This window comes from Mercenaria mercenaria, chromosome 10 (assembly GCF_021730395.1).
Source record: "Mercenaria mercenaria strain notata chromosome 10, MADL_Memer_1, whole genome shotgun sequence".
Lineage (NCBI taxonomy): Eukaryota > Metazoa > Mollusca > Bivalvia > Venerida > Veneridae > Mercenaria > Mercenaria mercenaria.
In genome coordinates, this window is record NC_069370.1 from 82,630,904 (window position 1) to 82,774,831 (window position 143,928).

Here is a 143,928-nt window from a genome sequence, read left to right on the forward strand (position 1 = left end):
TGTGAAGTAATAAAACTTAAAACATACTTAATACAAACCAAAAACAAACAACAGGTACAAAACACTAGAATTGAATTATGATTTGCAAATGTTTTAAACGATAAATAACTTTTAGAAGAATATAGTGACATGGTTTCCTTTTTTGTACAAGATTATAAATCAAGAGAAACTAAATTATAAATTAAAAAGTAAGATAGGAATCTTTTTAAAGCTAATTTAAAACAATGTCCACACTGAAGCGAATCTTCGAACCTATATAGGTTTGGGGCGAGCGATCTCAACCATTTAACTACGATGGCTCCTCTGTTAATCATTCTTTAAGTAGGTGTGTACAGCTTTCAAGCACAGAAGGTGTAATTAGTTGTTGCGTGGTGATTGTTTACTTTCAAATATGCTATTAGGCATTAGATTCCGTTAGAGTTCAGTGCTAGAATGTCGCGGATGCTGCTATACGAAAGCCATTAAATACCGTATAATCGCATGTAACGACTCGAGTTTAATATGCAGTTTAGACTCACTCCATGTGAAGATAATAAAAAGATATGCCTGTAACAATATTTTTAGACCCGGTGTAGGACAACTACTTTATACCGTGAAGTTAGACTATTTCGCGATGTTTTAGATTTTGTCTTTAATGTATTTACAAGGTAATTGAGCTAACGTGATTCTGTGTGACTGATCTTTCCACTTAGTATCCTTTTATAAAGACATGAAAAGTATTGTACAGTAGGTAGTAAGCCGTTGCAACGCTTTTGAAATAATGCAGAATAGTTACATTTAATTTTCTTGTTTTTTCCCAAATCAGTTTTTTATTTTCACATACATTAACATTTTTCAGTGTCATATATACATTATTTATGTTAAACTTGATGAAAATGAACATGTTGAAAAACATGTACCCAAACTGCGGGTTGGTATCTTGTATATAAATATAAAATGCAAGTTATCCGGTCAAAGAGAATTTAAAAATATTAGCGTCATTGGGCACTTGTAACATAACACCTGAATTGGTATAATAACCAAAACCTCACTGTCAGTCACTGTGCATGCGTGCGTGTATGTGTGTGTGCGTGTGTGTGTGTGCGTGTGACTAACTCTTAAACGTTGTTACAAATTAATCAAGTAGAGTTGAAAAATAAATTGATCGTAACCAATAAAATTATGCGGTTCAATGGTATACTGATTTGTAATATATCAAATGTAATAATAAAATAAAGTAAAATGTGCCTGCAAAGTTTAAATCTTTCTATTTGATATTTCAAAAATGCTTCTAATGTCGGTAATATATCAACAGGTAAAAGAAAGCAATATATTTGTTTTATATCCAAGAGCGCGATGCTGTATATCACCATTTATATCTTTAGGGAAATTGTACACTCGGCAATTTTTCATGTAAGCGTTAGTCTTTTCACACAACCGTGTTTCTTTTTTTATTTTAAATCAATCTTGTTTGTTAGTAAGCTCATTGATAGTCGTCTCAGAAACCCGTATGTGTGACTCCGCCATAAGATTGTTAGTAATATTAGTCAGAGGATAGAGTACATGATACTGAAATTTCAGACCGTTCTTTGGTTCTTTATCGTGCCAAATGTAAAGAATCCGTAGACGTGAATCTTTGCTTCTTTGTTCCGATGAGGTCTATAAACACCTTAAGAGGTCTATAACAATTTAATTTCCAGACCTATCCTACTTCTACTGTTTACACGAAAAAGACGAAAAATCTCAAGTGCCTGTAGCAGGAATCGAACCCCAGTCGCTCGGATGATAGTCCAATGCTCTAACCACTAAGCCAAATTGTCGACATAATTACGCACTTGTCAGAGGTTAAAGAGGCACCACAAAATAACTGTATTCTTTTGTGTTTAGATGATGGTAATTATACATGCTTTGCATGAAGAAAATGAGAAATAACAAAAGTATTTAGTTACAAATTAACAATGACATATATTAGGCCAAGACAATATGTGTAATGTCTTAACATTTTATTAAAAACTGTACCAATGTGTACAGAAATCAGTGTAATTAGTGAAATTTCAATCACATTTTATTTCTACAGTGTAAGATAGTTATTCATCTAGTTTTTGAATCTATGCTGAAAAGAGATTGACTGAATAAGTTTGCAGATGAAGTTGTCAAAACACATTTATTCAGGAATGGCCTAAATTGTCCACCTAAAAGCTTGTAGCATAACTGTTTATTACCTTTATTACCTGTATTTCAAGAATGATTTTCATGAAGATTTTGTGAGTGAAAAAGTAGGTCACTAGGGGCTATATTCATAGTCGTCACTCAAACTCACACTTGACTCAGACTTGGGTAAGTATTACTCAAGTGGACCTCGAGTAGACCTTGCGGGAGTGTGGTGGAGTTCGAAAGTCATATTCATAAATTCCACGCAATCTTAACTTTCGGAAGGACAGCTCGAGTAATGGTTTCATTGTGCACAATGGATTTAGAGGATTATAACGGTTTATATTACAATAACATCAAAGATATGCAAAAGTGCTGATCATTACTTTTGTAGTTGGAACTTGTCATCTTACTGCTCGTCTGTATGTTTATCCGTCCGTTCGTTCGTCTATTTGTTTTATAATACGTCCTTCCGTCCGTTCGTCCGTCCATCAGCTAATCTACTAATCTGCATTAGTAGAATTTAATTAATACTTAGAAATATAGCGTTTAACTTCCTCTGAAATTGAAATTTATTTAAACAACTGAATTATTAACTCTGACATTAATTGTTGGTGTTTCCCGAATGCCAGTCCGCGTATTTTTTAAAGTGCAATTACTAAAAACATAAATGAGCCGCGCCATGAGAAAACCAAAATAGTGCGTTTGCGACCAGCATGAATCCAGATCAACCTGCGCATCGGCGCACTCTGCTCATGATCCATACTGTTCGCTAATAGTTTCTCTAATTGCAATTGGCGTTGAAAGCGAACAACATGGATCCTGACCAGACTACAGACGCACTATGTTGGTTTTCTCATGTCGCGGCTCATTGATCGCGGCCGATGAGGCCGCGATCATATTGAATAGGACAAGTATTTGCACGATGGGGAAAATATTTCATGATGGACCTGTCAGTTCTTTACTTATGGGTGAAACAGGTCTCATAAGCGTAAATACGACTAGCTTCTACTGATTATAAAACATACCGTACGATTTGTTGTGAATCAACTGTTGTTGTACTTTTAGTAGTTCAACCGCCACCCTTGTTTAAGGGCAACATTTAAAAAACACGTTTTTTTTTTCATCCTCAAGTAATAAGTAAGTAGACTCGCCCAGTTTAATCAATCTAGACGCATAATCTACATAGAGCGCTTACTTCACCCGATTTACATTCGGAACATTTTCATGCGTTTCGGGCTTTATCGTATGTTTAACATGGGATTTTTGAACCGTCCAAAGATGTTGGAAATGTTTGTCTCATTGTGTTTTTTTTTAATAAAAATGTTACTGCTTTCATTGTCTACCACTTTTTTTCCACCCTTGCCTGAAAAAACAGTAATGAGTTTGTACACTGTTCAGACAATTGTGCTCTGTTGAAATTTAACCAAACACAAGTTTACCTGCATAAACAGAAAGCATGATATGTCACAATGCGCGGATCCAGATAGGGGTGGGGACCGGGGGTCCGGACCCCCTCTGGAAAATCTTTAAAAAAGGAAAGAAGACAAGAAGGAAAGAAAATGTTTTTCGAAAAAAGCAACATTAGGACTGCATGTAAAGTATATGCGGATGCTGCTACATACGACCCCGACATAATTCATATTATTTATCTAAAAGAAACTAAGAATTTTACCTTCAAGAAGGCTTGATTTTATCATTTTCGCAAATTTAACAGGTTAGTCCATAAAACTGTCCCAGAATGCAAAAAATGAAGTGCCAAATTGCAAAATTTCCAGGGCGGGTGGGGGGTGGGGGCAGGGGATCGGACCCCCTCTGAGAAAATTGGCTGTGTCCGTGCATGGTCACTATACCTGTCCAGTACTGGACATTATGGTAAACGCTTCATTCCTGCACAAATGACAATTTCGCAACTTCTGTCCGGTTTGTACAAATTTCTGGCCGCGATAAACCATTTGACTTGTATCTTTTTGTATAAGTAAATGTTTCCGTTGTCATATAAACAATGAGATTTAATAATGATAGGTTCTTCATGACATTTAATTTGTATTTCAGTATAAATTAACGGATATCTAGGCTTGTGAAATGTAAATATTTATTACTACGTCGTGTGTTTCTGGGAGTTACTGAAGAGCCCCGTCAGGCTAGGTTTCGTAGGTGTATATTTGAATTAAACAGTCTTTCGATTTGTTGGGCTTTTTTGCGTTTTCATCGTTCTCAACAACATGTATTAAAAAAAGAACATAATATATTTTTCCAAAATACCTTGCACAAATATGAACTTCCGCTTTAACATGACACTGTTATCTTACGTTCAAATTAATTAGATATTGTAAATTTATCATCTAAACTAACATTATGAGACCTTGAGAAACACTCAAGGGTCCCCAGGACCTCCCTCAACAGTCACTCACTCTTGGGAGTTGACTCGACTCTCACTCACCTTTATGAATACAAATGGAATCTTTCCTGAGTAAAGACGTCACCGTTAGGCAATTTATTTGAGTGTACTCAATGAGTGGCTTTGGAGTATTGTCTATGAATATAGCCCTAGGTCTTTAAATTTAAAGTTATGCGTAAGCGACCAAAACAATGCAGTAGAATCATGAGAAATCCTTGCCTATCGTTTAAGGGGAACGCGTGACTGACTCCGTAAATATAGTATCACTTGTTTTAAAAGAAAGTACGTTTTAAAGACCCATCGCTTGTGTCGTGAACACATTACAGACGCTACTACATCTGCCGTGAAACACATGAAACAGACGTTATTACACCTGTCGTAAAGCACACTAAAGGCGCTATCATACCTGTCGTGAAGCACACTACAGGCGCTATCATACCTGTCGTGAAGCGCACTACAGGCACTATCATACCTGTCGTGAAGCACACTACAGGCGCTATCATACCTGTCGTGAAGCACACTACATGCGCTATCATACCTGTCGTAAAGCACACTACAGGCGCTATCATACCTGTCGTGAAGCACACTACAGGCGCTATCATACCTGTCGTAAAGCACACTACAGGCGCTATCATACCTGTCGTAAAGCACACAAGATACAAGAAACTTTATTTAGATACAAGAAACTTTATTTAACGTCGGATACTATATATAACAAAAACATTAGCTTAAAGCTATTTCCCGACAAACATATGTAAAAAATAATATAACTATTAAAAAAAGGCTGTAAAAGAAAAGTACATGGTTAAAGCATAGCATAAAAAAAAGATAAGCATATTATATTGGTACATGCAAGTAAAAATACAAGTCTATGGGCATAAATAAGGAATTAGTAGTTGACAGTCGGGTATGTGACAAGTGTGAGACAGAAAACCTAATTACCCAAGTAAAGTACTTATCCCAACCTACCGAAAGAAAGATGTAGAGAGGGAAAATGGGCTTGAGAGGGTCATACACAGTGCCACACCCGCCTCTGTCATCTACAATGTTATCACAATAAAAACAGATTGGCATCATGCATGAAAGAGAGAGAAAAAAGATATATATAAAAATATATATATTAAGAATATACTAAATTATGACTTATATTACTATTTAAATGTAAGTACTTAGTTAAAATGAAAAACTATTGTTAAGATAATGAATAAATGGATAGATGAAGTAGTGATAAAAAGTTTAAGATATGCTTCGCCTGGTTTTGCCAGCTGTATGGCCAGTCCACACGCGCTGAGACTCCACCAGGCGACAGGGAAAAAGTTTGTCTATGAAAAAGAGTTCTAAGATAACAAGCAGTATGATAATAAGTGGGTAGAGTTGGGTATAAAGAAAAAAGAAAAAAAGAAACTAAGCACAATGCAGGATAAATAAATAAAATAATAATAAAAAAAAAAAAAAAAAATCAGCACAAAAAAAAACCTAAAAAGCATAAAAAAACAAAAAACATGGAAGCAGACAAACAAATTAAACTGATAAATGCAAAAAAAAGTCTTTAGCTGAGGACGAAACTAAGAAGCACACAAATAAATAAAGCAACATAACAAGCCAAACAGCAAAGAAAAGTATAAAAGCAACTATAAGCACATGGCACATTTACATTTGGGACCAGTCCAGGTGCGGATCAGCCTGACAAATTCCTTGTATTCCTGTGCAGTCCTTATATCATTTGGCAGACTGTTCCACACCCGAACAGCCTCAAACACTACAGGCGCTATCATACCTGTCGTAAAGCACACTAAAGGCGCTATCATACATGTCGTGAAGCACACCACAGAAGTTATTTCTACTTTTTAAAGTACATCACAGACGTTATTACGCTTGTCGTGAATCGTAAAGCACATAACAGACTTTGTAACACCTTTCGTGAAGCAAGACAGAAACAATGATATTAGTAGTGAAGCACATTATATGCGTTTTGACGTCTGTCGTGAACTATATTAAAGACATAGTCCACCTGCCGAGTAGCACATTATAGGTGTTATTACAGCAGGTGGCTTGTTGTATAGAGGATAAGTGGATGAAAATGTGATTATTTTATAGTGATACTATTGACGGATGTCATCTTTTAATTTCATTTTCCTTAACATAATATAAGTTCATTCTTCTCCGATTTCTAATTCATTTTTTTTTCGTGTATCTTTAATTTAATATATACTGAAGTTATTTCCTGATAATGTTATTTGCTATTAGTGAAATTTAAGATTGTAGGGGTACTACTACCCCAAGGTATATGAGTACGGACACATTTAGAGTACGAATGAGTGTATACAAACGAATATGAATTCTACGCGGCATTACGTAAAAACATACCGACATACCGGAATCATTAATTTGATTCCTAAAAACAAACACGTGATACCTAACTCACTCACTCATTATTGTTCAACGAATAGAATTTGTGAACCGAGTGAGCGTAGCAAGTGAAGTTTTCAAATCACCTCTGGTTATTGCCAACAACTGAACCGACGCTTCGTAAACCGGGAGAAGCGAGTGCGTACATTTTTTGGGGCAGTACTTTTTGCACACGATTTTCCTCCTGTTATTACATGGACAGTTCCAGTAAAAAGTTATGGTAATAAAATATAATTTAAATAAAAAAAAACCAGAAAGGCAAAACAAATAATGCGTTTACTGAAATATTTACAGTAGTTATTTAGCAAAACTAATATACATGTAGTCACTTCTTAACAAAAGAAGTAAAAATGTGTTTCTAAAACAAGATGGATTTTACAAGCTAGTTCTGATAGCAAGTTAGCTTAAAATGCAACAAGATAATCTTGTCACATTGTTCCAACTGAATCACTGTCATTTGTTTTTCAGCCTCATCAGAATAACTCTAACATATCACAGGGTAAGACAAATAGGCGGTCAGAAAAGGACTCGAACCCTGGTTCTCGGATTCTGTTGGAATTTGTCCTCGAATTTTAGTGGGTATTTCTTAAATAACACAATTCAAAGGGTGAAAAATGTGTAACTAGACCGGGGCCTCGGAATTCCGTTCCGATGCTCAACCGACCGAGCTACCAAATCACCTACACGTTTTTCAGTACGTAAGTCCCATACCGTGATAATAACACCGTAGGTGTAGGTGTAGGTGTAACTATAATGCCCGTTAGATAAACATATTGAATGACCGGCCTATATTGTTGTGCAAAAAAAAATACCAATTGGTACTGATTAAAAGTGTAAATAATACATTAATCGTGAATACTAAAACCTTATTAATGGTATTATATCGTATAAATAGTCAATGTTGTCTAAATAGTTCAAAGTTTGGACACGTTGCTCGGAATCACAGAACACGTTAAATATTCAAACAGTCATGTATTGTAAAGTATGCATACAACAGTAAAAAACTGTAGTAGAAAATATAGGAAACGGGTTGATTGAAAATCCAACAACAAGTACCTTTTATTTAAATGCAATGTGCGAAAAGGGTAAGAGGATTCTACAGTGTTTTCTACTATATGAACCAAATCTTGAAACTTTGAATATAAAGGAGAACACAATTATTGATACCAGGATTTACCAAGAAAATGGATATATTTCTGTTTCATTGACAAATATGTTGTAGCCATTGTGTACAAAGTCATTTCCATTCTTTTAAACGGAAAAACTTTAGTTTTAGATTTGCAACAAAATGCACATTAGTAAAATGTAAAACTGTAACCATGACAAAATTTACAAGTACAAAGAGGTACACAAAATATAACTTCCTTAATATTTTGCATCTAAACTGAAATGGTTTCAACGACAGAGACTAACTAGTGGTCTATCCATAACTAGTGGTAAATCTACCCTTACCTCTTATCTTTTGTTACGTTGTTTAAAGTTTTTATCATCTCAGCTTATACTAATGTTCCAATTCAAAATAAATATTTAAACATATTAAATCAATCAAACTTTAAAAGTCTGAATATGTTTTATCCTGGAAAGAAACACTCACCGCGAGGGAATTTGTATCCAAAATTAACCTGCTAAATGAACAGAAAAGTTTCCTTACGTGTATTGTCATTCGTATACACGTTATTGTTCGAAATGGTACATTTATTAGCCGACACTGTACAGTAAAGCGATAGTTTAGTATTTGCATGTCATGGTAAAAATAACTAGCTTGACATCGGAAGCTCGGCGTTTATATAGTCGTGTATAAAAAATAGCACGACGTTCCTGTTTAACAGAGCATTCCTAAGTCCCAGACATAAGTGTTAAATTAGGTCTGGAATAAGGTTGCACTTAATTCGTTTCAAGGAAAACGCCTACCTTTCCTACAAATATACTAGTCTCAACTTTTGACTGAATATATAAACTCTTTTAAATGGAGGACTCGGGGCGACGAGGGCGTGTGTGATATCCCGCAATCTATTAATCGATAGAATACCAGAAGATGTATAACTATAGATGTTTCACAAATTTGTCCATTCACTAGACTGCCTGAATAATTTTCACACAATGTGACCTCTGTTCTTTGAAGCCATTTTAGTGCTAACACCGTGCCAGTTATCCCTTTATCTTTACCGTCATGTGTCCATAATAAAACGAATGCTGTTTGCGGGCCAGCAAAATTTGCCTTCATCTCTTGGATTTGGTTTTGACAACAATTTACACAGTAGGCCCATGTTTCGTTAACATTAACCTCAGTTTGTCCATGACTCTTGATGACGTCATCGAAAAATATCAACGGGACAGTGTCATATTTAACAGCAAATATCCAATATTCTTTCAAACGTATTTTCTGTGGAGGAAATGTTGGCATTTCAATTAATAACAAATAACATATTAAGATCACTATATTATTTTGTCAAGCATACATGTCCAAGGTGCACATGACATGCAGTGTTGCCGTCATTCTTCTTTAGAAAAAAAGCCAAGATTTTTAAACTGATACAGAAAAGGAATGAATTCGCATAAAATGACTGATTGTTACATTCATTGCCATTCATTACACACTCTTGATACCAGAAAAGATATCTGACTCCTGAGCTGAAACCTTGAAATAGATCTGAAGACACGGTAATTATTATTATTATGGGTTTTGCCGGCATGGGTAAAATCACCGGAAACGCCAGCCCGGTATACAAGAAACAGACATCTCTTCCGAGAGTAATTACAGTGTTTTATTTGCCGTTTGGCATATATACGTTAAAATAGCCATGAGAAGCGGAAGTAGTAAAACAATATCTTTGTATAGAAGAATATACCAAGATAATGTAGAGTTTGTGTTTAAAAGCTAAATCATCGTAAAAAATGTTATTTAACATATTCATTAATCAGCATTAAGTAGGACCTTTTATTTAACAAACGTCATCGTGTAATCCTATCATTATGAAAAGGATGGAACATAAAGTTTTCAGTGCTCCTAAATATAACCATTTCATAGTCTGTATGAATGAGTTTTTGTGTTTTGTGATTCAGTCAAAATGCAAGTAATTGTGCATTTTATGGTTGATGTTAAATGACTGTCTATAAAATTGTCCTGTTTTCAACTGGTAACAGAATTCAAGGTGGGCCGGTGGTCTAGTGGTATCACGCTTGACTGTCAATCCAGAGGTCCGGGGTTCGAATCCCGGTCCAGGCACTGGAAATTTCTGAGAGGCTCTTGAGTGTCTCCCACCTAACTAGAGGCCTGTACTGGTTCTTCCCAGAAAAGACGGCTTCACATGTATCGGTGCTATACACTGTCAGACTGTCTATTCGCAAAGAGCTAGGGTAAGTTAGCCGGACACCTCTGTATCTAAAATGCTCTCTCTAACTGTTCTTAGGGCTGTATCTCACTCTGTCCCTCTGGTCAGATCACTCTGTGTCTACTAGTAGAGGATGAATTTCGCGCCCTGAGAGGCTGCGTTTGAGATATGTAAATGTATAACTCTGGTATAATAATAATAAATAATAATGATAATTCAGGCATTCCTGTTTTTAGGAGTTTCACTGTCATTTGGTTGCTTATTTTTAGTTGCCACAACTAACCTATATAGGCGATTCATGCAGAAGACTTTTGTCAATGGTAAAGGTTTGCGGATAGTATATAAATATATAGTATAGTTAAATAATAGTATATTTCCCCTCGAAATATGAATATAGACCTCGGCTGGCGCCTCGGTCAGTATTCATATATCTCGCGGTGAACATTTTTCATATTACCCTCTCAGGAATGCATAATTTATTTTATTATACCGAAAGCTTATAAGGGCCAAAGCATTTACTGGAAAATCAACATAATAATTTATTTCACATTAAAAAGTAATTACTAACCAAATAATGAAGACAGAATTAAAGAGTCTTTACTTGTTAGCACTCATAATTTGTGGCGACTTTCCTGTGTAATAAGACTTTTTTGATAGATTTAGTCGAGACGTTTACATATCGCTGACTCCTATATTTATTCTAATATTTCAACATTGCGTCAATCAGTAGCATTCGAGAAACGGCGATAACTTACTTTTATCTAAATGAAACATATAAGTGTGAGCACTCATTTTCTTAGTTAGATGATTTCAAAACTTATTGTGGTAGTTTCGATTCAATATTTGATGAAAAAAATGTTTTCGAAATATTTTGCACGTAGCATAAAAAAGAAAATTCGGCCGTTTTTGCACATGCAAGAGAAAAGGGTAATTTAATCCTAACGTATAATTATATAAGCGCCTCGTCTGAAAATTTATCGGCTCAGATGCGCAGAAAAACAAATTAACGCTGTTGCGCATGTGATATGAAATTAATCATATCACCTGCGCAGAAATTGAAAATAACGATTTTGCGCATGTGATATAAAATCACTGGGGAATATTGTATATCATTAAAGTTAAACTAATGGGAAATTTGCATTGGACATTAATGTGAGGTATAATAATGCAAGATATAGAAGTCCATTAGTTTCCCTGGTTCTTTAGTATGAAAGATGTAAAGTACTCATATTCAGGACAAAATATTATGGCTGGCTAATACAAGAATTGCGCTTTATTGTTATCTTTTCCATGTGTTAGCAAGGTTTTATATGACCGTGGCTAGTTATGCGGGTCTCTGTGACTAGCCTAATAGTGTAGCCGTATGTGAGTCACATACGAATATACAGTCCTTCAAGTACATTGGACATACCTATACTAGTACATGTCAGGTTGCTTTTGATAAGCAAAAATTCAGCTTAAAGTGATATCTACACAATGAACTTTCATTTTCTAAGTTTGCTCTGTTACGTGACACTATACTTTATAGTAGTATAGGGGCCGGTTTGGCATCAAGAGTGCGCATGCGTGAATGACGTCATGCGCAGCGGCCATTTTGAATTTTATTTTTAGAATGACATCATCTTCCTATTTTAAGAATGACCTCACTCTGCTATTTATATCTCCCAGAAGTATATAGAGCTGACTTATATACCTATCTAGGGCGTGTTCGCGCACATTGAGGGTCAGGTGCTCAGCCCTAGACGGGGAGATAACATGAAAACAAAAACTATATATCAATAATGTTTAATTAATAATCATATAGATTTATCTATAACGTAATATACATTGTATGGTAATCAAAGAACTTATTAATGATAAGCAAAATATTTATTCCATTTAAACTAAAACATAAAACATTCTTTAAAATAAGTACATTATAACTTAAAATAAAGTATTACATTTTTGCCAACGATGTTTGCTCCTTGGCGTCCACTGACAAAATGACTCCAATCATAAGCGTATTATTCCTAAATGCGCATGCTCGGACCTATTTTTCATAATGACTTCATAAGCTATATTTAGTTAAGATCATGAGTGAATCAAACGTGATCAGGGTCAGAACGTCTAGCGTGTGTTGATTTAAGGCCGGATAGGCGGACAATAAAAAGTAAACATGTCAAAGTTAATCCCTTTAAAGTCGCCACAATGTCTGGCGTTTATTTATTTAAGAGCGGATACGTTAACAATAGCCTATTCAACTATCAAATTTAATCCCTTTAAAGTCGCCACAATGTCTGGCGTTTATTTATTTAAGAGCGGATACGTTAACAATAGCCTATTCAACTATCAAATTTAATCTCTTTAAAGTCGCCGTAGTGTCTGACTTATGTTGACTTATGGACGGATGCAGTATAATGGATATTGATTTTATCAATAGAAGTATTGACATAAAGATTTAATCCTCTAACAAAGGTACTCTTTTCAACTTGTCCATTCTTTGACGGTTCAAGTTTGACTAGTTTAAACCAGTATTACTATTTTTAATTGACCAATCAGAATTGAGATAAATGACGTTCTTACTAAAAATACAAGCCTCGTTTTGAAATGCTTTGTGGTAAGTATATAAGAACGCGCTCGAGTCAGTTAAATCATTCTAACTTTAGAATTCATATCGGCAACATGGAAAATATAGCAGCAACGTTTGAGATGATGGTGAATACTTTCACCGACGCAGATGAGCTCATGAATTTTGCGGCGACGTGGGGGATACAGGATTCCCCGTGGGTGCGGTTCCGTTTGTTTCAATTGAGGAACCCACAATATGGTAATAACTTTGTCGAGGAAGAGTTGAATAACATACTTCAACATTTTGGAGAGCCAACTGACCAGAACACAAACGATATGGAGTTGGCCCTGGAATATGTAAGAGAGCAGGAGAAGTTGAAGAGTGTATTAAAGCGTTACTATTTGATGACGAGATGGAAGAAAAAAAACGCAGCTGCTTGTATTCAAGATGGGGAGTGGCACCCTACATCACCAGGGTTACAGATAGGTGGTGGAGAAGAGCCCCAACCAGGTCCGTCTAGTAGATCCGACCCCCATGGACTTCAATATACAATCAGAAAAAAATCAGAAAAAGCGTATGCAAAAAATGCGGCAGTGGACAGGACATATCAAGTCAAAATCAATTAACAGTATAGAGGAGAAAGACTAGAAGATGTGAGGCAAGGTCTCCATCAAATGTTTGACGACGTGTTGGAGGAAGCCCGGGGCGATTTGGCGGGAAACGATTTAGGTCGTGTTGTCATACATCACCAAGGACTTCATGACCCTATTGTTGTTCCTCTCCAGCCCTGGGACCAGTTAAACGCAGACAGAGTAATGGAAACTATTGAGAAAGTACTCAACAGTAATAAAGACCTCTGTATAGATGAGAGTTTTGATATTTCAGTAGGATCCATTGATTTACCAAAAGGAAGTGGTGGACCGAGACGAAGAATAACTAAACTAAAAGGAAAAAACAATTCGTTACAGTTGAAAACATCTATAGTCACCATAGAAAATGACGACCAGATGTGTATTGCCAGAGCGATTGGAGTCAGCTGGGCAAAACTCAACCGTTGTACTTCAGAAGAATGGAAAGAAATAACCAAAAACAGACAAAAGAAGAGTAATCTACAACTCATACTAGAAAATCAGAAAGTACCAGAAAGTTATTATAAAAAATTAAGGGAAAAGAAAAGAGATGAACAACGACAGTTGGCGGCTGCAATAAGTCAATTAGCTCAAATACCCATGGATAGACCAGCGAGTTTAGAAGATATCACGGCGTTTGAAGAAGTCCTGGGAGTACGCGTAATAGTGATCAGTGCCATGTTGGGTAACAAATTCATAACTAGCCCCAGTTCCGACGAGCGTCCATGCATCTACATATACTTAGTTGACGACAATCACTTCCATGCCATTACCAGTATAACAGGCTTCTTCAGCGCCAGATATTTTTGCGAAAAGTGTCTTAAACATTACGACCACAAAGAAAGACACCAATGCGAAACACATTGTATCATATGCAAACGTGACACATGCCCTAAAACGGAAAATGAAGTAACTTGCGACGATTGTAATATGGACTGTAGATCAGAAGAGTGCTATCAAAAACATAAACAAATACCAGTACATAAGAAAGGAAAAAATAAAGGAAAACCCAGCGGAACCTCACAGTGCAACAAATGGTGGAAGTGCCCCTTATGCTATAAAGTGTTAAGATTAGATCAACGCAAGAAAGAAGAACACCAGTGCGGAGAGTATATGTGCAGTTCATGTAACGAATATGTATTGGAGGGACATCTGTGTTATTTAAGAGCCACCCCGGCGAAAGAAGATCACATTCCAAAGTTTATATTTTTTTATTTCGAGTGTAGTCAGGATGAAACATCAGTGTGTGAAAATGGATATGTACCTAATAGGAAAATTGATTGTAAAGACTGCCAATCGCAACAGGTATGTAAATCTTGCTCCAAATGTCAAAATTGTAGAACGTCATGGTGCGGTAAAACCACGCATCGTCCCAATTTTGTAGTGGCCCATACGGTGTGTCCAGAATGCATTAATAAAGACTTAACGCCCGAGTCTATATGTAAAAAATGCGGTACCCGTTGCGAAGAATGTGACAACTCTGAGTTGCCTGCTAACGAAGATGAAGGGCCATGCCCCGGAACATGTGGGTTTAGAGAAGTCACGTTTGAAGGAATGGATACCGCGGAAAAATTGGCGAATGGTTGTTTTTCTGATCAACATAAATACTTTAAAGTTGTTGCCCACAATATGAAAGGCTACGCCGGTTATTTCCTTTTAGAATACCTTATAGACCAATCCCTTAGGCCCGACAAAATCATTTATAGCGGATCCAAAATTATGTATATGACGTTGGAGCAAGATTTACATATTAAAGTGATTGACAGTCTCAATTTTTTACCCATGAAATTATCTGCGTTACCGAAAGCCTTTGGATTAGATGAATTGAAAAAGGGGTGGTTCCCTCATTATTTTAATACAAAAGAAAACCAAAATTATATAGGACCCTACCCAGAGGCTAAATTTTACGGACATGATTTTATGAGTGAGAAAGAGAGATCTGATTTGTTAGCATGGTTGAGTGAGAAAAAGAATGATGTGTTTGATTTTAGAAAAGAAATGTTAGAATATTGTAGAAGTGATGTTGATATTTTGAGACAAGCGTGTTTAAAATTTAGAGAATTATTGATGAATGCTACGGGTGAAAGAGTTTTAAAATAAATGAGAAAGGGCAGGAAGAAGAAAAAGTTAGTACGATCCGTAGATCCATTCGATTCCGTGACTATAGCTTCCGTCTGCATGAACGTATTTAAGAACCAAATTTTTAGAAGAAGAATGGAAAGTAAAATTAGAGGACGAAACTGATTGAGTACCCGCAAAATTAGTAGATGGAAAGCTGTATGTATTACACAAAAATGAATGGATCCATGAAACCGAACTGACCGGAAAGGAAGTGAGAGAGAAAAAAATTGTACGTACAATGATAGCAAAAATTCTCCCGGTGTTACAATGATCAATATAGTAAGGTCTCTATAGAATGGTTAGAATGGTTGGCACATACTAAAAATATCAAAATTCAACACGCATTAAATATTGGCGAAAAATCTTTACCAGGTACACGATATAAATTAGATGGGTATTGTGAAGAAACAAACACAGCGTATGAGTTCAACGGGTGCATCTTCCATGGATGCCGAGATTGTTTCAACTGATAATCGCGAAAATACGTGTCATCCACTAACCAATCAATCTTAGACGAACTATTAGCATTGACATTAAAAAAGAAAGCTACATAGAACAATTAGGAATGAAATATGTTTGTATTTGGGACCATGAATTCAGAAAACAAAAGAATCAAAATTCTGAGATGAAGCGTTTCATTGATAATTTAGATTTAACAGAACAGATTAGATCCTAGGAAAGTTTCTTCGGGGGGCGCACCAATGCCAGTAAACTCTACTACCAAGTTGATGAAAGCGAGCAAGTCAAATATGTGGATTTCACTAGTTTGTATCCTTGGGTCAACAAGTATTGCCAGTATCCTGTAGGTCACCCCGTCATAATAACGAAAGATTTTAATGACTTAAAGGAGTACTTTGGTATTGCCAAAGTAAAAAAAGTACCACCAAGAGGTCTATACCATCCCGTCCTTCCTTATAGGTCAAATGGCAAACTGAAATTCCCTTTATGTAGGACCTGCGCAGATAATGAAAACCAAAACCCCTGTGATTGCCCGGATGATGATAGAGCGTTAACTGGCACGTGGTGTACTCCAGAGATCCAGACCGCTTTAAGATTAGGTTATACCATTATGAAAATATATGAAGTATACCACTGGGCGGAAACAACTCAATATGACCCTAAAACCAGTGAAGGGGGACTGTTTGCCAATTACATAAACACATTTTTAAAGTTTAAGCAAGAGGCAAGCGGCTCCCCTGACTGGATACAAAATGAACAAGACATGAAGAATTACATAACTCAATATATGGAGAAAGAGGGTGTTTCATTGGATCGGTCAAACATTAGGAAGAATCCGGGTTTGAGGCGCTGGCTAAACTATGTCTCAATAGCTTTTGGGGTAAGTTTGGTCAACGTCTCAATGTGCGTCAGACAGAGTTTTTCACGAAACGCAGGCAAACCTTTTCTTCCAATGTTTTCTGATCCTACGACACAACCACTCAATTTTCATATCCTTTCCAATGACATGTTACAAGTAGAATGGCAATTCAAACAAGACTGTCAACCCGAAGATAATAAAACAACATCTATTTAGCGACTTTTACAACTTGTTGGGCCAGACTTAAACTTTACAGTGTGTCGAAAAGCTTAATAAAAGGGTACTGTATTATGATACAGACAGTGTGATATATGTAAGTCGCCCGGGACAGTATGATCCTCCATTAGGTGATTACTTGGGGGAACTTACAGATGAGCTTGACGGTGGGGAGTACATTGTAGAGTTTGTGTCTGGTGGCCCTAAAAATTACGCTTATAAAACCAGTAAAAACAAAGAGACGTGTAAGGTTAGGGGTATTACTTTGAATTATAAAAATAGTCAGTTGATCAATTTTGAAAGTGTAAAACACATTGTTACCGATCCGAAAGGTTGTCCGAGCATTACAGTAACAAATCCGCATAAAATGTGTAGAGATAAGAGAAAAAGGAAAATAGTCAATCGTGAAGAAAACAAAAAATATCAAGAGGTGTACACAAAACGTAGAAAAATAGCAGATTTTGACACTGAACCATATGGATATTAAGTTAGATACAATGTACTGATGTTAATATGTGTTGAAATTAAATTTCTGTCATTTGCATTTCAAATTATGTCATCTGTGTTACTGTTTCTGTTATCTAATTTTTAAGTTTTGTCTACACACTGTTTTTTATTTTTTGTCTATGATGATTCAGAGAATGTAAACTTTGGTATTGTTTTATACACGAATAAATATGTAAGAAAAAAACTGTCTCTCATTGTATTATTCCAATTTGTACATAAGAATATGAATTGCTACCGACTCTCACGAGCCTGAAAGGAAAACCTTTTGTCTGTTAACAAGGTTATTAAATAGCACCTGATACTGCAAATTCAAAGCGATATCTCTGCAGGCTTTACCTTGAGGAAACAAACTTTGGGTGAGATATACGACAGATATGTTCCTGTGGTGACTGCCCTTCGTAAAGAGATCAGCAATTCTTGATCGCATTAGCTTCAGTCATCAGTCGTCAAAGACCAGCAGGTTCCTTTTGACTAACATTATATATGGGAATCATTCAAGTAGTCTGGAATACCGTGTACAAATTTAACACCGGGGATTTCACGCTGAAGTTCATCATACAATGGTTGCCATTGTCCAAACCACCATATGATACGCTGAGGCTGAGGTCTTACAAGATTTGATGATAGCAGTTTTCTTTCCATTCAGTTTTTCCACTACCACTTGGTCCTGAAACGACCGTAGAAAATGGATGTTGAAACGCCGTTTCTCTTGAGATGTCCCATGTTTGTAATGGCGGTAAAAAAAGTCAGTGTGGTCGTCCACTCCAATGCTTATTACGTTGATGTCTCACATGGCGTCGTGCCTAGAGAATGACTGGGACATAGAGGGCACTTATTCATTTGTGAAACCGATTTAAGTATCTTTTATCAAAAAGACACTGCTTTATTCTGTTTGCCATTCTTACGCTTTCTTGGGGCAGAGGAGAAGGAAGAGGAGGAGGAGGAGGAGGAGGAGAGGAGGAGAGGAGGAGGAGGAGGAGGAGGGGAGGAGGAGGAGTGGAGGAGTTGGTGGAGGAGGAGGTGGAGGTGGAGGAGTGGAGGAGGAGGAGGAGTGAAGGAGGTGGAGGAGGAGGTGGAGGAGGAGGAGGAGGAGTGGAGGAGGAGGAGGAGGAGGAGGAGGGGAGGAGGAGGAGTGGAGGAGGTGGTGGAGGAGGAGGAGGAGGTGGAGGAGGAGGAGGAGGAGGAGGAGGAGGAGGTGGAGGTGGAGGAGGAGGAGGAGGAGGAGGAGGAGTGGAGAAGGAGGAGAGGAGGAGGAGGAGGAGGAGGAGGAGTGGAGGAGGAGGAGGAGGAGGAGGAGGTGGAGGAGGAGGAGGAGGAGGAGATGTGGAGGAGGAGTTGTTGGTATATACAGTAACTCGTAACACCTTCAATCATGGTTAAATTTACTTTACGACTTATACATGACGTGTGATCCCTGAGTGATCAATCAGAATGCGTCATATCATTAGCCAATCAGAGCATTGCTATAAGTTATACTGACTAATCAGAACGTTGCTTTGGCTCTATTTATTTTACTTTACCCTGTGAATTCGTTCATTGTCACTTTTGATCTCAAAGTGAAAGGATCAGGTATGCTTACTTTGACGCATTTTACGCGTGAGTGACCCCATATTCTTTTAGTGCAAACAATGGAATAGTACTAGTCAAAACCTTTCGTAGGATACCAAACACGGGTATAGTCGGTTGAGTAATAAAGGAGAAAATCGATATTTTACGCATGAGTGATTTCATTTCCGGTTGTTTACTACCAACACTTAGGTCTCGCCAAGCGTTTTGGTTTGACACCAAGATCATTAAAATCGGTCCACAAATAGAGGAGAAATTACATTTTGAAAATTTTGGTTGGGAAATTTGAATTTACCGCTCAAAAACGTTTGCAATGACGTCACTTCAATCTTTAAACGCCAATATCTTGAGAACGGATCTAGATAGAGGTAAATATCTATACATTTTCTGAACCTATGCGACGAGATCTTTCCAATGCTATCTGTTTCAAGAGTTTATTGCAAAGTGTAAGAAAGAAGGTTTAAAAATCGCTGTTACGTCATAACTCGATAACGGTTGAAAATCGAATCGAGAATGGGGGATGTAAATGAAAGATTTTTGTGAATTCTATCACATGAAATTAACATCTCAGAATTGATGAATAGAAAGTGTGTCACGAAATGGGGAAAACTGATTGTTCATGTTAACAGTATTTATGTTTATTGAAATCTTGACGATTCCTAGAATGGTCGAAATAGGCTTTCTAGACTATCTGTACTTAAGACAGTACCTAAAGGACTATAAAAGTTTTATAACACAAAATACTCTTTTCTATAAGTTTCTCCTAAAAGTCATAAAATTGACCGAAATTTAATCCGCTTTTACAGTTTTCAAAGTATTAGTGTCAACATTGGCCAGTTCATTTCATACATTATCTTAAGCCGATCTCAAGTCAAAAAATATTAATACTTAATATCCGCTGAAGGTGAATTTCATGCATAGACTTGTACGATTAATTGAAGTGTATACTCTGTTAATTCAAAATTCTGGATGTTCTAAATTATATTATATGAAATATTGTGTGATGTGTTGGAGTATCTACACCGTAGTGGAACTGGCATGTTCAATTTCGGAGACTATGATGTTGTTGTAATAACTAAAGATGACAAATGTAAAACTACAAAGGAATATATTATTGTAATACCTGTTAATGAAGTTGCAGACACAATCTGTGTACTAGGGTAATAGGCCCGAATGATTTTGATAATTTTGAATATTTTGATGATGTTACATATATTGTTTGCATGCATGTATGCGCGTGTGGGTGTGCTTGTGTGTGTGTGATTGTGCGTGTGCGTGTGTGTGTGTGTGTGTGTGTGTGTGTGTGTGTGTGTGTGCGTGTGTGTGTGTGTGTGTGTGCGTGTGTGTGTGCGTGTGTGTGTGTGTGTGTGTGGGTGTGTGTGTGTATGTGCGTGTGCGTGTATGTGTGTGTGTGTGTGTACGCGTGTGCTTGTGCTTGTGTAGGTTCGAGTCTAGGGACGTGCAGAAAATGTGAATTTTACGCGTGATTGATTTCACTTCCGGTTTGAGTGTACCAGCTTATAGTACTAGTCGAGACCTTCGGTTAGATACCCAACATGCCTAGGTTATCTTTAATAATAAAGGCATGAAGCCGGGTGTTTCCGGATGAATGATTCTGGTTTAAACCTCAATATCTGGAAAACGGATAGAGATAGACCCGTAATTGTACATATTTTCTGAACCTACTCGAAAAGATCTTTCTAACGGTACCGGTCCCGAGTCTGTACGATGACTTTGAAATTTTAATGACTTCATTTCCTGTTGGCACCTAGATTATGGTAAAGTACACCCTTTGGGCTTTTTAAAAATGTCAGATACCCAAAATGTAAAAATGGACCCTAAAACGTCTTATTTGATGATTTTAGCACCTTCTTAAAAAGCCCTTTACTGGTTCTAAAACTCTGGATGGTCATAAAAATGTTGGCAATTGTTTAAGAAAAATATTCTTTAACATCATATCATTGATGGTATGAAAGAGGCACTCGGTCCATTGCGACCCAGACTGATGTCACCTCCCTTCCCGTACTCAATACACGGATTAACTTGGACAGATCAATAGGCCTTTGTTAATGCATCCGTCCATATGTCAACAGACGCTAGACATTGTGGCGACTTTAAAGGGATTAACTTTGACAGTTGAATAGGCTATTGTTTAACGCATCCGCTCTTAAATAAACACGCCAGACATTGTGGCGACTTTAAAGGGATTAACTTTGACATGTTTACTTTTTATTGTCCGTCTATCCGGCCTTAAATCAACACACGCTAGACATTTGACCATGATCACGTTTGATGCACTCATGACCTTATCTAAATATAGCTTATGAAGTCTTATGAAAAATAGGTCCGAGCATGCGCATTTAGGAATAATACGCTTATGATTGCAGTCATTTGGTCAGTGGACGCCAAGGAGGAAACATCGTCGACAAAAATGTAATACTTTATTTTCAGTTACACGTTACTCTAAAGTAGCTATCTTAAATAAAGCTTAATGGTTTAAATTAAAAATGTGATAATTATTATGCTTATTTTTAATAAGTCTTTGTTTACCATACAATGTATTTATTCATTTAGGTTATAGATAAATCTATATGTTCAAATATAATTAATATTTATTTGATTTTCTTGAAATATTTTGTTTTCATGGTATCTCCCCGTCTAGGGCTGAGCACCTGACCCTCAATGTGCGCGAACACGCCCTAGATAGGTATATAAGTCAGCTCTATATACTTCTGGGAGATATAAATAGCAGAGTGAGGTCATTCTTAAAATAGGAAGATGATGTCATTCTAAAAATAAAATTCAAAATGGCCGCTGCGCATGACGTCATTCACGCATGCGCACTCTTGATGCCAAACCGGCCCCTATACTACTCTTTATGTTACTGAACATGGCAGTGAAAAGGTTGGAAGCGACAAGGGCCTCTTCAGCCTTTTGGACAAGAGGACTGGGGAAGCTCGAATATGATAGAGCATGAAAATGTTTTTAAATATCAAATCTCATTTGCATTTAAATATAATATTTCAATACAGATCTTGTGTTTAAACTGGTTGTTTTCAGTATTACGGGAATTTTGATAACATTTAATCAATCTTGGAAAAAATACTCATTATCTAATACATGTTTATAAAATTAGCCATTCTTTGCATTACTGAATCGTTTTCACTTCAGTTTGAATATTTAGTACTTAAGTAATCAGCATCGTTTATCCGAAACCCTGTTACAGCCAACCAATTTGTTACCTCAAGAATGTATGGCAGGGACGAGTTCGCTAACATGAACGCGTGGTGAGTACTTCCTGGCCACCTTACAAAAATTTTATGAACCTGAAACAAGCCATAAAATATTTGTGAAAACCTTATACTTGCATAAATTATATGATTGTACTAATTCAAGACTATTGCCTGCATACCGAGTTAACACTAATGCATGATGCAATAAGGTTGACATTTAAATAATGTATGGCTAAAATCTCCTTTTTTTTGTCGAGCGTGTTACAATTATCGGCATATTTTTTTTTTTATTAGGCGGAAGAACACAAGACTATGACGACAGAAATGGTACATTCAATTACTAGGTGTAGCATATGTTTTAAGACAACTTAAGGCCAGTTTGTTGTTGCCCAATAAGTTACAGAGAACAAGTAAGTATTAGCGCACACTAGAAGTCCAGGACACTGTTGATTTAAGTTACGTTACTTCGCGCAACTGTTATAATCTTAAAATTGACTTTCCACACAACCAAACAAACAAATGTCATAGTAATCATTTATGTGCACGAGAAATGTGTATTTACCTAATATTATGGTCACACACGGCCTGTACATTTATAGCATAATATATTTTCCTGCAAATTAAGCATATAGGAAAATTAGACCCATCGCGAAAATCGCCACAAAAGCCGATAATAAGTTTGGCCAGGTAAATCTGCTGTCGAGACTGTTCGCTAGTTTTCGGCCTACTCCGTATTTTAAGCCGATGTCTAACAAGTATTCCCTTCTTTGCCAATGTACCCCAATACGTAGACATACGAAGACGCACTCTACAGTCAGGAAATCGGACGCATCATACAGTTAATCATACAGTTATAGGCGGTCCGTAGTAAGTAGGTGGAGCGATGATATTATGATAAAGTTGTCAGCGGTGGCATGCAACAGCTAGAAACGAACAAAGACGTTTAAATCATTAAGTAGCCTATATTGAAAGCACTCATCAGTGATATTTAAATCGAACTTGTAAACTATTACACATGTTCATTGTAGTACTTAAATTAATACGAACCCGGGCGATAAATTAATTAATTACCGTAATAGATCTACCAAAAGTTTTTATAGATAATAGAAATATAGATCTATCTAAACTGAAATAGATCTAGATGATATATAAAGCTTTAATATAATTTTATTTTAGTGGGGGTGTAATATGGAGCCAGAAAACGATACCTTGGCGGTCCATATAATTATAGTAAAATGTATAATAAAGCTATTGAACATAGGCATTTATGAGAGCAGGGAGCAGAGTGCGAGAAGGTTTGCCTTCTCATTTTATGATAGTGCGGGGGACAGCCCGTGTTACACCCAAACTTTAATTTAGCGCAAAAAAGAAAAAAAAAAAGAAAAAAAAAAAAAACACTCCTGATTTTCTCAGTAGACAAAGGGGGAAAAACCTATTTATAGATCATTTAAATATACTGTAGTACTGCTAAGGATTTAATGAAAATTAGCGGAAGAAGATTGTTTTTGTGTTTCTGTTGTTTCTTTTTATTTTATTTTACTTTTTTTTTCTTTCATTATTACTCTTTATTTGAGATGGGTGTCAACAAAAGTAATGGACGTATTTAACTGATTATGCCTGCTCTAAAGACGAGTCTTGTAACATGATTCTGGAAAGCGTCTTTATTTCCATTTAAATAGTGGTGTTGTTTATAATCTGACCCTGAGGTGCGTCCTCAACTTTCATAAGATATGCTTAATGTGTCACCTTTCTCCGAGGTGTGTACTCAATTTCTATAATATATGTATATAATGATAGTTGAGGACGCTCCTCAGGGTCAGGTTAAATATTAAGTCAAGAAAACATAGTATAGAAATTGAGGAAACAACCCAGAGTCTGCCTGTATTCGACCCTACTACTGGAAAAGCTGTGAACGCTCTTCAGAGTCAGGTAATACATTAAGCTTCTATTGAAAGGCTTGGGAAGGAATTTATAAGTTAATAATTAGCTACTAGCTTGTTTTCTAATCCAAGTATTTAAACGGTAAAATTTGTTGTACATGTTATCTGTATGTTTTAAAATAAATATCGTTGATTTTTAACGGATTATATATTATAAACGTTGAGGAAGCATCTCAGAGTAAGGCTAATCTTTTTTTTTCTTACGAGGAACATAAAATACAAAAGTTGTGGACTCACGTCAGAGTAAGGTTACAGTTGTGTCATGTACTACAGAAATTGAGAACTACGGAAACGTATATTGACCCCCCTTATATTTATAATATATAAAACGAATGGGAAGGTTTAATCAAGTTATATTTATTGGTGAATGTGAAGGTAGTCCTTCAAATGATTATGTATATATTTAATATATAAAGTAAGCTGTATTTCTAAATATTTAGCAAATTATCAATAGCTGTTGTTTTAGTTTATATGTAAAGCACTACATAAGCGAATTTTTCCGTTAAGTTATTTATTTATTCCACATAAATAAGTAATCTGATCGAATGACATGTTTTGATAATTATCCATTACGCGCATTTATCAAAGTGTTATTTAAGTACGAAGGGGCCTCCGTGGCCGAGTGGTTAAGGTCGCTGACTTCAAATCACTTGCCCCTCATCGATGTGGGTTCGAGCCTCACTCGGGGCGTTGAATTCTTCATGTGAGGAAGCCATCCAGCTGGCTTACGGAAGGTCGATGGTTCTACCCAGGTGCCCGTTCGTGATGAAATAATGCACGGAGGGGCAACTGGGGTCTTCCTCCACCATTAAAAAGCTGGAAAATGTTAAATATCACATGTTTTATGTATAAAAACTATTTGACAACATTTTAAAAGAAGGAACATGAAATGGCAGAAACTAGACACCATTTAGGTTTCAGAGTAACTCTACGATGTCTAAAAAGTATTTGTAGCGTTTTTCATGTTGTCATGTCGGCGGGGCGAAAACACGTAAACTCAAAAGTAATGTATTTGTCGTGTTTTCGTGTAGGCGGGGAGAAAACACAAACACTGGACAGGTAAGGTATTTGTCATGTTATCGTGTTGGCGGTGCAAAAACACGAAAACACGACAAATAAAGGGCGCCAACACGACATATTTATACCCGCCAACACGAAAATTCGACAGATAAATTTGTCGTGTCGGCGTCCTCTAAACGTCGAATTTTCGCGTAAAATGTGTCGGTTTTTGCGTTTTCGCCCTGCCGACACGACAACACGAAAACACGACAAATTAGGCTTTTGTCGAGTTTTCGTGTTTTCGCCCCGCCCATGGCAGAAATCATCCACCATAGAAACCAATGGCAAAGGGTTTTAGAAGCATTTTCTTTCTTTTCGAACGAAGAATTCAAAATTTATTTATATTTACTAAAGCTGCATTAGGAGATCTGAGATTTAAAAAAATACAATAGTATGTCTGATGTCAGCTATCGTTTTAAGAATACAAAGTGTATGTATAGCAGACCCGGTTCAAGAAATATTTCATTGGGGTGCGGTGAGCCATCTTCCCTCTTGACTGCAGGAAAACGCGCGCGCTGGTGACGTCATTTTGTAATTATAAACGAATACTTAACAGATGTTTATTTACGGAGATAAAAATCATCTTTAAAGAAGGGGTTATTTGTCTTCATAAAACGTAACTTCTTTCATTTGAGATTACAAACATACGTCAATATATACATCTGTTACATACATACTTCTGTTTATAAACATAAATATGTTCGATCAAAACATTTTATATGATTTGACAAGAATAATTTGTGGTAAAAGTTATAGCATATATTTAGTTTCATATCTTAGAAACAAGATATTTCATTAATATTCAAGTTATATGATGCATATATAAGGGGGGTCAATATACGTATCCGTAGAGAACGTACCTTGGAGTAAGGTTATACATTATGTCTCTACTAAAGATTACCTTTAGGACGCTCTTCAGAGTCAGGTTATATATACCAAGCATCTATTAATGAGAACTTATACTGTAACAGCTGTGTACGCACCTCAGGGTAAAGTTATACATTACGCCTGTATTAAAAAGGAATATAATATACACTACATACACCTCAAAATATGATTATACATTATGTCAAAATTAACGACGGTATATTAGAACAGTTGAGGATTTTCCTGAGAGTAATGTTGAAAATTAACCATGTATTAGAAATTAAGGATGCGCTTCAGAGTAAGGTTATACATTTTATGTCTTTATAAATGAGGGCTAACACGTTGAGAGTTGAAGACATCGTAGTGTGATTATACATAACGCCCCGATATAATACAAAGTTAAACGTATACTATGCACATTGAGGATGCATGTCCGAGTAAATTATACATCAATTCATTTTTCAAGAGGACTTTATACGTTAAAGCTTTAGGGGACCGTCAGATTGTTTTTAGTATTACTTTTGATATGAGATTCTGGTAGAATTTTGCAGACAGTTTCTACATTTCCTTAGCTGAGTGATTTTTGATGAGCATGTATGTACTCTTCAATATTCAAGGGTGTTTGCTTAGCATCATGTTTGTAAATCGTTAATATTAGTCATTATAACTATTAAATGAACTGAAAACACCACACTGGTGGTGTTATATTTCTTATAAGATACAGAAAACAATAAATTAAATTACACCTATACCACACAGTCATACTTTTTGACAGACTTTGATAAAGGAAATTTTTTCAGCTCAACTTTTATCCAAGGTATTCCTCTTTAATAATGACTTAAAATGTATCACCTTACTCTGAGGTGTATCCTCGATTTATATAATGTACATTTCTCATTAATACCGCTTTTTAAACTATTTAACCTGACTCTGAAAGGCACCCACAACTGTTATATAAATAATGCCTCAGTTTAGCTTTTATGATATGTAGTCTTTCTAAATACAGGCTATAAATATGTAAACTGACTCTGAGGTGCGTCCGCAACTTTAACAGTATGGACCTCTCTCAAATAAATCTAGTGACTCTGAGATGCGTCCACGATTTTTATTCTGTATAAGCTGACTATAAGATGCGTATATGCAACTTATATAATATGTATAGTATTCTTAAATAGAGGCGAAATGCATAAACCGACTCTGAGACATGTCTTCTGTTTCTTTCTATACTTAATATTCCTTCCTCTTAATACAAGCTTAATGTATAATCTGACTCTAAGGTGTGTCCGCAGCTTTTTTAGTACAAAGTCTTTTTTTAACAAGAAGCAAAATGTATGTAAAGTCTTCTTTAATAAAGGCAAAATATATATACTGACACTGATCTGCACTCATAGATTTTATAGAATGTAGTCAGTTTATACATAAGACATCCTTTAAGGAGACTGCTTACTGTAACAGCAGTCAGTTTATACATAAGGCATCCTTTAAGGAGACTGAATACTACATCAGTTGCGGACGCACCTCAAAGTCAGTTAATACATAAGGCATCCTTTAAAGAAACTGTTTACTATAACAGCTGAGGACGCACCCACTGTCAGTTTATATATAAGGCATCCTTTAAGGAGACTGCTTACTGTAACAGCTGCGGACGCACCCCACAGTCAGTTTATACATAAGACATCCTTTAAGGAGACTGCTTACTGTAACAGCTGCGGACGCACCCCACAGTCAGTTTATACATAAGACATCCTTTAAGGAGACTGCTTACTGTAACAGCTGCGGACGCACCCCACAGTCAGTTTATACATTAATTAATCCTATTTTTAACAGGAATATACAGTATAAAAATCGAGCACGAAATTCAGTCAGGTGATATATTAGGCCTCCATTGAAGAGCACTGTATACCTAGTCACAATAACAGCTGTGGGCGTACCCTAGAGTAAGCTTATATATTAAGCATGTATAACAGATGAAAGTTGCAATACTGCATACTATAACAGCTGGAGACGCAACTCCTAGTCAGTTGATACATTAAGCCTATATTGGAGAATGATATACAGTTTAGAAATTGAGGACGCGTCTCAGAGTCACTTGATATATTAGGCCTCCTTTTTTAAAAAAAAAAAACTGCATAACATAACAACTGCGGACGAAGTCCCTAGATTCAGCTTATATATTAAGCATATATCAAAGAGGAATATTCATGACGGATCCCAGAATCAGTAAAGAAGACTGCATACTATAACAGCTGCGGATGCACCTCAGTGTCTGCTTATACATTAAACATATATTAAAGAGAAATATACATTGTAGAAATGGAGGACGGATCCCTGAGTAAATATATACCTAAGGCATCCATGTAAGTAGACTGCACACTATAAGAGCTGTGGACGTACCTTACAGTCAGTTTATAAATAAGGAGATATTAAGAGATATATTCATTCTAGAAGAGGATGGATCCCTAAGTCAGTTTATACATAAGTCATCCTTAAAGAAGACTGCATAATATAACAGCTGCGGACGCACCTCACAGTCATTTTATACATAAGACATACTTTAAGAAGTCTAAATACTATTATAGCAGCTGCGGACGCACCTTGCAGTCAGTTTATACATAAGACATCCTTTAAGAAGACTAAATACTATTATAGCAGCTGCGGACGCACCCCACAGTCAGTTTATACATAAGACATCCTTTAAGAAGACTAAATATAATTATAGCAGCTGCGGACGCACCTCACAGTCAGTTTATACATAAGGCATCCTTTAAGAAGACTAAATACTATTATAGCAGCTGCGGACGCACCTTGCAGTCAGTTTATACATAAGACATCCTTTAAGGAGACAGCTTACTATAACAGTTGAGGACGCACCTCACAGTCAGTTTATACATAAGACATACTTTAAGAAGACTAAATACTATTATAGCAGCTGCGGACGCACCCTGCAGTAAGTTTATACATAAGGCATCCTTTAAGAAGACTTAGCACTATTATAGCAGCTGCGGACGCACCCCACCGTCAGTTTATACATAAGACATCCTTTAAGAAGACTAAATACTATTATAGCAGCAGCGGACGCACCCCAGAGTCAGTTTATACATAAGGCATCCTTTAAGAAGACTAAATATAATTATAGCAGCTGCGGACGCACCTTGCAGTCAGTTTATACATAAGACATCCTTTCAGAAGACTAAATACTATTATAGCAGCTGCGGACGCACCTTGCAGTCAGTTTATACATAAGGCATCCTTTAAGAAGACTAAATACTATTATAGCAGCTGCGGACGCACCTTGCAGTCAGTTGATACATAAGGCATCCTTTAAGGAGATTGAATACTACATCAGCTGCGGACGCACCCCACAGTCAGTTAATACATAAGGCATCCTTTAAGGAAACTGCTTACTGTAACAGCTGAAGACGCACCTTGCAGTCAGTTTATACATAAGGCTTCCTTTAAGGAGACTGCTTACTGTAACAGCTGAGGACGCACCTTGCAGTTAGTTTATACATAAGGCATCCTTTAAGGAAACTGCTTACTGTAACAGCTGAGGACGCACCCCACTGTCAGTTTATATATAAGGCATCATTTAAGGAGACTGCTTACTGTAACAGCTGCGGACGCACCCCACAGTCAGTTTATACATAAGACATCCTTTAAGAAGACTAAATATAATTATAGCAGCTGCGGACGGACCTTGCAGTCAGTTTATACATAAGACATCCTTTAAGAAGACTAAATACTATTATAGCAGCTGCGGACGCACCTTGCAGTCAGTTTATACATAAGGCATCCTTTAAGAAGACTAAGTACTATTATAGCAGCTGCGGACGCACCTTGCAGTCAGTTTATACATAAGGCATCCTTTAAGGAGACTGAATACTACATCAGCTGCGGAGGCACCTCAAAGTCAGTTAATACATAAGGCATCCTTTAAGGAAACTGCTTACTATAACAGCTGAGGACGCACCCCACTGTCAGTTTATATATAAGACATCCTTTAAGGAGACTGCTTACTGTAACAGCTGAGGACGCACCCCACAGTCAGTTTATACATAAGACATCCTTTAAGGAGACTGCTTACTGTAACAGCTAAGGATGCACCCCACAGTCAGTTTATACATAAGGCATCCTTTAAGGAGAGGCTTAATGTATCAACTGATTAGGAGGTGTATAGGAGGTGCGTCTGCAGCTGTTATAGTATGCAGTATTGCAATATGTTGGGATCATGTATTAACTGACTCAAGAATGTATTCTCGGTTACTACGACGAACATGCTTAATATATAAGCTTACTCTAGGGTACGCACACAGCTGTTATTGTGACTAGGTATACAGTGCTCTTCAATGGAGGCCTAATATATCAACTGACTGAAAATCGTCCTCGAGTTTTATACTGTATATTCCTGTTCAAAATAGGATTAATTAATGTATAATCTGACTGTGGGGTGCGTCCGCAGCTGTTACAATAAGCAGTTTCCTTAAAGGATGTCTTATGTATAAACTGACTGTGGGGTGCGTCCGCAGCTGTTACAGTAAGCAGTCTCCTTAAATGTTGCCTTATGTATAAACTGACTGCAAGGTGCGTCCTCAGCTGCTATAATAGTACTTAGTCTTCTTAAAGGATGCCTTATGTATAAACTGACTGGAAGGTGCGTCCGCAGCTGCTATAATAGTACTTAGTCTTCGTAAAGGATGCCTTATGTATAAACTGACTGCAAGGTGCGTCCACAGCTGCTATAATAGTATTTAGTCTTCTTAAAGTATGACTTCTGTATAACCTGAATTTATGAGTTATGCACATTCCAAATAGAATACCAGAAAATGTATAGTATCCTATGTTATATTGCAGTCAGTTAATAGTTTTTTCCTGTTGTGTAGATAAAACCGTTCCATACATCACATAATATTACCATGAAATGATCTGTGATTTTGAATTGAACTTTACTCAGGTAAACTATTCCTTTATTCTATTTTGACAATATCTTTAACACATTTATAACATCTGCCAGATTGGTTCTAAGCGCTCTTTTTTATATAAATGTCCTTTTGAAACCGATTTTAAATCAACAGTGAATTGTGTTAGGGTTTTTTGTTTGTCCACCATTATATATACTAGGTGCGTTGGGTACTTCATTATAGTTTCGTTACTGAAAATTTATTTTAAAACATGATATACAGGTCTGCAAATGTATAAAGCAGGCTATCTCATAAAAACGGACTTTCTTTGTTGATGAATTATCTAATATCATATAAAGCAATTGTTGTGTTCTTTCTGTATACAGGTTGAAATTTTTAGTCTTTCGTTTCGCCTAAAAAGTTCAGACAAAAATAATACAGGGGTTAAATGAAATGTCCTGGTTTCACGGTACGGCACGGCACGAGTTATATTATCGTCTTAAATAAAATTACATTTTCAAGCTTTTGAATAGCAACGTACTACACTTTAACCTCTGGATATATAACTGTATATAGACAATGCAAATATACTAAGACTGTAGACATGGATATTTTAATTATGGTCAAGTGTAAACATGCTTGGTATGGAAATGCCTGTTACTTAAAGTTTCTTCAGTTTAATCGTTTTCGATGTTTTTTCGTTCATAATTGAAGAACGTTGATTTCGGGCAGATTTTATTGTATTCCGTCTATAATTTGATATATTTGTCGTCTTAAATGTTTTTACAAGTTAATGAAAATTTTCTTCAACCGATAAGTGAGGTGCCAAGCTATTAATATTACGCAATTGTTGTTTTTTTGTTGTTGTTTTTTTCACAAATATCTAGGTAACTGTAAGTTCAGATACAACAAATGGAAAAGAATATGTAACTTGCTCTTAATCATTTTACTGTAGAAATAGCATTTATAGATATTCGTTTAATGCGTACAGATGAAGTCAATTTTTAACAAAGAGTAAGAATAATTTATAATCAGATTTAAAAGGTTATCTGTTTAAACGGTAAGTTTCCTTCTATTATGGAAGAATACATTTATACAAACATTTTGTGTAAAACAGGACTGTGAACATATAAACGATCTGACTTGATATTGTTTAAACGAAATATTGACTCGACAGAATGGTTTTGATGTGATATGTATGCACATTGCTGTAATCAAAATTAAATATGTTTATCGTATAATGGTCAAAGGAAAAATGGATATTAATAGATTGTGTTTTTTTCCATACGTTATATCCAAATGCTCTTTCTTTTTCTTCATATTAATGAAAGTAACGTTTTTTTTCCTGTATGTACGAATGGAGGTTTCATGATAAATGTACTTTATTTGTCTACAAACCGAATTCAGCTCTCAATACATCCCGTAATACTTTGTTGCATTGTGTCTGTTTATTGCTGATCTTCTATATAATAAGTCATGTTAACAAAAATATGTACTTTTAATGTAAAAGGATTAGGAGATACTAAGAAACGAAAACAAATATTTAACTGGCTTAGAGAAAATAAGTATGATATCTGCTTTTTACAGGAAGTTCATTGTCAGAAAAAATATTTTTGCAACTGGGAAATGAATGGGGCGGGAAAATATTTTTAAGCGGAAAATAGCTCAAACAGTACAGGTGTAGGTATACTTGTGTCAGATAACATTGAAACAAACAGCTACATAGAAATAATAGAAGGTCGTCTTCAATGTATAGTGTTTAAAATAAATGAGTCGGAAATTCTGTTGGTTAATGTATATGCTCCAAAACATGATGACATTATTTTTTTCAATACATTAGAACGTTTTACTGCAAGCAATGACGATAAAACTTTTATTATTGCCGGTGACTTTAATATAGTTCTCAATTTTAATGAAGATAAAAAGAATGGACGAAATGATACGAAAAAACAGTCAAGAGCTAAGCTAATGAATATTATGGACAGCTATGATTTAAATGATATATGGAGAATAAAAAACGAAAATGTAAAACAATATACTTGGCACTCTAATCACAGAATACCAATATTTTGCCAGTTAGATTTTTTTCTTATATCAGCCAATATTATTAACAAAGTTAAATCATGTAAAATAACAACTGGAATAAGATCCGACCATTCTTTAGTGTATCTAAAAATAGATCTGTGTGAACAAGAAAGAGGACCAGGGTATTTCAAACTAAATAACTCGATTATTCTAGACGATAGTTACCAACAGCAAATAAGAAATAACATCAACGAAATAAAAGAATATAACAAAAATGCAAACCCGAATGTAATATGGGAATTAATTAAAGGATCTATCAGAAACACTACGATAAAATATTGTTCACATAAAAAGAAACGAGATACTGAAAATGAAAATGAACTGATTAAAACCATTGATAGATTAGAAAAGGGAAACTGACAAAACGATCCAACAAATAATGATTTAAAAGAGTTAATCAAAAGCAAAAAAAAGCGACCTTGAAAAATTTACTTTTTTAAAAGCTCAAGGATACTATGTTAGATTAAAATCTCAACATATTGAAGGAATGGATAAAAATAGTAAATATTTCTCTAATCTTGAAAAAAAGAAAAGCGAAAGTAAGGTCATTTCAAACCTTTTGATTAACGGTGCAGAGGTAACTGGATCAAATGAAATAATATCAGAAATTAAGGGCTATTATCAAAATCTTTACAAACAGAAACAAATTGATATTACAGACTATGACTTTTTTCCTGAGAATAATATTAAACTAAACGAAGTACAAAAAATTATCATGCGAAGGTAAACTTACAGAGCAAAAATGTGCAAAGGCCCTTTTAGAAATGAAAATGAAAAAAGCCCCGGATCTGACGGTTTGACTACAGAGTTTTATAAAATTTTCTGGCCGGACATAAAAACATCATTTATAAACTCAATCAATTATTCTTATGATAACGGAAATTTAACAGAATTACAAAAACAAAGCATTATAAACCTGATTCCAAAAAAGAATAGTGAGCTAAACCTTTTAACTAACTGGAGACCAATATCACTTTGAAATATAGATTACAAGATAGCCACCAAAGCAATAGCAAATAGAATAAAATCAGTAATTCCATCTGTAATAAGTAACTGCCAAACAGGATTTATCCAAGGTAGGTACATTGGAGAAAATATCAGATGATATATGATGTAATAGATCATTTAAACGACAACAACAAAGACGGGTTATTATTTTTGCAGATTTTGAAAAAGCTTTCGATAGTCTTGACCATAGATTCCTTTTGAAAACACTAGAATACTTTAACTTTGGCGATTCAATTAAATGCTGGGTAAAGACATTTTATCACGATATAAAAGGATGTGTCTCAAATAACGGACATCTGTCAGAACTATTTAATATTGAAAGAGGTGTCCGCCAAGGCTGTCCACTTTCTCCTTACTTGTTCATAATTGCAATAGAAATTTTGTCTCTAGCCATTTTAAATGAAAAAAATATTAAAGTATAACAATGGCAGATAAAGAAATAAAAAACTCATTATTTGCAGACGATGCAACATTTATAACAGATGGCTCAAACCAGTCATTCTCTGCACTTATCAGCGTCATCGAAAATTTTAGTCTCATATCAGGGCTAAAACTAAATTTAAAAAAATCAACAGTGTTAAGAGCAGGTTCTTTGCGTTACACTGAAAAAATATTCTGTAAAATGAAACCATTTAAATGGACATCAGACCAAGCTACCACTCTAGGAATTGTTTTTACAAATAAAAAAACTGAACGAATAAAATTAAATTATGACAAAAAATTTGAAGAATTATATGCATGTTTAAATAAATGGAAAAAACATAAACTGAGCTTGTTAGGAAAAATAACAGTAATAAAGACTTTTGCTCTCCCAAAAATTGTTTTCCCCTTAACAGTGTTAGAAAATCCACCAGATAATTATTTTTCTGAATTGACTAGACGCCTCTATTCGTTTCTTTGGGATGGAAAGCCAGACAAAATATCTCGAAAAACAATTATAAAAGATTATAAGGATGGTGGTCTAAAAATGATTGATGTGCAATCATTTGTAAATGCAATAAAAGCTAGCTGGGTGAAACGAATTTTAAACACAGACAATAAAGGTGCTGGAAATCGTCTTATTTAATGGAAATTAATAAATCGGTGGAAAAAATGCTTTTTGAATGCAACTTCATGAACTCCGATATTACTTCTAAAATTAAGAATACCTTCCTTAAAAATGTTATTTCAAGCTGGTCAAAAATTAATTTTGAAAAAAATATTAAAAAACGTATCCACACAAATTATTTGGAATAATTCGTTGATCAAAATATCAGGGAAAACTATTTTCTACAAAACATGGTGGGAGAAAGGGATAAAATGATTAAAGATTTGTATAGCTATGAAAACAAACGATTCTATAAATTTGAGGAATTTCAAACTATTTATGGAATTGGAAATAAATATTATCTTTACTACAATTCCCTTATATTAAATATACCCTCTGTCTGGAAAGAAAAAATAAAATCAGAAAAGGTAAATGAAAACGTGGGAGAAGCACACTATCTTATTAATAAAATAATGCAGTTGAAAAAACCTAACAAAATCTTGTACAATAAATATTTAGAAAATAATAATAACAATAAAATCGTAACAGCAGAACAAAAATGGAACGAATGTTTTGTAAATTTAATTTGGAAGAGTATCTATATGATACCCTTTAAGACTACTATTGAGGCTAAGTTGAGAGTATTTCAATATAAATATGTTATGCGGATTATTCCTACCAACAATTTTTTCATAAATGTAATATTTCTCAGTCCAGTCTCTGTGACTTTTGTAACATGCATGTAGAAACAGTTCAACATTTATTTTGGGATTGTACATGTATACAAAATTTTTGGTCAAACTTGCTAAATTTTCTTTCACAAACATAACTTGAAAATCGATTTAAACTTCCGTAGTATTAGTTTTGGCCTATTTAACATCCCTCAAGCTCAAACACGTTGTTTGGTAAATTATATGATAATTTTATCAAAATACTTTATTTTCAAAAATAAATTAACGTATACTGTCCCCAGATTTGAGAACTTTTTAATATTCCTTCAAGAAAGAAAAGAGCTAGAAAGACACATTGCGACATTAAAAGGCAAACTTGCTTCACAAAGCATGAAATGGGATCGTATAGAGCTATGAGAGAAGATGTTGGTATTTAAGAAACATTTTTAAATATAACCTCCATTCACTTCATTCACTATGTACTTTTTTGTTTAAAATATTAAGATCTTAAAAAAATCAACCATCCATAAGCAGTACAGGCTAAGATTAAGATTGTATTTCTTTACTAATAAATTGTTAATATTTCTTTTATTTCTGCCCTTAAGTTCTTCACTACGCAGCCTTGTTTACATATTGTATTGTATAAATTGATGTACTGTTTCATATGGAATGGAAAATAAACGGGTTATCATTAGATAACTCAAAAAAAAAAAAAAAAAAAAAAAAAAAAAAAAAAAATCTGACTGCAAGGTGCGTCCTCAGCTGTTATAGTAAGCAATCTCCTTTAGTATTTAGTCTTCTTAAAGGATGCCTTATGTATAAACTGACTGCAAGGTGCGTCCGCAGCTGCTATAATAGTACTTAGTCTTCTTAAAGGATGCCTTATGTATAAACTGACTGCAAGGTGCGTCCTCAGCTGTTATAGTAAGCAATCTCCTTAAAGGATGTCTTATGTATAAACTGACTGTGGGGTGCGTCCGCAGCTGCTATAATAGTATTTAGTCTTCTTAAAGGATGCCTTATGTATATACTGACTGCAAGGTGCGTCCGCAGCTGCTATAATAGTATTTAGTCTTCTTAATCAAAGTTTGTCTTATGTATAAACTGTCTGTGGGGTGCATCCGCAGTTGCTATAATAGTACTTTGTCTTCTTAAAGGATGCCTTATGTATAAACTGACTGCAAGGTGCGTCCACAGCTGCTATAATAGTATTTAGTCTTCTTAAAGGATGTCTTATGTATAAACTGACTGTGGGGTGCGTCCGCAGCTGTTTTAATAGTATTTAGTCTCTTAAAGGATGTCTTATGTATAAACTGACTGCAAGGTGCGTCCGCAGCTGCTATAATAGTATTTAGTCTTCTTAAAGGATGTCTTATGTATAAAATGACTGTGAGGTGCGTCCGCAGCTGTTATATTATGCAGTCTTCTTTAAGGATGCCTTATGTATAAACTGACTTAGGGATCCGTTCTCTTCTATAATGAATATATCTCTTAATATCTCCTTATTTATAAACTGACTGTAAGGTACGTCCACAGCTCTTATAGTGTGCAGTCTACTTACATGGATGCCTTAGGTATATATTTACTCAGGGATCCGTCCTCCATTTCTACAATGTATATTTCTCTTTAATATATGTTTAATGTATAAGCAGACTCTGAGGTGCGTCTGCAGCTGTTATAGTATGCAGTCTTCTTCACTGACTCTGGGATCCGTCATGAATATTCCTCTTTGATATATGCTTTATATATAAGCTGAATCTAGGGTGCGTCTGCAGTTGTTATGTTATGCAGTTTTTTTAAAAAGGAGGCCTAATATATCAAGTGACTCTGAGACGCGTCCTCAATTTCTAAACTGTATATTATTCTCCAATATAGGCTTAAAGTATCAACTGACTAGGAGGTGCGTCTGCAGCTGTTATAGTATGCAGTATTGCAATAGGCCTATGTTGGGATCATGTATTAACTGACTCAAGAATGCGTCCTCGGCTTCTACGACGAACTTTCATCTGTTATACATACTAGGTATACAGTGCTCTTCAGTGGAAGCCTAATATATCAACTGACTGAAATTCGTCCTCGATTTTTATACTGTATATTCCTGTTTAAAATAGGATTAATTAATGTATTAACTGACTGTGAGGTGCGACCGCAACTGTTATGGTATGCAGTTTCTTAAATGGATGTCTTATGTATAAACTGACTTAGGGATGCGTCCTCCATTTCTAGAATGAATATTCCTCTTTAAAATTTTAAGGAATTATCTGACTCTGGGGTGCGTCCGCAGCTTTTATATTGAGTGAGTTTGGTTTTACGGCGAATCGACACAAAATGGTCATATATCGCCGAGAGCTTTTATAGTACTATGCAGTCTTCTTCAATTGAGGCTTAATGTGTAACCTTACTCCAAGATGTGTCCACATGTAGCTTTTAAAGTACAACGTAATCTGAAGTATAATGACTTAATTAATATGCTGAATCTGAATTGCGTCCGCAGCTGAAATTGTATGGTATATATTCCTCTTTATTATTGACCAATATATTAGGCCCTACTGGATTACGAGGTCCGTAACTCTTCATAACCCTCTTTATAGTGTGTAGTCCGCTTCTATAGTGTAACGTATAGTGTACATTCCTTTCTCTACAAGCTAAAATGTATTTCCTGACTCTAAAGTGCGCCCATAATTTCTCTTTTTAGAACTTAATCGAGTACCTGTCAATCATTCATCCAACTCCGCCCTATAAATTCACCGCCCCTTACTGTAAGGTGCGTCCGCAGAATCCTAACTGCAAGGTGCGTCCTCGTATGCCTACCTTACACAATATTGCCAAGTCTAATTTACCGTGATTGCAAATAAATTGGAACTAATCGGAACCTAAATGGTATTTGGTGGATTAATCAGAATACCTGTATAACGGTATTCTCAACTAACACATTATTATAAAACCGAACAATCACTTTGCAAAAATAATTTCTACTATGTTACAATCAGATGGAAGCTCGCTTTTATAATACTTTGTTGGTTGATCATGATTATGGAATAAAGGTTTTACTTGTTTTTTTTTCTTTTTTGTGTAATCAAATAACTGCACATTTATTGTTATGTCGTGATTTTTTTAAAGTCAGATACCGAGCAAGCAACAAGGTTTCCCTAGGAAAACAGTTATTGAACATCTTGACACGTTTTTTTATTGGAACTAGTCAGCTCGATCAGGGTCAATGTCTGCCAGTGACATGACACTGGTTCGAAATCCAGGATTCAGCAGAACATAATGTAATGGCCTTAACATTAGGCATTTATATAGAACACATATTAGCAAAAAAGCATAATTCATAGTTTAAAGGGGTATGCCTAAATGGATACACACCTAAACTAACCATGACTAACTTAAATTATTTCTATTTACTTCTGATTTTACTGTTACTTACGCAGAAAACAACTTGTCTTTACATTTTATTTACTTAACAAGTAATTTACTATCTTCAATACTGCCTGAAACTGAAGTTGAAGGTTAAACTTTATATTAAATCTATGAAAATGCCACTTTAGAAGGCATTCGGGTTTTAAAAAAATAGAAATGTAACTCTCATCATTTTTCTTCTATTTTATCCACACTTTGATCTTTGAGAATATCTATATATAAAAATCTGTTTTAGACGTAATACACGATGTAAAGTTTTTGTCAAACTAACTGGACTTTGTAATAAAACCAAACAATTGTTTCAAAGACTATATGTTTATACTTTCATGAGAAACTATGATATTTTGCAATCAGCTTAGAATATATACGGCGTGCATGCAAATGTAATACCAATTACACGCTGTTTTTTAATAAATCGAGCCAATTAACGTTCCAGTGAGAAAGGTTTTGTGTACCAATAGTTTCCTTTCATTGTAGGTGCCAAAGTAATTTTGTCTTTTAGTTGGTAACGACGCATACGTTACTGTCGCCGCTAAAATTTTCCAACAAGGAGAACTAGCAACATTGAAAACACCAACGATGACATACAATTCAACGATGACAATTGCATGTTTTTAGTTTGAATGAACCATATTTACTGAACATTCATATATGGCCTTTTCAATTTTCGTTGCAATACTGAATTATCGGATGTCGTACAATACGAGCTTAGTCTGAATATTTTCGACATTCAGCAAAAAGAAAGAGACTGAGGGCATCTAAGAATCAAACATACGTTATTTTGATTTTAAATGTAATATTTTCCTTTACATATCTCATATATTAGTCTGCCTGGCTAATTATGCATATTAATCCTTGCATAAAAACTACTTTTTTCACTGGATCCGCCCATGTATAAACGGGAGAAAAATCGTGTGCAAACAAGGCAATTCACGTGCTGTTAATACATGATTTTTATTTTTGAAATGCTTTGCCAGGGACGTATGTATGTATTTCTGCGCAGACTGATATTTGGCATCTGCATCTTGTTTCTTCCATAATAACCTCTTCTTGTAGCATTATAGATACAATGTAATCCATAGTATGTTTAGCTGTATCAGTTTCCAACCCCAAACGTACTGCCCCCATCAATATACGCACTAGCTTCTCTTAGAGTTTACTCCCTTTACAAAGCGTCTGTTCAGTTATTGTAAATAACTGTGAATAAAGAAGTATCGCGTGTAACTTGTGCTATTGCCCGTTTTAAGGTATTATATTAATGATTTTTGTTAGTATCAGTCGGTTTGTTTTTACCTGATTGTTCGCAGAATTCATATAATAAACCTCGAAAGCTAGTCACTAGCTTCGTACTCATCCGTACTCTGTTTGTTCGTACTCAAAATAATTCGAATGTAAAGTTGTTATTCTTAAAATAATTGTGTTCCTGTTTATCAAATTTTTTAGTTATATGCAAAATTATGTGTAATGTAACGTTTGTAATAACTAAAAATAAAAATAAGATGCTCAAAAACCTTCAAATCACGCTTTTAGTAGTGTTTTTGTTATGTGTGCCCCGGTTATGGATATTTAAAACATGTTTACCGTTTCTAAGAACAACAAGAATGGTAAATAAAAAATGTACCGGAATCGTCAAGTCATCACATATGAAAATAATGCATTTAGTCGTCGTGTAATGTTTTTTTATGCAAGAATAGCGACAATACACGTTTGTTTTGTGTATTAACGCCTGCAGAAGCCCTTAGGATATGTTTGTGACCTCGACCTTCGGTCTCGGTCACAAACAATCCCGCGGGCTTCTGCAGACGTTAATACACAAAAAAACGTGTATTATCCCTACATTGGCATTGCAAAGCACCTAATCGATCATTACAGCATTACAAAGTTGAAATGAAACAAACATTATGAAACATACATTATCATGATTACACAGAACGTTAAGTAACACTAAAGCAAGGATAGTGTATGGGTTTCGTTGTACTGTAGCGAATTCATGGCAGTGGCCTTTGTATTTTCTATGCCTTTTTGTTTTAAAAGGTGATGGCAGATCAAATTGTCGGTTTAATGTATTATATGTTCAAAGTTGTTGTTATAATTTCTGATGTTTACAAACACTGCACCTTCGTTCTTGGATAATGAAACGTATGTACTGTTTAATCAAATAGTTCTGCTTCTGTTACTGTAATGATTTTTTAATATCATTAATTCTGTGGGATGGAATTACTGATATGTGAAATAATATATTTCATTAACATAAACATAGGACAGACTCATTGTTCATACATGTAGTTTTGGTTGTGGTATCATTGTTATCAATTTTGCGTTAATATTCGTTTTTTTATGAGGTGAATCAGTAAGAAAAGCTAATTCTTCGAAAGAAAAGATAGATTAGAACTGTACATATAATTTAGCTCAGTATGCAATTGTGTTTAAAACATTAACTCTAGCAGACACCTTTAATGTATTTTCGGTAGCTTATGTTTCTGAAATATTACAGGAAACAGACACACACATAATGTCTATGTACAACATATGGCAGAAATGCAAACTGACATTCGATTTACGGGAGGATGGAAGAAGTCATTGCTTTTTTTATGGAAAAAGGATTCGTTCACCATACATGCATACTAACATATGCATATGCTTGTAAAACACGTGCATCGATATATTTATATCAGTACAGTATTTATAGGTTATTAGCTTTGTATCGGGAAGTATGCACGAGTTCTTCAGCGGAAATATTGCGCGACTTTATGATATGAAATTCAGGCGCCAGTGTATGGAAAAATATTCTTGCATAAAAACTACTTTTTTCACTGGATCCGCCCATGTATTAACGGGAGAAAAATCGTGTGCAAACAAGGCAATTCACGTGCTGTTAATACCCGATTTTTATTTTTGAAATGCTTTGCCAGGGATATATGTATGTATTTTTACGCACACTGATATTTGGCATCTGCGTCTTGTTTCTTCCTTAACAACCTCATCTTGTAGCATTATAGATACAATGTTATTCATAGTATGTTTAGCTGTATCTGTTTCCAACCCCAAACGTACTGCCCCCATCAATGTACGCACTAGCTTCTCTTAGAGTTCACTCCCTTTACAAAGCGTCTGTTCAGTTCTTGTAAATAACTGTGAATAAATAAGTATCGCGTGTAACTTGTGCTATTGTTCGTTTTTAGGTATTATATTTATGATTTTGGTAAGTATCAGTCGGTATGTTTTTATCTAATTTCTCGAAGAATTTATATAAACAGCTTGGAAACTTGACACTACGTTCGTACTTATCCGTACTCCAACTGCGTGTCCGTACTCAATATAACTCGAATGCAAAGTTATTGTTCTTGAAATTGTGATCGAAGCCACTAAATTGTGAAATGATATGAACAATTATTGGTAATTTTATGTTTGTAATAATGAGAGATAAAAAAATCGCTTAAAAGCCTTCAGAAGGTGCTTTTGATAGCGTTGTTTATTTCCGGGCCCTGGATACGGATATTTAAAACATGTTTACCGTTTCCAAGAACAACTGGAATGGTAAATAAAAAATGTACCGGAATCGTCAAGTCATCACGTTTGAAAACAATACATAAATCGTCGTGAAATATATTTTTATGCAAGAATAGCGACAATACACGTTTGTTTCGTGTATTAACATCTGCAGAAGCCCTTGGGATATGTTTGTGACCTGGACCTTCGGTCTCGGTCACAAACAATCCCGCGGGCTTCTGCATTGACGTTTCCGGTACCAGTATAACTTAACGGGGAATAGAAAAGTGTATGTAATAATACATAATATCAAACAACATACAGATACGATAAATGACATACTTCTTGAATTCAGGACAGGCTCAATACATAGCTGTGACAATGTATTCATAATCCTGTGGTGCTATTTCAGAGGCCTACGCAAAAACTTTCTTATCGAAGGCCATTGAAGGGATTTGGCATTGTGATACATCTGAATAGTCAACTGAAACAAAACAGCTAAAACGTTCCAGTACCGCCAAATACAAAACAAATATTTATTTGGCATGGACTGCTTTGAGAAGTTTGGGACTGTTTGTGCTCATTTCCGTGAAAAAGATTACATAAATGTATGTACAATGAAGTTTTTCAGTTCACTATGAAATAAAAGTGACAGTTTCATTTTACCTTTGATTCTCAAGTGCTCATAATTTTGCTCTGAGTATGCAGATGATATTATATGGAAACATGTTAAGGTCTCTGAAGTGTTGTATTTTTGTGCGCGCGATGATACCACGCCACTCTGCAGCGCGTCGCATGCCGGTACGATATGACGCACAGTATTTGATTACGCGCGAAGGTGCAATATGATACGTGGTCTTTTAATGTACCTCAGTAGAAATGTCACACGTCGTACTGTACCTTCTTAAAGTCTTAACACCATACAACATTATACTATACTAAATTACCTCTTCCTGGTCACCTTACCATAGTATACATGATTGCTGCAATGTGACAATTAAAAACCTTTAAGGGTAGATGTCGTCTCAGCAATGTGTCAGTTATGTTGGTTTAAAAAACGTTAGTGTCTAATGGATGCAATTTAGCCATACACTGGCATAACGCTGATTTGGATGGTGAACACGAAATCTATCTGACATTTCTTATAACAAATCTAGTCTTTAATTGCCTGAAATTCTAACTATTCTGCTCTTGTTGTTACAAAATACGTCTACATGTATTACATACAGACTTAAATGTAAAACGTTGAAGTCGATGAACCACATTATATATTCTTTCTTCGTATAAATATACGACACTACAGAGACCCTAATATGTTTCCATATCATCTGTATTCTTTGATAGCAAATATCTAATTTAATTATAACCTGTAACCTGTAACATATGCTTGATACGCTGTGCATATGGTCGCCTGATTGAAAATGAGTGAACTTCTTGCGGCACAGTAGTGCGGAATAGTGTCTCTGGATTATCGGGTATTTTGACTGTGTGCGAATCCGGGCCAGAACAATATGAAACATGCAGCCAGCGTAATAGTACGTCGCAGCACTAAAAATGAAAAAGAACAGGTGTACGATACAGCCGTCTGGCTGCTTATTCATAAATACGGTCACACCAAAATGTTCACTGTTTGAATAGATACACTAACAATAGTAAAAGGTTGGATTTAAAAATGCAACCAAGCTGGTATGAATACTGGTGAGATGGATTATATTGGTAATTAATATACTGTAAAACGGATATAAATAAATAGCATAACTTGACATCATCGTTGTGTTCTCAATATGATATTTAAATAAAAAGTGAATCAAAAGTATTACGGTAATATAATCATACACTAGATCTGTCCCTGTTCAGGGCCCAATCCCCACAATTGTGAGGAGCGGGGGCCAGCGTATGGTTTGTATCCCCCAACTTTTTACCCCAAAACTGACTTTTGTTAGGAAAAACAGTAGATAGTGGACAAAACAATTTGGGAAGTCATTTAGATATACTGATATGGATTTGATGTGATGTCTGTTATCACTAAGGGTGGGGGGGGGGGGGGGGGGGGGGTTGTTGTCTGAAAAAAATAAGAGAAAATCTAAGTATTGTAAGTCTGAAGTCCGCGGTTGTTTGAATCGAAATAAGCTGAACTATGGTGGCATATTTCTGCCACGAGATAGCTAGGTAGCTATCGCGATAATTAAAAGAATTATCGTGATAAAGCGAAGTTTTCTGAAAAGATTTTCTCAAATATTAAATATTATTGCGATACTTTTTGCGTAAGTGCCCACAACTGCCATTTATTATGTAGAAAAAAAATCTTGATATTTCGAACTTTTCTGAAAAGTTTCCTGGAAATATCTTTAACCGTATTATCTCGATATTTTTTGCATTTAGTGCCCATGGCTGCAATTTTGATATCTATAAATAGCACACTGTCAGATGGAACACTGAACTGCAGTACATCCTGTTCTATTTATAGCTATCTAGTAACTGTGACGTTGCAGTAATGGAATTTTGCTCTTAAAAGTATTCTGAAAAAAAAAAACATCTGGAAAAAAATAATTATTGCAATAATATTTTCAGAAAATTGCACAATTTTTCTGGAAAGTGAAGAATATCATCGTGATAGTTACCAAGCCAAGCATCTCGTGGCAGTTTCGAGCGCTAACGCGAAATTTTGCGCTAAAATATTTTCACAAAATATTATTTATTGCGGAATTTTTTTTTTTTCAGAAAAAAAAACACATTTCCTGCAAAGTTTAGATTATTATCGCGATAGCTTCTAACTATCTTGTGGCAGAATTATGCCACCATACTGAATATCTTGGACTTTATGTGCGATTTGGAAACGCTATACAAGAGTTTGTAAACAAGACAATTATAGTTAGACACACACGTTTATGATATAATATACATTTGCTTCTTTCGGGTTTAAGTCCCATGTATGCCCGCCGCTCCCCCGGTCGGGCAAAATATTGACAGGTGCATTTAAACTCGTACTGATGATATAATGTTTACAGTGGTAGTGAATATCTGTCATCGGCTAGAAAATAATCATTACATGTTCAAGTGATTAAATGATGAAAGTATATGTGCCATGGATTTACATTTTACTTCTGTCTCAGATGAACGTGACGTCATCCCGTACGTATATATTTTTCATTTATTATACCTCACATAAATGTCCAATGCAAATTTCCCATTAGTTTAACTTTTATAATATATTATATTCCCCAGAGATTTTATATCGCATGCGCAAAATCGTTATTTTCAATTTCTGCGCAGGTGATATGATTCATAATTTCATATCACATGCGCAACAGTGTTATTTTGTTTTTCTGCGCATGTGATATTATTTTTTCATATCACCCGTTGAGAGATTGATACTTTCGCATTGATTAAAAGACTGAGTCGATATCAGGAAGCAGAAATCGTGAATTCATGAAATGGAAATCTTGAAATCATGAAGAAGAAAGCGTGAAATAATGAAGTTGAAATGTCACCACGGTCTTTTTGTAATTTCATACAAAAATTTACTGGTCTTTACTACAGTAACAGTTCAAGTACTGAAGAGCGTTAGTGCCACGTGTGTATTATTTATCAACACGTAATTTTGATATACTATGCCGAAATTTCGACCTACTATATCGGACGTCCAACTTACTCTCTCGAAATTTCGACTTACGTTAATTCACTTTCATATATGCAAGCATATGCATAGGTGCTAGCTTTGATCAGGCACATTGTGTAGCCCCAGAGGGTCATATTTAGTGACCGGTCAGTGTTCATATTTTAAACATAGCACTAATTCGACCATCATTATAGGATGTTCAATACGGCCCGAAACGCTATGATTAGGAGATAAGCCATGAACGTATAGTCATGGGACATTACTACCGTTTAAGACCAGGATCGGCTACCTGGGGTAGCTCTGGTGTGAGAGCAGTTCATTGACGATGATAGGGCACTTAGAATATTTCATTATTTTATCCATATCTGGAAGGTTTTCGAACTCGTTCCAGCCCATACGGCCAAAAGATAAATTCATACTATACATAGACATATAGAAGTTTAATGGTGCATTAAGCTTTGCCTTAATATTGCGATTCATAGGATCGTTTAGTATGTATGAACTAGAGCGTTTAGATAATACCTTTGTAATAATAATGCTACTGTCACTAAAAAGTCAAATTCATTGAAATTCTTCACCTATTATTTTTGCCACAAAGTGTATATGTTCTTTCACATCGTTCAATGTATTCCAATGGGTAAGAAATGACTCATAGTTCTAACTTTGCAAGTTATAAGGCAAAATAACCAAATACTCTTCAAAACAATGTACTTGCTATTACGTTCAATAAACAGACATGTTTGAGAATTTTCAACGCATTTATTTCTATATTGTACAAAATGATCTGCGAATCTTATCTTAATCAGTGCAATTTATAGTTTGTTATTTGACCTTTAAGATCATTGAAAACAGATTAGTTATCTCGATTTATTTAGCTATTGTTTCATATTAACTTCAAATTTCTAATTTAAGAAGAAAATGGTATTTTTAAGCGTTTAGTAGATGAATATAGGTATTTTTTCGTTATCGGAAAAATTCGAACATTCTCTTATATTTCCGTCAATTCTTACGGAATTTTAGTTCCCTAACGTTTAAGACTGATTTCTTCTCACCAGCAAAACTGCACACATGTACGGATTTAGAAATTATTGGAAGCTCAAAAATCTGATTTTGTTTACAGTCAATAATCAAGTTCAAACAGCTTGAGGATCAGAACTCAAAATTTCAAAAAGAAGAATTTCGACTTCGCATCGAATTTGGATCTAGCTCGAAGCTCGAAACTGAAATGTTTAGTGTTAAATTCGAGCCAGCTAGCTTTCGAGTCTATCGAAAATGGAAATATAAGGAACAGATTTCGAGCATGAATTAAATTTCGAGCGTGTAAGAAGAAAATAACTTAAAAGTTTCAAAACGTTGAAATTTGAGGCGCCATATTTGGGAAGTTCAAATTTTCAAAAGGATGACGTTGAATTTTGCTGACATTGAATTTCGAACAAACCCGGAGATCGAAATCAAAATCAAAAGAAAACATAGAATTTCGAGGAAGAATTGAATTAGAGCTAGCTGGAAGATCGAAATTCAAATATTCCGAGTTAGCATGAATTTCTAGTCAATCGGCATTTTGAAAATTTGAAATGCGATCTTCAAGCTGGCTCTTAATTTAATGACTGCTCGCATTTCAAATTGAAAATTTGACTTTTGATTTTCGAGCTGGTTCGACATGCAGTGCTAGATTTTCAAAACGTCCCCGCTCGAAAATAAATTGAATGCGATATCAAAAGTTAGTTTCACACTTGATCCTAGCTTTAAATTCGATTGTTTTGAATTTTTTGGGAAGCTTGAAATAATTATAATACCGGGAGTAATCTACCTAGCTGTTTTAAATCTTGAATTTCGATTATCAGATCAGGCATGATTTTTAAACTTTGAATTATGATCTTGAGCAGAGCCCAGTTTCAGTATTACATTGAAATTCAGCTTTTCAAAATTTTAGACACTCAGACACTCAATGCTAGCTCGAAATTCCACTTTAAAAAAATCAGTATCAATCTGTGAACAGGCTTTTAGTTCAATACAAGGTCGAAAGTCGGCTTTTGGACTATCATAAATACCAATCATTAAGTTAGGAACACAGGTACCTTGCGGCTGGACATATAGACACCATTCTGACTATAGCCGCCGTGATTTGACCGTTATTTCTCACATTTTAAATTCAGACTTCTCATAGGTAGTATGTGACTTTTATTGATTCTGAGGTCAGTTGGTCTGGAGACTTTATCAATGACTGTTCATATAAAAGCAATTTTAGTGCAATATCCTGAGAACCGCTTGACCCGGTGTCCTCACAAGTTGCCCGCACATTGTCAGCTGAAAGTGTATGATCCCTTTTGTTGTTGAAGTCAGTGGATCAGAGGTCAATGTGGCAGATATTTCAAAAACTGTTTTAGCGCAATACATTTAGATTGCCTTGACCTAAGATGATTAAATTAGGCAGGCACATTATTCACTATTATTGGATAATCCCTTCTGATTGAGGTCACTTTTTTATGGTCAAAGGTCAAGGCCACAGTGACAGTACAAAAACAGTTTCCACTCAGTTTATTGAGAACCCTTGGCAGTAGTATAAGAAATGATGGTTTTGAAACAGTCTGACCTCATTTGACCCTTTGCCACTGGTTAAAAGTGACCAATGCCTGCCAATTTAAAAAATAAGAGAAAAAAAAACAGGTTTTCATAGTACTTTAAGTAAATTATGATTAAACACTTCTACCAAATTTTTGCCAAAATCCTGCCACGAAGGCAGCAAAGTGGCAGTTGCTGCCACCTTGGCAAACTTTTAGTAAAACTTTGGCAGGTTGCTTTAACTTGACAAAACCTTACCAATTAACAAAAATGAGAACAAAAATCTAAAAATATTAAAAATAATTAACTATAAATACTTTCGAATTTCTTATTTATGTACTAACTATTATACCGCAGTTAAACAGACGATTTATTATCACATTCCTTTTATCAGCTGTTATTGTTGATATTGACAAACTTGAAAATGACACCGGTGTCGATAAATAGATTTTTGTTTAGACTGGTAATTGAGAATTACGCTGTAATTCATGAACCATTAAACGTATAGATTATATCTTTGTAATTTGATGACGCAAAGCGTTTACAAATGGTATTATAAGTTAAACAGACGATTTATTGCATTCCTTTTAGATAAACATTTTATGTCGGTTTTTTTTAAACATCTGATTGAGAATTACGCTGTAATCTGTTTGCACGTATTGACTTCGAACGTTGCCAGATCGTTTTACCACCGAGTTCTGTGCATATTTCCTTCACTGCTTTCATATTTTGCATGATAAGTCTAAGTTCAACACCACACTTCTGAAGATTAGGATGTTCTTGAACAAGTTTATATAGCCGAACAAGCGAGTTACAGTAAGATGAAGAATAAGGAATTCCTTGTTGGGCCAAAAAAACGCCAGTGTCTCCTCTTCTCAACTGTTTTAATGTATCTATTGCTTGACCTTGTAAAGCAGAAAAGTACACTATCTTCTTTTTATTGTCATTAATCCAGTTTTTTAATGTTTGTATGCTCTTAACACACTGATCCACTGTGTTAATTTTTATTTCTTCTTTATCCGATGCAAATTCGTCTGAATAAAGACTGCAACAGTTTTTCTTTTATTTCTTCTTTAACTAAACTACGCGTTCGTTTTAATTTTACGTGTAGGTCTGTCTGACTTAATAAAGTTTTTTGAATATTCCTCGCACCAGTTTTTGATAAAATGATCATCCGGATATTTTTCATTAAGATACAATACAAGTTCATTAACGCATTTATCCTTTTTATCCATTACTTTAACAATAGATTTAATAAAACTGATGAGCATACGGTTTCAACTTCTGACAAAGCGAACAAATAATCAAACAGGCTGGCATTTCAACCAACGGTTGTTAAGCAACGTGTTAACAAATATAACGTATTTCGCAACACAAACCTAACTGATCAATTATTCAAGCGTTTCACCGAGATATTGATGTTCTAACTATATATTTGAGAGACAATTATTCCAACGACCCCTAAATACAGAAATGGAATATATTATATTGCGAAAAGTATTACGAACTTATTAAACAATATGTCTGGTAACCAGGCGAATTACAACATGAATATACAAAACTTCAGGAAGACAATGAACGTTTAAAACAAAATATATTAAAATTACAGCATCAATTGACAACACTTCAAAAAAATCATAAATGTTTATACCATTTTGTAACATTTTTATGAAAAATAAACAATAATAACCACAAAATGTGTTTGTTTTGTCTTGATATTATATGTTATTATACTTAACCCCAGGTATATATATCAATCACTGTCCTTTGGTTCATCCGATATATAGAATTTGATGTAACTATCCGCCAAAAGCGAAAATGTTACTTCTGTAGATGCTGAATCGTCATAAGGATGAATGTCAATCACTGTCTCTCGTTTTAGATAAATTTTAATTTTTTTCTTATACACAGATATTAACTGATCAGTGTCAAAGTCCTCAGCTGTTATATTTACATTATCAAATACATCATATATACCAAGAATTGTATGATATTCAGCTTTCCCACTTTCTAATATAAAATGTGATATTGGGCTTTTAATCGGTTTTATTTTGGTTCACCTAGGGCCTGGTCCCCGTTAATAAAATCTTAATATCTTTATGTACATTCCGGATTTTTAACTTTAAACACACCACTCAAAACCACATCTTGTGCAAATAATTTATATTCTTGGTTTGTGTTTATAAAATCTTCATAATCTACAATAATTCCAGGTTTAAATTTAAATGCATTTAAATAGTTCAGACCGGTCATATTTTCATATGTTGAATATATCCAGGCACCACGACGGTTAAAATACTTTTTCATTTTTACATAATCATAAAGAGTGTTATTATAGTATTCAAAGAGAAACACTTCATGTCCCACTTCCTCTAGCCTTTCTTCTATTTTCCTGTCTTTTTTTTTTAAGTTGAAGAATTATTTCAGCTAAATCATCAAGTCGTTTTGTTGTGGCAACTTCAGAAGCAGATAAATTGTCAACAACGCCTTTTGTTCTAGCTAATTGTGTTTCTTGTTTTAAGAAAACATTTTTTACTTTTGTAATTTCTTCATCATTAGTAGCAATTTCTTCGACATTAGCGGTTATTGCTTTAGTATTAGCAGTAATTACTTGGGTATTAGCAGTGATTGATTCTCCTTGTTTAGCTGATATTTTAACTACAGAGTCCAAATCATTTGTTATTTTTTTAATTTTATCATTAATTATCTTAGTTGCTTCAGTATTAGCAGTAATTAACTCTCCTTGTTTAACTGATTTTTCAACTACAAAGTCCAGTTCATTTTTATGTTCTTCAACTTTAGCATTAAATTCATTAATATCTTCTTGTAATTTTTTTGTAATATTACTTAATTCTGCATATTTTAAATTGTGACGGTTGTCAACAATACTAATCCAATTTCGAATTTGTTTTTTAAAGTCATCTATTTTAGAATTAATTTCTTTTTTAAAGTCATCTAATGCTGTATCATGATCATCACCTCTTTGTGAAGCTGCCTTTTCCAATTCAGATTTATATTCTGCAAATTTATTTGAAAATGTATCGAGTAAATCTTGATTCCCTTTTGTCATTTCAGTATTTAGTTTATTTATTTCTGTTCTGATTTCTAACTGATACATATTTTGTAACTTTTTCTCAGCTTCAATAATCTTGTCTTTTAGTTCTTCATGTTTAATCATACTATCTTTTAATTCTTGAATTTGGGTGAATAAAATGTTTAAATTAACTCGAAATACTTCTTTTATGTTGTCATCTGTCAAATCAGATTTCTCTTCAAGTTCTTTAATAGAATCAACCATAGCTTTCATTTCTTCTTCAATTTTACCTTGTAATTGATTAATTAATAATGAATTCTTTTTAAATCTTTTGTTAATTCTTCAATATTCTTTACTTCTGCTTCTAGTGTTTGTTTTATACTTTTGACATCTTCAAGTTTATAGTCATCTATTACACTTTGAACTTTTTTAAAACATAAATCGTCTTGAAACTACATCGGTGGATTTATCTGGTTTTCCCTAGGTTGATTATTTTATTACCTCCCATATCTAATGCTCTGTTCATTGTGTTATCAAGTTCCTTATTTCTGTGAAGATATGATTCCATGTCCTTTCTAAGCTTTTTGTATTGTTTTTTAGTAGCATAATCACTTAAATCAATATCAAATTTAACTTTACTTATACTTTCGGGTTTTCACTTATTTGTTTTACATCATTAAAAACTCCCATTTATATATTACCAGTAAAGTTTTTTCTTAAAAACTTCCTTGGTTTGTCAATATATAAGAAATCATATTTTTTGATTTGTTGCATTAGCAAAAGAGTTAGGGTTAATATTTTGTTCATTACAAAATCCTATCATTTTCCATTTTACCTGGACTTTCAAATAAAATATAGTGTGAACAGTTAATTCGAATATCTTTTGGTGTTTTAGTAAGACTGACTTAAATAAATAACACAACAGTTTTTGTGTCGTCCTTGAATAAAGTATTTTGTTATTTCATTTTGAACTTTTTTATCTTCACATACAAAATCATCAAATATTACTACTTTTTGTTTTTCTGATTCAAGATCCTCACAAGGTTCAATTTGGTTGGGTTCAGCTGAATATTCAAGTATTTCATTTGGATCTACTTTAATTTTTTTTGCAATTTGACTTAAGTTGTTAATTAAATCTTGATATTTAGATTGTTCTAAGTTTTAGCATACAAGAAATAATTTATCATAATATATAAGAGGTTTCGAAGTATATGCATTAATGTATTTGTTTTTCCAGATCCAGAAGATCCATATATTAACATTCTAAAACATGAATCTGGCATAAAAGGATAAAATTGTTTAAAGTTATTGGATTTATCACTTTTTGTATCATAATTTGGAATTTCCATTTATATAATATTACATTATTTTACAATATCTTACATTATTTTACATTATTTTACATTATCTTACATTATTATATAAATGCAATCAAAACTTAATGAAATAAGAATAAGAAAAAACTTAGTCGGGCAAAAGATGAGAGATCTTAGAGAAGAAATAATGAGAGAAAAAATAAGAAAAGCTACAAATCGGGATATGTACACTGAAATTTATAAGCCAATTACTGAAAAAATAGAAAGTCAAAAAGAACAATTATCAAGTCAGTTAAAAGCATTACCTGGAATAAAACAACAATTAGCGTTACTAGGTGATGAAATGAAAGACATACAAACATACCAGGGTTTACCACAGCTATTCCAAGAACCACCACCATTATTACCATCAAAACCGGCTCCTTATACATCAATAGATTGGGGAGATGAACCAGCTGGATGGGTTCCTCAAGATGAACTTAAAAGATTAGAAGATTACGGAAGAGAAAAGATGGGAATAACTGAAGAATCAGAAGAATTTCCTGAAATTGTTGGGACAAGACCGAAAGCAAAGGAAATACCTAAAGTAGATTTAGATGCTTTTATGGATAATAATGTTTTAAAAAAATATGATTATTCCAAACCGTCTGAAATATTTGACTTTTTAAATTTAGATGTATTTCATCCTAATAAAATAAATAAAGACGATCTTGAAGATACAATAGATGATGTTACTGAAGATATTAAAAGATTAAATGGTTTAATAACTAACAAATCAAGATCAAAAGATCCAAATAAGCAAAAAGAAGCAAAAGAATTAAAACATAATCAAGGTGAACTCATAAAGTACAAAGACCGGTTAAATAATATTCTTGGTATGGCTTCTACATATGGACAATGAATAAAACATCATAACCCATATAAAGTTTCACCAAATGGACAATATGGTAATTTAATTATTAACTTAAATAAACTTTATGGTCAAAACAAATTAATTGCTAAGGATAGAATAACTGGAAAGGAAGTAATTAACACTAAAGTAGATGATGATTTAATTGATCTAATTAATAAAAGATATAACAATAATAAAAAACATTCAATTCATTCAAGAAAAATATTCAAAGAATTAACAGAAAAATCAGGATTACCTATCAATAAAAGATCTATGAAATTTAAAAAAGTAATTAGGGGACAAGGTTATGACGTTTGTCCATGTAATCCAAAAGAATTGGTTAATGACTTGGAGTTAATTTGTGGTTCAATTGATGCTGGAAATAATAATGAAGGACTAAAAAATGAAGGTATTAGAATAATTGATGAACTATTAAAAATGAATTCACTCTGACCAGAACAACATGAAAAGTTATATAAAAATTATTTTTCTTGAATTTAGATTTTTAATTAAAGTTTTAAAACTTTAGTTTTTAATTATATATAAATGGAACAAAAAATAGTATTAATTTTCTGAAAACGTTAAAGATAATAAAAATACTCCGAGTGATTTTACAATCGATTTAGTCGTTCTTTAATTTTAGATAAAAATAAAACTTATGTTGTTGGTTTGGATAGTATTAACACTATGACTATTCTTGGCATAATATTAGTGATGAATATGACAATAAAAAGAATTCGTTATCATAATGGTAAGGATTGGAAAGATATTATATTTACAAATGGTTCTTACAGTTACACAGATATTAATATTATATTAGGGAAACATTAATAAGTAATGGTGGTTATGAATTTGATAAATCAGAAATTGCTCCAATAAGTTTGGAATTTGATTTAAGTAGTTTTAAGATTTTGATTTCAATTACAGGTAATTTTAAGTTGGATTTGGAAACATCAAATTTTCATACATTGCTTGGATTTGAGAAAAAAAAATTAGACAATACTGAATTGGGAACTAAAACACCAAATATAACTAACTCTGTGGATACAATTTACATTCATTGTGATCTTATTGATAATTCACTTGTTGATGGTAATTTCAGTGATATTATCTATGCTTTAAGTACTGCAGATTTAACAAGAGCTTATCCATTTACAAAAGAACCACAAAGAGTTGGATATTCTGAAATTAATAAATATATTATAAATTCAATTAGAATATATATTACAGATGTATTCGGTAGAATAATTAATTTTAATGAGGTTGAAACAAGTTTTACACTAATTTTAAAAGAAATTAATTAAAAATAAAGTTTTAAAAACTTTAATTAAAACTTTTATTAAATTTTAGTTTTATATAATGTACAAAAAAGTTTATGACAAAAATAAAGGAATATTTATTTATGTTGATGCTCACACGGGAAAAGAAATCATACATGGAATACCTGTGGTCTCCGAGGACGCGGTCCTTGGAACAGGTATCTTTGACACTTTAACGAAATTGTTTTCAAGCGGAGTTGCATCTTCAATTAGCACAGCTGGAAAAAAAGCTTTGGAAACAGCAGGAAAAGCAGCACTTGAAAGTGGAACAAAAAAGGTTGGAACAGAAGTTGGAAATTTAGCTGCAGCAAAGCTTATTGGAAGCTTCACTGGAGATACTAATAAAATTGTTGAAAAACTTAAAAAGAAACCTGCTCCAGCAGTTGGTAATTTAATTGCCAAGGAATTACAAGAAAAGAATAACAGTAAAAATAATAAGGAGGAGGAGGATATTCATATGAGAATAAATAGAATATTGTCAGGATCTGGAGCTTTAGCTCCCTATGGGCATAATGCTCGTGCTGGAACTTCAGCTCAACAAAAACGTATTAACAGATTAATTTATAAAAACTAAAGTTTTAACTTTAATAAAAAAATAAAATAATATATAATATATACATGTTTAGAACAAAACAATATTGCGAAAGATATGAATTAACTCCTATTCAATTAGATACAGCTTTAATATCTGTCCTGGGAAATAATGTTAAACAACAAAAAAACGGATATCACTTTACAATTAATGATAGAAGTTCATATTTTGATTGGTTTAATGGTTATTTTGAAGTAAGTTTTAAAGTAAATAAACTTGCTGATGGTGCTGAGTATGATGGAGCTCAAATTGCTCTAATTAATAATGCAGCTTCATTAATTGATCAGTTAGTGGTTAAACAAAATGGAAAAATTGTTTATGATTGTAATAATTTATACAAAGTAATAAATGTAAAAAATTTTGTTGAACTATCTGAAGATTATGCAAAAATCAACTGGGAAAAAATGAATTTATCTATTTAGATACTACTGCTACTGCTGCTGATGATGATAATTCGGGGTTTGCTATTAGAAAGGATTTAATCAAGAAAAATAATGAGGTTATGCTAAAATTCCATTAAATAATTATTCATTTTTCAGGGTTTAGAAACTAATATTATACCTCCAAGTCAAATTCAAATAACACTGCAGCTGACAGATGATGATGAATTAATTTTTAGAGCTAATGCTGCTGATCCAGGTAGAGTAATTGTAACAAATTAATTCTATGGGTTCCACGTTTGGTTTTCAATGAATTTGGACTTAATCTAATTCTGAAAGATTTACAAAAGCAAGATGGTCATACCTTAGGGAAATGATGACGCAATCAACTGATACACAACAGATTAATACAACTTTTAGAATAACGGCTGGTGTAACAAAACCACAACATGTATTTGTTTATTTACAACGACCTGATAAAAGTAATAATCAAGAAATGAATCCACATTTATTAGATACATTTAAAGTTAATGCAGCAGGTGATGCTTGTACTTTGAGTTCTTGTCGTCTTGAAGTTGGTAATGGTGTTTTTTATCCAGAAACAGAATACACAAGTATATCAAGAATATATGATGATGTAATTAATTATTATTATAAACAAAATAATAAGACTACTGGAAGTCTGCTAAATAGATCAAACTTTAATAGTTTGTATGGATTTGTTCATTTTAACTTGGAATATAAAAAGGAAGTAACTACAGAAGATCCTAAGCAGATTACATTAACAATTAAGTTAACTGCACTTCCCACTGCAAGATATCGTATTTACGCAATTGTATTATATGAGGAAACAGTTGAAATAAATACAATTGGAAATGAACTTGTTACTGTTTAAATAAAATAAATATAAATTATATATAATGAGTATTAAAAACACTGGGTTGTAAACAACCGCACATCAAATTATATTGAATATAAAATTAACCTTAAAAGATGGAAAAAGAAAAATTTAGCACAAGCTTATAATAATAAAATTCCACATACTTTTAGATTAAAACATGAACAATTACATGGAAACTTTCCTTTACTTTTAACAAAAACACAAATTAATCAAATTAAAAAAGCTGTTGCAAATAAGAAGGGATTAGAAATTACAATTTCAAAGAAAAAAAATGTCCAGTCAAGGGTCAAAATGGTGGATTTTTAGGAGCTTTGGCTGGTTTGTTAGGAAAAACAATTCTTCCAATGGCAGCAAAAATAGCTCCAAAAATATTAGCCCCTCTAGGCATTGGTGCTTTGTCTGGGCTAGCCAGTACTGATGTCAGTAAGTTACTTGGGAATGGTATTATTTCAGTAGCTAATGATAAGAGAAATATGATATCACCATATCTTACACCTAATCAAAGAAAGCAACTAGTAGGATCTGGAGTGATTAAATTAACACAAAAACAAAAACAAGACGGTGGGTTTTTAGGTATGTTGGCTGCTAGTCTAGGGATACCTTTGATTACATCTTTGTTGAGTGGAAAAGGACTACAGATTGATTCACAACGGAGACCTTACAGACGAATTCCTATAGTAAAAAAAAAAAAAAATTTATAAACAAACCTATTTCTAACTTTGAAATTGAACAATGGGTAAACCAATTAAAAATTAAAAACTTTAGGGGTGTATTTAGTAGAAATAATTTATTAAAAATAAAAGAAAAGGACGAGTGTGGAATAATCAATTTAGATGACTCTATTGGTCCTGGAACACATTGGGTTTGTTACTTAAATAATATGTACTTTGATCCATTTGGACTTCCTCCACCAAAAGAAGTAATTAAGTATATACCAAATGTAAAATACAACAATGTTCAATATCAAGACAAAACAAGTATGCTTTGCGGATATTATTGTTTATTTTTCATTAAAATGTTACAAGATAAAGTACCGTTGTATGATTTTTTTGTATAAATACTAAAAAATAATAATCAAAGAGTAAATGAACAAACTATTATAAATATTTTAATAAAAAAGGACATTTATTTAACTGGAATAATTAATATAATGGGAATATTCAATAATATAAATGAAAAAGTAAATAAAATAGAAAAACAAATAGAAAGACAATTAATAAGAAAACCTCCATTTTTTTAACAAGTTATACCCAAGATACCGATGGTGGATATTTTTAATGGCAAACTGTAAATGCTAGTCTGGTTTGGTTCAGGGTGGTAATATTGTGGCAATTAAACAAAATGGCATCTTAATTATTCTTGTTGATGCAATTAAATTAGATAAAGGAGAAGCTAAATTACAAATAAAAAATAAAGAAAGTGTAATTCTTCAAAGTTATCATGTAAAAAATAATAGAAAAAATGAATCTATTTCTATTAATTATGCAAATGAATTTAAAATGGATGATGTTTTTTATATTAATTCTTTAAACGTTACGAATATTCAGTTAACAATTTATGGTTCTATAATTTAAGAGATTTTTAATTTAAGAATAAGCTAATGTATCAATACCATTATCAAGAATATATCTTTTATCGTCATAACATGATAAAGATGTTTTATTTATAACATAACTGGAAAGATTGTGTTTATCAGAACGAATAACTTTAAAGGTGTGATTACTTTGGGTTGAATTAAACAAAGTATCTTTATAATTTTTATGAACTATTGTTTTCTTAACAACAAGTTTTTTAATTCCTTTACATTTCTTAATGTTAACTTCATTTTCTAATAAATATGAATACATTTTACTTCTTAATCCGACAAATTCAACAATGGGAATGCCGGCAGCTTCATCTTTAAATTTTCCAATTACTTTTTTATTATTATCAAAATAAAATTTTGAGTTGTTATCGTAATCACTATTATCAAATAAATCTTTGTCCTTATAAAAATCCTCATATACATCTTTAGTTTTTATTTCATAACATAATGAATCAGTGTCAGTGAATAGTAATTTACAATTACCTCGTACTTTTCCTTAATGTAATTATAATGAAATCATACATTAAATATTTTGATAAAAACTAGAATGCACATTCCAGCATAACAAGGTCTGTTTAATAACAAACTTTCTTTTATTCTATGAATTCCAAAAAGGTTAGAGTTAAACATCGTTGAACTAACAAATGAAGGTTTGGCTATATACTTTAATAAAAGGTTTTCATCATGTGTTAATTTAATATTAACCCTCTTGCGTAAATTCTCCATCGTCTTACCGAATACAGAATTGTTCATTAACTTAAAAAAGTCCTTTTCAAATGAATTTTTTGCTTTAGATCTTTTTTGAGTATTAAAATCAATATACTTTTTTAACCAAGGACTTTCGTCAAAAGTTAATATTTCATGTATTTTTGTTACTTTTAACCCTAATTGTGTATATAGTTCAAGATTTTTATAATGAACTACATAATTTTGTTTTTTCATTAAAGTTGGAAACTAATTTTTTACATTACTTTTTCCTATTTCAAATTCTGTTTTAATATTTTTACTATAATCAGAAAGCCATTGATCTGGTATTTTTATTTTTTCAGGAGCTAAAGGATAATCGTTGTGGGGTTTATGTATTTCTTTTGGATATTCAAGATCACATTCAACTATAAAGTTAGTTTTACCTTTTGCAATTAATTTCTTGAATTGTTTTTCGGATATAAATTTAAAGTTTCCCGAGGGTAAAAGGTTGACACATAGCCCAACCGTAAAGGTTATTGGCGTCAAGGTACATAATGTATTTGCTTTCTTCTTTTGAATTATAATCTTTCATATTTTTTATTGTTTGCTTTACTGTATCTGTTTGAAATATAACTTATTCCTCCTCTCAGTCCCTTTTCAATAAAAGATACATATCAATATCAGTTATTAAATCTAACTTAATTCCAGTCATTTTTAACATTGCATCCCAAGCTAAACCAGGACTACTAAAATAATGACAAGGATCTAATTTGTAGTACTCCAAACATAGTTTTCTAAAATTTTCGAATACATCAGCTAAAAGTAATACGTCAGTTTTTTTAAAAATAGATCATGATATTCTCCCATTGTTTTAATTTTAAATTTATTCCAAACATTTTTAGCATGTTCATTTCGTTGTCAGATATGTGTGTTTCATTTAAAAATTTAATAAAACTCTTCTTTAGAAGGTAATTCTGTTTCTTTGAATTTTTTAAATGAATCCATCTAATCATATGGATAAACACCTTTTGTCTTTAATAATTCAACATTTTCACAATTAAATTCAGTTGTGTGTATTTAAATTCTGGAATATTTTTTACTAAGTTATCCAATGATTGAGACATAAATTGGAATGAATCATAAAGACCAAGTCAGAAATCATAAATGCCATATATCTTTCCATATTGTTAGGAATAACATTAATTTCTTTTTTAAATTTCCCTATTTGTTGCATAATAAAATGACCGTCATAAACCTCTTAAATTATGAAAAATAACAGGAATTTTATGTGTTAGTTTAAAATTAATATTACATTCTGAGTGGCACTTCCTCTGAATTTTCCTGTTATATGACAGTGATCCCGGACAGGATTTTCATTTTCCTTATATTCTTTTTCACAAATATGACAAAACTTTTGTTTTTTAAATTCACTTTCATCTTTTTTAGACATTCTTAGTTCTTTGTTAAAGTTAACACTAAATATTTCTTTACAATATTCCTCTTCCCCAAGCATTTTTTCAATAAACTTTAAACTGCATTAGGACCTCTATAAATCTGGGTTGGTTTAGTATATTTATCGTCATAACAACAAACAACTTTATAGCCGTAACCACAATCTATATGATTTTGATATGGTTCAGTAAAATGAAGATTCAGTTGATGGTAAAGCAGTTAAAAACTTTTTTAGTTATTGATTCAAAATCAGCATAAATTACAAAAGGTACTGCTAAACCTTTATGATAATTTTAAATTGTACTTTACTTCCCTCTTTGGTATTTTTACACCTTGGGTACCATTAATAGCTAAACAATTTGGAATATGTTCATTTAATATTCTTTCTTGAGAAAAATGTTGCAGACAGCTTTTACAGAAGAGTTTTTTATTTGCATGTTTTATTTTGTTAAACATTAATCTATTAAAGTCTTTTATCCAAACATAATGTTGGACTACAGTTCTTGAGGGCGGTTTCTTGGAACCCTCGGGGGCTTTAGCCCACTTACAGTCATCATCATTTATTTTATCATTTATTTTATCATTAGTAATTAGCAACATGTCACAGTGTTCTTCGTATTGATATTTTGATATGTACAATGGATAAATACTATTTTCTTCATATCCAAATATATTAAATGATATTTCATTTAAAACTTCTATTTTAGGTATTTGATTTAATGTAACAGGAAATTTAATTCCAGTATAATCAAGATCGTTTATATGTTTCTTATATTTTGAAACTCTATGAGGGTTTTCTTTAACAGGAAATTTGTAAGCTAAATGGCACCATCTAAAACATTCGTTATCATCATTCTTTATATTTATTAATCCTTTCATTGGATGTTGTAATGGTTTTGGTAATTCTAAATAACTTGAAGCAGCCAATGGACTATACTTATATCTATTTATATAATGAGCATCAACTGACTCTATTCTCCAGCCACTTCCTTCAGAAATCCAATTACCAATTCTATTTATTATTTCATCAAAAGCTTGATGTAAAGTTTTTTTTTATTTCGTTTGTGTTAATAATTTCTAAAGCCTTTGATTGAAAATAGCTGATTTATATATTGTATACTGTTTTATCCATTTTTACAAAAGTTATTTTTAAAACAACGTTTATTTTTATACCTTTTAAAGTTTTAAGTTCAGATTTAAGTATTTCATAAGAGTCGTTTATAGTTAAATATAATTGATTTTTTGGATCTTGTCTATATGTAATTTTAATTTCAAATTTCTTATAATATTGTTTTGTAGATCTCTCGATTTCCATCTATATATTATATTTAGAAAAAAAATCTTCAAGCAAAAAAGAATTAAAAAAATAATTAAAAAAATAATTAAAAAAGTAATAAAATAAATAAAGTTTTAAATTATCTTTAAGAAGAAATAAAATATTTAAATTGATATCTTTTTCCATTAACTTTTGATATTCCACATTTTACTCGGTTTGTCCCTTCACAACACATTTTTATTAACCCAGCATTAATACCAAATTCTTTAGATGCTTTGTAAGTGCTTTTATATGTTTTTTCTTCATTAGTATCACAATCGGTTACAATAACCTTTTTAGGATTGTTTCGATAATTATTTGGTCTGGGACAATCACATAATCTTTCAGTATTTTCTTCTTCAGTTAATAGACAACCACAGTTCCATTCAAATAAATTATTTTTTAAAAGATAAGGATCTATAACATTTTGAATTTATCAATGAATGATTTTTATATTCATCGCTAACTATTTGATCAAGTTTTGATTTAATAAATTTCTTCTTTAAGAACTTTCTTATATGAATTTTTATCTGGATTTATTATTTCTCCTAAAGTGCTAGATAATTTTGACATAATCATTTTTATCTACCTTTTCTATTAACCATCTAATATAAAATATACTTATAGAAAAAAAACTTTAAAAACACACCTAATGAAATTATATTGATTTGAGAAATTGTTTATATTATCTATATCTTTTGAATAAGATTTTAAAGTCATTTTTTCTAAATTGTTATCAACTGTTAAAATTTTAATACCTTCTTGAAACATTCTGTTTAACCATTCTTCGTGTAATTTGTGTAGTTTTTCTAAATAATCTAAACCAACTTTGTTTTCTTCCGTTCTGTTTCTTTTTTGAAGTCTTTTAAAACATACTTCTGGGTCGGTTTTAACATAAACAAATCCATCAATTGGATTTTTTCCGTATGGTTTTATAATGTGATCAGTTAAGAAAAGATTGTATACTGCCCACTCGGGGTCATTTATAACACATTGTCGTGATGTTGTTTTGTAAAAACGTTACTGTTAGTTAAATAAAACGTTCAAGGACAGAAACACCATCAAACTGTTTAGCAGAAGATAACATTTTTATATGACTGTTTAAAGTTGTTAGCTGAAAAGGAAATAAATATTTGGAAGGTTCTTGAGCAGCAAGTTCAAAAAGGTTATATGAATTATAACTTGCGAAGCTGGAACCTTCGGTTGCACGTGGATCCATAACATTTTGCCATTCGTGAATTGGTTCTGGAATTATATTAAAATTAGGATTATATTCTTTAATAATATCTAAAAACGTACTTTTTCCTGATGCAATATTACCTTCAACTGATGTAATTTTTCTCATTTATATAAAATACTTATAGAAAAAATCTTTAATTAAAGTTAATACAACTCTTCTTCTTTTTTACTTTTATATCCGTTAAGTTTAAATTCCTTCATATGCATTTCAAGAGGTGTTGAATAATTTTTTTCTTTCTGCATTTCTAATAGTATTGTAAAAATATCCTGAATAACTTTATTTGGATCTTCTTTATTTACTTTTCCAATCCGTGCTTTTGTTATAAGTTGTTTTATTTTGTGATGATGTGTTTTTAAAATAAATTTCTTGTCGTCAAGTTTTAGTCTGTTAGTAAATATGGTAATTACTGATGGAACAGCACCAGCAACTGCTACAAATACAGGAATAGCTGGAACAAGTGCTAATGCAGCTGAACAACCAAAAACACCTGCTGTAATATATAATCCGGTACTTACTCTCCCACAAAATTTATAACTTTTTCTGTAAGCAGCAGCTAGTTTAGTTAAGTGAATAATTAATTGATCTATTGTTTCTATTCCATTATTATTAGAAATAAGATTTTTATTACTCATTTATATAATTAAACTTTTTATTTTCTAAATTAAATTTCTTCCAATTCACTAAATGGTACCCAACTATTAAATTTTTCACTATAACCTTTCCATTTTACTAAAGCTTGTTTTTTCTTATAGTCTCGTCTAATAACTTTTTCTATTCTAAAAACTTCTTGTGTAGTAGGTAAAAGTTCTTGTTCATAAAATGAACCTTGAATTATTTCATCATTTAAATCTTTAATAGTGTATGTTCTGGGATTTGTATTATTAATTTTATAAATTATAAGTATTTCCTCTGTCCAGTTTGGTGTATATCCTTTTTCAAAATGTCTTTTAAGTTTGCTTAAACGAACTCGATCACCAATTTTAAATTTTGCTTTACTCTTTGGTATCTTTAAATCACCATATAAATTAAAGTAAACAGTACCTTTATTTAAGTTTTTACTAGCTTCGGTTGGTGTCATTTTTATACTAGAATGTTTTGTTTTGTTATATTTATCAACCATATCCTGCAAATTATTTAAATAAGTATAAGTATTATTTGCTGTAAAATATTTCCACATTATTCTTTTTAAACTTCTATTAAATCTTTCTATTACTACAGCCTTTCCTTCATTAAATGTATGATACATATTAATTTTATTTTTATTCAAAAATGATTCAAACTTTTTATTATAAAATTCTTTTCCTTCATCTACCCATAAATTTTGTGGAATCCTTGCAGTCTTCGGGGACTTTCGTCCCTGAATTCTATCTTCAGAAATTATTTTTTCAAATGCTTCAGTAACAGATTCTCCAGTTTTATTCTTTAATGGAATAACCCAAGCATATTTACTAAATATATCAATAACGGTTAACAAGTATTTTACTCCTTTATTATATTTTGAAAAAGCTTGCATGTCAACTAAATCAGCTGACCAAGTATCATCAATATCATTAACTATCACTCTTCGTTTTTGAAATTTTCGTTTAATTGGTTTGTGTAATTCTTCTGCTAATTCATCGCTCCAGCGGTAGCTTGGTACAGTGATTCCGGGGGTATACTCTACCCCCTTTTCCCGTTTTTTGACTTTTGTTTTTGTCCGAGACCAAGTGTGTATTTCGTTTTGATGGCTGGTTTTACAACTAAATGTTTTGCAATCTTTTCTCCAAATGTTTTTGATTTAGTTTTATTTAAATTGGAAAGCATTTGCTTATCAACTGTACCCTTTTTTACACCACTGTCATAGCAAAAATCATGGTCCATACATACTGCATCCAGTTCATTGACAGGGGGTCCATTATCTAGGGGATTTCCTGGCCCACAATAATTATATCCTGGAAGTGTTAAACCTTTCTTAGGTAATAAAGGTAACATTGCTTTATGAATATCTAAATTACCCCCTGTACTTTTAACAAACTTTGATTTTATTTTTCCACAAGATGAACAAGTAGCCCTTATCATTTTTCTCCCGTTTTTTGTTGTAACATAATGAGGATTTATATTATCAGTAAATCTTCTTTCTTTCAAACAATATATTTTATTCTGTAAACTCATCTATATCATATGTATTTAAAACTTTTAATTGGGTTTAAAACCTGTGGATTTTAAATTGGCAGGCATTGGTCACTTTTAACCAGTGGCAAAGGGTCAAATGAGGTCAGACTGTTTCAAAACCATCATTTCTTATACTACTCTTGGCCGCAGTCGTACATTTCCCTTGGGCAGTGGAAGACCTGTAATGATTTTAAAGTCAGCTGGTCTATGGTAAATAACACTTTGCAGTTACTTAGAAAAGAAATTCAATGCTTGGTTATGCGATTTCTTAGCTAGAAGCCAAAGTCATATAAAGTGACCCTATAGACGTACTATGTGATGGTGCTGGTCGTTTGTCCATCAGAATGCAAATTACTTTCCACTCAATAACTTTAGTCCAAGGTCAGAATGCTATGACTTATGATTCTCCAAATTTGTAGGCACATCACATTTGGCGCATTGTGCTCCAAACAAGGATGATCGTTTTAATTATCATCATAATCATTGGCATTCATTTACCCTTATTAAAACGTCATCATTCATATTCGTCTTCATCACTTAAGATCAACATTCTAATTCAGCATCACAATAATACATCCATCATCAACTTTCATTCAAAATATTATCACTAGTCGTTGTCATCAATTACGACAATATCCATCATGATTATCATCATACCAGATCATCATTCTCATCGAAATTCATCATCATCATCATCATCATTTTTATTCTAAACATCAATCATCATTCAATACTAAGTTCTTACTATACAGATCAGATACAGGCAAAAGTGACATTGCCCCAAGGTGACCATGCTATTGACAAATCTGCATAATTCTAAAACATTTGGTGAAGGGTAAGCTTAGGAACAACCATATTCGATTATTTTAAAATATGGCCAATAGTTCTGTAATTACATTTTACTGGGCAGCATTGTGTGTAACTTTCTAAGTTGAAAATGAAAACAATTTACGTAACATGCAACCAAGTATTGTTTACCTTGGTTATTTCAGTCGGTTTAATGTGTAAAGTTTCAGTAATGATTACTGAGTTATGTCCTTGCATGCAAAACTTTAACCAAGATGTTACAACGATGTCCAGGTGAGCACAATAACTTTCACTATTCCATTAATAGTCGAGCTAAAAAGACTATGATCAGACTTTATAAAGCTTACACTGAACGTATATATGTCAATTTCACACAAACAGAACTAGTGCCATAAATGGCAGAAAATATAGCACATAATTTATTATTATTAATAACGAGAATTTTAGCAGTAGTACCTCCCTCACCTTGTTACAGTACAACCGGAAATATAAACCCTGATAACCTCCAAGTTTTACCTTGATCTTTAAGGTAGGAGTCTGGGTGTTCTTCATGACAGATGGACTCATAATGGGGAACATTTGTGCGTAGTTTTACCGAAATCCAACGATTTATGACTGAATTATGGACCGGACAGTAAAAGAAATCCTACTGACATTTGATCAAACTTAGAGCTAAGGGTATTGGTGTTGCGCACAACATGTCGTCTGGGTATATCAAATCCTTTGATAGATGGTAAAGTCGCACACTGGAAAGGGAAAAAAACGGTTGACTTTTTACCTCAAATTGTGACCTTAACCTTTCAGTAACGGGACGGGTTTTTGTGCATGATATATTGTGTCATTATGGGAAACACTTATGTCAAGTATATTTGTCCGGTCAGAGTTAGGAGCGGGCACTTAAGTGCGAACCAACAGAAGCGCCATCCTTTAGTAGTTCCCGAAACTGTTTTCAATCAGTAGGCGTCTAACAAATATTTTCATAATAACATGCTGTACACAAAGTCTGGTGAACCACTTTTATTGTTATACATATATTTATGTTAGTTTGTCTTTAGTTTTTTAGTTAAGCGTAATATATAACGACGGGCAATTAACCTGACCAACGCTCCTGGATTCTGTACCAGTACTAACCTGATCTACGCAAGTAACTACTAACATGAATCAGAGGTGGAAGACGAAATGATTGCTGGTACGACCAGAAAGGAAGTTTTTCAGTTTTGGAAATAGAAAGAAGTCGCATGGCGCCAGAACTGGGGAATAAGGTAGATGTTGTAGCACAGTAACTCTCTCCGAGTTCAAAAACTGTGTTACTGTACTAGAGGTGTGCGTTGGGCATTGTCATGCAACAGTCGAACATGTTTGAAACCTGTGACTGGGCGACGATTCTTGTAGTAGTTCTTTAATTTGTTCAAGATAACCTCACGGTATTCCAGGTCTTAAATGCAACACACTGTAAATATTTTACATATGCTGATCTATCTATCTCTATCTTCCATTAATGTCAAACCCCTCACAGGACGTAGACATTTTATGACCGCAACTACTCCGCAAAAGTTATACAACAGTTATGTTTGAAATTTTTTAAGCACCTGTGTATATTAAACAGCCGTAAGTTTTAACATTTATCATTTTGTAAGCAATTAAAACTGTAAAAAGAATTAATTGAATTCATGTGGGGAAGTTGGCAGTTACTTGCAGAGAAAAGGTTTGTACTGGTACAGAATCCAGTGACACCGGTTAGCGTAACTTCACACCATTACATAACTGGAATACTGTTGAAAAACAGCATTTTTAATCCCAAAACAAACAAACAAAAATTATCTTAGTTTGCATTTTTGAATGCTTCTGCCGGCTGTCCTTTTGCCAGCACTGATTTATATTTATAGTTCTCATTTTGGTCGAAGTATACATCAATTAAGATTAAGGAATATATAAATACTTGCAACATCATTGAAATATGGAATTCGGAAACATGCACCCCACAATACTTAAATCAATTCAAAAGAACTCTAGAAATCTCAAGGAATTATTTATTTCAAATGTTACAATTATTTTGTTATTACTAAACTTGTTTCAGTAAACAAGTAAAAGCCGTATAAATTGTAAAAACCATTTAAAAGACATCAAATAGAAAAAGAATTTGTTTTAATGTGCCTATTAGGCCACATCTGGTTAAATCTAAATCATACATAATAAGTACGAAGTATCCATCCCTGTAGTACAATGAAAGTACAACCTCTTGTTCAGGGGAAACTCTGTCATAGAGGGTGATGTCAGTTCAAGTCTGACCAGGGATTAACTGTTTCAGTGCTCTTGCTCTATGCATAGAATATGTTTTAATGGTTCTATTAATTTATGCAAAATTAAATGTTTTTCTTTGATGTATGTGATTGGCCAAAAAAAACCCACAAAAACTAATCTTGAATATTATTTTATAAACTAATTATGCAATATACAAAAGACTTCCTACATGCTGATGTTACAATCATTATGTAACACTAAAAGCTCTAACAACAAAAAGTCATTAATAACATTTTTAGATTTTTTCTTTTTAGCTCACCTGAACTTTCTTCAGGGTGAGCTATTTTGGGATGCTACCAACACCAGTGGAATTGGGAGAATGCTCTTTAAAAATGCTCTCGGAGATTGTCTTTATTGGGAAAATATGCAAATAACCAAAAGTCTTTGTAAAGATATTTTTGTGTAAACTTATTAATGGATTGTACTTCAGTGATTGATCAACAGTATAAGTGCTATTTTAATATCTAATATGTACATTCAAATTAGCAGACTACATTAAAACATCAAAAACCCTAAAAGGTATTCAGAATTCAAAAGAAAACCCATACTTTTTTTGCTTTGGGGTTTCACCCTTTTAACAGAGGTAGATTTATAGGAGAAAACGCCCTGAATAGTAATGGTTGATACTCTGGTGTACATCGTCCTGCATCTACATTTTTGTCGAGCCCCCTTGCGGAAGCGAAGATATAGTTGTCCAAATGGCCGTTCTGTGTATGTGCGTGTTTGCGTGTGTCCGTTTGTCCAGACCATAACTTTAACATGCATGGAGCAATCTTGTTTATATTTGGGATCAATGTTACCTCAGTGAGACAGAGTGTCATGCGCAAAGCCCATGTTCCTATCTCAAAGGTCATGTCAGATATTGTCCGGCCCATAACTTTGACATGCATTGAGGAATCTATATTTGGCATAAATATTTAACTCAACAAGTCAGAGTGCCATGCGCAAACCGCATGTTCCTATTTCAAAGGTCAAGGTCACAGTTAGGGGTCAAAGGGCGGGCTCGACATTTTGCCCGTGGGCACCTAGTTTACTTAAACATCTCCTCCTCGGAAGCTACTGGTCAGATTTACATCAAACCTACTCAGCAGCATCCTTGCATGGACATCTATCAAAAGATAAATGGCAAGGGTAGATTTCTCGGAAGCACAGAGCACCAAAACCACAGCCCCAGAGCCATGCATTTACATAGTAGGCCCACAACAAAAAGAAGCTGTGTTTTTGTGACAAATGTCTAGCCCTTATCCTGCTAAATTTCTATAATGAACTTGTCCATCTTTCAATTTGGCCAGTACCATTAACTTTTGACAGGATTGCTTACCAAAAATATAGTGACTGAAAGGCGAACAGTGCAGGTCATGATCAGACTGCACAGATGTGCAGGCTGATCATGACTTGCACTGGTCGCAAAGGCAGACTCAATCGTGTCCAGCATGGTAAGTGCTAGGCAGTGAATAGGTCTATTGTGACTAAGTTCTTGGCAGTATAGTTACTGGTATATTTTTGGAAAATGTTTAGGATGTGTCATTTTACAAGTTATTAATCAAAATAAATATTTTAAACTGGGAGTAATTTAATGTAATTCACAATTATTAATTGCAAATGAAATAAATGATAAACTTCATACTTTGAATGTCAATTAAATAGATTTTTCAAAGTTATTGCATTACAAAACAATTTTTACATTTTTTTTCTAATTATTTCTTATTTGTACAGATACCTGGAAAAAAAACACATTGTGTCTAACATTTTATCATTAGTGAGATCTGTTTGTTGATATTTCAGAAAGATGTTGAGCGGCTGAAGGCTGGCAAATTTAAGTACATTTTATCACACCCTGAACAGCTTATAAAGCCTGAAGTGAAGAGACTGTTGATGTCACACCCATTGGCAAATAGAGTATTACACATTTAAACTTGTCTGATTAAACGTTACAAATGCATGTTATCATAAACTGAAGAGAAAAGACCGGCGGGAAGTTAGCAGTAGAACAGTAACAGCAGTAACAGCAGTATTATTGCTACTACTGCTGGAAGTTATAGCAGTAGCAGCAGTATTACTGCTATTACTGTTGTAAAATTATAGCAGTAACAACAGTATTACTGCTGTTACTGTTGGCAGTTTTAGCAATAACAACAATATTACTGATGCTACTATTGGAAGTTATAGCAGTACCAACATTAGTTGGAAGTTGCGCAAAGTACAACATGAAATAAATTTTATCACTTTATGCATTCTTGGCCATCGAAAAATTTTCAAAGCTGTTCTTTTTATAATGTTTTTGTCTTTTTTTGTCTCAGGAAACGGGCTTCAAGCCCTCATGCTGCTGTTATTCACAACTTTTATGCAGAATTTAGGATGCATTTCACGATATCGATATATTGTTGGTATGTTTGTTCAAAAAGTCCTACATATTACATTGCCGGCGGATGTTCAGGATACCAATGGCATCATATTTTTTTTTAAGTTTTTTTAATGTCCGAAATGGGCTCAAATCTTTATTACTGCTGTAATTCACAGCGTCCAGTGGGATTTTGGGACGAAACAAAACATGTTGATATACTGCTGGTATGTATGTAAAAGTAACAGTACATTTAACATAGCCGAGGATATTCAGGATGCCGACGGCATACGTCCAAAGAAGGCCTCATCGCGAAATTAGAACATGTTTTCATACTCAGTTATGCTTTATTCTGCACCGAAACGATGCCCTTAAGCCAGTGTATGGTCATTTTAGGTCATTGTTGGGGTCTTTATAAGATACGAAATGAAATCAGTTTCAGCACTTTATGCATAATGTTTCGACAAAGAATAGTGAAATGTCCGGAAAAATCTGAATTTAAAGCATTTTATAGGTGTACGGAAATGGGCTCGAATCCTTGTTACTGCTGTTATTCTCAGCGTCCAAGAGGACTTGAGGATGAATCAAACCAGATGGATATATTGCTGGTATGTATGTTCAAATAAAAGTATATATTTCATTGCCGACGGATAATAAATATACCGGCGGCATACGTCAAAAAAATACCACATCACGAAATTGGATCATGCTTTGGTGGTCAGTTACTGCTGTTTTCTGCGCCGAAACGATGCCCTTAAAACAATATTTGGTCATCTTAAGTCATCATTAGGGCCTTTATGAGATATAAAATGATTTTCGTTCCAGCAATTTATGTATAATGTGCCGACGTCGAACAGTGTAATGTGTTGAAAATCGTAATTTAAAGCATTTATCAGGTGTCCATAAATGGACTCTAATCCTTATTACTGCTGTAAATTACAGCGCCAAGGTGGACTAGAGGATAAATAAATACATGTGGATATATTACTGCTATGTATGTCTAAACGATAGCATATATTTCATTGCCGACGGTGTTTCAGGATGCCGACGGCATACGTCCAAAGAAGACCTCATCACGAAATAGATACACATGAGACACGATTTGGTCTCCTACGGTCATTGATGAAGTCTCTATTATATACAAAATAAAATTAGTTCTAGCAGTTTATGCTTTATATTACTGCGAAGAACGGCAAAATCTGTTGAAAATCGTAATTTTAAGCATTTTTCAGACGTCCAAAAATGAGCTCGAATCCTTGTTACTGCTGTAATTCACAACGTCCTTAAGGACTTGAGGATAAATAAAACCATGGGGATATATTGCTTGTGCATATCTTCAAATGATAGTATATACAACACTGCCGGCGGATTTGAAGAATGCCGACGGCATACGTCCAAAGAAGACCTTATCTGTAATCTGGAACATGTTTTGGTGGTCAGTTACTGCTGTATTTTGCGTCGAAACGATCATCTCAAACAATTATTTAGTCATCTAATGTCATTATTGAATTAAGTTTTAGCAATTTATGCAAAATGTGATGACGAAAAACAATGAAATGTGTTGAAAATCGTAATTTCCTGCATTTTTCATGTGTCCGAAAATGGGCTCGAATCCTTGTTACTGCTGTAATCCACAGCGTCCAGGAGGACATGAGGATGAATCAAACTATGTGTATATATTGCTGGTATGTATGTCCAAATAAAAGTACATATTGCATTGCCGACCGATTTTCAAGATGGCGACGGCATACGTCGAAAACACGCCTCATTACAAATTTGAAACATATTTTGGTGCTTAGGTGCTGCTGCATTCTGCGCCGAAACGATGCACATGAGACACGATTTGGTCTCCTAAGGTCATTGATTAAGTCTCTGTTATATACAAAATAAAATTATTTTCAGCAGTTTATGCTTTATATTAACTAGAAGAAAGGTAAAATCTGTTGAAAATCGTAATTTTAAGCATTTTTCAGATGTTCAAAGATGGGCTCGAATCCTTATTACTACTGTAATTCACAGCGTCCTGAAGGACTTGAGGATAAATAAAACCGTGTGGATATATTGTTTGTGCATATGTTCAAAAGATAGTATATACAACATTGCCGGCGGATCTGAAGAATGCCGACGGCATACGTCTAAAGAAAACCTCATCTGTAACCTGGAACATGTTTTGGTGGACAGTTACTGCTGTATTTTTCGTCAAAGCGATCCCCTCAAACAATTATTTAGTCATCTAATTTCGTCATTGTTGATGCTTTTCGGAGATATAAAATGAATTAAGTTTTAGGAATTTATGCAATATGTGCCGATGAAGAACAAAGAAATGTGTTGAAAATCGTAAATTCAAGCATTTTTCAGGTGTCCGAAAATGGGCTCGAATCCTTGTTACTGCTGTAATCCACAGCGTCCAGGAGGACATGAGGATGAATCAATCTATGTGGATAAATTGCTGGTATGTATGTCCAAATAAAAGTACATATTGCATTGCCGTCCGATTTTCAGGATGCCGACGGCATACGTCGAAAAAATGCCTCATCACAAAAATGAAACATATTTTGGTGCTTAGATGCTGCTGTATTCTGCGCCGAAACGATGCACATGAGACACGATTTGGTCTCCTAAGGTCATTGATGAAGTCTCTATTATATACAAAATAAAATTAGTTCTAGCAGTTTATGATTTATATTACTGCGAATAACGGTTCAATCTGTTGAAAATCGTAATTTTAAGCATTTTTCAGATGTCAAAAATGGGCTCGAATCCTTATTACTGCTGTAATTCACAGCGTCCTGAAGGACTTGAGGATCAATAAAAACATGTGAATATATTGCTTGTGCATATGTTCAAATGATAGTATATACAACATTGCCGGCGGATTTGAAGAATGCCGACGGCATACGTCTAAAGAAGACCTCATCCGTAATCTGGAACATGTTTTGGTGGTCAGTTACTGCTGTAATTTGCGTCAAAACGGTCCCCTCAAACTATTATTTAGTCATCTAATGTCATCGTTGAGACATTCATAATATATGAAGTGAATTTAGTTACAGCAATTTATGCAAAATGTGCCGACGAAGAACAGTGAAATGTATTGAAAATCTTGATTTTAAGCAATTTTTAGGTGTCCGAAAATGGGCGCGAATCCTTGTTACTGCTGTAATTCACAGCGTCCATGGGGACTTGAGGATGAATCAAACTATGTGGATATATTGCTGGTATGTATGTCCAATTAAAAGTATATATTGCATTGCCCACCGATTTTCAGGATGCCGAAGGCAGACGACGAAACAACGCCTCATCACAAAATTGAAACATATTTTGATGCTTAGATGCTGCTGTATTCTGCGCCGAAACGATACATATGAGACACGATTTGGTATCCTAAGGTCATTGATGAATTCCCATTTATATACAAAATAAAATTAGTTTTAGCAGATTATGCTTTATATTACTACGAAGAACGGCAAAATCTGTTGAAAATCGTAATTTTAAGCATTTTTCAGACGTCCAAAAATGGGCTCGAATCCTTGTTACTGCTGTAAATCACAGCATCCTGAAGGACTTGAGGATAAATAAAATCATGTGGATATATTGCTTGTGCATATGTTCAAATGATAGTATATACAACATTGTCGGCGGTTTTGAAGAATGCCGACGGCATACGTCTAAAGAAGACCTCATCTGTAATCTAGAACATGTTTTGGTGGTCAGTTGCTGCTGTATTTTGCGCCAAAACGATCTCCTCAGACCATTTTTTAGTCATCTAATGTCATTGTTGAGGCCATTATGAGATATAAAATGAATTTAGTTTTAGCAGTTTATGCAATATGTGCCGACAAAGAACAATGAAATGTGTTGAAAATCGTAAATTCAAGCATTTTTCAGACGTCCGAAAATGGGCTCGAATCCTTGTTACTGCTGTAATCCACAGCGTCCAGGAGGACATGAGGATGAATCAAATTATGTGGATATATTGCTAGTATGTATGTCCAAATAAAAGTACATATTGGATTGCCGGCGGATTTTCAGGATGCCAACAGCATACGTTGAAAAAACGCCTCATCACAAAATTGAAACATATTTTGATGCTTAGATGCTGCTGTATTCTGCGCGGAAACGATGCACATGCGACACGATTTGGTCTCCTAAGGTCATTGATTAAGTCTTTATTATATACAAAATAAAATTAGTTTTAACAGTTTATGATTTATATTAATGGGAATAACGGTACAATCTGTTGAAAATCGTAATTTTAAGCATTTTTCAGACGTCCAAAAATTGGCTCGAATCCTTGTTACTGCTGTAATTCACAGCGTCCTGAAGGACTTGAGAATAAATAAAACCATGTGGATATATTGCTTGTGTATATGTTCAAATGACAGTATATACAACATTGCCGGCAGATTTGAAGAATGCCGACGGCATACGTCTAAAGAAGACCTCATCTGTAATCTGGAACATGTTTTGGTGGTCAGTTACTGCTGTAATTTGCGTCGAAACGATCCCCTCAAACCATTATTTAGTCATCTAATGTCATTGTTGAGACCTTTATGAGATATAAAATGAATTTAGTTTTAGCAATTTATGCAATATGTGCCGTCGAAGAATAATGAAATGTGTTGAAGATCTTGATTTTAAGCAATTTTTAGGTGTCCGAAAATGTGCTCGAATCCTTGTTACTGCTGTAATTCACAGCGTCCATGAGGACTTGAGGATGAATCAAACTATGTGGATATATTGCTGGTATGTATGTCCAAATAAAAGTACATATTGCATTGCCGGCGGATTTTCAGGATGCCGACGGCATACGTCGAAACAAAAACGTCTTATCACAAAATTGAAACATGTTTTTGTTCTTAGATTTGGTGTATTAGAATTGCGCCGAAACGATGCACATGAGTCACGATTTGGTCTTCTTAGGTCATCGTTGAAGTCTTTATTATATACAAAATAAAAAATCAATTTTAACAGTTTATGCCTTGTATTCCGGCGAGGAAGGGTTAAATGTGTTGAAAATCGTAATTTTGAGCATTTTTTCAGATTTTCAAAAATAGGCTCGAATCCTCGTTATTGCTGTAATTCACAGCATCCCGGAGGAGGATAAATCATAATAATGTATATAATGATAGTTCATATCACATTATGAACTGCTAACCTATAAATTTGACAACGTCTAGCTAGAGCTCCAGTAATAATTAGGATGAATAATGAATACTTCTGAAAATGTTATTTGCAAAGTTCGTTTATTCATCAGAAACAGATTTCGCTTTCTTTTTCTTGTTCTAAATACAACTGTACATTGCAACTGACCAGAAACAAAATAGTATGATAAACCGTTCATGACTATAAAAACACTATCGCTAATTTAATTGATTATTAATACCAATTAGCTACTGTGCGTAGTAATGTAGGCCTAATCTTTCATCAATTTTGTGTTTTTACATGATGAAGGATTAAAATAATAAACTTATGCTTTTACTTTAATACTTAGACTGTTTTTGTGCTCATAAATTGCTGAATTCGTTGTACTGATAAAGTAAGTAACAGTAACTTATGGAAATCGCCAAAATTATTTTATAATTTCATATTAAATATATATGTCCGAGCGAGAGCTGTTTACAAAAATATTTACAAAAAGTACTTAAAGGCAACTTCATGACAACAAATTACATCTTTCTTTGATCTTATACATTAATAACACAGTACAGAACACTATAAGTATATCGGTTACCGGACCTCTAGACTCCGGGTCCGGTTACCGGACGCTAGTCACTACCTTTATATAACTGCGGTCTACTACGATAGTTTTTATAAAGGCATTTTCGTTCAATGCATCTTTTTGACAAAGTGTGTTTGCATATAAGATTATAATATTTGTATCAGTCAATCATATTGAGTACAATACATAGATGAAATTCAAGCATTTAACCTGAAAATCAGTCATATTTCAATTTATATTTCATCGCGTAAAAAGGACCGAACAGCGGAAAACAGTAAAATCCGTTCCATGCCGTAATTTTCGGGTTCCATTTCGTTTTAACTCGGGTGTGGTTAAAACATCCAAATTTATCAATTAATTAAATCTATTACCTTAAAATGATGAAAAAGGAGACAAATGTGCGTGTCGTATTGTTGACATGTTTTAAGGGATAAATAGACTAAAAAGTATTCATTCTACATGACGTTAATAAAATTGGAAGTACACAACAGGACACGGTTTAAATGTCTGTGCTTTACAGATTCTTGAAGAACATTTCAGAGCTAAATAAATATAAAGAAAAGTAAGATTTTGTTTCTTGATTATTCTTAATTCCTCCTTGAAGTTGTGAATTAAAGCAGTAACAAGGATTCGAGCTCATTTCGTACACCCGAAAAATGCATAAAATTACGATTTTTAACACGTTTCGTCGCTCTTCGTCGGCACATAAAGAATAAATTGTTTAAACTCAATTCATTATATATCTCATAAAGGCCTCGAAAATAAGATGACCAAATATTGGTTTGAGGGCACCGTTTTGGGGTAGAATACAGATGTAACTGAGCACCAAAACATGTTCCAGCTTAGACATAAAGTCTTATTTGGACGTATGCTGTAAGATCCATCGGCAATATGAAATGTATTATTATTTGAAAATAAGTACAAGCAATATATCCACATGGTTTTATTGATCCTCAAGTCCTTCAGGAAGCTGTGAATTACAGCAGTAACAAGGATTCGAGCCCATTTTTGAACATTTGAAAAATGCTTAAAATTACGATTTTCAACAGATTTTACCGTTCTTCGCAGTAATATAAAGCACAAACAGCTGAAACTAATTTTATTTTGTATATAACAGAGACTTCACCAATGACCTTAGGAGACCAAATCGTGTCTCATGTGCATCGTTTCGGTGCAGAATACAGCAGCATCTAAGCACCAAAATATGTTTCAATTCTGTGATGAGGTGTGTTTTCGACGTATGCCGTCGGCATCATGAAAATCGGTCGGCACTGCAATATGTACTTTTATTTGGACATACATACCAGCAATATATCCACATAGTTTGATTCTTCTTCTTGTCCTCCTGGACGCTGTGGATTACAGCAGTAACAAGGATTCGAGCCCATTTTCGGACACCTGAAAAATGCTTGAAAATTACGATTTTCAACACATTTCATTGTTTTTCGCCGGTACATATTGCATAAGTTGCTAAAACTAAATTCATTTTATATCTCAAAAAAGCATCAAAAACGACATTAGATGACTAAATAATTGATTAAGAGGATCGTTTCGGCGCAAAATACAGCAGTAACTGACCACCAAAACATGTTCCAGATTACAGATGAGATTTTCTTTAGGCGTATGCCGTCGGCATTCTTCAAATCCGCCGACAATGTTGTATATACTGTCATTTGAACATATGCACAAACAATATATCCACATGGTTTTATTTATCCTCAAGTCCTTCAAGACGCTGTGAATTACAGCAGTAACAAGGATTCGAACCCATTTTTGAACATCTGAAAAATGCTCAGAATTACGATTTTCATCAGATTTTACCGTTCTTCGCAGTAATATAAAGCATAATCTGCTAAAACTAATTTTATTTTGTATATAACAGAGACTTCTTCAATGAGCTTAAGAGACCAAATCATGTCTCATGTGCATCGTTTCGGGGTAGAATACAGCAGCATCTAAGCACCAAAATATATTTCAATTTTGTGATGAGGCGTGATTTCGATGTATGCCGTCGGCATCCTGAAAATCGGACGGCAATCCAATATGTAATTTTATTGGATCATACATACCAGCAATATATTCACATAGTTTGATTCATCCTCATGTCCTCCTGGACGCTGTGGATTACAGCAGTAACAAGGATTTGAGCCCATTTTCGGACACCTGAAAAATGCTTGAAATTACGATTTTCAACACATTTCGTTGTTCTTCGTCGGCACATATTGCATAAATTCCTAAACCTTAATTCATTTTATATCTCATAAAGGCCACAACAATGACAATACATGACTAAATAATTGATTGAGGGGATCGTTTCGACGCAAAATACAGCAGTAACTGACCACCAAAACATGTTCCAGATTACAGATGAGGTCTTCTTTGGACGTATGCCGTCGGCATTCTTCAAATCCGCCGGCAGTGTTGTATATACTTCCATTTGAACATATGCACAAGCAATATATACCCATGGTTTTATTTATCCCCAAGTCTTTCAGGACGCTGTGAATTACAGCAGTAATAAGGATTCGAGCCCATTTTTGGACGTCTGAAAAATGCTTAAAATTACGATTTTCAACAGATTTTACCGTTCTTCGCAGTAATATAAAGCATAAACTGCTGAAACTAATTTGATTTTGTATATAACAGAGACTTCATCAATGACCTTAGAAGACCAAATCGTGTGTCATGTGCATCGTTTCGGCGCAGAATGCAGCAGCATCTAAGCACCAAAATATGTTTCAATTTTGTAATGAGGCGTGTTTTCGACGTATGCCGTCGGCATCATGAAAATCGGTCGGCAATCCAATATGTACTTTTATTTGCACATACATACTAGCAATATACCCACATAGTTTGATTCGTCCTCCTGGACGCTGTGGATTACGGCAGTAACAAGGATTCGAACCCATTTTCGGACACATGAAAAATGCAGGAAATTACGATTTTCAACACATTTCATTATTCTTTGTCGGCACATATTGCACAAATTGCTAAAACTAAATTCATATTATATCTCATAAAGGCCTCAACAATGACATTAGATTACTAAATAATTGTTTGAGGGGACCGTTTCGACGCAAAATACAGCAGTAACTGACCACCAAAAAATGTTCCAGATTACAGATGAGGTCTTCTTTGGACGTATGCCGTCGGCATTCTTCAAATCCGCCGGCAGTGTTGTATATACTATCATTTGAACATATGCACAAGCAATATATCCACATGGTTTTATTTATCCTGAAGTCCTTCAGGACACTGTGAATTACAGCAGTAACAAGGATTCGAGCCCATTTTTGGACGTCTGAAAAATGCTTAAAATTACGATTTTCAACATATTTTACCGTTCTTCACAGTAATATAAAGCATAAACTGCTAAAACTAATTTTATTTTGTATATAACAGAGACTTCATCAATGACTTCAAGAGACCAAATCGTGTCTCATGTGCACATCGTTTCGGCGCAGAATACAGCAGCATCTAAGCACCAAAATATGTTTCAATTTTGTGATGAGGCGTTTTTTCGAAGTATACTGAAAATCGGTCGGCAATGCAATATGTACTTTTATTTGCACATACATACTAGCAATATATCCACATAGTTTGATCCTCAAGTACTCATGGACGCTGCGAATTACAGCAGTAACAAGGATTCGAGACTATTTTCGGACACCTAAAACTTGCTTAAAATCAAGATTTTTAATACATTTCACTATTCTTCGTCAGCACATTTTGCATAAATTGCTGTAACTAAGTTCACTTCATATATTATGAAAGTCTCAACGTTGACCTAAGTTGCTCAAATATTGGCTTAATTAAGAGCATCGTTTCGGCGCAGAATACTGCAGTAACTGAGCACCAAAACGGGTTTCGATTTCGTGATGAGGTCTTCTTTGGACGTATGTCGTCGGCATCCTGGAACACCGTCGGCAATGAAATATATACTATCGTTTGGACATACATAGCAGTAATATATCCACATGGTTTTATTTATCCTCTAGCCCACCTTAGCGCTGTGATTTACAGCAGTAATAAGAATTCGGGCCCACTTTTGGACACCTGATAAATGCTTAAATTACGATTTTCAACACATTACACTGTTCGACGTCGGCACATTATGCATAAATTGCTGAAACGAAAATCATTCTCATAAAGGCCCTAATGATTGACTTAAGATGACCAAATATTGTTTTAAGGGCATCGTTTCGGCGCAGAAAACAGCAGTAACTGACCACCAAAGCATGTTCCAATTTCGTGATGTGGTATTCTTTGGACGTATGCCGTCGGTATAATTAATATCCATCGGCAATGAAATATATACTTTTATTTGAACATACATACCAGCAATATATCCATCTGGTTTGATTCATCCTCAAGTCCTCTTGGACGCTGAGAATAACAGCAGTAACAAGGATTCGAGCCCATTTCCGTACACCTATAAAATGCTTTAAATTCAGATTTTCCGGACATTTCACTATTCTTTGTCGAAACATTATGCATAAAGTGCTGAAACTGATTTCATTTCGTATTTTATAAAGACCCCAACAATGACCTAAAATGGCCATACATTGGCTTAAGGGCATCGTTTCGGTGCAGAATAAAGCATTAACTGAGTATGAAAACATATTCTAATTTCTCGATGAGGCCTTCTTTGGACGTATGCCGTCGGCATCCTGAATATCCGTAGGCTACTTTTACATACATACCAGCAGTATATCAACATGTTTTATTTCATCCCAAAATCCCATTGGACGCTGTGAATTACAGCAGTAATAAAGATTTGAGCCCATTTCGGACATTATAAAAACTTTAAAAAAAAATATGATGCCATTGGTATCATGAATATCCGCCGGCAATGTAATATGTAGGACTTTTTGAACAAACATACCAACAATATATCGATATCGTGAAATGCATCCTAAAGCCTGCATAAAAGTTGTGAATAACAGCAGCACGAGGGCTTGAAGCCCGTTTCCTGAGACATAAAAAGACAAAAATATTATAAAAAGAACAGCTTTGAAAATTTTTCGATGGCTAATAATGCATACATTGATAAAATTTATTTCATGTTGTACTTTGCGCAACTTCCAACTACTGTTGGTACTGCTATAACTTCCAATAGTAGCATCAGGAATATTGTTGTTGTTGCTAAAACTGCCAACAGTAACAGCAGTAATACTGTTGTTACTGCTATAACTTTACAACAGTAATAGCAGTAATACTGCTGCTACTGCTATAACTTCCAGCAGTAATAGCAGTAATACTGATGTTACTGCTATAACGTTCCGGCAGTAACAGCAGTATTACTGCTATTACTGCTAGAACGTTATAGCAGTAATAGCAGTAATGCTGCTGTTACTGCTGTTACTGTTCTACTGCTAACTTCCCGCTGGTAGATAAAAGACGGTGAAAATGTTGATATGTCATATGTTCACCTATTTGACAATGTAACTGTATGAAAATTAGATGATTCAGTGATTTTTTGTCTTCGTTTTCATTTTTTATTTCTGTCAGCTTCAAAATACGTTCAAACTTAGTTCACCCGAACTCGATGGATCAAGCAAAATTTGTTCGAGTTATTGGTAGTAGTATCAATTAAAAATATACATTAAATAGATATTTTGCTGGGACATGAGGATGAGTTTGATCAAAGGTTGTTGAATGAATTAACTTGAGTTTGAGCAATCGAAATTTGACTGTAAGTACTAAACCATCCCTGTAGTACTGTGATTTTTCCACATAAAAGGATAATTTAAAGTCAAATTTGTCAATGAATGAATATTTCTGTATAAAGATGAATACATATATTTTCAAATGTGTATTTTCACGTAGATAACAAACATTGTTGTGGATGAAGCCCATTGTATCCTGTCATGGGGAGCCTCAGAATTTAGACCCGCCTATAAAAAGCTTGGGATGCTGAGAGCTGTTGTGCCAAATGCAAACATTTTGGCACTTACTGCAACAGCAACATTAAAAGGCCAAGAGAAGATAATTTCCAGTCTGCATATGCATAACACAAAGGTTATTTCAGCTTCACCAGACAGGTTTGTGTTTATATAATACTGACAAAAAAAACGTTGTTCCAGCAATAGCAGTATTGAAGAGGAACATCTCTGATCAATAAATCAAATTCTTTTTTCAGTTAAGAGCATTTATTCTTCATTAAATTCATCATCTTTAGATCAGACTTCAGGATTTTTTTTCTAATTAAGAAATACTTATGCAAATAGTTTTATGAGATATTGTTATTATATATAATGAAACCTTCTCTGCTGTATCATTTATGTTTGCAGATTACCCTTTTTGGAATTTCGTTAAAATTTATGCAGCACATGTTATTTGTCTGTCTGATATTTGTAGTTATTTGTAGTTGTGCACACCTCCAGAAATGCTTGAATATGATTTTTATTACAGATATTAGTAAGAAAGACCAGGCTTAGGCCTTTGAATTTTTTTATGGGAGTAAGCTTGTCGGTCGGCCGGTCTGTCAGTCTATTGGTTTTCATGGTTTCCGGACAATAACTAATGAAAAGATAGGAAGGTTGGTCATGACCAGCAGGTGACCCCAACTGATTTTGAAGTTAGTAGGTCAAAGGTCAAGTTCACAGTGACCTGGAACAGTTAAACCGTTTTGGACAATAACTTGAGAACTCTTGGGCCTTTGATCACTAAACTTGATAGGGATGTTGATCATGACCAGCAGATGACCCCTATTGATTTTGAGGTCCATCTTCGACTTTGATTTACTTCTATGACTGTACTGTATAATTATACCCCCCATAATACGAAGTTTGTGGGGGGGGATGTATATAGGAGTGAGCTTGCCGGTCTGTCAGTCCGTTGGTTTTCATGGAAGGCTCACAGTGATCCGAAACACGGTTTTCAGACGATATAAGGAGAACGCTAGGATCATTAAAATTGATAGGGAGGTTGGTCATGACCAGCAGATGACCCGTATTGATTCTGAGGTCTGTAGGTCACAGGTCAAGGTCACAATGTCTAGGAACATTAAAACGGGTTTTCGGACAATAACTTCAGAATGCTTAGGCCTAGGATCATGAAACTTAATAGGGAGATTCGTCATGCCAAGCAGATGACCCCTATTGATTTCGTGTTCAAAAGGTCAAGCAAGTTCGGCTTTGACATTGGCTTAGTTCTGGAACAAGGCCATATTAAGGGGGTAAAATTCGTCACTCCTGTGACAACTCTAGTTTGTCACTCCTGTGTCAGTTCTAGTTTCTTCATAAATATGCTAACAGGGTATTAATGGTTGTGTCCCTTTACATGAATATAAGTGTTTGATCTGTAGGCATTACATTTCATGGGATTTTTACAATTGTCCTAGGGAAACATGTATTTTCATTATTTACTCATTTTGCCTACCATGTTGACTTATTTTATGATTCAATGTTATTGTTTCTATCCCACAGAACTGGGACAGGCAAAAGTCATCAAGCTGTTAAAAAAACATACTATTATTTGGTTGAAGTGAGTTCCCATTTCACAGATTTTCTGAATGCTCATGTTTTTTTCTTTCAGATAAAATTTTTTCATTTTAGTTCTTAAACCGTCAGCAGACTCTTCAAATATTGATGTGTTATATATTTAGTTGTGCATGTAAAACAATGTCTGTAAATATCTTGCAGATGAAAAATGCTATTGTGGAAGAGATGGCAGTTACTGATAACCGAGCAAGTTCCATACGAATCTTAGTTGCCACAGAAGCCTACGGAATGGGGATGGATGTTTCAGGCATAAGGAATATTGTACATGATGGACCCCCTTCAACTCTGGAATGTAAGGACATTCAAATATATTCTGCCTTTTTATATTTATATACTGTGAAATCAGCAGTTTTGTGACTTACTAAGTTTCATGGATATTGTGGCTGCATTATTCTATAAAGTTTACTCCAAATCAACATAGAAAGTTTACAGTAATCTTCAAAGTTTTGTAATCCACAATTTCATATTAACACCAAATAAAAGTTGTGCCCACAAAAACAAATAATTTTACAGTATACATGATAATAAAAGTGTTGTTGACTTGTCCGCTGTACAATATGACTTGATATTCATAGGCAGCCTGGAACAATATTATATCTTCTTTTCTGACATTCAATAATTGTATTTTGTACAACTGAAGAGTTTTTCAAGCTGAACACAATTAAGTAAATTACTTAGATATTTTGTTAAATTTTACTTCTTCAAAATGTATAGGACTCAAACAAATTAAAACAACAATGATTACAGTCAGTATGAAAGTGACATTTATTTTACACTTTACAATGGAATAAATGTGAAATATGCACTTGAATAAATGTTGTTTTTCATTTGTAAGCAATACATCAAATATTGCACTGCAATATCACAATACCTGTTATCTGAAGGAATAAGTCACAAGTCAAACTTTAGCAAGTTTAACAGACTGCACATGAAAATATCATAATATACACATGAGAAACACCGTTTGTGAAATTTATAACATGAACTATAACTGTATCATATTTAATAATTTCAATTTAAAATACTTCATACATGTCAATAATTACCATTAATGAAAATTATACTACAGACTGTATGTGAAATGACAGGTGCTAGTAACTAAATCCTTTTTAATGTTCTATAATCCTATATATGTATATACGTAGTAGGTGCTAGTAACTAAATCCTTTTTAATGTTCTATAATCCTATATAATCCTATATATGTATACGTATATACATATATAGGATTATAGAACATTAAAAAGGATTTAGTTACTAGCACCTGTGTGTGAAATCATGAATTCTAACATGGCTTGATTTGATTTCAATTTAAACAAAGAAGGAAATCAAGCTTTGTATATTCTGTGATAAACAAGGGTCGACGCATGGACTGGTAAGAGAGCAATATGACGTCAATAATGACATCAAATTGCCGCATGACGTCCGATACTTAAACCTCGGGTAAATGAAGTCCAGCATAATATTTATCATAATATGTCAATGAGCATGTCAGAATGAAAACTGGCAAGGCCTTCTTGTCATATATCGTCTAATTTACCAATTTGATCATTCAGAGTTTAAGTATTTAACCACCGGTAATGCCCTCGTGGTTCATTCCTACGCACGAATTGAACTGAAAATTAATTAGACCAAACCCTCGAAGGCAAGCTTTTTATTGGAATTATATCAACTGAAAAAATTATAATATAAAAATTACAGATAAAATTCCAAGGCTTTTTTATTTGAATTTTTAATTTGTAGATCCCTTTTCAAATTTTTAAAAATCCCATCAATTGTATTTTTGGAAAAATTTTAAAAATTAAGTTTGCCAAAGCCAGACTTTCAAACAAATGTCATGCATAACACCGATAGTTAAAAAGAACACTAAAACAAAGTAGGGTGTTTTTAATGTAAAGCAATAAGTTTTTTTCAGTAACCGACGTTAATTTTTGGCTTTTAAATTATAAATACCTTTTAGAAAAAAAATACTAATTATTTTGGGTAAAAATTAAAATTGATAAATAGTAAAATTTTAAATCATTTTGTGAGGTATTTCTTTAAAATGAAGAAAATATCAAAAATTTCAATATTTTAGAGTTTTTGACTTTGGATATAATTAGCTTAAAAAATTTGGGTTTTACAAATTACACTTAGATTTTAATTTTTTAAAAAGTTTTGCTGATAATTTGATTTTACACTTTTTTAATCGGGTCAGGGTAGTAACATTTCTTTAATATAATTTTGCACCCTTTTTTAAAGAGATTGGCAGATGTGGAGGGGAGGACCCAAGGGGAAAACGTCTCTATTTAACAGCCCCCGACCAGCAAAACCCCTTTAACAAGGAAATAAAAAGAATATTGCAAAACAGAAGGTTGTCGCGGGGGAGCTTTTATGAATCATTTCAATTTTGATTGCCACAACCAAACAAACACACTGTTTCGACAATTGCTAAGAGCAGAAAATGTAATTGTGTTCCTTGATTAGAAAAACAAACCTTTTTAATGAAGTTGAACCTTTTCCCTGGGGTCAACACCTACTTTGCGAAAAATGTCAATATTTATTTTGAGTCAAAAAATAGTATCGCTAAAAAGTATTGGTCAGAAACTTTGAACGGGTCGTAAAAGAGTTTGTTGACAATATTTGCAAAAATTACCAACTACTGTATCTGAACCAGTTGAAATTCTTTCCCTTTTTTGACATCTGGTCAGATCAGAAATTACAAAAAAATTCATTGCCTGTAGCAGTAAAGGCATAGAAGACTTGCATCTATCCAAACACCTTTACTGAAATTTTTGGCTAAATGTTTTAAACTGCATAATGTGAAAAAAAACATGTTCTGAAATAACGCTTATTCAACACTTTCATTTTTATTGTATTCTCAGCAAACATGATTATAAGAGAATGTTCATGCTTATATACTAATATAACTGACAATGGTTAAAATCAACTCAATGATATTATATTGACGTTAAGTTTTTGTGATATTTTAAATGCCATACATGCATCGAGAAATTGCATTTTCAACTATTTTTTGCTCGACTGCTGTACTGCTCACCCTAGCATCAGCTTATGAAATGGTAATATCTTGTATACCATCAAAGATATTTACTTCAAACTTGGAACACTTCTTTATCATAAAAGTTTCTACCTGCATGCAAGAGTACATAACTGTGACAAGCATTTTGGCCCATTTTTGACTTGGAAATTTGTACAATTTTTGTACAAGTCCACATTTTGTCAAAACTATTTGACATGTGACTTTGAACCTTTCAACACTTGTTTATCATAATGATTTCCATCTGCAAGCAGGGGTACATAACTCTGTCAACTATTTTGGCTGAATTATGGCCCTTTCTTGACTATTTAACCACCCATTGTGTAAAAATAGTGGTGAAACATGATTTTGCTGAAATTCATTTCTTATAGGTAATTTAAAATGTTGATATTTGGACAATTTCTGCATTTTTGACACGGTAACTCTTACATATTATACTAGAATATGATCACATCATGTCTGCTCAACTGTCATGTGACTTTGAATGTAAACTTATTTAATGAAATATAATTCTATTTGAAATTGTAAAGATTAACAACAGTTTAAATGTTGTCAAAAAAAGAGATAAATAACCTGGTAATTTGATGACAGACTGGTTAACCATGATTGAATTGATGATCTTATTAACTGTTTTCTAAGTACTTTTTTTGGGTGACTGAAGAATTTAAAAAAAAATTTTTAATTTTAAAATAGTTTCTTTCATTAAGTTTAAAAAACAAATATATATTCTACAATTTTTTTCATGTTTATTCTTTTTACAATTTCACTTTTTTTATTACCTCAAAATAAATATTTTTTTTTTCAGAAACTGCCATATACAATGTACTTTGTATGCATCGTAAAATACCAAATACAAGTACACAATAGAATTTCACATGGAAAAAAATTTAAAAAAAACATTAATAAAACTTTAAAAAAATTTCCCCCCTCAAACAACTTTAAAACACAAAAAACAATACACAGTAGCAAAACATCACCGGTGGTTACTCTTTGTAAATGTATATCCTAAACTTAAATCAGGTTGCAACAATTTGATATAATTAGGTATCACATCATGTTTTCTAACATAGTCTATGTAAAAATTAAGTATCATAAAACAAGAGGGTTATCAAAAACCTTTATCACCCAACTGAGTTTCACAGTACAAACGGGTCCTTACAAGCAAATTTAAGCTAAAAAAAACTTTGAAAACTAGAAAACCCCAAATCAAGATTAATTTTCTAAATTTTTCAATTTAAACATTTAGGAATGAAGACCCAATACTGATACCATTTTTTTTAAGAGGTTTTTTATATTTTTAACAATGGAATCAAACAACCCGGAATCACCTGACTTTAAAAAGTTGGCTTTTAAAAAAAATTTTTGGAAATTTCTTCAAATAAATTCAAATCAGAAGGTTTTTTGCAAGTAACATTTGTTTTTTTTCTTTCTTTAGCTCTCGGGCAAATCAAAACTTTTGGTATGGGGTCATCCAAGTAACATTTCTGTGAAATTATTTGAAAATAACCAACTTTTTTTGAAGAAAATTTTCTTAAATTTCCCAAAAAAATTAGTCAAAAGGGGCCAAACTTTTTCTAATCTGGTGGTTTGTATTAAAAATCAAACTTGACCTACACTTTATCATGTCCTGGTCCCAAATTTGTTTTAGGCTTTTCATCCTCAGATTTTTGAGGGAAACCAATTCTTGCCAATAGCACAGAAGAACACAGGAAGGAAAAATACTTAATCCCATTCTATTTTTTTTTTGAATGGCCAGGGCATAACAATAAAGTCTCCTTCAGTGTTGAAACAGGCAAAAAACTGAAATTTTTAAACTTAAAACCCATTGCTTTAGATGAAAACCATCAATTTCTCTATCTTGATCTTTTTTAACAATTTTAAACCCTTTAAAAAATCCTCCTCTTTTGCGAAAGGGCCCTTTTTGTCTAAAGTTTCAATCTTAACAATTCAAAATTTCACGCCTTTTTGGCCATTTGGATCCTTACAATTGTACCAATTTCATTGTCCTGTTTTCTGCAATGCAATGAATTAATGGAAATGCAGCAGTTTTTTTACAATTTTTTATTTTTTATTTGAAAACTGTTTTTTAATGTGAAGTTTTGTTCTTTTAATTTTATTTTTGTCCAGATCAGGGGAAACCATTGCTTTCTTTGGTGTTAAAAAAAACAGTTTGGGAAAAACCTGCTGTTTCTCTTAAACCCATGTGAATATTGCAAATAAGCTTTCCAAAACGATTCCCTAGGGTACTTAGTTTTTATTGCTGGCCCCCTTTAAAAAATAAAGATCTTTTTAAAAAAGTCCCAAGAATCTGCTCTACGCATTTCAGAAATTTCCCTGCTTTTAATTTGAATGTCATCAAATCTCCAGAAAGATCATGATCTTTTTTTTTTTATAATTTTTTTCCATTTCCAATAAAAATATCATACATCATCACAAACTTTTGATTTTATGTGCCAAAAAAAAATATTTAATAGAATATCAAGCCACGGGGAGAAAAAATTCCCACAAAAAAAAAATTTTTTTGAAAGTGTCATTCTATGAAAAAAAAGAGATAATTTACCTAAAAAACCCCAAATTGTTTGAAAGTGCAAAAATTAACATCTAACAAAAAATAACATTGTTTTTATCACAAGTAAAAAAACCTGTGTTGTATGGAGACAAATCTAAAAAGAAGACGTAATATATTAACAGTGAAAAGACCGACACATGATCAAAATTTTTTTCAAACTGTTTGATAATTTATCATAAAAAACTTAACTTCAATGTTTGGGTCTAATTAAATCTTTAATAGATTTTTAATTTTTACCTTGCCGAAAGAAAAAGAAACAGTACAAAATAAAAAGGGACAAACGAAAAGAGGTTCCAAAATCCAATTACACCAAAAAATTAGCGGCTTAATAAGCAACATATTACCTTGCTTAGTTTAACTGCAAGTTTTTTTTATCATTAACAGATATTGGTCTGGGGAGAAAACTCTAACAGATACTTTTCTGGGGAGATTGCAGATTGCTTATCTTCTCTAAAATAACTTATTCAAAATTTATATTGAAAAAAAAAGAAAAAAAAATTTTTTAAAAAAAGTACAAGGGTAAAAATGGAAAAGAGTCATTTAAAAATTCCTTTAAAGAAAAGCTAAAATGTTTCATAGTAGCTGTAATTCAGACCAAATTAATTTTTTTTGAAAAATAAAAACAGAAAAAAGAAAAAAAAAAGCCAACAGGCAGTCACTATGAACCCCAGCCCACTTGTTACGCTTACCATCTAAAAATGAGTCCAAAACTTTCCATTTTCTATAAAACTTTTCATTTTTGGGGATTTTTTGCAACATCTTCTCAGTTTTCAAATGAATTTTAAAACTATTAATAAACATTTTTAAGGTAGAACCCGCCTCCTAAATTTACGAAAATAGGGTTTTTCCCCAAGCAGAATTAATAAAAGTGCTGCACTGAATTTGAATTACCAAAAAAAAATATCTGTATTGACCAGTCAATATCTGCATTAGGACATTTTCTTTTACCATTTTTAATTTCCCCAAAAATGTTGGAAAAATTGGCAGTCTACAAATAGATGCCTTATTTTGATGTTTTGGACATAATAAGTACAGAGATTATCATTTTCTTTTTCTCTTTTTTTTCAAATAAATAGTTTGTGCCAAAAAACGTATTTTTTTTGAACTGAGCCACTAAAAGTTTTGGGTCCTTCTTTACGGCAAATAGATTTTATAAAAACTTCCAATGAAATCGCATTTAAATTTTAATTTGTCTCTCCATTTTCTACTTAAAATCGGGTAACTTATGAAAGTTTAACAGAAAGTCATAAATACCCCTACAACCTTTTTTGCCTCGAATGATTTTTTTTGGGTAAGGGTTTTGCGAGGATTTTGTCTTTGAGGGCATAAAGAAATTTTAATTTATCAAAAAATTTCCCTAATAGTTTCAACATATTTTGGACGAAGAAATTTATTTTGAATATTTATAAATTTATAAAATTTTAAATGATAACAGACTTCCATTTTATCCGGGAAGTCATTCACCTTTTTACTCCCTCTTTAGAATCTCGAAAAAAGTAACTTGCTCCTCCTATTTCAAACAATATTATAAAACTGTAAAACACAAAAATCTTTCCATGATTTTGGGTATTGCATGCTGAGTTTTAATTTTCCCTGAAAAACGTTTTCAAAAAGCTTTTTTTACATTATGTAGTTTGTTTTTTAAAATCAGCACCAAAACTGTGAAATGTATTAAGAAAAGGATTTCTTTCATAAAAACTACTTTTTTTACTGGATCCGCCCTTTAAAACGGGAGAAAAATCGGTGCAAACAAGGGAATTCACTGCGTTAATACATGATTTTTATTTTGAAATGCTTTGCCGGGAGTATGAAAAGTATTTCTGCGCAGACGTATTGGCACCATTTGTTTCTTCCATAATAACCTCTTCGTAGATTATAGAAACACTGTAATCCAAAGTTTGTTTAGCTTTTCAGTTTTCCCAACCCCAAAAGACTGCCCCCTCAAAGTACGCTCTAGCTTCTTTGATTTACTCCCCTTTAAAAAAGGCTGTTCATTTATTGAAATAACTGTGAATAAATAAGTATCCTGTAACTTGTGCTATTTCCCTTTTTTTGGTATTATAAATGATTTTTTTAGTACGTCGGTTTGTTTTTACCGATTTTTCGCAGAATTATATAATAACCTCGAAAACTATCACTAGCTCCGTACCTCTGTACTCTTTTTTTCGTACAAATAATTTTGAAAGAAAGTTGTATTCTTAAAATAATTGTGTTCCTGTTTATCAATTATTTTAGTTATATGCAAAAATTTTGTTAATGTAAGTTGAAAAACTAAAAATAAAAATAAATGCCCAAAAAACCCCAAACCGCTTTATATTTGTTGTTTTGTTGCCCCGGGTTTGGTATTTAAAACTGTTTACCCTTTCCAAAAAACAACAAGAAAGGGGAAATAAAAATGTACCCAATGTCAAGTCATCACATAGAAAAAAAAGCATTTATCGTCGGTAATGTTTTTTTATGCAAGAAACGACAAAACACGTTTTTTTTGTGTTTTTCGCCCCGAACCCCCGGGAGTTTTTGACCTCGACCTTTGGTCTCGGGCACAAAAAATCCCGCGGCTTCTCAGAGTTAATACACAAAAAAAAGTGATTATCCCACATAATTTTTTACTGTGTATAAAATTAAAGTATTTTTATTTTAAAGGTCAGGCCTTCTAAGCCAGTAAATTTTTAAGAATGTCTAAAAGTACTGCACGCTATTTTACACATGGCGATTTCGAGATACAGTCATGTGTATGCAGCTATTTAAAATTTGAGTAAATGCCCGTGTATGTTTTTTACACTGTTAAAAAATTAAATTTCCTTTTACCCGTTTAATTTTAGAAATTTTAATCTTAAAAAACATAAAAAAAAAGAATATCATCAACAAATATGACGAAAAACGTAACTTTCGCGTAACAAGAGTAGTACGGCAGTCGGTTTTTGACATAAATCGTCAATTTTAAAAATATCTGGACAAATAACCGCAGCACATTGAATTTTGCCGCGCATCATTCAAACGTTTATTTCCGTCTTTTGATTTATTTCCCTTTAACAAAACCTTACGGCTTTCTACAAACGTTAAAAGCCGTACCTGGTGCGATTTATTCAATTTTTACCGTAAAGTTTATCGGGGAAAAAAAACCAAAAATTTTCACATCATTTTAAAGCATACAGTAAAATTTTGTACTTTTTAAAACAATAATCTTTTAAAAATATTAAACGACTAGGTTATTTTAAAAAATTTCCCTACTGAAAAAGTTTCTCAAAAATCCATTTCAATAGTGAGTTTCCCCATTTATGCGATTATTATTGAAATTGGGGATTGATCTTTATAAAGGCTAAAAGTGCATTTTATAACTTTCTAAGATATCTGACTTATTTGTTAGTATAAACTTTTAGAACCATCATTAGTGAAAAAAAAAATTACATCGTTTACGTAAACTGCAAATATTAGATTGCATAACCCTAGTCTATAATTTCATTTTCTGTACATAAAAAACAACGTATTTTATAATTTTTTTTAGCTCGTTTCCCTTAAAAAAACTTTAAAAATTTTGGGTTTATTTTACAAATTGTGACGCATATTATAGATCTTTATTATCTTTTTTCTATATTTTTCGTTCTTCGAAAAATTTTTTTTGAACCTTGTGCCCAAAGTAAAATTAAAGTAGAAGTCTCATCGTGATAATTTGAACAAATCACTTTTTTCATTTAAACTAAGGTCCAGTCCAAAAAAAAAAATTTTGTAAGAAAATTGTACTGGACCTAAAAGAAAGAGAAAATTGCATGGCAAGCGAATTTTTTATGTGCCAGAAAAAAGAAGTATTTTTAAATTACTTTCTCAACGAAATTTTTATTACATATTCCTACAGACCACCATCTATGAACAATCAAAAAGTTCTGTTTCCCGTTTAGTTTTTCAAAAAAAAACAGCGTTTTTAAAGTGGTAATTTACAGGCTATATGAAAGCATTACATTCGGGAATTGAAAACCCCTGATAAAATTTAAAGGGGATCATTTTGCCAAAAGAATTTAAAAATAAAGTAAAACTTTTTTTACACTTTTAAATTTAGGACAAAATTTATTTTGATTTTTGTCGGGGTCAATTTAAAAGGTTTTAAACATATCATATAGCATATGCATGTAGCTCATAATTATACAGCTTAAAAAAATAAACAGTCCTCTTGGTTCTTTTCAATATAAAAAATCAAAGGGGAAAAAAAACCTTTAAGTTCTAATGACACACAAAAAGAATAAAATCATTTTGGGGACATCATGTGTCTTTAAATTGAAAATTTCAAACGAAAAGAAGTCTGCTTCGTCCCAGTCCCACTCACATAGTCACACAAAACTGTCCCTCGCGTAGGCATTTTGTGTTGAGTGACAGGGGGCCGTTTCGCATTTTGGCCCGGGTCGTTTTTTAAATAAAAAAACATATGTTCTTTTCAGGGTTTAAAAATTCAAATGGTTTTTTATGGTTTTTTAGAATAAAGGGTTCCTGCGTACGAGTGGTTTTGTTAAAAATAAATATGTGCAGTATCGATTTTCTACTCCGCCGGGGGCTAAAACTTTTTCCGGACGTAACGGGAAATCGACGAATGGAAACGTCTCCATCCCTCCCTTGGCCAAATTTTTTGGAAAAATAAACGGTTATGCATATTTTTTCCCACCCTTTTTTTCGTTGGCCACATGCTTTAAAAAAATGCTGTTTTTAGGTCATCCCTTTTCAATAATCGGTGCAGGTCGGCAAAGGGGTTTCATTTGGGCCTTTTTGTCTCAAAATTTGTGTCCTGAAACCGTTTTACTCGTTTTTTTCACAAAGCAACAAATCGGCTGACTAAAATGTCACATGAGAAGTGCTTTTCTATGCAAGCACGCTTAAATATTCCTTGAATTTGTCGAAATTTGGGTTTTTTTTTGATTTTTTTTTTGCACGGTACAGCGCAGAGTTTGAGTTTTCAAATTTACTGTCCCTTGCCCCATTTTTTTTTTTATGTTATACAGCAAATTTTCAAAAAAATGCTTCCCAGTGTACGTAGTCGTAAAACTTAATAAATGGGGGTTTTTTTTCCCTTTTTTTTTTTATTTTAGGCATTTGCGCGTAATCCCGGGGAAAAAAAAAAGAGATACCTTTCCTTTCGTTTTTTTTTTTTTTTTTAATTTTTTTTTACCCAAAAACGAAAGACGGTGTTTATTCGCGGATGCTTTTTGGAATGCGGCAATATGAGGACTTCTTTTAGTTGAATTTTTACCAGCAAATTATCAACACCCTTTTTTTTTTTTTTCGTTTTTTAAACTATTCATAAATTTTTTTGGAAAAAGGTCATAACGAGTGAAAAAATAAACCTGTATCAAAAAGAACCTAAAACACAAATTTTATATTGAATTTTTTTCATAACATATAACCTAATTTAAAGTAGTTTTGACAACTTTTCTTTTTACACTTCCATTGTTTTTTATTTTCGTTTTCTGATTAAATTCGAAAAAGTTCGTACACAGCTTTGTCCGAATTTTTTCTAACCCCAAATTTTTTGTGTTTCGTTTTTTCCCCCCTCTTTTTCCCAATAAAGTGCAAAAATTTTATTATTTACTGCGGTATTAATAAAAGTATAAATGAATATACAAACAAAAAATGAAACGCAACTTCATTTGAAAAATTTAACCATCCGCCTTTTTGGCGTCGAATACCGATGAAGACGAATTCATGACCAGTTGGAATTATTACCCCTCATTCTTTTTTGTCACCTGAAAAATTTGTTTTTTTCAGTATGTCCCTTTAGCTGTCTGTCTTACTAGAGATTATGTCGGCAGTATCTTACTTAGTTATATCAAAGTTTGAAATTTTTTTTTTTCAATATTACTCTATCTTATTGATTTTTACACAAATGAATGTGTCCCCCTCCCCCCTCCCCACCCCCCCTTGTCTGAGCATTGCGGAAGGGGAGAGTGGTACCGCCAAAAAAAAAAAAAGGCCACTTGAAAAAAAAGTGAAACCCAATGCAGAACGGGGACTAGTAAACGGGTGTAAGTTTTAAGGGCCCCCACAAATATAAAATAAAAAGCTGATTTGACTTTTTATGTTTTTCATTATTTTGAATAATATAAAAAAATCACAAAATTAGATACCGAACTATGGTTTTTCCCGCTTTTAATACGCGGTCTTTATAAAGACAAAAAAAAAAATTTAACGATAACGCCGTTATTTATTAATTTTTATGATACGCACACAAACCCAAATCGTGTAATTTTTCCAAACCTGAGATAAATTTAAAATTTTTTTTTAAATTTTATTTATTTTTTAGCACGAAAAAATTTTTATTTGTAGTGTGCCCCTGATTAATAAAAAAAGGGGTTAATTTAAACGGTACTTTTTGCTTGAAACTGTTTTTTAGGGCCTAAATAATTTTTTTATGAAATAATAACTTCCCAATCGGTTTAACGTAAAAAACACCTTTTGATTTCTTATGCATAAGAAATAAGACCCCCCACGGGAAAAAAAAAACATAGTGCGGTTGCAAACCGCATAATCCAGACCAGCCTGCGCAAACAGGGTCCTTCTGTTGTAAAAAGTTTTTCTAATTCAAAAAAGGCTTTGAAAGCGAAGGAGGATCCCCCCCAAAAGAGCGGAGGGCAGGTGGTCTGGATCCTGCTGGTCCAAAGCACTTGCTGGGTTTTCTCATGGGACAGTTTATACGAGTGATATATTTTTCGCATAAGAAAGAAAAAAAACGGGTTATCCTATGATAAAACACACTTGCGAATTTGTTTTTCGATTCTAACAAAACATATAGTATTAACATTTTAGAAAAAAAAAGGGAAAATCGTTTTACGACCGTGCTACGCCCTGGGTCGGGGTGACTCATGCACGCCAGGATTATCGAAAAATTTTTTTCTATTTATAGGTTTTTTTTTTTGGTCGTGTTGAATTTAATTTTTTGGTGTTGTTTTAAACCCCAAAAATCTGATACAAAACTGAATTTTGCATGAAAAAAATTTTAAACCACAGGACCTGTATATTCTTAAATGCAAAAAAAATTTCTAAAAATTAACTGCTTTTCGGTTTTTTAAAGAAAAAAATTTTTTTTTAAATATTTTCGTGCGACGCCCTGCCTCTTTGTCGGTTAAAAAATCCTGATCACTGTTTTATGCTAGGGTTTTTTAACGTCCGGAAGTTGAATTTATTTTGCGATCAACACGGTACAACATGATAAAATTTAATTTCGTTTAAAATGCATATATATTTAATTTTTAAAAAAACGGGCGGTAAAATTGAAAAAAAAACATAAAAACAAAAAAAAAAAAAATAATAATACGTGTGTCAAAGCAATAACTAAATTTTGATTCCATTTTTAAAAATGTGCAGATTTTTTTCAACGATTTTTTTTCTATTTTCTCAATTAGTATTTTGTACGTCAAACTGACGTCAAAATGACGTTACGCATTTGTGCAAAATAGCGTGCGACGTACGATAAAGGTTTCTAAGTTCACCACTCTAATGCCACCATAATCATAAGATTGCGTTTTGACTGTTCTCTTTATCTTATCAGGTCCAGAATTCCACAGAAACTTATAAAATAGGTTTTGTATTGATTTAGTTATCTCTATGTTTGGGTTTGGTAAACTTAATATTAGATGATTCAATTTTGACATAGCTAACGTCTTAATAACTATATTCTTGCCTATTGGTGTGATCATTCTTTTAGACCATTGTGTTAATAAGTTTTTAATTACCTCTATTTTTGAATAGTAGTTTGCAATTACAATATTACAATAATAATATTATTCAGATTTAGTGTAAAGGTTACACCCAGTAATTTAAATTGTTCTTGTTCCCAATGTAGACCCAAATCAGTACATAACCTTAAATGACTATTTTTCATTGCTCCTATCCAAACAGCTTTTGTTTTTTCCACATTAATACATAATCCAGAAATTTTGGCATAGTAGTTTAATGTTAGCATTGTGTTTCTGAGAGTTACTTCACTTCCATCTAATAGTACAGTTGTGTCATCTGCATATTGTGACAGTAGAAATTCAGAATTATTAAAATTAATGCCATTTATTCTTGGGTTTTGTTTTAGCATAACTGAAAGGACTTCAGCGCAGAGTATAAAAATATACGGGGACAGCGGGTCTCCCTGACGACATCCACGGTGAATATGGAACCAATCTGAAAGATGACCGTTTATAATAACACAGGATTGAACATCATTGTAGAAAAGCTTAATCCACTTGATGAAATTTTCACAAAAATTAAATAATTTTAGAGTTTTATACATGTATGACCATGACAGAGAGTCAAAAGCGGTAGCAAAATCCAGTAGTAAAAGCATGCCAGGTATATTATTTTTTTCTGTAAAGTACATTATATCATAGATTAACCTTATGTTGTCTCCTATATACCTGCCTGGTAAAAAGCCTGTCTGGTCTTCACTAATCAATTTATGTAACACTAGTTTTAAACGTTGGGCAATACCTGCGGATGCAATTTTATACGATACATTTAATAGTGATACTGGACGCCAATTTGTTATATATTGTTTGTCCTTATTTCCTTTTGGAATACAAGTGATGACCCCTTGTTTTAAAGTGACTGATAGTTCACCTGTACCAAAAGCATAGTTTACTGACCTAACAAGAAAATGACCAATATCTATCCAGAAAAACTTTAAGAATTCTGTTGTAAAACCACTGCTACCTGGTGATGAGTTATTGGACATTTTTTTTTAGACTTGCCAACATCTCACCATAACTCAAATGCCCTTCTAATGAATTTTTTTCTTCTTCATTAAGTTTAGGTATGCCTTCAACATTTAGAATATTCTCTAATTCTATATTTTCTGTGTGTTTATAAGAATATAACTTTTTATAATGATTTTCTACTTCACTTATGATTTCTTTTTCATTCCTTAGCAGAGTTCCGGATTTTGAATAGAGCGAGTTCATTATTTTTGAAGTATAATTCCCATTTTCCAAGTTACAGAAGTAATTTGTTGGTTTTTCCCCTTCAGATACCCATTTGGCCCTTGATCTTATAAAAACTCCTTGCATTTTTTTGGCTCTTAGTTCCCCTAATTCATTTTTCTTCCTTTCTAACAGATTATAGTCAATAGGTTCTTGTCCTTCAAGAGACTTAATATCTTTTTCTAAGTTTAATTGTCTTTTGTCTTCTTGTTTCTTTTTATATGAGGAATAAGAAATGGTTTTACCTCTGATTTCCATTAATAAAGTAAAAAAATAATTTATCATTTATACTAAATTCTAGATTTTCATTACTTTCGTTTTCTATCAGATTTACAGCATATTGAGTTTTTACCTGTTTGATGACATTTTTTATTTGCTCTACATATTGTATAATCTGTTAGAAGAGAGTTATTAAATTTCCAATATGATCGGCCTTTCTCAAATTTACCTAATTCAATACTTAAATATATTAAAGAATGGTCAGTTCTGTACCCAGGTTCAATTGCAGCTTCTTCTAGATCTGTATATAAGTTACTTGAAATCAGGAAACAATCAAGTCTTGCTTTCTTTATTGGATTTTTCTTAAACCAAGTGTATTGTTTTTTTTCCATATTCTGTTCTCTCCAACAGTAAATCAAGTCGAATTCATGTAACATTTGTAAAACAACATCACGTGACTTTGGATTATTAATATTCAAATAATTGTAACAATCCATGTCAGGATCAAGAACCAAGTTACAGTCTCCTACTATTAAACAGTTATTTTTCAATTTTTGATAATTTATCTCATAATGATGTAAAAAAGGCAGGTTCATCTCTATTTGGACCATATAGGCATATAATTGTAAAATCAACATTTTCAATAAGAGCATTTAAAATAAGTAAATTACCATTTTCATCTTTTTCTAAACTTTTGAATTTAAATTCAAAATAAAAAATTATTGTTATTAATAAAAATTGCTAACCCTCTTGACTGGCTACTAAAGTTGCTAAAGTAACACTCAAAACCCCACTGGCTACGAATATAATTAATCTCTTTATCAGTAAAGTGAGTATCTTGTAAAAAGTACATATTGAATTTCTTCCCTTTCAGATAATTTAACACATCATTTCTTTTCCTACCATCTCCTAGACCTTGTACATTCATAAAAACAAAGGTCAAACACTCAGTCATTGTCGCCTAAGTAATTATTAAAAGGTAACTAACACCACCCACACAAAGTACCGTAAGTCAAACAGTGTAGGACAAGGATTCGAAACTCCACAGAGACTGCACAATCGTTCGAAAAAAAAAGACAAAGTATAAGCATCAATGTTTTGTCAAAACTGAAAGCTGTTAATACTCTCTTAGTATTGAGAACATTATTCTCGTTAAAAAAGATAAAAAGAAAAGTAACAGTCCAGGTCCATCACTAAATTTAGAAGCTGAATCTCAGTTAACTTAACTAACCTAGAACTTGATAACAAGTTTATCGTTTTACATGTGCATATATACAGTATCTACCGTTAAAGATCTGTACCTTCGAATTTATTAAATATATTTTAATTTTAATATGACTTGTAATTAAATATGAAGTTACAAAAACAGATACAAAACAGACATGTCCCATAAAAAAACACAAAGAACCTGTGACCTATGATTGTATGTAAAGTACGTAATCAATATTTTTTTCTATATAAAGTATAATATATCCTGCTACGGCAGCAGAAGTATATATTAACCTCCTTGAACAGTCAGGATAAAACTTAACACGCACATATACTGTCACATAATATATAAATCCTTCTATATTCAGACCACTTCATATAAAACAACAATAATTAAACGGCAAATAAGTGTCTATTCACAAGCTCATTTTCTGTCATAAAAGTACGCATTTTAAACTCTAAAGTGACATGTAATTGCGAATTGGCAATATATAGAGTAAGCAAAAATTTATTTCTTATAACAGCATCATTTATTTCTATTTAACAAAAACAAAAAGTCTCGCGTTTCTGTTTGAAGAATCTAAGTTAATAGCGGCAAAAGTTTATCAACCTAACTATACCATCAGATGAGAAACATTTATAGGTGCCTAAAGTTGACACTTGCCGAAAAACATAGTACAGAATTCATCGTTACATGTAGTGACTGTTAAGTCATAATCTTTGATAAAGTAGACAGTCAAAAACACAATTCTTTGTGATCACTGTCACTGTTTCTATGTAAGTCTATTATATATTCAGACACTAAAGTAATTTACAACAAATATCTCACGTTTCTATCCGAGGAATCTAAATTAACAGCAGCAAAAGTTTATCAACCTAACTGTACAATCAGTGACGAAACATTTATAGGTGCCTAAGACTGATACTTACCAGAAAAACATAGTACGTCATAACATGTAGCGACTGTTAGTCATAAACTTTGATAAAGTAAACACTTTCAAAAACACAATTCTTAGTGATCACTGTCACTGTTTCTATGTAAATCTATTATATATTCAGACAATATAGTGGTATACAACAGATGTCTCACGTTTCTGTCCGAGGAATCTAAGTTAACAGCGGCAAAAGTTTATCAACCTAAATGTACAATCAGAGACGAAACATTTATAGGTGCCTGTAGCGACTGTTAATCATAAACTTTGCATGTAGTCTTTGACTTTATCTGGCTTTGGAGACCTTGCTGTAATGTGCTTTCCTTTTCCTATTGGTATCTGCACTGTGGACCCATCAGCGAGTTTCAATTCCAAAGTATCGTGTGTTTCTTTGTTTTCTAAAATGTATACATAAATACACACATGAGATGATGGAGATAATGTCTAAATATTAACATTGTAATGATAGTATTTACAATTAGCTCTCAAGTTCCATTTCAATAACAGTGTTTTCAATTCTACATTGGCTGTATTTAATTAGGAAATACATTTTACTTAACAGTGATATACCATGGAATATAGCAATGTTTTGAGTTCAGAAGCATTGTAATTTAATCACAAAGGCAGAAGGCTTGAGTGTGTAATTACAAACATCTGATCAACAAACAGTGATACATTCAAACGTATACAAGGAAATACATTGATGCAAGCATCAAAGACGCCGCCAAGTGTTGTGTCTGAAGTACATTTATTGCAATATCAGAAATCACCTAATTATTCGTTTGGTTATTCTGACTGGTTACAAATTATCAACATTAGCACATAATACAATATATGTTATAAACTGTTAAAAGCTTGAAGAATAAGCATGTTAGAAAAGCATTACCATGCAATACAAATCCTCTTCCTGCAATGACACTGACATTGCGAGTAGGGGGTCCCTTTACATACAAAATTAGAGTAAATATTTCACCAACTAAGGTCAGCACCTGTGAAAAGTTCTTATATGCAGGAGCATGTGTATGAAGTTTCACAGAAATGCAGTTTGTTGGGAAATGAGGAAATGATGAAAGATAATTATTTCAAAGTTGTGGTTCACAGAAACCATTATCTTCATGAATCTTTCTTATATACTTTTGGAATATTATAGAATTCTCTTTGTCAGTGTCTAGATTCAAATCTAATACAAGTCAAATGGTTTATCGCGGCCAGAAATTTGTACAAACCGGACAGAAGTTGCGAAATTGTCATTTGTGCAGGAAAGAAGCGTTTACCATAATGTCCAGTACTGGACAGGTATAGTGACCATTGCATGGACACAGCCAATTTTCTCAGAGGGGGGCCGATCCCCTGCCCCCGCCCCCCCCCACCCTGGACATTTTGAAATTTAGCACTTCATTTTTTGCATTCTGGGACAGTTTTATGGACTAACCCGTTAAATTTGGGAAAATGATAAAATCAAGCTTTCTTGAAGGTAAAATTCTTAGTTTCTTTTAGATAAATAATATGAATTATGTCGGGGTCGTATGTAGCAGCAGCCGCATATACTTTACATGCAGTCCTAATGTTGCCTTTTTCGAAAAAAACATTTTCTTTCCTTCTTGTCTTCTTTCCTTTTTTAAAGATTTTCCAGAGGGGGTCCGGACCCACGGTCCCCACCCACCCCTCTGGACCCGCGCATGGTGACATATCATGCTTTCTGTTTATGCAGGTAAACTTGTGTTTGGTTAAATTTCAACAGAGCACAATTGTCTGAACAGTGTACAAACTCATTACTGTTTTTTCAGGCAAGGGTGGAAAAAAAGGTGGTAAACAGTGAAAGCAGTAACAGTGTTATTAAAAAAAAAACAACAATGAGACAAACATTTCCAACATCTTTGGACGGTTAAAAAATCCCATGTTAAACATACGATAAAGCCCGAAACGCGTGAAAATGTTCTGAATGTAAATCGGGTGAAATAGACGCTCGAATAGTTAGATTATGCGTCTAGATTGATTAAACTGGGCGAGTCTACTTACTTATTACTTGAGGATGAAAAAAACGTGTTTCTTAAATGTTGCTCTTAAACAAGGGTGGCGGTTGAACTACTAAAAGTACAACAACAGTTAATTCACAACAAATCGTACGGTATGTTTTTATAATCAGTAGAAGCTAGTCGTATTTATGCTTATGAGACCTGTTTCACCCATAAGTAAAGAATTCACAGGTCCATTATGAAATATTTTCCCCAGCGTGCACATACTTTTCCTATTCAATATGATGAGGCCGCGATCAATTACAAGAAATTTAGCAAGCATAATAACCCGCTGCCAAAGTGTACAAAACGTTTTAATGAAAATCTTTTTTTAAGTTAGATAGGAATGGACAGATACAAAAACAAATTATCTATAAAAGTAAAAAAAAAAGAAACAAGTAACAAGATATAATACAACCTGAGCAACTGACTGGTCATATAAAATTAATGAAAATATAAAATTCAACAAGGAAATCTATTTGAAAGTCACTGATGCTTTGATTAGTTATGGTTCCATGGCTTTTGAAATTTTGATCTAACCATATTTTAAAGAAGTATTAACCTGTCACTGACAAATTCAGCCAAATGATGGCCCTTTATTGCACACCTTAGTTGACAGTGAATACCTGTAAACAATAAGTATTTGACACATAAGCAAAAAAAAAAGTCAAAGGTTAGAATCAAGATGAGTTTATAAAATATTTAGAAATATTCTGACCAGTTGTACATGTGATCACAAATGGGAAACTCTATGCTTCAAAGTTAAGGTAACCATAACAATTATATAAATATACATCTGCAAAAGGAATCTGTAAAAATGTGCGCATTCTGAAATTACATCACTGTACCTATCAACAAAGAAAATAAGACAAAAGATTAAAAATAAGTTAACAGCGGCACTTCCTACGTTCATTTCAACATATATATATGCTTATTGATTCCTTTATTTATTTTGTTAATACGTTTTTTCAAGGAATTTTATGCAGGCAAAGTGTAATTTTTAATTTTTTAATATTCTTTGAAGTTTACTTATTGTAAAATACATGAACGCTCCCTTGTCCGCAATAGACCTCAAGCGTTGCAGTATGGTATATCTGCGGTGTGTTCTATTTATAAAAAATTAGATAGGTAAGGTCATGCTAAGGTCAGAAATAGAAAACTTGACTTACAGAGTAACCTCCCTTATCAATAAATCGGATCAACATTTTGACAAAATTATAGATAAAAAAATATTTTCTGCTCTACAAATAAAGAGAGAAAAGACAGATAACATTGTTTTATATCACATAGTAAGTTGCATTACATACATTTCTTACGGTTTTTTTTGCCATTTCTTTTTGTTTATTCACTAAAATCTATTGTGCAATATCGTGGGTTCTTTTACAAACTATTCACTGTGTTCAGTTTATCATTCCGAAACTATTCATTGCCATCTTTACAGGGTCGAAAATAAAAGTGTATCCCATATACTCGACACCGCCTTCTGGCGGCGTCGATTCAGGCAAAGATTTCCAACACGACAAATATTGTAAAAATTGCTAAAACAATCAGACTTTTCTTGCTGGTCTCTTTTAGCGTTAAAACTTTTGATTTTCTTGTGTCATTTATATACTGTGTATCTAATAACTATTTTGTTTTCTGTTGAGAAAAAGATGAAGGTCTTGTTGAAATATTTTTTTAATAATTGGTCTTGGTATATAATATGAACAAATTGGCCTTTAATTAAACAAAGCTCGTCGAACATGAAATGCCCCCCTTGATGCATTCAGTAATTGCACAAGGAACAGAGTGATCTTGGCGCCATCCACTGAGCCATTTTTGAATGTTCCAAATTTCAAGACTAGCTCAAGGTCAAATTTCATTTCGGTACAAAACAATGTGTATGTGGTCCAAATTTGAAAACTGTGGTTTGAGAAATGTGAAAGCAGGTCACTAGACCAATTTCAAGGTCAAAGTTCATTTCGGTAGACAGAACTATGCATGTGCTTCAAATTTGGAGGCTGTAGCTTGAGAAATGTGAAAGTAGGTAATAGGTAAAAATCAATGTCAAATTTCAACTCAGAACACAAAAATATGCATGCGGTCCAAATTTGAAGTCACTAGGTCAAAATCAAGGTCAAATTTTATTTCGGAACACAAAACTATACAAGTGGTCCAAATTTGAAGCCTGTACCTTCAGAAATGTGAAAGTAGGTCACTAGGTAAAACTCAAGATCAAAGTTCATTTCAGTACACAAAACTATGCTTTGGTTCAAATTTGTAGGCTATAGCTTGAGAAATGTGGAAGTAGGTCACTAGGTCAAAATCAAGGTCAAATTTTATTTTGGAACAAAAAACTATGCATGTGGTCCAAATTTGAAGCATGTACCTTCAAAAATGTGAAAGTAGGTCACTAGGTCAATAACAAGGTCAAAGTTTTTTTTCGGTACACAAACCTATGCATGTGGTCCAAATTTGAAGGCTGTAGCTACAGAAATGTGAAAGTAGGTCACTAGGTCAAGATCGAGGTCAACTCATGTCAAGGTTCATCTTGCCACTCAAAACTATACATGTGGTCCAAATTTGAATGATGTAAGTTATGGACATGAAGATTCTAAGTTTTTCCCTATATAAGTCTATATGAACCATATGACCCCTGGGGCAGGGCCACATTTGACCCTAGAGGGATAACTTGAACAAACTTGGTAGAGAACCACTAAATGATGCTACATTACAAAATATCAAAGCCATAGTCAAGAATATTTTCCCTATATAAGTCTATGTAAACCATGTGACCCCCAGGGCGGAGCCATATTTGACCCTAGGGGAATAATTTGAACAATCTTAGTAGAGGACCACTAGATGATGTCATATACAAAATATCAAAGCCCTAGGCCCTGTGGTTTTGGACAAGAGGTTTTTCGAAGTTTTTTCCTATATAAGTCTATATAAACCATGTGACCCCCGGGATGGGGCCATATTTGACCCCAGGGAAATAATCTGAACAATCTTGGTAGAGGTCCACTAGATTTTGCTACATACCAAATATCAAAGCCCTAGGCCCTATGGTTTTGGACAAGAAGATCAGAAACCGTTTAACTGTTCCTGGCTAATGTGACCTTGACATTTGACCTAATGACCTCAAAATCAATAGGGGTCATCTGCTGGACATGGCCAACCTAACTATCAATTTTCCTGACACTAGGCCCAAGCGTTCTTGAGTTATTGCCTGGAAACCATTTTACTGTTCCTGGTCACTGTGACCTTGAACTTTGACATACTGACATCAAAATCAATAGGGGTCATCTGCTGGTCATGACCAACCTAACTATCAACTTTCGTGATCCTAGGCCTAAGCGTTCTTGAGTTATCATCCGGAAACCGTTTTACTGTTCAGGGTCACTGTGACCTTGACCTTTAACATACTGACCTCAAAATCAATAGGGGTCATCTGCTGGTCATTACCGACCTCCCTATCAATTTTCATGATCCTAGGCCCAAGTGTTCTTGAGTTATCATCCGGAAACCGTTTATCTATTCAGGGTCACTGTGACCTTGACCTTTGACATACAGACCTCAAAATCAATAGGGGTCATCTGCTGGTAATGACCAACCTCCCTATCAACTTTCATGATCCTAGGCCTAAGCGTTCTTGAGTTATCATCCGGAAACGGATTGGTCTACATTCCGACCGACCGACCTACCAACCGACTGACAGACCTACCGACCGACATCTGCAAAACAATATACCCCTCCTTCTTCGAAGTGGGGCATAATTAAAATACAGCACTTCTGTGAGCTTGATTGCTACCTGACCATTGGTATTAGAATAGGATAGTGTTGAATGGGTCCAAAATGTCACATAAATGCTAATTGAAATTAAAGTATAACAAGAGGGTCATGATGACCCTGGATCGCTTACCTGAGTAATATGAGCTACATGTTTCAAATGTCAAACTGATGCTAAAATATTAAGAAAGTAGGTCACATTTATGGTCACTGAAAGTCAGTTTTAAGATCGGCGTGCAAAACTATACATGTCATCCAAATTTCAGGGCTGTATCTTAAAAAACAAGAAAGTAGGTCAGCAGGTCATATTCATGGTCACTGAAAGTCAGTTTCAAGATTGGTGTGCTAAACTGTACATGTCATAAAAATTTCAAGACTGTATCTTAAAAAACAAGAAAGTAGGTCAGTAGGTCACATTCATGGTCACTGAAAGTCAATTTTAAGATCGATGTGCTAAACTGTACATGTCTTCCAAATTTCAAGGCTGTATTTCCTTAAAATACAAGAAAGTAGGTCAGTAGGTCAAAGTCACAGTCAAGTGATCTCTAATCGCTTGGGGTCATCAGGTAATTATAATAAACAGTCTAGGAAATATGATCTGATAATTTTTGAAATATTTTTTCCTATATAACTCATATAAAAAATGACCCCCTCTTTTCACCCCTGGGGCATAATTTGAACAATCTTGTTAGAGATCCTCTAGGCAATGCTACATACCAAATATCAAAGGCCTAAGCCTTGAACTTTCAGACAAGAAGATCTTTAATTTTTGCACTACATTAAAAAGGATTCTCATTGGTTATGTGAAATGACATGTGACATTTTTTACACATATGGCTTAACAATCTTTTTGAGACTTTGAGAGTCAGCTTAACATAATCTGACACTTAAGTAATTCCCTATAGTAAAAGAAAACGAAAATTTCCCAAATGACTGAAATAAACATAAGAATTTACAAAAACTAGTTATTAAATCAACTCTAACTTTAAAAGACAAACAGTTTGATACTAAACATGTCAGTATTCTATAAATATAAATATTATTTTAAATTTTATAAAAAATGCATTGTATAAAAAAATTACAAATATTTGCTTCATAATAACTTCCCCCTGCTTCTTTTACTTTGGTCCCCAAAGTCAAAAAAAAAAAATTAAATATGAAATATAATTACGTATTAGTTCTAGTCACTAATTTTTTTTTTTTTAACATTCTATGAGTTCCAAAGTCACAACCCATACGGGCCTGAAGGAGCTATGAAGAAAGGTCTAATAAATTCTTCTTTTGAGGTGCATGCAACAGTGAAGTGGTCCTGTTCAGGGGTGTGGAAATCCCAATATTTTTCACTTGTCCACGGACAAGTGAAAATTTTAAAAATCTACTTGTCTTGCAGTCAAAATTTAAACTTGCCCAAAATTTTCAACATTTTAGAAATGCAAATAATTCTTTATTTTGGACAATAATCTACAATAGTTACAAAAGCAAACATAATAAAGTGTAAAAAAAGCTTTTGACACTTTAGCTTGTGTTCGTCCGCGAGGCCTAAAAGACTGCCCATCATGCCATGCGAAGCCACGTGAGAATGCATGAAACTTTCTGACTGCAGAAAACATCATACTTCCTGACTCGTACTAGCAGCGCTTTGTGCTTTGACCTAATGACTTCCAATTTTGTTTTGGGAGACGAAGTTGTCTACGTTTTTCGTTTTTCCCGGTTTCCCATTCGCCGAGTTATCGTGTGCAAAAATCACGCGAGATCGTGACAGGGGAAACCCAAACAAATGCAGAGAAAGAAAATGCTAAATTTAGACCAGTTTGGTTTTTCCCCCAAAAATTGAGAAATCGAGAGGCCGCTCAGCTGGTCCCTACGTCAAATTCTTTTATAAACTCCATAAACTTTAAGCACGTTCAGCGTTTCTAAATTAAAATTTTTTCCTTTTTTCATTCAAAAACCCGAAAATTTGTGCTTTTCCACGGACAAACGGAATGTGAAAACTCCACTGTCCGCCGTCAAAAAAGTCCCGAGTCGGACAAGTCGGACAATAATTCCACACCCCTGCTGTTAGTCACAGAGCTTGCATGTTGTTCCAATGGAAGGACACTAAATCTGGGTGTGACATATGTTACCATGCATCGTTGCAGGCATACAGGAAGATGGAATTCCTTCAATTGTATCTGTTTATTTAATTTTATGATTTCATCTGCCAGGGTTTTATTTCTCTCTCACAAGCCCAAACTATTTTCTCTAGGGCCTTTAATTTTCTCACACTGATTTCTGCGATGTTTTCAAGGTTGTTCTGTATGTTTAACATTGCAACAACACGTTTGAAGTATTTATGGTTTTGTTCCAGCACCGAGCATTGATCTGTGATTTTAGAATGTTCATTTAAAAGTGTCTTTACTTAGTTCCATTTCTTTCGTTTTATCGCGTAAATTTTGTGACGAGTTCAGACTGGATTTTAGTCTTGTGAGTCAGAATATTTTGTTTTCAATCCTCTAGAGACCTAATCATTTCGTTTTTTGACACATTTTTCCTGCTGAATCGTCAACACAACTGATTTGACATCTCTGCTTTTGCTGAGATATTCTCCAAATGGAATCTTTCTAATGAATTGAAGCACTGTTTTTGTAGTTCTGAATCCTCCATTTGATAGAAAGGAAGGTTTTCAGCATCCCTTCTGTTCAGGAATGCTGTCATTCTGGCAGCGTCCCTTAATTTCTTTTGTTTCTGAACAAGTGATGGTGACCTATAGTGCACACTGGTGTGATATGGTTGTTGTGATTGCTTAAGTATCCTGTAATTCTGATTGATAGGAGATAAGTAGATCCAGTTTCCATGTTTATGAGTTCTTCTGGTAAATCCAAACATGTTTCCTTGCAGTTTCATTTCAAGTTCACTTTAAAGTCCAGTAAATATTTTCCTGTAGATCAGGTGTTAGCCCCTTTAAGGCTGCACTAACCAAGAAAGTTTCAGGAATAGAGTTACCACAATTCAATCTATTTACACGATTAAAATAATCCTCTACATTCACTGGGTTGTTTCTGCAAAGCCCAAAGTCCCATACCTTGTGTCAGGTCATCATGTCCATTAAAGCGTTCTTTCATGGCAGTGAGTACTCTTGTTATGGTCCCTTTGTACCTCTGCTGGGAGACGTTCGTACCATTGTTTTGCAGTACCGTCAAGGAAGAATGGCATAGTGTCCCTTGTGACATCATCATTGTACTTATTAAGTTTGGCAAAGTTCTCATACCATCGTAGCCAATCTTCAGCTCTGTCACCTGGGTTGCCATGGAACTTGCCGAGTCATGATGGCTGGGGCAGATTCTGTTGTCTCTGTCGTTGTTTCAGAAGCTGCAGGTACTATCACTTCACGTACAGTGTCGTCGCCTTCAGTGCCACTGAGGTCACTCAGCCCAATAGAGTTATCCAATGAATTATCCTCACGTTGGATATCCTGGTCTGAAATGTCAGAATCACTGAATTCAATGTCGCCGGCACTTCTCAGGTAGTAAGTTCTGTTCTGCGGTGTTGACATGGATCGTTGATTACCCGGATTCTCCACCAAACTATAATGCCGCGATTTGCACTACATTAAAAATAAATCAAGTCCAGTGTAGTTTATCTGTTTTAATTTACTAAAGTTCCAATATTTAAGCACTATAGAACTTTATCTGGTTCACCAGAATATGTTGGAACACCAAACACAATTTTAAATAGTAAAGTTAATCTTTATGAAGGAACACCTTCTACTTTGACATCTAAAAGTAAAGTGCAAGAATATGCTATTTAAGATTAAAAGAAACATAACGTTAAAATATATGAAGGATTCTCATTGGTATATAAGTCTTATGTTCAACTTGGTACCCCCAGGGCAGGGCCTCTTTTCACCCCAGGGACATAATTTGAACAGTTTTGGGAGAGAAACACTAGGAAAGGCAACATACCAAATATCAAAAGCCTAGGCCTTGCAGTTTCAGGCAAGAAGATTTTTAATTTTTTTTTCCTATATAAGTCTATGTAAAATTTGAGACCCCCAGGGCGGGGCCTCTCTTCACCCCATGGGCATAATTTGAATAATTTTGGTAGAGGACCACAAGGCAATGCAAAATACCAAATGCAAAGGCCTTGCAGTTTCAGACAAGAAGATTTTTAAAGTTTTTTCCTATACAAGTCTATGTAAAAGCTGAGACCCCTCTTTTCAACCAAGGGGCATAATTTGAACAATTTTGGTAGAGGACCACAAGGCAATGTTACATACAAAATATCAAAGGCCTAGGTCTTGTGGTTTTAGACAAAAAGATTTTTAAAGTTTTTTCCTATATAAGTCTATGTAAAATTTGTGACCCCCGGGGCAGGGCCTCTTTTCACCCCAGGGGCATAATTTGAACAACCTTGATAGCGGACCATAAGATGGTGTCACAAGCCAAATATCAAGGCTCTACGCCTTGCGGTTTTGGACAAGAAGATTTTTAAAGTTTTTCCTTTTAGTTGCCATGGCAACCAGAGTTCTGCATGGAATTCAATTCTTTAAATAATTTTGAAAGGGGGCCTCCCAAGGATCATTCCTGTAAAGTTTGGTGTAATTCTGCCCAGTGGTTTTCAAGATTTTTTTTAGAAAATGTTGACGGACGGACGACACACGACGGACGACGGACATTGAGCAGTCACAAAAGCTCACCATGAGCGTTTGGCTCAGGTGAGCTAAAAATACATGAAACATTAAAATCTATTGAAACAAATATCCAAATAGAACATTTAATACCTTCAATAAGTAATGTTTGCTGTGTTTCCCCACTCCAAGCAGGAAAGACATACTTATCAACCATTTTTCCTATGTTTTCTTTTATCCAATCTAAGGCATTGTTGTCTTTGGGAGGTAGCTTGTTTGGTACTGAGTTGCGATTTTCCATATCAAAGAAGTCCAGTGCAGCTTCCACTGTAATTGAATCTAGATAATTTATTGCAAATCTTCTGTCCTCATCATAGGCCTTCATAACATTTGGAGCATCCTCCTTCCTTCTGACTCTCTCACATTCTCCCCTTATTGTTCCTAGTTCCACATCTTCTTTTGACCATAATTCCCCAAAGCAACCCTTCTCCAGTAAATTCATACTAAGTGGAAAAATTCAGCTGTTACACGGCCAATGTTGGCAAATCTGTTGTGGGGATCCAGATTGTCAAGCCTTAAGAGAAGGGCCTCTGACACTCGTTCTCTTGTCAGTTGATCCCCACCTATCTGAAATTTCGTATCTTAGGCTAATGTGCTGTTATTAATAACTTTGTCACACAAAGCCTGGTACCAGTCCAAAATTTGAACATCTTCTTGGTACTTCTGCTCATTAAATGGAAGACATGGTAGTGGAATTGTTACTGTTTTGCTTGCTTTGTTAAATTCTCCTTGAGGGATGACAGTATCTGGTATGAACTTTTGTAATATATTCAGATGAGGAAGATATTTAGATATTGTCTTGGTGACCATGTATGTGATATCTGTTCTTATTTGATAGTATTCTTCTTTACTTAACAGGATTTTTTCTATAGACAAATCTTCTAAATTAATTTGAGGAACTTCTGGTTTGCCAATAAAATCATACTCATTCACAAGGCATGTAGATGTGAACATATGCTCCATATGTCTATGGCTTGTTGATGTTTCATGGCTGGTTCAAATACTTATATTTAGGTTGTCACCAATTAACCTTATATGTTTTCCTTCATTGGCTGCATTTATAATCAACTGAGGGTACAACTTTCCCATAGATGTTATAACATCAGTGGTGACGCAGTATGGGGAACACACACCAAATCTGTTCAGTCTGTCATACACCTTTAAAGTAGAATAAATATTTACTATTAAAGATTAAAGACACAAGAAATCCATTAATACCCATCTTTACAATTACTGTTTACTCACACTAATTAATTAATGAATAATACTTAATTATTGCTAATCTGGAGTCTAGAAATGTCTTTACAAATGTATATTTAGTTAACATGATTTAACCATATAAGTGATGTATATTTTAAAATACTTTTGAGTAGAAGTCAAGATCAAAATCATATAATGGCCATAATAGAAACTAACCTTCGTTATATGGAACAAAACTGAAAGTTGGACATTCAACTAAGTTATATAATCTTATCAAGGGTATATGACATAAAGAACAAATAATAAATTGTACATATTTGAACTTTCAGCACGACCTTAAAGGCGTATGCTAGATTAAAATTTTCACGAGGCAGAAATCGCATGACGCACCGATTACGACACCGTTTCCGGTAAAGTTTATTTTCAACGCTTGGTCAAAACTAGTCGAAATGATAGGATGTATGTTTCAGGACGGCATGATAACTTTTGTCGATGCTTATTCTGAGTACTTCTGTAAGGAAATCTGCAATGAAAACGTACGCAAGATAAAATTTTCACGAGGCAGAAATCGCACGGCTCACCGTTTCCGGTAAAGTTGCATGGTTTTGGATATTCGGACAATCGCTGTGTTTATCTCTAATGCTTGATCAAAACAAAACCAAATAATAGGATGTTAGTTTCGGGACAGCGTAATAACGTTTGACTGTCACAGTCCCGTTACGTCCGAGCTTATTGTGCGTATTTATGCAAGGACACCACCGATGAAGTTTGTTGGGAACGTTTTCTTGTACATATACATATGAATGTATTTGTAAAGATAACAGGTCTGATAATGAATTTATGTTGACATTAAAGCATACAATTGTCTCGCTGATATTTGTGAACGTATGTTTTGTGTTTTTGTTTCTGTCGTTTTAGTGTCATCGGCTGAAACCGGTGTCATGGTAGATATCTCCTCGCACTTTTTTTTGACATATTTCCAAAGATTTTAGTCTCTTATTAAAATAATATGTGTTACATTTGACCCATTTTACGTTTTCTTGAATTGGAGTATGACCAGTATTTATGACTATTTTGGATTTATAATAGTTTTTATTGTTTGGCATGAAGATCACAAACTAGTATCATAAAGGGGCAATAATTCAAAATGAAAATGTGAAAAATCTAATTCGGTGACCACCCTTTTTCTTTTTATATTTCAAAAGTAAACATTATATTCTGCTATTCTTGCAAGTTTAATCAAATTCCTTTATGTAGATTTGGAAATATTAACTGCTGATGGAAATATACAATATTTCATAATTATGATGCTTTTTTGACTTAGAAAACAACAACAACACACAAGTATCATGCAACTATTTCTCGAATTTCATTAAAATTTCTTTTTGTTTTGAAGGGAAATAATCATGCCTTATGAGATTTGACTAGCAGTCATACTTCATGAATCATTTATTTGATTCCTTGATCTTGTATGCTATGGAAGACACGTTCTAGATTTCAGGATACACTTGTACCATGGTCATGCATTATAATCTGAAATAAAATGAAAACGAAGTCGGTGACGCCCATTTTTCTTTTTCTTTTTAAGTTATTTATAGAATGAACTAACAATATATGAAATATGAAAAAATTCTGTTATTGGGAAAAAAATGGTGAAATTCTAGCATACGCCTTTGAATTTCCAGGTATTACTCTCAACTTGATCTGTACCTAACATGGAAGTAAAATTTTGATCCAAGTTAAATGAAATTAATTCAACTGGGGGATATGGTGAGGATATGAAATCAAATTATTTGTAACCTTGTAGAGATGGTACCTAAAACAAGAGGGCCATGATGACCCTATATTGCTCACCTGAGTACCATTGCTCTTAATGATAAGATCAAGTTTTGACATAGATCACAAAGGCATACACATTAAATATCATCAGGATAAATATTTTCTTGTAACAGTCCCTTTTGACCTATGGGTCACATACTAGTCAGGGCCAATCTCCATACCAAGTCTGAGGGTCCTAGGCTCAAATGCTGCATTTTTGTATTAGCACGACTATGACTTATATAACATTTAAAACCAATCTCATTAGATGCTGCTGAGGTATATTCATTTACATAAAGTAAAGGGAGGTAATTTGTCATAAATTCAGTCAAAAGTTATCTACCCTGATTGTCCGAGTCCATCTGATGCCATAAATGACATTTCAAATCAGTATCTTCATTGGTTACTGAGATACACCCATTTTAATTTGCAACAAAGGGAGGTAATTTGACATAAAATCAGTCCATAGTTATCTACCCTGATTGTCACAGTTTAACTAATGACAATAATGAAATTTCAAATGAGTCCTATAAATACTTACAGAGATAAATCCTTTTTTATTAAAATCAGGGGAGGTAATCATGCATTGGTATATGCATGTAGAAGATACAGAGTACAAGCCTTTACAACAATATATTAGAGAAGTAAGTAAAAGTAGAAATTTCTTACCATGGAAGACATAAATAACGTTTCAAACCTATCTCATTAAAAGCTGCTAGGTATATTCATTTACATAAAAAATAAAGGGAGGTAATTTGTCATAAATTCAGTCAATATGTATCTTTACTGATCGTCCAAGTCCATCTGATGGCATAAATGAAATTTCAGATCAGTATCTTTATTAGTTACAGAGATATAAAACCATTTTAATTTGAAATAAAGGGAGGTAATTTGACATAAAATCAGTCCATAAATATCTACCCTGATTGTCTGAGTCCAACTAATGACAATAATGAAATTTCAAATGAGTCCTACAAGTACTCACTGATATAAATCCATTTTGATTAAAATCAGGGGAGGTAATCAGATATAAAATAACTCCTGAACCTATGATTGGATCTGACAGATTCATCATGGAATCAAAGATTTATTGTTGTTGAAGATATTTTGCAAGTTTGTGTCAGGTTTCTTTGAAATCCTCCAAGGGGTTCAAGAGTTACAGAGCGGAAGGAAAATTGCTAACCAACAGACAGATGGACACCGAGGCGATAACATAATAAGTCCCTTCGGGCATATAAAAAGGAATCGAGATCTTATAGTGATACAAGTTGTGTGCAAGTTTGGTTAAAATCAAATCATAAATGAAGCTGCTATTGTGCAGACAAGGTCAAAATAGCTAATTTTGGTCGTTTCAGGGGCCATAACTCTGGAACCCATAATGGAATCTGGCCAGTTCAAGAAAGGAACCGAGATCTTGCGGTGACACTAGTTTTGTGCAAGTTTTGATTAAATTCAAATCATAAATGAAGCTGCTATTGTGCAGACAATGTCAAAATAGCTAATTCTGGCCCTTTCCGGGGCCATAACTCTGGAACCCATAATGGAATCTGGCCAGTTCAAGAAAGGAATAGAGATCTTGTGGTGATACAAGTTGTGTGCAAGTTTGGTTAAAATCAAATCATAAATGAAGCTGCTATTGTGCAGACAAGGTCAAAATAGCTAATTCTGGCCCTTTCCAGGGCCATCACTCTGGAACCTATAATGGAACTTGGCCAGTTCAAGAAAGGAACCAAGATCTTATGGTGATACAAGTTGTGTGCAAGTTTGGTTAAAATCAAATCATAAATGAAGCTGCTATTGTGCAGACAAGGTCAAAATAGCTAATTCTGGCCCTTTCAGGGGCAATAACTCTGGAACCCATAACAGAATCTGGCCAGATCAAGAAAGGAACCAAGATCTTATGGTGATACAAGTTGTTTGCAAGTTTGGTAAAAATCAAATCATAAATAAAGCTGCTATTATGCAGACAAGGTCAAAATAGCTAATTCTGGCCCTTTCAGGGGCCATAACTCTGGAACCCATAATGGGATCTGGCCAGTTCAAGAAAGGAACCATGATCTTATGGTGATACAAGTTGTGTGCAAGTTTGGTTAAAATAAAATCATAACTGAAACCACTATCATGCAGACAAGAAATTGTTGACGGACGGACGCACGGATGGACTGACAACGGACGACGGGTGATCACAAAAGCTCACCTTGTCACTATGTGACAAGGGAGCTAAAAATCAAATTCATCTCTATAGTTTTTTTTTTCAGTGTGAAATGATAGCTAAGTGTGCCAACTTACTAAATAGAGGATATTACATGGAAGTCTTCTCATACTGAATTTATTAAACAAGTTGAATAAAATAATAAAATCAGAGCTTCAGTTTATTGATCAATTCAGAGTTGTTCCCCTTAGATTTTCTTGGGTAGGTACCATCTCTAAACCTTGACCTACAAAGGTTTCCTTGATCAAGTTTAGTTGCATAGGTTTTGACCCTAGGTGACCCAATCTATATCATAAGTATCCACTGAAAAATGTGTTATCTACAGTGTTCACAATCAAATAGTTGACAGACGGACAATGGAATATGGGCAACGGAGAGATTCCAGACAAATTTGAGCATTCATATATTTCCCTTCTGCAATAAGTCATGGGAAAATAATGGCATACACTTGTTATTACCTGAATCAAAAACATGCAAAATGATATAAGTAATGAGTAAAATGGAACAAAAGGGTCATAATGGCCCTATATCGCTCACCTGTTATCATTGCACTTAAGGACAAGAAGCTATTTATAGAAACATAAAAGGGAAGTAATTAAAAATTTATTTTTAGAAAATTTTGAAGATTTTTCTGTGTACAATCAAGTAACCCCATGGGGTGAGGTCAATTTGATCCGGAGGTCATGATTTGAACAAATTTTGTAGAAGTCTACTAGGCAATGCTACATGTCAAATATCTAAGACCTAGGCCTTCTGGTTTATTTTTAGAAAATCTTTGAAGATTTTCCTATGTATATAAAGTGACCCCTGGGGCAGGGTCAATTTTGACCCCGGGGGTCATGATTTGAACAAATTTGTAGAGGTCCACTAGGCAATGCTACATGTCAAATATCTAAGCTCTAGGCCTTCTGGTTTATTTTTAGAAAATTTTTAAAGATTTTCTTACATAAAACCAAGTGACCCTCTGGTTTATTTTTAGAAAATTTTGAAGATTTTTCTATGTACAATCAAGTAATCCCATGGGGCGGGGTCAATTTGACCCTGGGGGTCAAGATTTGAACAAATTTTGTAGAAGTCTACTAGGCAATGCTACATGTCAAATATCTAAGATCTAGGCCTTCTGGTTTATTTTTAGAAAATTTTTGAAGATTTTCCTATGTAAAATCAAGTGACCCCTGGGGTGGGGTCAATTTTGACCCCGGGGGTCATGATTTGAACAAATTTTGTAGAGGTCCACTAGGCAATGCTACATGTCAAATATCTAAGCTCTAGGCCTTCTGGTTTATTTTTAGAAATTTTTTGAAGATTTTCCTATGTAAAATCAAGTGACCCCTGGGGTGGGGTCAATTTTGACCCCGGAGGTCATGTTTGAACAAATTTTGTAGAAGTCCACTAGGCAATGCTACATGTGAAATATCTAAGCTCTAGGCCTTCTGGTTTATTTTAAGAAAATTTTTGAAGATTTTCCTATGTAAAATCAAGTGACCCCTGGGGCGAGATCAATTTTGACCCCAGGGTCATGATTTGAAAAATTTTAGTAGAGGTCCACTAGGCAATGCTACATGTGAAATATCTAAGCTCTAGGGCTTCTGGTTTTTGAGAAGATTTTTTAAGATTTTCCTATGTAAAATCAAGTGACCCCTGGGGCAGGGTCAATTTTGACCCCGGGGTCATGATTTGAACAAACTTGGTAGAGGTCCACTAGGCAATGCTTCACACCAAAAACTCCTAGGCTCTTGGTCTTCTGGTTTTTGAGAAGAAGATTTTTAAAGCTTTTCCTTTTGGTTGCCATGGCAACCAGAGTTCTGCATGGAATTCAATTCTTTGAAAAATTTTGAAAGGGGGCCACCCAAGGAATATTCCTGTGAAGTTTAGTGTAATTCTACCCAGTGCTTTTCAAGAAGAAGATTTTTTTACAAATTGCTGACGGACGACGGACATCAAGCGGTCACAAAAGCTCACCTTGTCACTTTGCAGGGTTCCCACACTTTTTCGTCTATGAAATTTAAGGACTTTTCCAGGACCTTGTTGCGATTTTCAAGGACCTCTGTACGACATATCGGGTTGTACGTTCCCGTCAATTTTTCTAGATTCAGTGTAAAAATATAAGAACAAGAGGGCCATGATGGCCCGATATTGTTTAAAAATTTCTACTTAATAAATACAGGCTCTGCAAATTTTCTTTTTTCTTTATTTTATTTTTTCATTTTGTTCCCTTACTGTCCTCAAGCTTTTGTTTCTCAAGAAAACTATGAATCATTTACTTGTCTAGCATGTTGTGAAGAATTAATCAACTCCTTCATAACAAGAGCTCGTCGAACACGAAATGCCCCCCTTGATGCATTCAGTAATTGCACAAGGAACAGAAATTATATGCTCACTGTAAACAAAAGTTCTACCATTCAGGTTTAATCTGACCTTGACCTTTAACCTATTAACCTAACAAGAGATTACAGAGTGATCTTGGCGCCATCCACTGAGCCATTTTTGAATGTTCCAAATTTCAAGACTAGCTCGAGGTCAAAATCAATGTCAAATTTCATTTCGGTACAAAAGAATGTGCATGTGGTCCAAATTTGAAAGCTGTGGCTTGAGAAATGTGAAAGCAGGTCAATAGATCAATTTCAAGGTCAAAGTTCATTTCGGTAGACAGAACTATGCATGTGCTTCAAATTTGAAGGCTGTAGCTTGAGAAATGTGAAAGTAGGTAATAGGTAAAAATCAATGTCAAATTTCAATTCAGAACACAAAAATATGCAAGCGGTCCAAATTTGAAGCCTGTAGCTTCAGAAATGTGAAAGTAGGTCACTAGGTCAATCTCAAGATCAAAGTTCATTTTGGTACACAAAACTATGAATGGGGTTCAAATTTGAAGGCTGTAGCTTGAGAAATGTGAAAGTAGGTCACTAGGTCAAAATCAAGGTCAAATTTTATTTTGGAACAAAAAACTATGCAAGTGGTCCAAATTTGAAGCCTGTACCTTAAAAAATGTGAAAGTAGGTCACTAGGTCAATAACAAGGTCAAAGGTTTTTTCGGTACACAATCCTATGCATGTGGTCCAAATTTGAAGGCTGTAGCTACAGAAATGTGAAAGTAGGTCACTAGGTCAAGATCAAGGTCAACTCATGTCAAGGTTCATCTTGCCACTCAAAACTATACATGTGGTCCAAATTTGAATGATGTAAGTTATGGACATGAAGGTTCTAAGTTTTTCCCTATATAAGCCTATATGAACCATATTACCCCTGGGGCGGGGCCATATTTGACCCTAGAGGGATAATTTGAACAAACTTGGTACAGAACCACTAAATGAAGCTACATTACAAAATATCAAAGCCATAGTCTTTGTGGTTTGGACAAGAAGATTTTCAAAGTTTTTCCCTATATAAGTCTATGTAAACCATGTGACCCCCAGGGCGGGGCCATATTTGACCCTAGGGGAAAAATTTGAATAATCTTAGTAGAGGACCACTAGATGATGTCATCAATAGGGGTCATCTGCTGGTCATGGCCAACCTAACTATCAATTTTCCTGACACAAGGCCCAAGTGTTCTAGAGTTATTGCCTGGAAACCATTTTACTGTTCCTGGTCACTGTGACCTTGACCTTTGATATACTGACCTCAAAATCAATAGGGGTCATCTGCTGGTCATGACCAACCTCCCTATCAACTTTCGTGACCCTAGGCCTAAGCGTTCTTGAGTTATCATCCGGAAACCGTTTTACTGTTTAGGGTCACTGTGACCTTGACCTTTACCATACTGACCTCAAAATCAATAGGGGTCATCTGCTGGTAATTACCATCCTCCCTATCAACTTTCAAGATCCTAGGCCCAAGTGTTCTTGAGTTATCATCCGGAAATCGTTTTACTATTCAGGGTCACTGTGACCTTGACCTTTGACATACAGACCTCAAAATCAATAGGGGTCATCTGCTGGTGATGATCAACCTCCCTATTAACTTTCATTATCCTAGGCCCAAGCGTTCTTGAGTTATCATCCGGAAACGGGTTGGTCTACATTCCGACCGACCGACCGACCGACATCTGCAAAACAATATAACCCTCCTTCTTCGAAGGGGGGCATAATAACTACACCTATGGTGCCACCTACATTATTTATATAATCTTTGATACACTTCTAGCAATTAAATTATAAATGCAGTGACCGCCTCTTGTCAACATAGTGCAAAGGTACTAAAAAAATTAATCCCTGGTCAGACTTGAACTGACATCTCCCTTTGTAACAGAGTTTCCTCTGTACAGCAGGTCATACTTTCCTTGTACTACAGGGATAAATTATTAGTACATATATATAGCTGACAAAAATACCAGTGTAGGCTAATAAAGCCTTACCAGTTCACGGTTTATGTATGACATATTTCACACTATTTCAATAATAAATATTTATGGTTCCTATGTGTTATACAGAGAAACATGTAAAACATTGAATTAGTTGCTGCAATACACAAACACATTGTACGTTGTTTGATTCCTTCAATTACAACTTTGGCGAATGCAATCCATATCATTTTTAAAGGTTTTAACTCCAAAGCAAAAGGAATTGCTTTAATGATAAATTATCTAAAGTATGTAATAAATAAGTAAATGACCTATAAATGGATTGAACTTAATGATGTTCTGAAATTGTATTTTCCCTTTGTACATATATATACTCACAGACAGTCACATGCATGCAGTTCTGAAAAAAAGAAAAGATCAAACATATTCAAAAACAAAACAAACAAGTCCACCAAGGATACACTTAAATTCATGTGTTTACAGTAATGAAAAATAATGACTAGCTTGTATAAAAGTATGTGAATCCTAGTTAAAAGGAACATTTAAGCAAACTGAGTATAACATAATGTGCTGGATACTTGAAAATTTAACGTAAAATATTCTGTATTAAACGGCATAGAACCAGGTAGGAAACCAATACATGTATTGTAGTGGATATGTTATACATGACATAACATTTAGTGCAAATGTAATGTAATTGGACTTATGTATACTTAACCCACAAAAACTGAATATAAAGCATCATTACCTTTCAAGTACAGATGGAAATAGCAAAAAAAAAAAAAAAATAATGAAAATTTCTACAAGGGTCACTAAGCAAGTGAAACCCAAATGGGTAGTATAATCAGCAATACAAACTCAAAATGTAAAACATTGGCATATCCATTTTTGACTTGTACTGACAAACCTAAAATTAATATATATTTAAAGGTGGTCAAGCACATTTAAGCACCATTTATTGACACTTTTTACTTTTTGTATATTCTGTTCGAGCTTTATTTAAGGAAAAACAAGAGTGCCAGAATGTCACAATATACGCCCGTCACAGCAAATTTCTTTACACTAGCACCTGTATTTGCAAATGGAATTTTAATTTTCTAGTTATTTACAATGTTGTTTTTAGAAATTATTGTAATTCTTTTATTTTTCTAAGTCCACAAAAAAACTCCTTACCAGGTAGAGATACCTTAAAATACACCCAAAATTTGAAAGTAACATCAATGTTGTACCACAGAAAAGTGATCTTGGTATTTCCCTACGGTCAATTTTAAAAAAGTTACAATGTAAGTTATTTATAGTAACAACTAAGGGAGGATAATCTTTAACCCTTTACTCCATAGATACGCTTTTTACCACCTCTATCCATTCCCTGATAGATACCCTTTTTACCACCTCTATCCATTCCCTGATAGATACTCTTTTTGACGCCTTTAAGTTTAAAAGCAAATTATGAATAAAGTACAACATCAAGGAATCCCACAAAAGCATTTTTGTAAAGTTTAAACCATGTACAAATGATATCTGTCAAAAAAATATATGGTTTATATTTGATTTTTAATGGTAATTTAAACCTGAAATGAGGTAGTGTATTTATGGAAAATTATTGTGAGGAAAGTTTCATCTTGAGCTAAAATTAGCCTGATCAAGGCTAATTATACCCCCAAGTTTATCTTTACAAATTATGAATTTGTGTAGTACTTATTTGTACAAATTGTGAATTTGTGCAAGCTAAAAACAGTACTGTAATTTTTTTTTAGGTTTCTGCATTTCCCAGGTGATTTAGAAAGCGGAACTTTTTTTTTTCAATGGATTTATATAAAAAATATACACTTTATGATGGATTAAAAAAGTAACTGTTGCAAATACATATTGGTCTGATTTACCCTGAAGACAAATTAACAGCTAATTACCTGCTGCACTAAGGAATTTTATGACATATGTCTGTATATTACCTATCAGTGTGGGGTATGGTTGATTGGGGTGATCTTTGGATAATTGGCGTGTGCTATGGATAATTGTAGGCAACTTTGATGTTAATCCAATTAAGAAATTTTACTGATAAGTGTTTTTATAAGCTGATAAAATTGCTTTTGATCAATTATTCTTATAAAAACATTATGTAACCAATATACCAGGGGAAAAATGCAGAAATAAATAAGTACCATCAATAGAAAAGTAGCTAAAATTATTATAGAAAAGTAAACTAATGGGTTTAAAGCTTTGTATGTCAAGAAATATTTATCACACTTTTATGTAAAATGTACCATTAGAAAGAAAATTTAATTGTGAAAAAACTTTATGTTGGTTACTAAGTGTTTAAAACAATATTAAATATAGTAATATGGAATTGAATAACACAGGTATAAATTCTGCATTTTTCCCCAATATCCTGTATGGAGATAGTGTACTGATTATCAGTAAAGCTGTATGGATATGATAAGCCTAATTAGGCTAAATATATATGGAGTAAAGGGTTAAAGAACAAAAAAAAAAAAAAAAATTGCAAGTCCGTACAAAAATCTTGACCAGGTAGAGATAGCTCAAAATACACCTCAGAATTGGATGTAACATGCATGTTGAACTACAGAAAAGTGGTCTCGATTTTTCCCTACGACTAGTAATTAAAAAGTTACAATATAAGCTATTTATAGTAACAACAAAGGGAAGTAATTCAAAAGAAGGGACCAGTGATGACACTCCGTCTCATGATGGTGTACAATTGTGCCAAGTTATATCAAAATCCCTCCATGCATGAAGAAGAAATGCTCCGGACAAAGTCATTCTTGTATTTGACATTTGGCCTCTAAGTGTGACCTTGACCTTAGACCTAGGGACCTGGTTCTTGCGCATGACACTCCGTCTCATGATGGTGAACAATTGTGCCAATCTAGATCAAAGTCCTTTCATGTATGAAGAAGATATGCTCCGGACAAAGTTTTCATTCTTGTATCCTTTGACCTCTAAGTGTGACCTTGACCTTAGACTTAGGGACCTGGTTCTTGTGCATGACACCCCCTCTCATGATGGTGAACAATTGTGCCAAGCTACATCAAAATCCTTCCATGCATGAAGAAGATATGCTCAAAGTCATTCTTGAATTTTTCATTCTTGTATCCTTTGACCTCTAAGTGTGACCTTGACCTTAGACCTAGGGACCTGGTTCTTGCGCATGACACTCCATCTCATGATGATGAACAATTGTGCCAACTTTCATTAAAATCCCTCCATGCATGAAGAAGATATGCTCCGGACAGTCATTCTTGAATTTGACCTTTGACCTCTGTGACCTTGACCTTAGACCTAGGGATCTGGTTCTTGCGCATGACACTCCGTCTCATGATGGTGAACAACTGTGCCAAGTTTCATCAAAATCCCTCCATGCATGTAGAAGATATGCTCCGGACAAAGTCTGTGGACGCTGCCCGCCCGCCAGGGGCGTTCCCATAATACGTCCCGTTTTTCAAACGGGCGTATAAAAAGATGCACTACATAGAGTTAGATCCGTATTAGAAATGTATATTTTATTGATTTAAATAAAAATTTGGAAATTGCTTCCCTTTATTATTGATTATTAATTTTTATGCAAGTGTCAGTTTCATTTTTCCTAAATCAAACAATGTAACATGAATTTTTAACATATGTTTTCCTTACCGCTTGATCACAAATATTGTCTGCATCACTGCTACACTCCTTTGTAATTGGCGGAGCTCTCTCACTCTGTTCTGCATTATCACTGAATAAATGAGAGACAGCCTTGGTATGATGTCTGCAAAACATTCCAGTGTCTTCTTTGGTGGAAGCAATAAAAGAATTTGTAACAGTTCAGGAAATAAATTTACAAACTCTTGGATGACATCTACAAGAAGATGTAGATTTTCAATGTCCTCAGGACTTTTTTTCATTAGGACAGACACAAAACCATTTTCCCTGTTTGTCATAGATGCTGGTATCTTCCTCATTTCATCACTCAATTTGTATATCAAAGCTGATCTTATTTCACTGTTGTTGAGACAATAACTTGAAAACTCTTGAATGCTCATCATGGTTGGGGGATTCACTGTCATCATCTTTCTGTTCGTAGACAGATTGTAGAACCCTCACGGCTTTCTCGTTTCCTGAAAGTCGTCTTTCTTAAATCTTCTGATGTTGTTTTTTTACAGAGCCTTTTTTTTTATGTAGTAAGTGTGGTTACTGTTGGTTATCAACTTGATCACATAGATCAGTATCTCCTTCAATTACACTGTTCAAAAACAACAAGGAGCAAAAGTTATGAAGGAATCAGGCTCAAATATTTTACATAAATTTTTTATTTTTAATGCAATTTAACAGTAAAATTAATTAAAAATTCAAGAAGTAACAAATATTTTATGAAACTTAATTTATAAGGAGATTGTTTATCGACTAAATAATTTAACAGAATTCGATATGTATGCTTAAAATCAATAAAATACATGTAGTGCTTCAAGTTGTTATGGATCAAAAATCATTAGTTTATGATACACTAGCTGCTCTTACCTAGAAATCTGGCGACTGTTGTCTGTTATAAAGTCTCCACTAACAACACTGTTTCCATGTACAGTTTGTTCCTGTGTCTTCAAATGTAACAAAAATTTGCCTTTGCTTATAATTATCATCAATTCCATTACATTTAGAGAAATTAAATATAGTAAATGTTGAATCTGCATATTCAAGCGAATGTGCATTGAGTTTTGGCTTTATGCTATCAGGAAAACACTTATTTTCATATAAAATTAAAAACTCATTTCTTTCTATTTAATAAATAATGAAACAAGAGGGTCATTATGGCTCTATATCACTCAACTGAGTTAGTTGCTTACTTTCACAAAATTCATAGCTATATGTGATTTCAGCATAATACCTTGTTTTTGACCCCACATGACCCAGATTCGAACTTGACCTAAAGATCATCAAGACAGATATTCTGACAAAGTTTCATGAATACTGGGTCATAAATGTGGACTCTAGAGAGTTAACAATTTTTTCCTTTGATTTGACCTGGAGACATAGTTTTTGATCCTACATGACCAAGATTTAATCTTGACCTAAAGATCATCAAGAATAACATTATGACCAAGTTTCATGATGTTATGGTCATAAATGTAGCCTCCAGAGTGATAACAAGTTTTTCCTTTGATTTGACCTGGAGACCTAGCTTTTGACCCCACAATGACCAAGATTAAAAATTGACCTAAAGATCATCAAGAATAACATTCTGACCAAGTTTCATGATGATATGGTCATAACTGTGGCCTCCAGAGTGTTAACTTTTCATTTGATTTGAACTGGAGACCTAATTTTAGACCCATCATGATCTAGATTAAAAACCTGACCTAAAGATCATCAAAAATAACATTCTGACTAAGTTCCATGAAGATATGTTCATACATGTGGCCTCTTGAGTGTCAACAAGCTTTTCCTTTGATTTGAACTGGTGACCTAGTTTTTGATACCACTTGACCCAGATTTAAACTTGACCTAGCGGTCATCAATAATAACATTCTGATCAATTCTCACGAGTTTCAAACTTAAACTTAGGTCTCTAGGGTGTTAACAAGCTTTACCTTTGATTTGATCTGGTGACCTTGTTTTTGACCTCACCTGACCCAAACTGGAACCTGACCTTAAGGTCATCAAGATTAACATTCTGACCAAGTTTCATGAAGACACCGTCATAAATGTGGCCTATAGAATGTTAACAAGCTTTACCTTTGATTTGACCTGGTGACTTGTTTTTTGACTCCACCTGGCCCACATTGGAACTTGACCTAAAGATCATCAAGATTAACATTTCATTAAGTTTCATTAAGATTGGGCCAGAACTGTGACCTCTAGAGTGTTAACAGTCAAATTGTTGACGACGGAAGACATACACAGGGCGATCACAAAAGCTCACCTTGAGCGGTAAGCTAAAAACATTACTAAGCAGAATTCTATTGAAGACTTGGGGTTAGCAGTAATTTCTTTTAGCAAAACAGCTTCCTAGGTTATTTATTCCACATTTAATTGAAAGCATTATAAATATTACAAGTAAGTATACCTGACCATTCTTTTTGACAATTAAATCCAGCTCTTCCCTTTCATGTGCTTCAAGCTCCTCTGACAGGAATCATCTGAGTTTACAAAGTACAGGCATTATTGACTAATCTTAAGAAATATAATCCTGGCAATTTTTAAACTCTAAACTGATTCAACAGAGTAACCGACCTTAGTCAAGATGGTCGAAGTTAATAGCTTTCTGTGAGAAATTTTTATTTTGTATAATCATGGACTTATTTGGTGCCAACTTTGGACAGCTATTGGAAATGTGTATGATAAAAATAAGAAAGTTTGTAAAGGTGACAATAGATCTTTTCTTGTTTCCACATGTCTGAGCAATTTTCCAGATGGTGGATGCCATAGCAAGGCCTCCATCAGTTTACTTCAACAAAAGGTATTGTTTAAGATAAGATGGTTCTGTCCTACTGCTATTGTATGGATCATTCTGTTTCTATTCTTTTCACTATTTTTGTAAGTTCTCAAAGAAAAAGTTGGATACATTTTCTTCGCTTTTAAACATGACAATATCTTTTACTACATATTGTTTTTCACGAAAAACATACATCCCCCACACTTAACATTGTAGGATGTACACACATGTGTGATAAGAATAAAATAGCAAGGAGCATATGTGTGTAAGCAGTTGTTGGGTATTTGAGTGAGATGAAATGTTAAGGCCACAATGAGCTTGAGGATAAAAAAGTATCGATAGACATCATGGTGAGGCACTAATCACTCGCGGAGATTGGTGGAATCAGGACAACTTCACAAGCTGTGAAGGAAAAGTATTGCTAACATTGTAAAATTCCACAAATTAATGGCCATAACTCCAATGCAAATCACTGAACTGTAACATTTCAATAACATACACAACTAAGACTGCAGGGCTTTTCATTAGGAAATTTGGAAGAGGCCCTGGCCTTTCAAATTGGGAAATTTACGCATGATAATTGTCAATTTGGGAAAAAAAAGCTTTATATTTAAAGATCGGTACTAGTGTTTAAATCTGAATAATAATATTTTCAACTTAATTTTTTTTACAGTACTTTATTTTTTAGACTTAAAAATTCTCAATTCAGTTATTTAAAAATCTAATCACATCTCTGACATCTTTAAATTTGTCAACCAGCAAATTCAGTTCTGTGTCACCTGGGGCAATGATTTGGGAAAATCTTACCTTTCATTTTTAGGGAAGTGTGTCTGCCACAGTTGGTAAAAATAAGAGCTGTCCATAAGACAGCCAGTGCTCGACTATTCGAATCATTGTCCCAGAAGCATGAATATTACCCTAAAATTAACATATCTATAGAGTTTCAATCCAGTATCTGAATTCGTTTTGGAGACAGTAACTTGCCTGCAAAACTTTAAACAGAAGTTTTAAGTTCAAAAGGGGGCATAATTTGCCGAAAATACATGTCAAAGTTATGGGACTTGACCCAGTGAGATTGGTAATTGATGTAGAAAAAGAAAAAATAAGTTTCAAATTTATATGCCTTTAAGTAATACCTATATGTACTTGCACGCAAAACTTTAACCAGGATTTTCAAAGGCCAAAAGGGGGCATAATTTGGCCAAAATGCATGTCAGAGTTATGGGACTTGATGCTTTCACCTAGTTTCATAATTCCAAAGACACATGTGAAGTTTCAATTCAATATCTGCATTAGTTTTGGAGATAGTACTTTAACCAGGATTTTCTAAGTCCAAAAGGGGGCATAGTTTGCCTAAAATACATGTCAGAGTTATGGGACTTGACCCAGTGTGGTTGGTAATTGACCTAGAAAAAAAAAAGTTTCAAAGCTATATGCCTTTAAATGATAGCTGTACTTGCACGCAAAACTTTAACCAGGATTTTCTAAGTCCAAAAGGGGGCATAATTTGGCCAAAATACATGTCAGAGTTATGGGACTTGACCCAGTGTGGTTGGTGATTGACCTAGAAAAAGAAAAAATAAGTTTCAAAGCTATATGCCTTTAAATGATATCCACAAGTACTTGCACGCAAAACTTTAACCAGGATTTTCTAAGTCCAAAAGGGGGCATAATTTGGCCAAAATGCATGTCAGAGTTATGGGACTTGATGCAATCAACTAGTTTCATAACTCCGAAGACACATGTGAAGTTTCAATTCAATATCTGCATTAGTTTTGGAGATAATAACTTGCATGTAAAACTTAAACCAGGATTTTCTAAGTCCAAAAGGGGGCATAATTTGGTCAAAATACTTGACCTAGAAAAAGAAAAAGTAAGTTTCAAAGCTATATGCCTTTAAATGATAGCCATATGTACTTGCATGCAAAACTTTAACCAAGGTGTAAAGCCAACGCCAGGGTGAGTAGAATAGCTAGACTATTCTTCGAATAGTCAAGCTAAAAAATACTATATTTTTGGATTTGAAAGGGGCCTTATACAGTGTAACTTCCGAAAACCGGACCTTCTGAAAATCGGAAACCTTTGAAAACCGCACGAAACTCAAGATCCCGTTTTTTTCTGTTATTTCTATATATTTTTAACCTCTAAAAACCGGACCTTCTGAATTCTGAAAACCGGACGATTTTTGAAGCACTGTTTACATTTTAACACTAAAATCGACTTCTGAAAACCGAACAGCAAACTATTTGCCAGATTAAAAGTGTCACCTGATAATTCAGAAACGCTGTCAACATGTTCTTTTGTTTATTCATTAGCGGTGCACGTTTATTTTGACACACTATAAAATCACAATGATCATTTGATGCAAAAGTAAGGAAGTAATTAGCGATTGTTTTCATTTGTATTCAATTTATGAAAACGTGATGAATTAAATATCTTATGTGTTAAAAACTTTCTTAATATTTGAACGAAAGAAAGATAGATGTTTTAAATGATCAGTTACACCGATTAAACTATGCATTATCAATATTAATTAAAATTTAATGTTGACAAACTCGGGACTCCAAAGATGGTAAAATGTAAGTGGAAAATGTTTGCGTAAATGCTATTATTAAAGTTCTGTTGTTTCTTTTTATATTTGTTATTTATGTATTCATTATCCATAATGTTTGTAAATAATTTAATTAATTACCAAATTAATTAATTAATTAATTAATATGAAATTGTAAAATTAAAAAGGATAAAAATCTCCTTCATCCTACGTGTAAGAAAACATAACTCTTGTGCACAACGTCCACTTTGCCTACAAACTTTCAAACTTCTGAATTCCGGAAACTTCCAAAAACCGAACTTTTAGGCTGGTCCGGAGGTTGTTCGATTTTCGGAAGTTACACTGTATATGCCTCTGTTATATACAGATGGAAAGCCCTGGATTGGCACTGATCACTCCAGTAAAATGATGGAATTCCAACCAGTGGTAAACTAGAAATAACACAGACAAAATATAATTTGGCATAACTATGCTGAATTATTTAAGAAGAACTTTATGCATAACCACGCTTCCCAATTATCACTCGTCAGGTTTGATGAAATTCAACTGACAAACTTTGTGACAAACAGACATCAAGACAAACTACAGCACTAAATCAATACAAGTCAGGTGAGGGGATATAATTAATTTACCCGATTGTGTGCTGTTAATGAACCAATCTGATCATCATTATTGTCTGGCTGCGAAAACAAAAATTTCTTAAATTTCCCTTCCGATAAAATTTTATGGAAAGAAAGTCAGATCCTTATTTACTACTACTCATGCAGTCAATCTAAAGCCTATGTTCTAATCAGTCAACAAAAATTATTGATAATCTGAATATTTTTTTGAATGAAATAAATACATATGACTTCTAAATGACATAACTTAGTAATGGTTGATCGCGTCAGATTTAAATGTGTAATTTCAACTTACCAGGAGACTTTGTAACACACAATTTATATCAGCATCATCCTCAGTATCTATCCGTCTGTATGTCTTTGCAAGTGATCTGTTTATTTGAACAAGAAGAAGACTTAACATTGGAAGATAGATGACAAATTTTAACCACATCAACAAAACTTTGAAACAACCAAAAAATTTCCAGGGGTTTAAAATATTTTTTTGTAATATACATTCCTTAAGTTGTTTATATCACATAAAACACAATGAGTTACACACATATATATATGACATTACCTTTGAAGTTGAATTCCCTGACATACACACATTGGGAAAATGCCATCAGTTTGTGTCCCCTTCTCAGATAATTGTATAACATCTTCATGGTCATGAATCTGTGACCACAAACAAAAAGTTAATGAATCATACAAACATAATAATACTCTTACATTAATGACTGATTAGTTCTCTCAAGTTAAATTTTCAATTTTTAAAATCAAAGTTATCGGAATTCAACTACTGTTATAAATTACTAAGATCATACGTCAATCAGAGCAATAAGTAACAGTCATTAAAAAGTTTGCATTACTTACGTTCTTTTTCGGTACAGGTGAAACAAAAATAATAATGGAGAACCTGTACATATCCTTTTCCTACATGCTGGATCATTTACTATAACTGTTTGATTAAAGAAAAAATTTTAGCATACAATAAAAAAATATTTTTTTCCAACAATCAGCGGACAAAATTATGCAGTCTGTAAGAAGGACACAAAAATTTTACTTTTAAAAGGATAACTTAGATCATGCAAAAGATTTAAATCTTCAGAAAATGGTACAAACTGTACCAAATAAATTTTTAACTAAGTCAGGGGCCATAACTCCTACATGACTGAATGAATCTGGACGCGAAACCCCAGGTGCACAACTGCACATGCTGACCAACATTCCTGTAAACTTTGGTGACTCTAGGTCAAATACTTTTGGAGCTACGCGCGACACAACACTAAAATGACCAATTTTTACAAAGTCAGGAGCCATAACTCCTACATGACCAGAGCTCCAGATAAGATTTTAGGTTAAAGGGTATTTTACTCCTAGATATTTTTTCAAAAGGGTATTTTAGAATTCTAAATGTTTTTTCAGAATTCAAAATCATTTAAAAGGGTAATAATAATAACTGTTTGTTTGTATAATTTTCTGATATTCATGTGCTCCGCTGACGTGCCTTTGTCGACCAATGCTGTTTTCCTGAATATTTTTTTGAGCCTTCATTCAAATAGTTTAAACATTTTGTTTTCTGCATACATTATATCTTACACTACATCTTAATTTCAGTTACTGACCACTGCCATATATCAACAGCCAGTGATACTTTGACTGTCATTGTTTTTTGTTGTTGTTTTTTTTCAGAAACATCCACATGTATGGTGCTTCGGCTTTTTCAACAGTTACCCATAATATATCATAGATCACGTGCTTAGCGATAGGCATTGTCCGAGTCATCTCTTGTCACACACTTCAGTATACTTGGAGAAGAAAATGGCATTATTTTACGATATCGTTTGCGTTTACTTTTATGAGACGCCATTCTTCTTCTTCTTTGTCTTTATCCTCCCGTATGGAAGAACCATGAATTCACGTGTCAATATCAATAATAATAATAATAAACTGTCCACAAAGTTCCCTGATTTTGGTTAATCCAACACCCAAGAATAAGCACCTCCACCAAAATTGTACATGTATATGATTGCTTGTTTCAATTCTCAAGTAAAGGAAAAAAATTCTATGGTGGTTTCTCACCGGAAGCTCGGATGTCAGGGTACTTTCTTTTAGATTTATTAATAGTAGTATACTGCCTATAACGACTACTATGCAGGGCACATATCAATCTCTTACACTGAAATTCTATTTTTGCAAGTCTTTCCAGTTTCACACCGTGAAACAGATGTGTACAGTCAATAATAACTTGTAACTTTTCTTCAATGACCAGGTTACACCATTGTTGCTTAAGTTGCAAAGAGTTAAATTCAAATTCAATATCGCAGACAATAGGTTGACGAATGGGTTGTAAATAATCACAACGAAGTATAAAATGTTCCAATGTCTCAGACTCTTCATTACACATGAGGCAGACAGGATTAATCTGATTTTGGTTGAATACTGCTCTATTACTTTGTAATATGTACGTTCCAGATGCAATTTTCAATTTCATAGGAAATCTTGTGATATCATGAGACGAGTTTAGTGGAATCCTAACCAAGGGATGAGGTTTGCCAGGTTGAAATATTTGAAACATTTTTGTTTGTTGTACTCGATTACAAAAAGGATGTGCTTGATCTACGATAAAATTGGATTACGCACTTTAATCGAGTAAAATACATATCCCGTTTTTTCAATGCGTATCAGTACGCGTAGGTTTAATTTTAAATGCGTTTTTTGTAAATTTCAAAACGTATTTACGCAAATACGCATCTTATCTGGAGCTCTGCATGACTGAATGAATCCGGATGCGAAACCCCAGGTGCACAACTACACATGCTGACCAACATTCCTGTAAAGTTTTGTGACTCTACGTCAAATACTTTTGGAGCTAGGCGCGACACAACACTAAAATGACCAATTTTTACAAAGTCAGGGGCCATAACTCCTACATGACTGAATGAATCCGGACGCGAAACCCCAGGTGCACAACTACATATGCTGATCAATATTCCTGTAAAGTTTTGTGACTCTACGTCAAATACTTTTGGAGCTAGGCACGACACAACATTCTCGGAAGGACGGACGGACAAGGGCTAATCTATATGCCCCACCCCCAAAGTGGGGGCATAAAAACTAAAGCTCATAATCCAATTCTAACTAGATTATTATACTAAGTATAAACTTATCAATATCTCAGTTTGTATGTAACAAACCAAAACAAACAAAAATATCTCCACTTAAGGTCCATTTTCTGCAACTGAAATTAATTTCTATATACAACAAAAAAATTACTCAATAAATAGCTTTTGTCGCCCTCTCTGAAAATTGTGTCCCCGCAATTTGTAATAAAAACAAGGATATAGTAACCTGAAAATATGATAAAAACATTACACTATAATAACACAGATATAATAACTATTAAGTAGTTAATGAAGCTCACCAAAGTTTCATTAAATTCCTTCTTCCTTGTAAGCTCACCAATTTATTGTATATGAAGTAATATACCTCATATTTTTCACACTAAATTCAACAGATGATGTTTGTTTCATTCTATAAATCATGCTTCATACATATACCATCATGTTCCATTTCAAGTTAAACACAGATTTCATCTGCAGTTGATATCAAATTTCATTTGATATTTCACTAAACTTTCTTGTTGATGTATATGAATTGCTTCTCTTTCAGGTATTTTTTTTAATAAAACTTTAAAAACTGTCTTTTAGTCTTATTCTTTATATTTCATCAAATCTTTATTTCATCACAGCCTCTAAAATCCTATGTGTAATGTCTGACTTTAATGTATCTAAAATTCCTGAATTAATCAACTTATCCAAAGCTTCAAGTCTGCTATCGACTGGTCTGTTGGTAGCTGATATAGATGGTAATCTCTCTGCCATTCAGGTTTCTTAGTCTGTCTAATGGATTTCCTGAGCTCTGGTACTGGCTTTCCTGTTTGTTTCTTTCTTGTTTTACGTTGACCTTCAGCTCCTTTGCTCCCTTCAATCTCTTCTGTTCCTTGGATGTTTTCTATCTTTTTTGTTCCTGTGTTTGTATGTATCTCCTCTTTCCTTTCTATCTCTACTGGTGTCTCTATGACATCTTTTGAAGTTGTTTCATCTTCTGACTCAGATAGGTTGTCTGTGTGACTTCTATCATCATGAGTATCATCTATGCCTTCTATATCGTGATCTAAGACAACTTCATCTTCATCTTCTATCTCCTTTGCTAATGTACTCTGTTCTTCTTTATCATTATCCTCAGCATCAGGAGTTCGGGCGTCCCCAGTAGTATATGTAAGTTCTACATATCCGTATCCTGAACTATCATCATCATCTTCATCAATCTGATCAATTCTATCTTTCTCAGTGACGTCACAATTTTTGTTAGAAGAACTTGCACTTTTCTCTGTTTCTAACTTTTCCAATGTCTTTCTGGGCTTTGGAACAGGTTTCTTCTTGTCTATCTGCTTTGTATCTTTTTCCTTTCCTGTTTCATTGTCAATGAATCCCAAAGGAAAAAGGTGATTTCTGTGTAATTTCTTCACACTGTCATCTGGAGACCTTACTTCAAGTGATCTGTAATTACAAGAATGTTTCCTATTCTTCCTTTTGATGGCTCTAAAGCTAAAAAGTCCATACACACAAGTTCAAGCAGGTATGTTGTTACTACATTGACAAGTGGTGCTCTACTATTTGTCGGACATTTTTTTCTCAAACATCTATCACATTCACTTGTCCACTTTTCAACATCTGTGGACATACCTGGCCCAAAAAAATCTTTCTCTGACTAATGAAAGAGTTCTGTCCTTGCCAAGGTGTCCTACATCTGTGTGTAAACCCTGTAATGTTGTTTTCTTGTACACATGTGGAAGAACTAGTTGTTTGACAGTTTCTTCTCCGGTGCTAACTTTTCTGTACAAAATCCCTCTAATCATAGTAAAATTTTCAAAATTCTTTCTCAAGATGTGGTCTTCTTTTATGAAGTTATTTGTTTTGTCTGGAAGTTTCTTGTCAAGTACTGACCTATACCATCTGCCTATTACTGGATCTTCTCTTTGTAATTTTCTAATTTCTCTACACATTATCTGAGCTAACGGTTGTCCTGGACAGTCTGTTATTTCAACAATGCTGATAGATGCTGTTGGTATAATTTCTATGTAAGCCTCTACTTGAGTACAACTACAAATGGTCTTTACAGTAGCATCATCAATCTTTGTCACTTCCTCTGTTTCATCTATCAACTTCTCATGTGGATAGCGGGACATTCCATCTGCATCCATGTTTTTTAAACCAGATCTGTAAACTATATCAAAATTGTATTCTCCCAAAGCTGACGCCCAACGTTGACCTGTAGCATCTAATTTTGCAGAAGTTAAAACGCACGTGAGAGGATTATTGTCTGTGTAAACTATGAAATGATTGTTTGTGAGATAGTCAGAAAATTTCTCTGTTATTGACCACTTTAATGCTAAGAATTCTAGCTTGAATGCTGAATAGTTTTTCTCTGATCTCGACAAGCTTCGACTGGCGTATGCGATGACCTTCTTCTGGTTGTTCTGAGTTTGGTAGAGCACAGCGCCTAACCCAACTGTCGAGGCATCTGTGTGCAGTTCAAAAGGTTTCTGGTAGTCGGGGTATGCTAAAATAGGTGGTGATGTAAGTAATGATTTCAGTTTCTGAAATGCAGTCTCTTGTTCATCCTCCCATTGCCACTCTTTCACCTGATGTTTTCTTTTATTTTTCTTACTTGCTGTTGGTGGTAATAGATCTGATAGTGGTTTTGTTATCTTTGAAAAGTCTTTGATATAACGTCTGTAATACCCACAAAATGCAAGATATGAACGCAAGGAATCTGCATCGGATGATCTTGGCCAGTTTTTTACTTTCTCTATTTTGTCTGGATCTGTTTCGATACCATTTTTGCTGACAACATGTCCTAACAAGAGGACCATGATGGTCCTGAATCGCTCACCTGTCCCCACGTGGCCCAGTTTTGAACTGAGTATGACGTCGTTTTTTCTATTATTTGACATAGAGACCTAGTTTTTGAGCTCATGTGACCCAGTTATGAACTTGATATCATCAAGATAAAAATTCTGACCAATTTTCATGAAGATCCATTGAAAAATATGGCCTCTAGAGAGGTCACAAGGTTTTTCTATTATTTCACCTAATGACCTAGTTTTTGAAAGCACGTGACCCAGTTTTGAACTTGACCTAGATATCATCAAGGTGAACATTCTCACCAATTATCATGAAGATCTCATGAAAAATATGGCCTCTAGAGAGGTCACAAGCTTTCCTATTATTTGACCTAATGACCTAGTTTTTGACCGCACTTGACCCAGTTTCGAACCTAATCTATATATCATCAAGGTGAATACTCAGACCAATTTTTATGAAGATCCATTGAAAAATATGGCCTCTAGAGAGGTCAAAAGGTTTTTCTATTTTTAGATATACTGACCTAGTTTTTGACCACAGTTGACCCAGTTTCAAATTTGATCTAGATATCATCAAGATGAACATTCAGACAAACTTTCATACAGATCCCATGAAAAATATGGCCTCTAGAGAGGTCACAAGGCTTTTTTATTATTTGACCTACTGACCTAGTTTTTGAAGGCCCGTGACACAGTTTCAAAATTGACCTAGATATCATCAAGTTGAACATTCTGACCAATTTTCATGAAGATCCATTCAAAAGTATGGCCTCTAGAGAGGTCAAAAGGTTTTTCTATTTTTAGACCTACTGACCTAGTTTTTGACCGCAGTTGATCCAGTTTCAAACTTGATCTAGATATCATCAAGATGAACATTCAGACCAACTTTCATACAGATCCCATGAAAAATATGGCCTCTAGAGAGGTCACAAGTTTTTTTTTATTATTTGAACTAGTGACCTAGTTTTTGAAGGCACATGACCCAGTTTCGAAACTGACCTAGATATCATCAAGGTGAACATTCTGACCAATTTTCATGAAGATCTCATGATAATATGGCCTCTAGAGAGGTCACAAGGTTTTTCTATTTTTAGACCTACTGACCTAGTTTTTGACCGCACGTGACCCAGTTTCAAACTTGACCTAGATATCATCAAGGTGAACATTCTGACCAATTTTCATAAAGATCCCATGAAAAATGTGACCTCTAGAGTGGTCACAAGCAAAAGTTTACGCACGCACGGACGGACGACGGATGCTGCGCGATCACAAAAGCTCATCTTGTCACTTTGTGACAGGTGAGCTAAAAATTTGACTTTTTCTTCCATTAAGAAACACTTGTCTGCAGATAATTTCAAATTACATTCTTTCAATCGTGTCAGTACCATGTCTAATCTTTCTAGATGTTCTTCGAAGTTGTTACTAAATATGATCAGATCGTCCAAGTAAATAATACAGATTTTCATATTCAGATCTCCTAGACACTCTTCCATCAGATGTTGGTATGTAGCAGGGGAGTTGCTGAGACGAAAAGGCATCTTTTCATATTCAAAAAAACCCAAGGGACTGACTGTGAAAGCTGTTCTTTCAGAATGGGATTCTTCAATCTCAACTTGGTGATAGCCACTTTTCATATCTAAGGTTGAAAACAGGGTAGCTCCATGCAATATATCAAAAACCTCTTCTATTCTAGGGAGAGCGTATGAGTCACGAACTGATTTCTTGTTCAAGCACCTGTAACCGATACAAATTCTAAGTTTTCCACTCTTTTTCCTAACCAGTACCACATTTGACGCCCAGGGTGATCTAGATTTTCGAATAACTCCAGAAGCTAACAATTGTTCAAGATGTTTCCGAACTTCATCTATCATTGTTGGAGGTATTCTGCGATGGCGTTGTTTGAATGACGTGTCATCTATTAGGTCTATTCTGTGCTTTATTTTATCACACTTTCCAATGTCTAAATCATTTTTTGAAAATATATCTAAGTGAGCTGAGTTGTTATTCGGGTATTCTGTTCAGTAGTCAAATTCGAGTTGTTGTGAATCTGTTCGAATATGCGTTTAGTGTCTTCATCTTCAATTCTGTCAAATATAGATTCATCTACAGTAACTGGTTGTAATTCACATATCACTGACTTAGGAGATATTGTGACGGTGTTGGTAGTGAGGTTGGATAAACTGACAGAAATATAATCACTCTTCTTGTAGTTGAAATGTACAACAGCTGGTGTAATATCTATGAACTCTGGCAGACATGAGTCTTCTGTTTCTTGTACAAGAGATCACAGAGTGATCTTGGCGCCCACCAATGTGCCATTTTTGGGTCTTCCAAATTTCAAGACTTACTGACTAGCTCAAGGTCAAATTTCATTTCCGTACACAACACTGTGCATTATTGTGGTCCAAATTCGAAAGCTGTAGCTTGAGAAATGTGAAAGTAGGTCACTAGATCAATTTCAAGGACAAAGTTCTTTGTACACAAAACTATGCATGTGCATCAAGTTTGAAGCTGTAGTTTGAGAAATTTGAAAGTAGGTCACTAGGTCAATCTTGAGATCAAAGTTTATTTTGGTACACAAAACTATGCAAGTGATCCAAATTTGAAGGCTGTAGCTTGAGAAATGTGCAAGTAGGTCACTAGGTCAAAATCAAGGTCAAATTACACTTCAGAACACAAATCTATGCATGCGGTCCAAATTTAAAGCCTGTACCTTCAAAAATGTGAATGTAGGTCACTAGGTCAATGTCAAGGTCAAAGTTTGTTTCAGTACACAATCCTATGCATGTGGTCTAAATTTGAAGCCTGTAGCTACAGAAATGTGAAAGTAGGTCACTAGGTCAATCTTAAGGTCAAAGTTAATTTCAGTATATAAAACTATGCAAGTGGTCCAAATTTGAAGGCTGTAGCTCGAGAAATGTGAAAGTAGGTCACTAGGTCAAAATCAAGGTCAAATTTTATTTTGGAACACAGAACTATGCAAATTTGAAGCCTGTACCTTCAAAAATGTGAAAGTAGGTCACTAGGTCAATGTAAAGGTCAAAGTTTGTTTCGGTGCACAAAACTATGCATGTGGTCCAAATTTGAAGGCTGTAGCTTGAGAAATGTGAAAGTAGGTCACTAGGTCAAAATCAAGGTCAAATTTCATTTCGGAACACAAAACTAAGCATGTGGTCCAAATTTGAAGCCTGCACCTTCAAAAATGTGAAAGTAGGTCACTAGGTCAATGTCAAGGTCAAAGTCTTTTTCAGTGCACAAAACTATGCTATGGTCCAAATTTGAAGGCTGTAGCTACAGAAATGTGAAAGTAGGTCACTAGGTCAAAATCAAGGTCAACTCAGTTCAAGGTTCATCTTGCCACTCAAAACCATACATGTGGTCCAAATTTGAATGTTGTAGGTTATTGACAATAAGATTTTAAAAGCTTCTCCCTATATAAGTCTATATGAACCATGTGACCCCCAGGGTGGGGCCATATTTGACCCTAGGGGGATAATTTGAACAAACTTGGTAGAGAACCACGAGATGATGCTACATTACAAATGCCAAAGCCCTAGCCTTTGTGGTTTGGACAAGAGGTTTTTCAAAGTTTTTCCCTATATAAGTCTATATCAACCATGTGACCCCCGGGGCGGGGCCATATTTGACCCTAGGGAGATAATTTGAACAATCTTAGTAGAAGACCACTAGATGATGTCACATACAAAATATCAAAGCCCTAGGCCCTGTGGTTTTCAACAAGAGGTTTTTCAAAGTTTTTCTCTATATAAGTCTATATAAACCATGTGACCCCTGGGGCGGGGCCATATTAGGTCCCAGGGAAATAATTTGAATCATCTTGGTAGAGGACCACTAGATGATGCTTCATACCTAATATCAAAGCCCTAGGCTCTGTGGTTTTGGACAAGAAGATTTTCAAAGTTTTTCCCTATATAAATCTATGTAAATTATAGAAATAAACAAAGGGCCATAACTCAATAAAAAATTGTTGAACCAGTCTGATTTTCCGGGGGACACAACTAGGGTACTAATACATCACCCTGACAAAGTTTGGTCAAAATCCCCCTGGTAGTTTCTGAGGAGATGCGATAACGAGAAATTGTTAACGGACGGACGGACCACGGACGCAGAGTGATTTGAATAGCCCACCATCTGATGATGGTGGGCTAAAAATAGCACAAGTAGGATTATATTCAAGTTCTTTGTCTGTATAGCCCTGAATGTTTATTGTCTGATTTGGTCCAATTACAACTTTTGATGATTCAGCACTTCTTACTATCACAATTCGATTTTTGTTCCTTCTAAGTTCTTTTTCTCGTATTGAAATGCAGCAGAATGCCAAGTACCATGGAGTATGAAGACAAGCTTTTTGAAGAAAAAGTGTTCCAAAGTTCTCTTTGCACTTGTTAAAGAGTTCATTTAGGACATTTGTTCCTAGTAACATAGGTACTCTATGATTATATGTCGTGTAGGGAACAAGAAATAAACATTGTTGATCTTGACAATCTGGAATTCCGGCAGTTGAAAGAGTAGTTTCTATGTAACCTAAATATGGTAAAGTGTTTCCATCAGCCCATTCAATATTCAAAATGTTCTTGACAGGTTTCAATGAAACTTCTTGAAGATTTGTAGTATAGAAGGAGTGACTAATTGTACTTATGCAGCTTCCTGTATCGATCAACGCTGTAGTATCAATGTTACTGATAGTAACTTGGGCTTCATTTGATTGTCCAACTAAGGGCTGTTCCAGGAAAAAAGGCCTGGGGGGGGGGGGGGGGGGGGGGGTAGGAACGAGTACCTATTTTTTTTCTCTAGGTTGGGGGAAACTTTTTCAAAACTATTCTTGTCGGTTCTATTCTGTTCCAAAATTTAATATGTCACGTTTTACTAAATGTATTTCAAAAACGCTTCACTTTCATTTCAATATGAATTCAATCACTTTTTTATGTTGATTTACTTTGTGTAAGCAGTCTTTAGCGCTAAATATTTCTCTTATTAGCACTAATCACAAGATTCATTCAAATTCACAAACTCCGTTGTGTATCTTCAATGTGTTTCTTTCAATATGATTTCAATAATTATTTTGTGTAAGCAGTTCTCAGTGCTAAAATTATTCTTTATTTAGCACTGATCACAATTTTCTTCTGGATTCACGTATTACTTCTAATCTCTTTCCGTATTTCTTTCAAATTCAATTCAATCCATATTCAACTATGTTGTCTTCAACTTCAACTTTCAACTTTTCTACATTTCACTTTCAACTTATACAAAACTTCACTTTCAGCCTGATCAGTTGTTGTGAAAAGGACCTATCTGATTTTTCTTTCAATTTTCACCAATGTTTTATGTTGGCTTCAGTTTATTGGTCAATTCAGAGTTGTTCCCCTTAGATTTTCTTGGGTAGGTACCATCTCTACTGAATGATACTTTCTATTTATGAAGCTTGAGGCTTTTCTACATTTCACTTTCAACTTATACAAAACGTCACTTTCAGCCTGATCAGTTGTTGTGAAAAGGACCTATCTGATTTTTCTTTCACTTTTCACCAATGTTTTATGTTGGCTTCAGTTTATTGGTCAATTCAGAGTTGTTTCCCTTAGATTTTCTTGGGTAGGTACCATCTCTACTGAATGATACTTTCTATTTATGAAGCTTGAGGCTTCTTCACAATTTCAATTCTTTGCACTTCCTTTTATGAAGCTTGAGGCTTCTTTTTCAAGTATGAACAAAGCTTGATCACAATAACGGACAAAGATCACAATTATTTTGTAATGATGTAAGAAATATTTTATTTCAAACACCCTGACGGACAAAAAATGATCACAATCACGGACAAAAATCACAATTTTTTCTAACAGTGATGAATGAAATATAGATTTCAATCACCCTCATAAATATTTTCAATGATGAAGTTCTCTATATGATGTCTGCACAGCTGCTGGTCATACAATTTTCTGTTGTGTACCTGAAAAATACCTGTGACTTGACTGTATTAGTTATCTGTGACTTGACTGTAATCTGTACACTGTAATATCTGTATGTTGTAATCTGTGTGCTCTTTACTTTTTCTACCTGTTCAGTTCTTGTTTTGCTGTAAAAAATCTTGTTAGCTATCCTAGCATAATAATATTGACCTATACAAAAGTATCAATATTGCCGAAATGATATTTCTTATTTCTAAAATAAAGTACTTTAAATAGACTATAGGATATATATAGGCCCAGGATATCTATGGACTAAACCACAAAGAACCAATCAATCACCAACTCAAGAACTAAATGACACGTTCAATCTCTGTCAAAATCACAGAACTATACTACCGTATTTACAATATGTGTCTACCTTACTTGAAGACTGGAATATATTTAGTTACTGGTCAGTATGTTATCTTAATAATTTTTGTATGCTTTAAAAATAACGGTCTTTATAAGTTATGAGGTTAAATTCAAAGATTTTCAAGATATAGAAAGAAGAATTAATGAATCATGCAACTGTTTAAATCCCTACACCAACAAGAGGGCCATGAAGGCCCTGTATCGCTCACCTGACCTACAGACCTAAAGATCATTAAGATTAACATTCTGACCAAGTTTCATTAAGATATGGTCATAAATGTGGCCTCTAAAGTGTTAACTAGCCATTCCTTTGATTTGACCCCGTGACCTAGTTTTTGACCCGACATGACCCAGATTCGAACTTGACCTAAAGATCATCAAGTTTAACATTCTGACTAAGTTTCATGAATATACAGTCATAAATGTGGCCTCTAGAGTGTTAACAAGGTTTTCCTTTGATATGACCTAGTGACCTAGTTTTTGACCCCAACTGACCCCAACCCGACTGATTTAAACTTGACCTAAAGATCATCAAGATTAACATTCTGACAAAGTTTCATTAAGATATGGTCATAAATGTGGCCTCTAAAGTGTTAACTAG

At 33.9% G+C, this 143,928-nt stretch overlaps 1 protein-coding gene and 1 long non-coding RNA gene across 3 annotated transcripts; one reads left to right on the plus strand and one right to left on the minus strand.

Annotated features, from left to right (window-relative positions):
- Positions 1–13,494: 13,494 nt before the first annotated feature.
- Positions 13,495–84,888, plus strand: LOC128546475 (uncharacterized). Its single transcript, XM_053517031.1, has 7 exons — positions 13,495–14,134; positions 15,332–15,529; positions 17,188–17,354; positions 24,208–24,339; positions 70,813–70,926; positions 82,917–83,131; positions 84,734–84,888. The coding sequence occupies exons 1-7, from the start codon at positions 13,495–13,497 to the stop codon at positions 84,735–84,737; spliced, it is 1,470 nt and encodes a 489-aa protein (XP_053373006.1). The 3' UTR covers positions 84,738–84,888.
- Positions 84,889–124,618: 39,730 nt separating this feature from the next.
- LOC123561253 (uncharacterized) lies at positions 124,619–132,588 on the minus strand. Of its 2 annotated transcripts, XR_008365914.1 has the most exons (6): positions 131,937–132,588; positions 131,641–131,738; positions 131,377–131,452; positions 127,542–127,614; positions 125,999–126,075; positions 124,619–125,723 (listed from the first exon to the last, which is right to left on the minus strand). It is a non-coding gene; the product is annotated as an uncharacterized LOC123561253 (long non-coding RNA). The 2 variants fall into 2 exon arrangements; XR_006688365.2 differs by lacking the exon at positions 131,937–132,588 and having other exon boundaries at positions 131,641–131,877.
- Between the last annotated feature and the right edge of the window lie 11,340 nt (positions 132,589–143,928).

What these genes read in the sequence shown, in the direction of transcription:
- LOC128546475 (XM_053517031.1), top strand. Translation starts at nt 13,495, where the DNA reads ATGTTTGACGACGTGTTGGAGGAAGCCCGGGGCGATTTGGCGGGAAAC. An exon ending in ATTATTGATGAATGCTACGG is followed by an intron (nt 15,530 to 17,187) that starts GTGAAAGAGTTT and finishes ATTATGATACAG; the next exon opens with ACAGTGTGATATATGTAAGT. An exon ending in AAAACAAAGAGACGTGTAAG is followed by an intron (nt 17,355 to 24,207) that starts GTTAGGGGTATT and finishes ATATAATGATAG; the next exon opens with TTGAGGACGCTCCTCAGGGT.